The following is a 134,192-nucleotide window of genomic DNA, read 5'->3' on the forward strand; positions in this document are numbered from 1 at the left end:
TACCAACAGCTTTTCTGTCGTTGACAAGTTTGGGTAGAATCGAGCAAGTATTTTGGCTTTGTATTTTACCTGGTGTTGAATACCAATTATAATTTCCTGCTCAATCTATACCGAGTCTGCTGTTTGTTTTAGATTGGAATTAATCCTGGATTGATGGCTGCGTACAAAGGACATCATTATCCTGGCCCAGGGAATCATTTTTGTAAGTTCCAGCATATGCAGACACATGGAGGGGATGCTGTCAGCTATTGCCGATTGTTTACTATAACTGAGTAAAGGATCCGCTCTAACCACTTAGTTTTCAATAACAAATGTTGTTTTAACAAGTTAAAAATGTGTTTTTATTACTACAAGCAGAGTTAAGTGACGATTGAAGTGGTTGCTTGACAATTTCAATAGCCTCCACAGTTTATCCAACAGCTTGCATTCTTAAAGAATTCTGCTATAACCAAAATCCATTATGGAGATCTGTAAAAGCGAGGGATTACTGTATTTGAAGGTGGTACGCCGTTTGCAAAATGGAATATCTAGGTTTGTGTGTTATCTAAAACAATTTTAACGCTTGCTGTGCACTCAAACTGCTGTCTTCTATAGGGAAGTGCTTATTTCTGTCCGGTCTTATTGACGTGCCTTTAAATCACATGGACGATGGATCTTTACCTGAGAAATATGGAATTGGTTTCACAAACATGGTAGAGAGAACAACACCAGGAAGTAAAGACCTTAAAAGGTGACCAATAAGTGTGAAATAGGTTCATGTTTTAATTTTGCTTGGAATGAAAATGTAACTGCTATTTTTATTCCAGTAAAGAAATTCGGGAAGGAGGGAAAATACTTTTACAAAAGCTACAGAAATATAAGCCACGGATTGCTGTTTTTAATGGAAAATGTAAGTAACATTATGAAATGGTATAATCAAATTGAGTTTTGGCTCTGACGATAAATTGATGCCTGAAATTACCTAAGTGCATAAGTGGTGCAGAATGTGACGTAGTGGTGGCTTTAAAATTACCACATCATTTGCAAGACAATGAGAGAACATTTGGGCTGAATCTAAGAACAAACCTTAAAGAGTTGCTACTTTCGTGCTTAATTTTCCGAGGAATATGAATATCGTAATAATTAAATGTGTTATTTCATAAATGTCCCAGAAAGAAGAACCCTCAGCCCCTCATTTTGACAATTTTGTGCATTCTAATGGGTCCAACAAAAAGGTGTTGGTCAAAATGTTGACAAAAATGTGATTCCATTGAAAAGTATCAGTGCTTCAGAAATTGATAATTGAAATCCAGCTTGTTAATTTGTTGATACTGCAAAATTTGACACTGCTGACCATTTATTACAGGTATTTATGAAATATTTAGCAAGGAAGTGTTTGGCGTTAAGGTCAAGAAAATGGAATTTGGGCAACAGCCGCACCAGATTCCAGACGGAGAAACCGTAAGAACCTTAATTTTAACTGACTATGGCATATAGAATTTGTCTGAAATCCCACCTCCACCACTCTCCTTTGCCCCAGGGCCATATCCTCACATAATAAATATTATTAAGGGATAGTTTTATTTGTGTTGCTGTTTAACTTTGTTTTTGTCGCAAAAATCTCTGCCTTCTCCTTCTCTTCATTCAGTGTAACCATTCTGAAAGCACTTGCTTTAAAAATGTGATGGTGCAAAGCTGTGTGACAATGAGAGTTGTGAGGATGCAGAGAAGCTTGTGGACACACTGTGAATAGGTGAGGATATGGCAGATGGAATATATTCAGAAAAATGTGGAGTTATCCACTTTAGTAGCAAAACATAGAAAAGTAGAGTGTTCTCTCTGAACCCGCACACAGTCACAGGGAGAAAGTACAAACTTTGTACAGACAGCACCATTAGTCAGGATTGAACCCAAGACTCTGACGCTGCGCCACTGTTCCATCCCATACATTTGCGCGTTAATCTTTTTCGTCCTTTCAGCTCACTGTTGCCTGTACATACAAGACAGATCCTCATTGAGCTGCTATGCCACTTCCTTTTCCATCAGCAGGCTTTCTTTAAGGGTAAATTACAATAATTTATTTTAAAGGTGGTCTATGTCATGCCCTCTTCCAGTGCAAGGTGTGCACAGTTTCCTCGCGCCCAGGATAAGGTGCATTATTATATCAAGCTGAAGGAACTGCGAAATCATTTGAAAGGCATTAAGAGTGCTCCAGAGGTCTCAGAAGTTGAATATTCATTTGACTTGCACAAAGCTCAAGGTTAGTAACATGTTTTAATTCAAGTAGTTGCCTTTGGATTGAAAATCTTTGAGGGCTAGTTCGGTATTCCCAACTTTCATCCCTTCAATATTTAAACTTAAAGCTTCTATTTACTCATCATTCCATTGTATTTTGTTAGTCAGGACTTGGGCAAATTGTACTTTTACATTAGAAATAAAGTAATATTTATGTCTAGATAGTAATACAAGATGCAAAAATGATATGAATGCAATGTACAGTATAAACCAAAGGTCTGCAAAAGATCCAATGTCTATATTGAAATTGACAAGAAAATAAACGTAGTTTTCACGAGAATCTGGTTGCTGTCTAGGAAACCATTTGCCACTGCACAGCATTTAGTGCTGTGCTGTATTTGACAAATGGATTAATTTAAAGAAAGGCTTTGAATTTACCAATATAATTGCAGAGAACGATTTTGCTCCCTGTATCCAGACAAACTAGTTTTGCCAGATAGAGTGAGTAATTGGCAATAACCAATCAATCGGCTTCTGCAGATTACACAGAGCTGCTATTTCAGTGCTGCGCCCATCAACAGTTTAAACATGGGGTTAATCTGTCTGCTCTTCTAATTATATTCAAAGTCAGCAATTTCAAATTTAGCACGGGTAATATAGCCCTAACCGATAAATTAACGACAGCCAGATTCCACACTGAACACTATTTCTCATTTCAATACAAAAGGAGAACCAGTTCTGTCAAAACTAGATCTGATAATTTTCCGAGTTGACTAATTAAATAGGGTGGTTATTTCATTAATGTGTATTTATAGGAAAAACTGACTGTCAAAAGGTCACCAACTGCTGAAGTGACTCAGTGGGTCGGGCAGCATCTCTGGTGAGCATGGATAGGTGATGCTTTGCTCCAGGGCCCTTCATCAGGCTTGACCGCCCCCAAACACCACCTACCAATGTTTTTCAGAGATACTGCCTGACCCACTGAGCTACTCCAGCACTTTGAGCCCCTAAACATTGTGCACTGTGAAGTTAAATTGTTTGATTCCCATTTGTTGGCCATGAGTAAAAATTCTATTCTCTTTCCATTTTATTCGTCTACATTAATTACGTTCTTGGTCAGGCCACAAGCAGGATGGGCATTGCCTTCCTTGTTATCTTTGTTTAGAGGGAAACAAGTCATAATGTTTTCATTCTCCCTCCAGCTGACGCAAAGAAAATGGCAATCAAAGAAGAAAAACATGACCCTGGCTATGATGCTGCTTATGGAGGTCCAGTTGAAAATTCCGCTGATACCAATGGGCAGTGCAATTTTGCTACAGCTGAACCAGGTCAGTCTAGCATTGTATTGTGTATGCAAGAGTAAAAAAGTGGTATGGATGCAGAAAAAATGCAGAGAAACGTGTCTAACTGGGTTGCCCTTGCAGAGAGCAGGCATGGGCTTAATGGGTAGAGTGGCCATCCGGCCTGTAACAATTCTGTGAGTGATATTTTCTAGTAACTTGCAGGAACCATGGATTTATGATGTATGTATAAAGCTCGGATAATTAAGTTAATACAGTTATTCTAAAGTGAAACATGCTGTCTTTTTCACAGATTCACGGGTTTTGTATTTATAACAGAAGAATTTTATATGTTCTATCAAATTACAATAGTTGGGGACCCAATTTGCTTTGCATGAAATTCCTAAATCACATTATATTGTTAGCCTATGCCATCGTAAAATACTTGAACGACGATCACTTCAGCAATTTTCTGATATGTCAGTTACTTTGGTAGCAGAAAACAAAGAGCATTCATGAAGAGGCCACAGCAATTTGGAATGTGGCTATAACTAAAAACTGCTCTAATAAGAGAAATCTGTGAATATGGGGATAGGGAATAATATTGGAGGAGATCAGGTTGGCCATGATCTTATTGAGTACAGATCAACCAATGGCTGGTTAGGCAGAGTCGGCATGGCCGAGTGCATGGGAAATAGTGTCCCACAAATTTGATTGAATTTTTTTTTGAAGAAGTGGCGAAGAATGATGAGGACCATGCTGTAAAACATTATCTACATGGACTTCAAGACCGTTCACAAGATATTGTATAATGGGGCTGGACTGTCAGGTTGGGTCACATGGGATCCAAGGGAGTTAACCAAATGGACACAAAATTGGCATCAATTGGGCTAATGGACTGGAGAATGGAGTTTAATTAATAGAATAGAATGCCTTTTATTGCCATTCAAACAGCTTGGATTGAACAGAATTGCATTTTCTACAATCTTGACAATTACAAAAAAATTGAAAACCAATACTTAACATACTTTACACAGACATCCATCACGGTGAATCTCCAACATCTCACTGTGATGGAAGGCAAAAGTCTTATCTCTTCCCTTGTTCTTTTCCCGCGGTCCAGCAGTCCAACTGCAACGTCGAGGCGAACTAGGCTCCCGATGTTAAAGCCCCCCAGCGGGCGATGGTAAGTCCCGCGGCCATCAGGCCGCACCAGGCGATGTTAGGCCCCGGCTCCGAGTCCTTTAAAACCCACGATTCCAGCAGGAAAAGTTGCCGTTGCGGGAGCTCCGAAACGCGGTCTCCCACCCGGGACCTGCGAGCTCCCAATGTTACCGTTCACAGGGCCTGCGGTCGGAGCCTCCGAAGCTCCAAAGTCGGGTTGCAGCCGCGCGCCACCACAGCTCCTCCCGCTCCAAAGACGGCCAACTCCGTGATGGCAGATCCGCCGGCTCCGCGACTGGAGCCCCAATAAAACTAAAATCAAACATACATTTAACGAGACAAAAATAAAAAGACAAGACGGACTGCAGAGAGATGTGTTGTATTTTGTAGGACAAAGCAGGGCGTACGATGAATGGTAGGGCACTGGAGAATGCTGCAGTAAATCTATGGTCCCCGAAAGCTACACGCTGCCATTTTTTTGTCATTCCTGATGTAGATTCTTTTGATAAAAATTGGATTGCCAACAACTCTGTTCTGAAGGATGGTACAAAGACAACTTTTTGTTTTCTTAGCAGTTCCTGTGGTAATTTTAGTTTGAAAATGTACAAAACTCAATGATTTCCAGCCTAGCTTCCTGATCTTTGTCTTGACACAGGAAATGGGATGTTCAAACTTTTGGGCATCAAAGATGCTGATGTTTGGTGACATTAAAATGCTTTCACTTTGACTTTACAATTTCATCTTGTAATTTTTTTAATTTGTTTTCTATTTGTCATGCCTTCAGCTCACTGCTGCTTTTGTTATAGTTGATAAACTATTTGTCAGTTTCAATCTAGAAAGTACTGCGTTACATTAACCAGATTTGTTTTGCAGCAGCAACCAGCAACTCTGAATTCAATGCGGACTCAACATTTTGTCAAGTTCCTGATGGCCAGTGGATGACCCAGTCATTTACTGATCAGATTCCTTCAATAAACAATTAATGCAAACAGTCTCAGGAAGGTACATCATGAATTGAAGATATTTGCAGAATTTCCAGATTGCTGCAGTTTTAATGCAGTAATAACTCAGTTTTTGAACTGAGGAAATCTTGAATTTTTTTAATGTTTGAACTCTAGAATTATGTGTAAAACTAATAATGTAGTAATGTTCAGAAAGCTTAACTCTTAAACTTTTAGAATTGCCAGAAGTGTTGTATGGGGAAAGTAGTTTAAATGAAGATTTAAATTTATTTAATATGTTCTGATAGTCATTTTCTTCCTGGAAAAATATTCTCTTTTGCTCAGCTGTTTAAATTACAAGGTTGTTATCCATTAATCTTGCAACGGGTTCGGTACAGTATAGCCTGTACTGATTGGTCATAGTGGTGGATGTTCAAACAAAGGGTCCGAAATCAACTTTTCATAGGGAAATATAGTTTAGTTTATTTGGAGCTTTTGCAATTTATCTTTTTTCAGAATGTACACACATTGAAATTCTATTAATAGCAGATGCAATCTCAGAATTGGTCAGCTAATTGTAATTTTGGACCAAAAGCTGCTTTAAAAAAAAAAATGGATCCAGGTGCCCATTTGTTTATGCAAATTCACTACAAAATCAGCATTCTCAATTGTGAAATATTTGTTGATTGTTTGGAGTTGCCTAGTTTACTGTCGTGTACACAAAGGTGCAATGGAATCCCTTTTTTAAAGATGCACATCCTATACATGATAATGTCAGATTCAACAATGAATGCAAATCAGAAACACTGAAAACTAAAATTCCATTGAACAAAACTTCATCTTTGGATTCGGTCTTCACTAAATGTTAAAGATACTCATGTTTTGTAAAGTTAATAGCACAAAATATCATGTTTTACAACCACATTGATGTTAAAATATGTCTTTATTTTAATTGAAGTTGTTTAAGTGAAATTATCCAAATGATTCTAATTTTGAGAATACATTTTCTTCTTGTGCTATTACTTTGGCCTCCATTGCTCAACAGAAATAATTATTTCTCTTGCAACAGAATTTTGAAGTATCAATAGATATTAGCTTAAAAACTTGACAATGTATGGAAAAAAATCATAATTTCTTAGGCAAATTTTAATTTAAAAAAAAAAAAGATTTGGAGAGAGTACAACTGCCTCCAGTGATTTAGGCTTTAATTTTGTTGTATTATTGGTAAAAGATGATTTTTTATAAAGTTGTAAGATAATTAAATGGAGGGTTTATAATTATGAATTGCATGCATTTTGGAGGAATTCTAAATTAGTTTATTTAGAACATTAAATTAAACTTGTGCAACAATTTTTGCATTGGTCCCGAACAGATTTAAATCTGGAAAATAAAGTTTGAAGTGCTTAATTTTAGATGACTGGCTTTGAATTCCATCCCCACACACAGTGACAATGAAAGTGCACAGCATTACGTCATTGGAGCAACTTTAGCAGCCACTCCTCGCCCAACCCATTTTCCTAAATATGTTCTGGCCAGTTACCGAGCACTTCTCTCAATGTGAAAACCTTGGTAGCGTTCGGAAGTCAAGGTACCACACCATTCAAGCCCAAGACACTGTAGTTCTGGGCGGTAGCACTGTGTCCGAGGTCAACTGTTCCAGGGCCTTTAGGTGCAAAGATGAGGATTGCCAACTCGTTTCACAGCCTAAATGCCTGATTTAAAAACATTGCCACCAGTTGTAGCCCCTTCCTTATCATAGAAAATAGGTGCAGGAGTAGGCATTCGGCCCTTCGAGCCATCACCGCAATTTAATATGATCATGGCTGATCATTCAAAATCAGTACCCTGTTCCTGCTTTCTCCCCGTCTTAAGTATCAACATGCTCATTTTTAATATGTCATTAGTTGTGGATTCTAGCACACATGTTAGTGTGACCAAGTAGTTAAATTGGCTTGAGGCTTGGTTAATGGTGCTGTCAGGCCATACTCGCCCCCTGCCCCCCTGCATGTTACAATAAAGGCTACATTCTTGGGTTAAATTTGAGTCAACTGTGACATCACATGTTGTAAATGCCTTAACCGTTCATTAAGGGAACCGTTGTACCTTTCTGAGATTTCCATCATTACTATGACTTTTTTTTAAAGCTGTTGGAATGAAAAGTTCAGGTTACACCCATGTCAAATGATCGAATGTGAACTGTCCCTACAACTGTATACAATTAAATGTACTTGAAGTGAATGGGCAGCTACTGGAAACTTACTAATGTTGTGTTATTATTTACTAGTAAAATTGGTGCTCACCTCTCGCGAAGGTTCTGAAACCTTGCAAAAAAAAAAATTAAAATCTTTTTTTTTTTTTTAAAGTGTTTTTGTTTTATTTCATTCATCCATGCTGAGCAAGCTGCGTACCTGAGTTAGCCCATTTGCCTGGTAACGTTAGGCCCATATCTCTCTAAACCTTTTCTGTCAATGTATCTGTCCAAAGGTGATTGTACTTCCATCCGCCTCCTTAACTGACATCTCATTCCATACACCCACCACCCTCTGTGGAAAGAGTTGCTCCTTAGATCAACTTTAAACCTTTACTGTCTCATGATTTTATAAACCTCCATCTGGTTACCCATCGGCTTTCTAATTCCAGGGGGGAAAAAGACACAGCCTATTTAGTGTCTCCTTACAATACACCTTTTCCAGTTTAATGACATCCTTATAGCTAGGTAAACGGAGCTCCATGCTGTACTCCCAAGTGTGGTCTCACCAGCATCTTGCACATTTGAACAGGATGTCCTAGTTCTTGTACCCTGACCAATGAGGGCCAGCATGCCAAATGCCTTCTTCACAACCTTGTCTGTGTTGTCAAGTTTAAAGAAATAGTATTTGTACCAGTGCAGGAAGGAACTGCAGGTGCTGGTTTATACCAAAGATGGACACAAAGTGCTGGAGCAACTCAGCGGGTCAGGCAGCATCGTTTGAGAAAAGTCTGAAGGAAGGATTGAAACCTAAAACATCACCTGTTCCTTTACTCCAGAGATGTTGCCTGACTCACTGAGTTGCTCCAGCACTTTGTGTCTGTCTTTTGTACTTGTAGGTCTCTGGTATACAACACTGCCCATTGTGAGGTAGTTCATGTTTCTTCTAGCTGGCAATATCCAGAACCTGGGGTTGCAGTCTCAAAGTCAGGGGCCAGAAATAAAAATAAATTTCTTCACACAGGATTTGGAGGGCATTTGGGATTCTTTGCTGAGATCCAATTATTGAGTATGTTAATGAGAGATTGACAGATATTAAGGTGAATCAGGAGACAACAGATGAATGCAGGAAAGTTGCACGGAGGTAAAACATCTTGTCTAATCTGCAGACAAGATCAGGCACAATGAATCTAAAGACCAACTCCTTGTAATTCCAGTGTTCCTGCATAAATGCAATCTGACAGTGGTATACTCATGTTTTTATACAACTTAGTCACTGGTGTTGGATGATAGGTGATGCCTCTCTGGGAATGTCACGCAGAGTTGCCACACTGGCAGCATCTTGCTGCCTATTGTATTTAATATGTATGGTACTTCTGACCTGTTTGGATAGCATGCAAAACAAAGCTTTTTATTTTTTTTCATTAAACATTTTTTTAAATGCTATTTTACACAAAATGTTTAACCGTTAAAATAAGTTACCATGCACAAAATAAAATGATAGATCATAAACTGCAGTTAGACAGCCATTCCACAAGATTGGTGAATAATCTGCAAAGTACTGTAAAGCATACCAGGCCTTTCATTTGAATATAAATATACTGTAACTGTAATAAAGCAATATTACAAAGACTTTGCCACACATAAGATAATTTGCTACATGTTTATTTTGCTTCATACATTGTAAAGTAGAAGCTATATTGCACTGGGATAATGATTCTGAGATTCCTCATAATTTAGGTGGAGCTTGGAGGTTCAATGGAATACTGACTGAACATTAGTTACAAAGATTGCTATTGAACTAAATGGGTGCTTTATTTTTCTCGTGTAGTTGCCATCCTGCAACATTTGACCTTTGTTTAATTTAAAGATTCAGTTTGACATGATTCACAGATCCAAAGCATCAGTCAGATGACAACCAGGTCTTGAATTTGATGCTAAACTATAGACAATAGGTGCAGGAGTAAGCCATTTGGCCCTTCGAGCCAGCACCGCCATACACTGATCATCCACATTCAGTACCCCCTTTCTGCCTTCTCCCCATATCCCTTAACTCTGCCATCTTTAACAGCTCTATCTAGCTCTATTGAAAGCATCCAGAAAATTGGCCTTCTGAGACAAAGAATTACACAGATTCACAACTCTGGGTGTAAAAGTTTTTCCTCGTCTCCGTTCTAAATAGCCTACCCCTTATTCTTAAACTGTGGCCCCTGGTTCTGGACTCCCTCAGCACCAGGAACACCAGTAGTTGCATACTACTGACCGTGCTTTCTTTCCATGGATTGTGGCTGTAAGACACTTAATTTCTGCAAACAAGATTGCCCATTTTCTGCAGCAGAAGATTCATCTCCGTCAAGTATTAGGGATATTATTTTTAACTGCTCTCAAAGTAAAGGCTGCACATATTATCCTTCCCTGGTAGCCTTGCAAATGTACTGGACAATAGCAACCACATGACGCGAGACTGGAATCTCATGTCGACCAGACGAGGCAGGCTTGGTAGATTCCTTTCATAGAGTCATACAGCTGAGAAACAAGCCCTTCAGCCCAACTTGCCCATGCCAACCAAGATGCTCCATCTACATATCTCGCATGTCTGCATTTGGCCCATATCTCTCTAAACCTTATCCATGTACCTGTCCAAATGTATTTTAAATGTTGTCATGCCACAACTACCTCCTCTGGCAGCTCGTTCCCTATGCCCTCCAACTGGAAAAGCTGCTCCTCAAGTTCCTATTAAATATTTCACCTTAAACCTATGACCTCTGAAATGTTCATGATAGTTACTGTTCATGAGATTACCCTTCACTACTTCCCTGATGCACGCATCCAAATTCTGCATTTCTTAAATTTTGTCAAACAGATTGCTTTAAGATCTTTATCTCTGAATTTCACTTTATTTTGTGAGGTGTGCCTTGACATCCCCACGGACTGATTGTGAAAATCATGCCCATTTGTTCCATTTTTTTTTAAGCTATTGAAATTCAATTTAATTATGCTTTGATTGCATAAATTTGTTTTCTGAAAATGTACCTACCAAAAGCAGAAAAGATCAACTATAAAGATTATCTTTACTTTCAAATTTAAAAAAAAGGTTAACTACTGGGAATTACATTTGGTAAACTAGTTTGTTAGGTCGAATAAAAATAAGTGGTAGCGCAGGTCTTAAATGTTGGGTCGCACTAGTCTGAACTGCCCTGTGGGATCGGGAAGATACCATCTTTCCCAAAATTCCATGTGTGCAGTGGGATAATCCCAGGGTTTAAATCTTCCATTCCAATGCAGCAACTTTGCTTCAGTAAGGAAATGTTCTGAATATCTGGCATCAGGGCTCCAACCTAGAAGCAACACAATTGAAAATATCATGTTTAAGCATTTTGTTTCCGGACAGTAATGTGTCTAATAAACAGCACCCAAACAGGGAAGAAGCCAGAGCACCCGGAGAAAACCCATGTGGTCACAAACCCCACACAGACTGCACCCAAAGTCAGGGTCAAACCAGGGTCTCTGGTGCAGTGAGGCTTCTTAAATTCCTATTAAATCTTTCACCTTAAACCTATGACCTCTGAAATGTTCATGATAGGTACTGTTCATGAGATTATCCTTAGTTTTGGTTTAGTTTAATTTAGATATACAGCGTAGAAACAGGCCCTTTGTCTCACTGTGATCCCCGTACACTAGCACTATCCTACACACTAGTGTCCATTTATGATTTTTAACTAATTAACCTACAAACCTGTACGTCTTTGAAATGTGGTTGGAAACCGGAGCGCCCATGAAAACCCATGTGGGTCATGGGGAGAACGTGCAAACTTCACACAGACAGCACCTGTAGTCAGGATCAAACCCCTGTCTCCGGCGGCAACTCTACCGCTGCACCACTGTGTCGCCCCAAATTCTGCTGCTGCAGAACTGCTGTGAAGCCACACTCTACCGCTGCCAGATTCTTCACTACCTCCATCTACACTTCACATGCATCGGGTAAGCAGCCAACATAATCAAAGACCTTTCCCACCCATGGTCATTCCTTCTTCCCGCTTCCGTCGGGCAGAAGATACAGAAACTTGAATGCTTGCGCCACCAGACTCGGGAACAGCTTCTTTCCCTCAGTTATCAGGCTTTTGAACGGTCCTTCTATAAGCTAAGGTACTGTCCAATTCACCTCTATCTCATTGCGGACATTGGACCTTGTCTCTGGAACTGATGCTACAATGTTGAGAACTATATTCTTCACTCCATATCTTCCCTGTTGCTCTCCTTATTGTACAAGAGTCTGGCTAGATTGTATTTATATACAGTATAACTCTATATAATTTGATTGGATAAGTAGTCAAAACATAGCTTATCTCTGTACTTCGGTGTACATGACAATAACAAACGTAAATTTAAACCTGTCTTTCTTAAAACCATTAGAATTGGAGTTACACTAAATAATTTCCAAGGTGTGATCAATATGCCCAAACTGCTCTCCCAAATGTCCTTACAAAACTCATTTTATTAATGTTAGTCATTCCGGAAATAGGTTCTTACCCAGGTGGCGAATATGCCACAACGGATTCAATACTGTGTGCTTCTCGTGAAACACTATTAACATGGGAGGGGTCACCACTCCTTCACCCAATGCACTGCTGTATAGATTCTCCCTGTGAAAAAACATACAAGCATCAAAATAAAGTTCACATCAAGCAATCCAGCCTTGGTCCCATTCTACTTATTAAAAAACATAAACATGTTAATAGAGTCAAGAATCTCTTATTATCATATATATATATATATCTTCAAAAGTCTGATAACAGAGTAAAATAAACTGCCGGGAGCGGGGAGAAGAAGGAATGACCGGGTGGGATATATATATATATATATACATGATATAACCCTGCAGGTATTACACCTATATTTCTCAATGGCTTCCATCTATCTCAATGTTACCAAAAGGAGCAGGTTGAGGATATGGCCCAAATGGACGTTCTCAAAATGGGATATCACACTGTGACAGAGCAGAGTTCTAAAATTTAGTGCAAAAAACAAACTGCTTGAGGAACTCAGTAGGTCAGGAAGCATCTCTGGAGGCAAAGGGATGATAAACATTTCAATTTGTGACCCTACATCAAGTTCACATTGGAAATGCTACTGTAACTGTAGCAGTTCTTCCAGAAACTAAGATGTAGTTTTGATCTTCCGAACTACCTCATTGAACTTTTTCCTATGGAACTAATGCCACAATGCTGTAAAAATTATATTCCGCACTCCGATATTTTGCTCTTTTCACATGTACTTGGTGTACTTTTGTATGGCTTGATTGTACACATGTATAGTATGTTGGGCGGCACAGTGGCGCAGAGGTTGTTGCTGCCCTACAGTGCCAGAGACCTGGTTTGACCCAGACCACGGGTGCTATCTGTGTGGTGTTTGTAAGTTCTCCCTGTGACTGTATGCGTTTTCTCCAGGTTTTGTCCCTCACTCCAAAGAGTAACAGGTTTGTAGGTTAATTGGCTTTTGTAAAAATGTAAATTGTCCCTAGTGTGTTGGGTAGTGTTAGTGTACGGGGGTAATTACTGGTCGGCACAGATTTGGTGGGCCGATGGGGCTGTTTCCGCACTGTGTCTCCAAAGTCTGAAGTAAAGTCTAAAGTCTATTACTGTAACTGTAATGGTCCACCCATGGGCAAGGATGGGTAGTCTCGATCCTCCAACCTACCTCATTGCGGACATTGATCTTTTTTCTCTGGAACTTTAATACTACAATGCTGCAAAACAATGTTCTGTACATGTAGCTGTTGTACTTATGTATGGCGCGATTGTACTCATGTATAGCATAAGTTGATTTGATTAGATAGCACACCAACAAAGGCTTCTCACTGTTTCTCTGCACACATGACAATGTCTACAATACACAATACCTCCCAGGTACAATCCCTCTTCCTCAGGGAGATTGTTTTAGGAAAGGCACGTCTAGGGTTAGCTTGCAACTTACTCCACATTTGCCACCAGCCACTTTTCCAGCTGCTTTGTTATTCGTTGCCGCTTCCACTCTGTGACATTTGCAACGAAGACACCGACATTAAAAGAACAGGTGGTGGGATTTATCCCCAGAGCTCGGACTGTTGCCTTCCGGTAATCCAAGTGTCCCATGTACGTTGTCTGGAAAAGGAAGCACATTTCCAGAGACACAAGGAACTGCAGATGCTGCAATCGTGAGCGCAAAGTGTTGGAGGAACTCAGCGAGTCAGGCAGCAACTGTGGAGAGAATGGACAGATGACGTTTCAAGATGGGTCTGAAGAAGGGTCCCGACCCAAAACGTTGCCTTTCCATTCCTTCCACAGATGCTGCCTGACCCGCTGAGTTCCTCCAGCATTTTGTTTTTAAATCAGATTTCCAGTTGTGTGCTTCTCGATAGAGTTCGTTTGATGGAGAGGGAGAAGTTCTCTTTTGCCAAAGTCTTTCATTAAAGTACATGTAATCTAAAGGACGCAGTTGGTTTAAATAAAGTGTGAATGAGTGCTTAGCTGTTGCCCAACGCCACGACCGATCCGATTACCTGCATTCCCATGCTCCTGACCATCTCGTGAGTTGAGGTCAAATCACAATCCGTCGAGAAGGCAGCAGCGTGTCCGGGACTCAGGACAATGTTGTACAGCTCCTGGATATCGCCTGCGAGGGCAAAACCAACTCAAGTTCAAAAAACGAGGAGTAACTGCGACATGCAAGTAAAACCGTTCAACAAAAGGGGCGGCACAATGGCGCAGCGGCAGAGTTGCTGCCTTCAGTATCATTCATTCATTTATTTATTACGGTGCCAGAGACACAGGTTCAATCCTGACTATGGGTGCTATCTGTAAGGAGTGTTCACGTTCTCCCTGAGACCACGTGGGTTTTCTCCAGGAGCTTCAATTTCCACCCATACTCTAAAGACGAGCTTTTGGAGCTTGGCCATCAGGAGATCGATCTCAGGCAGCTCTTATTCACACAAAGAGTATTGGAAATCTGGGTAACTCTTTCCCAAATATCCATAATGTCAACATAAAGAGCTCTCCCGAGTTTAAAAAAAATCAAACTCGTGATAAGCACGGAGAATGAATGTAGCGGGTACGTCGGAGCTCGGGGACGTCTCTTAGCGCTAACGGCAGGTACTTGGGAAGACTCGCTAACGGCAGGTAAGCACGGGAAGAATCGTGAAGAATTTTCAACATGTTGAAAAATGTCCACGAGAGCCCTGAGTTCCGACGAGTGGCCATTACCATATATCTCCAAGTTCGAATCAGGGCAAACTCGGGAGAACTCTTGGAATGAACTCGTACTGTGGGACAGGGGTTTAAGTGGGAATAACGAGGGATGTCGAGTCGAGGTGGTTCAACATCTGCCGAGACCTAGAGCACGAACCATTCAGCCCTAGGTTTGCAATTTCCATTAGCTGGAGGGCTGAATGGCTCATGATCCAGGTTTCAGCAGATGTTTGAGTGCCCTGATTAAGGCAGTGCCAGTGAGGGAAGCTCCGGGCACATCTATCCACGCTACCGGGTGAGGTGTACCATCAGCACTGGTCCAACAATTCCTTCAGCACGAAAGGTACCTTGTATAATGATATCATCGTCCAAGTAGATCACCTTCTCGTGATCACGAATGAGATAAGGAATGAAGTATCTGACAAAGTTGAGCTGAAACGATAAAATCATTCCATGAGAAGGCACCACATGTGAAAAGTACCCCCTCTTTTCCCTCCTCCCATCAGGCAAGAGGTACAGAAGTGTGAAAACGCACACCTCCAGATTCAAGAACAGTTTCTTCCCAGGTGCTATTGAGCAACCAAACCATCCTCTCATCATCTAGAGTGTAGTCCTGACCTCTCATCTAACTCATTGAGGATCTTTGAACTATCTTCAATCAGACTTCAATGTTACATCCTTGCACTAAATGTTGTGTCCTTTATCCTTTATCTGTGTACTGTGGATGGCTTGATTGTATTTATGTACGGCCTTTTCTTTAACTGGATAGCACACAAACAAAAGATTTTTCACTGTCCCTCAGTACACGCGACAAAAATAAATTAAACTTAAAAAACCTTTATTTCTATGTTAAACAACAAATGGGAAACCTGGAAATATGCTTCAATGAGCACAGTACTTGATCAAACTGAACCATCCCATCAACAACTAGAGAGCGGTCCTGACCTACAATCTACCTTGTGGGAGACCCTCGGACGATCTTTAATTGGTCTGTACTGGACTTTATCTTGCATTGAAAATTATTCCCATTATTGCGCCATCTGTACACAGTGGATGGCTCGATTGTAACCATAGATTGTCTTTCCGCTGACTGGATAGAAGGCAACACAGTCTTTTCACTGTACTTCGGTGCATGTGGCAATAAACTAAACTAAACAAACTCTAGAAGGCCAAAAACAGCAGATGCACAGGGACACCTTCACTTCCAGGTTTCTCTCCAACATGTTATCCCAGTTTGAAACCTTCACTGTTCCTTCAACATCACTTGGTGAAAATCCTGCATCCTCCCACTAACGTCTGTGGGAGTATCTTCACCAACGGTATGGACTAGTACAGGTGGGCAGCTCACTAGCACTTCATCCAGGGCAGCTGGAGATCAACAATAACCCCTAGCTTGGCCAGTGGGGCCTCAGATGGAATCTTAAAACAGGAATTCTACACGTGGCAGGTAAGAAAAGGAGACAGGGAGAGATCAGCAGCAACGTTTGCACTCAGTAGGTTATTCAGTCAGGAAGGAGCTGGCAGAGGAAGTGTGCCTTTGGTTCCACTGGTACCCTTCATATCCATGAGGTCTGAAGAGCATGGAAAGACACAAAGATTACATGGTTTTTGATTACTTCTTACAAAGCCAAAGTGTATTTGATTACTGTGATCACATGATAATCACACATGAATTACTTGGATATGACAAGTTTAGAGCAATATGGACCAAATGCTGGCAGGAGGGAGGGACCAGTGTAGCTGGGACATGTTGGCCGGTGTGGGCAAGTTGAGCCAAAGGGCCTGTTTCCACACTCTATGACTAAGTGCTGGAGCCTCTCAGGCAGCATCCCCAAAGAACATGGATAGGTGACGTCCTGGACCCTCCTACATTGGCCAATGAAGGGTCCCGACTTGAAACCTCACCAATCCACGTTCTCCAGTGTTTGCTGCCTGACCCGCAGAGTTACTCCACCACTTTGTGTTTTTTTCTTTTGTAAATTAGCATCTGCACTTTCTAGCATTATGGCAACATGTGTTATAGCAGAAGTACCTGTGCAACTGTTTGAGACCTTTGACAAAGGGAAAGGTTACAAAGGAGATCCTACAGGGTTCTACCGTTCTCTGTGGGAACTGGAACCCTCAGCACCGCCCCGCAACCTTGTGGAGCACACGGCGTTCAGGCAACAGACATACTCACAGGCTGCAGTAACTCGGGCCTTGCAGAATCTGGTCTTACTTTCCCCTCCAGTATAGCAGGGTTGAATTCCATTATCTTGTACTGTATGCCTTTCAATTCTGTGCTCTCAATCCATTTGCTAACGGAGGAGAAGGGGGAGAGAGGAAAAAGAGCAACACTGCCATCAACCAAATGGAATGATGATTTGGAGAGAAAGGGCTTTGAGCTTATTGCACCAAACCATTGTGAGGATTCTTGTTCCGCTTTAACCCACATTCCTTCAGTCGTATTCAACTAGAAAGATTCCCCATTCCTCCCACTGAACAAATAAGCAGATACATTGTCAGAGTTACAATTAAACAACCATCATGTATTTTCTAGTGAAAGACACAGAATGCTGGAATAACTCTGTAGGTCAGGCAGCACCTCTTGAGAAAAAGGATGGGTGACTCAGTCTGAAGAAGAGTCCCGACCCGGACATCGCCCATCCTTTTTCTCCAGAGATGCTGCCTGACCCGCTGTGTTACTCCAGCACTTTGCGTCTATCTTCGGGATAAACCGGCATCTGTGGTTCCATCCTGTACATCAAGTTGTGACATCATTGCCAATTTCAATGACCTGTCATATATTGATTGAATTGAGTGAAATATAGAGCATAGAAACAGGCCCTTCGGCCCACCGAGTCCACACTGGCTATTGATCAGCTAGACACAAAATTTTGGAGTAACTAAGCAGGTCAGGCAGCATCTCTGGGGAAAAGAAACCCCTGAAGACCTGAAATGCTGACCATCGATCACCCGTTTTCACTCAATGTGGTTTTCACCATTTCCATTTGCAAGTCGGGAGATTTGTCAAAAATCTGACAATCAATCCCACCTCCCCTCGGTCTTGCCATCACTAGTTCTTGGCCCACCCCATCCCCCTCACCTCTTTCTGCCAACTATCTCCCCTGCACTCCATCCATCTGAAGAAAGGTCCTGACCCAAAACGTCCTCGGTCCTGACCCACAGAGTTGCTACAGTGGTCTGCTTTTTTTGTGAAACATTTGTAAATGCTACATTAACAAGGGTTTCTGATAATGTCTCTATACTTTTCAACAATTTTACATGAACACCATTTAATAAGAACATTAGGAGCAATAGGCCACACCGCTCCTCAAACCTACTCCAGCAGTTTCACAGTATGGTATGGCAACTGCTCTGTCTCCGACCGGAAAGCACTGCAGAGGGTGGTGAAAACTGCCCAACGCATCACCAGTTCCTCACTCCCCTCCATTGAGTCTGTCCAAATCAAGCAATGTCTGCATCGTCAAGGACTGCTCTCACCCCAGCCACAGACTGTTTACCCTCCTACCATCCGTGAGGCGCTACAGGTCTCTCCGTTGCCGAACCAGCAGGTCCAGGAACAGCTTCTTCCCTGCGGCTGTTACATTACTTAACTCTACACCTTGGTGATTGCCAATCACACAACCACCCCCCTCCCTGGACACTCCTTCCCCTCTACTACTACTACTGTATGTACATATAGATATTTATTGCTCATTATTCTATGTTCGCTCTTCTGGGGACATGCTAACTGCATTTCGTTGTCTCTGTACTGTACATTGCACAATGACAATAAAGATTGAATCAGAATCTGAATTTAGTTTAGTATAGAGGTACGGAGCGGAAAAAACAGCCCTTCGGCCCACTGAGTCTGCGCCGACTAGTGATCACTCGTACACTAGTTCTATTGTACACATTAAGGACAATTAGCAGAAGCCAAATAACCTACAAATCTGCATGTATCTGGAGTGTGGGAGGAACCTGGAGACAACCCACGCAGGTCACGGGGAAAGCGTACAAACTCCACACAGACAGCACCCATAGTCAGGATCAAACCTGGGCCTCTGGTGCTGTAGGGCAACAACTCAACCACTGCACCACCATGCCGCCCTATTTAAATTATAGATAGCTTTGGTCTTGACTTCACTTTCCTGGCCAATCCTCATAAGTTGTCTCCTATACGTCAACAAATCTTTCTCATTTGGATGATTCCCTCAAAATGGAATTCCAAAGACGTCTGGGACATGAAATTCCTCCTCATTTAGGTCTTAAATGGAAATGGTGAACAATAGGTCGAAGATGAATAACTAGTACACGTTACCTTAGATGGCTGAGAGAGTCTCTCAGAGTAATTATGTAGAAAAAGACTTTGGCTTTAGTGTTCTTATAGATGCTGTTGATTGTTGCTATCGTTCCTCCCATTCGGTCATCCGTCGCACATATTATGATCGGTATTAAACCTTCTGCTGCATCTGCCCTGCTCTCCTCCACTGTGTGGACTGAACTATGTGGAGTTTCAAAATCAGGTTCTTCAGCTGTACAGCAAAAACACAGTCAGTTTACATGCAGCGAGAGAGAGAGAGAGAGAGAGAGAGAGAGCGAGAGCGAGAGAGGGAGGGAGAGAGAGGGGGAGGGAGAGAGAGGTGGATGAGAGAGAGGAGAGAGAGAGAGAGAGAGAGGGGGAGAAGGAGAGAGAGAGAGAGAGAGAGAGAGAGAGAGAGAGAGAGAGAGAGAGAGAAATAGAAAATCACAGCTATCCCACAAAGGTACACAGTCCCACTCCCTGTAAACAGTCCATTCTGTCCAATATGTCTAAGCTAGTATTTGTGCCACATAGCTTACTTTATAAAATCAATTAACATATCTTTCTGTTCCTTTCTCCTTCATATGCTTACTGTATGAAGTACAGAGGTATCTAGGTGCTATTAGAACACAGTACAGAGCACAGTATGACACAGGAACAGGCCCTCGGCCCACTATATCTGTGCCAAACATAATACCAAGGCAATCTCCTCTGATCCATATCCCTCCATTCCATATATCCCCATATCTATCTAAAAGCCTCTTAATCCCCTCCATCGTATCGTATCATGTGCGTGATTATGAAATAATCATCACATAGGTGCAGCAAGTGATTAAGAAGCCAAATGGCATGAAAGTCCGAGTGTAGAAACAAGGGGGAATTGACATGGACTGCTCACCTGATACTTCCTCATAGAGCGGCGTGTTGTGAAATTTGTTATATAGCACCAGGCAAAATGTCAGAATTACTAAGAGCAGCAAGCCCTGATTAACTGGAAAATAAAACAAAAAAACAATGGAAAAAGAAACAAGTATTTAAACGTTTTGAGAAAGGGAGATTGAAACAGAAATTAGGTGCAGGAATAGGCCATTCGGCCCTTTGAGCCAGCACCGCCATTCAATATGATCATGGCTGATCATCCAGAATCAGTACCCCATTCCTGCTTTCTCTCCATATCCCTTGATTCCGCTAGCCCTAAGAGCTAAATCTAACTCTCTCTCGCTGATTTGTACAGCGTAAAAACAGGCCCTCGGGCCCACGATGCCCGTGCCGATCTTTCTGCCCAGTTACACTAATCTCATCGGCCACATTACAAACATATCCTTCTATGCCTTGCCCATTTAAGTGCCTGTCTACATGTCTCTTAAACATAGTGATTGCATCTGAAACCATTTCCTCCTCTGACAGCATGTTCCAGATATCAACCACCCCCTTATATCTAGAACCTGGTGGAGGGGAGGGGGGCGAAGGGAGTACAAAGAAGGGATGAGTGCTTTTTGTAACTTTGTTGATGCGTTTGTGGTGACTGTGTACTGTGTAGGCAAATGTGCAGTGTTTGCAGGAAAAATGTCAGGAATACCATGTTTACAGAAAAAAATCTTTCCCATGGGGAGTCCAGAACCAGGGGTCACAGTTTAAGAATAAGGGGTGGGCCATTTAGGACTGAGATGAGGAAAAACTTTTTCACCCCGAGAGTTGTGAATCTGTGGAATTCTCTGCCACGGAAGGCAGTGGAGGCTAATTCACTGGATGTTTTCAAGAGAGTTAGATATAGCTCTTGGGGTTAACAGAATCAAGGGATATGGGGAGAGAGCAGGAACGGGGTTCTGATTTAGGATGATCAGCCATGATCATATTGAATGGCGGTGCTGGCTCGAAGGACCCAATGGCCTATTCCTGCACTTATTTACTATGTTTCTAAAAACAAAATTTTTTACTGCTCCTAGCTAGACACAAGTGACAATAAAGTGTTATCCTCATCATCATCAGATGAAATAAAAGCGACTCATAAGCAGATCAACGTTAAGTGTTAAAGGTTAACATCATGTATTTCATTAAAAAAGCATATTTTTACATTTAAGTTCAGATGCAACAAGGGTCAAAATATCTCTTGTAAACCAGAAACTGGTCTCAGGGTGTTTGTTTCTTGGCCTGGTCTGGCCAAAGAACATTAAAGTAACGATTACAATTTAAGCTCAGAATCATTAAATCATTTTGTTTGATAGTGCTCTGTATTGTGAGATGACTGACATGACCTCCAAGGTGAAATGATCACAGATGGAAAAATTGACCACAGCCGGGCAGCTTGTCACTTTAGAGAAACAGCATGGACACAGGCCCTTCAGCCCACCAGTCATCACCCCATACACTAGCACGATCCCACACACTAGAGACAATTTACAATTTACAGAAGCCAATTAACCAACAATCCCGTATGTCTTCGTAGTGTTGGGGGAGACCGGAGCACCCGGAGAAAACCCACATGTTCACAGGGACAATGTACATACTCTGGACAGCACCCGTGGTCAGGTTTCACACTGGGTTTTTGGGGCTGTGAGGCAGCAACTCTACCACTGCGCCTGAATATCTGTTTGAAGTGAGAATAGATGAAAATCATACTTACTTTTTCTAATTAATGCCATTGTTTTTTTCTGTAGCTTCACGAATGCTATAATCTATGACGATGGGAAGGCAGAGAGAAACATTCATCAATCAATCAGCATGAGAAATGATTAATGGGAAATTTGATTAGATTCTAACGAGAATACGAGTCAGCAAATATCATTTCTGGGGAACAGAGAGGGTAAAAGTAATTTGAATTCTCACAGCAACACTGCCACAAAATTGGCATTGCAACCACACCGAGCCCAGACAGAACCACATGTGTAGGAAGGAACTGCAGATCCTAGTTTTCATCGAAGCTAGACACAAAATGGAGGAGTAACTCAGCGGGACAGGCACCATCTCTGGGGAGAAAGAATGGGTGATGTTTGGGGTCGACTCAAAACGTTACCCATTCCTTCTCTCCAGAGATGCTGCCTGTTGGCCCGCTGAGTTACTCCAGCATTTCGTGTCTATCCCCAGAAAGAACTACGTTTGGTTCCTTTCAAACACTGTGGGGGAAGCATTACTGCCAAATGTGCAGTCCAGTGCAACCTGGCTGTGCAGGAAGACTGGAAAGTGGCAAACTCACGTCAGAAGCAACCTGCAGCTCAGGTCTAAACTCAAGAGATTTCCTACTGGAAGATAAAATGGAAGCTTCCTTGCTGAACTGCTCTGCCAATTACCAATTCCTGTGGACACTCTAAGTCATAACGAGATAGGATTCAGAAGGTCGGCCCTTCAGTACACAGAGACAGCACTGACCAGATCCACTCTTCTGACATGAATCTCATATTTATTGTCCCTCATTCTCTTCGAAACCCCCCCCCCCCCCCCCCCCCCCCCCTCCCTCCCTCCCTCCCCCCCCACCCCCACCCCAACAACAGTTTCTCACATGTTATAACATAAAAGTATCTTTGCTACAAAAATAACTGGGCTTAGTTTAGAGATACAATGCTGAAATAGGCCCTTTGGCCCACCGAGTCCACGATGACCAGCGATCCCCATACACTAGCACTAGCCTACACACTAGGCACAATTTACAAATTTTCACTAAAGCTCACTAATCCTCAAACCTCTACAACTTTGGAATGTGGAAGGAAACTGGAGCACGTAGAGAAAGCCCATGTGGGCACAATGAGAATGTGCAAACTCCTTACAGACAGCACCCGTAGTCAGGATCAAACCCAGGTCTCTGGTGCTGTGAGGCAGCAACTCTACCACTGCACCCCCACGCCCCCAGTGTAGATGTATATATATCCTAAATAACACACTTTGAATAACAGGCCGTGTTAATTAAACTTTCAGAAGCATACACGGGCAGAAAGAAACTGCATTAATCATAGAACTGCACCGCATGGAAACAGACCCTTTGGCCCACTTTGTCTGTGTCAACCAAGTTGGCATATTGGGCTAGTCTCATTTGTCTGCATTTGCCCTATAAACTATCTATACATCTTATATCTTATGTCTAAATGTCATTTAAAATACATAATTGTAATCTGCTTCTATAATTTTCTCTGGCAGCTCATTCCAGATACAGACTAGTGTCTGAGTGTAAAACGTCCCTCTTAAAACAATCCCCCCTCATGCAAATCCTAGACTCTCTACTTTTAGAATCTTCTACCCCAGTTAAAATACTGTGAGCGTTCATCTTATCCATGACCCCTCATGATCTTACACTCCTCAATAAAATCACCCCCCAACCTCCTAATCTCCAAAGGAAAAAGTCCCAGCCTATCCAACCTCTGCCTATACCTCGAACACGGAGGCTCAGGTAAAGTCCCGGTGAATCGACCTTTGGATGAAAACTGCAGAGGAGGAGGCCTCAATGTTCAGGTTAGCAGCAGAACATCGCCACTGTCACCGTACAATAGGCAAAAGAGACTAACAAGAGAATATTAACTTTAAATCTCACCTTGCCACAAGGACAGGAGAATTTCCATTTCAAATGGTTGCAGAATTTCCATTTCAAATGCATGGGGGTAGTTTACAGCAGGGACAACTCATGGCAAGTCCACTGTTTGCGGCTCAATTACTTTGTTAGCTGTCATAACATTCTGCACAGTTTTAAGTTTTTAATCAAGAAAGAAGCATGCGTCCCTGTGTCATAAGTAATAGGGGCAGAATTAGGCCATTCGCCCCTTCAGGTCTACTCCACCATTCAATCATAGCTGATCTATCTTTCCCTCTTAACCCCATTCTCCCCATAACCCCTGACACCTTTACCGATCAAGAATCTATCTCTGCCTTAAATATATCAATTGACTCGGCCTCCACAGCTGTCTGTGGTAATGAATTCCACAGATTCACCATCCTCTGACTAAAGAAATTCCTCCTCATCTCCTTCCTAAAGTTGTCTGACAGGGGCCCTGAGTAAGTTACTTTAAGAAAGCAGCTATTTCTACCTGGGATGGGGGGCGGGGGGAAGGGGTTGTCCTTTCAGCGTGCCAGTTCAGGTTCTGATGTGTGCTGAGAATCCAAAGCCTGCTTCGAAAGAGGAAGCTACGTTTCAGAAGAGTGAAGGCTTCCACTGTATGCCGGGCTGGTATCCTACTTATCCCATTAGAACGGTACAAAATTCCTCCCGCAGATTTACAAACTGACCCACTTACCTCTTGTCAATGCCAGGCTCCAGCTGAATCAATCGGTAGCAAGATTTCCAAACGGTCTTTACGAAGTGGTTCTCTTGAGGGGAACGAGACGAGAGAAAAAAAAGGACAGACTTTTTGAGCAGATTTGTTGATTCCCCTTCGTCTCCGTTCCACACATACAGAGAGAGAGAGAGAGAGAGAGAGAGAGACTGTCTAAATTGAGACCAGATGTCTGAGAAATTCCTCAAACGGATCCTGTTCCAATTCATTTTTCTCCCTCCCTCCCTGCCTACACAAAATAAAAATTCCATCCGCGGGCTCAGTTTAATAGCCAAGAGTGAGTTAACGGGATCTTGGCAAAAAAAATCCCCAGCAATCTCAAAAAGTCGCCAACGTTCAGATTCCTCGCCACCAAAGAGTAAGCAAATATTTACAGGGATTTGTGGTTACAGACATTAGATCCCGCGTTCAAACATTTTCACTGGTTGTTAACTTAGGGAATGCATGCGTACAGGGCCATTTGTGCAGCTCTTTGAAGAGAGACATGAATTTAAATTAAGATCATCTTAAAGCCTGTCTCCATGTCACTTTTTCTAATTATGACAAAAGATTTGCCGACTTGAAAAGTTGACCCTTCCTCCACACATGATGCCTGACATTAATTGATTGAAAGATACAGCATGAAATACAGGCTCTTCGGCCCACCAAGTCCACACCTGTTCACACTTCTTCGACGCCAGAAATATGGTGACACCTACAGTATGTACTGCCTAGCAGAGGTCTGCTGTATGATGGACAACTTTCACGTGGAGACTGAAGGGAATATGGAAAAAGCTGCCGGTGGATGTGCTGTACGGTAGTTGAAGCAGGTAGAGCAACAACATTTAAAAGACAATTGGACGGCACATGAAAAAAAAAATGTTTAGAGGCATGTAGGCCAAACGCAGGTAAATGGGAATAATTTGTTTTGAGATACAGCATGGAAACAGGCCATTCGGCCCACCGAGTCCACACCGGCCATCAATCACCCATTCACATTAGTTCTATGTTATCCTTCTTCCACATCCACTCGCTACATACTAGGGGGCAAGTTATGGAGCCCAATTAACCTACAAACCCACATGTCTTTGAGATATGGGAGGAAAGCCACACGGCCCCACCGAGAAAGTGCAAACTCTGCACAGACAGCACTGAAGGTCAGAATTGAACCCGGGTGTCTGGCACTGTGAGGCCGTGCCTCTGCCAGCTACACCACTGTCAGCTAGGGCTCTGAGGATAACCCCCTGCATTTCTTTGGAGTAATGTCATGGGATCTTTAACATCCATAGTAAGAGCAGATAAGGCCGGAGTTGACGGGCTGGATGGAGGTGAAGACCGTTGTTAAATTTTCTACAGTAACAACCTGGAAAATTACAAATGGCTACTTTGTAAACGGCTTTTCAACAAACCATGTAACTAAGAATCTGGAAAAGTCCACCGTCCCATCTGTTTGTGGTTGAACATTGCAGTCAGGATTCATAACAGGCATACGAGTCGATCAGAATACTTAAACAGCCACCCACCCATCCATAGTTTGCAATGCTGGCTGCGTGTACATTCACAAGCCTGATAAACAAACGCCCTAGATGGACCTTGCATGTTATCAGTGGTGATGCAGAGTTTCCTCCAACTACTCTGTAGCTATCTGCCAATTATCAGGCTGACAGTTGCAAATAGACCCCAGTAAATAAATAGTAGTTTTGCAAGAATATAATCTGCAGTCCATGCAGATTATATTTTACTCTTATAATTTCTACCCTTTAAGGTCAAAATCCTATTCCTGCTAAGTACATATAAAATGAGGTCACAAGTAACTATCTCATGTCCAATTTATGAGTTACCCTTTTTTTTATAAATGTGGTTGGTGATGCCCTTTAGAAGCTGTAGAGATTTGGTACTGAATATCAATCTTTGTTACTTTTTGTAAAAGTATACTTAATTATGTTTCTACAATAGCTATGGGGCTCGATGAAAGATAGTAAAGATAGACACAAGATGTTGGAGCAACCCAGCGGGCCATGCAGCACCTCTGGGGAAAATGGACAGACAATGTCTTGGCTTGGGATGATTGAATAAATTGAATAATTAAATAAATTGTGTTAGCCAAGTATGTATACAAACAAGGATATAGCCATGGTGCTTTGCTCGCAAGTAACAATATGATATACAGTAGACAATTAGAAATCCTCAACTTCTCAGAGTACCTTTCTTTGGCAGCTCGGATTCCTCTTCTCAGCTTGTACTTGGCCTCCGTGTAGAGGTCTGCATCCCCGCTCCTCTAGGCCTCGTCTTTAGGCTGGCAGAGCTGTCTGAGTTCTGCTTGTCTGTTTTCACCAGAGGTGCTGCTGGGTTTCTCCAGCATCTTGTGTCTATCTTTGGTATAAACTAGCATCTGCAGTTCCTTTTGATTGCATTGATAAAGTACCATGTACATCTCATTTGGAACATTCTTAGTTACTGTACAGCAAATAAAGTACCTCTGAAGTGTGTAGGAAGGGACTGCAGATGCTGGTTTACATAGACACAATATGCTGGAGTCACTCAGCGTGACATCTCTGGAAAGAAGGAATGGGCGACGTTTTGGTTCGAGCCTTCTTCAGACCTGATTCTGAAGTGTGGCAGCTGTTGGTTGTTAAAGAAACGAGGCAGTCCATTTGCAGAATGCAAGGTCCCCTGAAATGCAACGTTTTAATGACCAAACAATCTGTTTTAGTTATGTTGATGTTAGGAAAAATGTTGGTCAGAGAACTGGGAATAATTGCACGTTTCACAAGGTAGCGTTAAGAGATTTACATTGAGGCCTCTGTTTAACATCCCAACTGAAAGATGACACTTTTAACAGCACAGCACTCCCCCAAGCCTCTGAATAACGTGCACAAATCACAAGATTGCAATCCCAATGCTTCTTGGATGGAGAAAAAAATACGCCAACTGCTTTTGAACAACAGTGCACAAGTATGCTGAGGTAAAAATAATGTTTCACATCCTCATTTTATACTGTCAGTCGTCTGGTGTGTTCTTTTCAGTGAGTTGGATGTTAGTTTGAGTTACTTCTTGTGAGGTATTGGCACATGCACTGTGTGCTGAATGGTCTTCGTTGTTGCAGTGCCAACCAGATTCTTATGAAGATGGATTGTTTTTTCCCTTTAGAGGAATCAGATCTAAATGAACGTCAACAAACACAACCACAGATCACAGAGGAAACATGGAGCTGAGATCATAAATCAGGACTATAAAGAATTAGTATTAAAATAAAGAATCATGAACCTGTTCAAGTTAGATTTAGCTCTTAGAGCTAAGGGAATCAAGGGATATGGGGAAAAAGCCAGAACGGGGTAATGATTTTGGGTATTCAGCCATGATCATAATGAATGGCAGTGCTGGCTCGAAGGGCCGAAAGGCCTACTCCTGCACCTATTTTCTATGTTTTTATGTTCAATAGCAGATCAAATTATCAATTCTTGCTCCCCTTTCTTATGTTTTCAACGACTCGAAAAGCACTGCCATTTATGTCAGTTCAAATTGGAAAAATAGTTTTTGTTTAAGAAAATTATTTTATCTGCGAGCTAGGGGCTGTGCTCTGTGAACGAGGGGCTGTGCTCTGGAGAATAAATCCCTGGAGGCGGTGCTGAGTAAACAAGCCTTGCTGATTGAGAGTCGGGTAAGCCGCTGTGTGGAGTTGGAAGGTGCTGTGTGGTCCCGCAGCCGGAGGCCGCTGAGTGGAGTCTCTCTGCCCCCAAACCCCCCCTTCTCCCTCCTCGGCCCTTTACCCCTCCCCATTCCTCCCCTTCCCTCCACATCACACCCCTTTCCCCCCCACACCACCCCTCCCTCCCACACCTCCCCCCTCCCTCACACACCATCCCCCACCATCCCCCCTCCCTCTCCCACATCCATGGTGGAATATTGCATTGGGGAATGGGTTGTATTGGGGAACAGTCCTCCCATTGGGTCCCACTTGGTCTAGTTATAACAAAATGAAGGAAGTTAAGATGCTTCGTTTTTAACAACTTTGAACAGTATAAAAAGTACAAGAAAGCCACAGAAACATGGTGACTCTTATATACTGCGTAGGTACAATCTACTATTCTTGCGCTCTTGTACATAACTTTGTTTGTGCCCATGGTATGAATTTTACTTAAATGTATGCAAAAAAGGAAATTTACTGTGCCTAGGTACATGTGGCAATAAAGTACCATTGAATTGAACCATTATACGGTTATCATTTTGAGTGATTTTTGTGCATTTTCCAAATTAAGGACAAAAGCAACTCATGATGTCTGTGAAAATTGAATCCCATTGTTACCCGAGGACAGCCTGTATGGAATGCTCCAAATTGATAAAATCACACTGGGGATCTCTGGAATACCTTAGGCTGCAGGCCTTCAACTTCCAGCATTATAGGAACGGAAAATAATGAATAGAATAGAATAGTTTCTTTATTGTCATTGTAACATGGGCCATGTACAACGAAATTTAAAATGTCAGCCAGTCAGTGCAGCATTCAAACATTTCTAAAGCTAACGAAACATCCACGGTAAAATAATAAAGATAAGCAAATAAATAAAAATCACAGACAAAGCACGCATACACACCCAACCCTCCATCCTTCTGTCGATTTCACCGTTACCACAGTCCCTTAGTCTGTATCGCCCCTGCGTTCCTTGGCGGCCACATTTAGTGCTTTTATAGCAGTGGGGTAAAAACTGTTTTTTAGTCTATTTGTCCTTGTCCTTGTGGATCTGTACCGTCTGCCTGACGGCAACAGTTCAAACAGGGAGTGTCCGGGGTGGGAGATGTCCTTTATTATATTCTGGGGTTTTTTGGTGCAGCGGGAACTGTGTAGGTCCTCCAAGGTAAGGAGAGGGCAGCCGACAATCCTCTGGGCGTTGTCAATGGCCCTCTGGAGCGCTTTCCTCTGAGCCGCTGTGCAGCTGGTGTACCACACGCATACACAGTATGTTAGTATGCTCTCAATGGAGCACCGATAGAAGGACAGCAGCAGCCTCTGAGTGATGTTGTTCTTCCTGAGCACCCTCAGGAAGTGCAGTCTCTGCTGGACCTTTTTCAGCAGCACAGTGGTGTTCACGCTCCACGTCAGGTCCTCCTCAATGTGGATTCCCAGGAAGCGGAAATCCGCCACCCTCTCTACACAGTCCCCTCTGATGGTCAGTGGTACCATGTCCGTTTTGTTTTTCCTGAAGTCTATTATTACCTCCTTCGTCTTTGAGGTGTTGAGGAGCAGGTTATTTCCTTCGCACCACACTGTCAGCTGCTCCACCTCATCCCGGTAGGCGTACTCGTCCCCCGCGGAGATGAGTCCCACCACTGTAGTGTCATCCGCAAATTTGACAATGGTGTTGCTGTGGTGGGCGGGGGTGCAGTCATGCGTGTAGATGGTGTAGAGCAGGGGGCTCAGTACGCAGCCCTGTGGAGAGCCGGTACTGAGGCTGAGGGCCGTGGATGTTTCCGTGTATCTGCCGGCTTTTTATGGTCATTAAGATAATCCTCATGAGTCACTTTGGAAAAGAACATCACCTCTGCTAGCATCCCTGTGCACAAATGAGGGATGACTCCATTTGCACGGTGCCATGATGTTTAATATTTATACCTCAACTAAAACACTAAAAGAGAATTGCAAAGCAAATAGCAGCCTGGTGAAAATAAAGATACTTTTAAGTATAAGGATAATTTTAGGTACATGCTACACAATGTTTCTACATTGCATAATCTTACTGCAATATGGAAACATTAAAAAGTGATTTTTTAAAAATCCTTAATTTTTATGTCTGCTTAAAGAATCCTTGGCTGATTGATTATAATTTTTAGTTTGATTCAGTTTCTGCTTGTTCATTGACTTTTGCAACGGCTCATATTCAGATTTTTTTAAATTTCAATTTATTCTACAGACCAATTGTCTAATAATTATCCAAACAAAATATGACACAGGAAATCCAATCTGAACTAACATTGACAGGACCCAGATGGTATAATTTCTGCTTGGATGGATATTCTGATAACTGATGAATTACAGACACTTGATAGTTGCTGAAATGCCCAAAATGTAAGACAAACACATGATGCATTTGAATTAACTGAAAGGTCGGAAAAAATATATGTGGCGAACGGCAAATGTATGTGGTGCAACAAATAGAATAATGCAGGGGTTGACAAATGTATCAGTTATTACTAACAGATCACCCGTGGCTTTGTTCAATCATACATTATTTTATTGATCGAGGAACATTTTACAACCAGTATTCAGCTGCTAAGGCATTCTTTTCAGACTACAGACTATTAAGAAAACAGCTACCTGTACATCATTTGGCAATTAGTTGCTCGGCAAGCTGAACTGCAGCAATTTTGTTTCCGTGTATCTGCCGGCTTTTTATGGTCATTAAGGTAATCCTCATGAGTCACTTTGGAAAAGAACATCACCTCTGCTAGCATCCCTGTGCACAAATGAGGGACGACTCCATTTGCACGGTGCCATGATGTTTAATATTTATACCTCAGCTAAAACACTAAAAGAGATGATCTGAAGATGATCACACTGCTGTTTGTGGGAGCTTGCTGCTACATTTCCTCAATCACAATGGTGACCACGCTTCAAATGCACGTCATTGACAACAAACTGCAAGACATATTGACATCGAGATAAATTTCCTAATGACTATTTTGGAAAAGATTTAATTTTCAGAACATTAGTCTCCCGCCGTAGTCATAATCTCTGTGCCACTACAGTGGAGAACAAAGGAAGCACTACATTGACAGACAAGCCTTTTTTTGTAGCTTGAGTCTTTAAATCAAGGCAATGTAAGGCTGTCACAAAATGCTGGAGTAACTCGGCGAGTCAGGCAGCAATGTAATGTTTTGTTGCGATTAAGCTGCTGAGTAAGCAACCAGACTTTTGAATCACTGATCCAGCGACATGAATTTCAATTCCTCCTTGGTAGCTGAAGAATTTAAAGTAAATCTTTACTTTAAACAAATCTTGAATTAAAACTAGGATAGGTAAATGTATCTGGGAAATAAAAATCCACCTGATTTGCTAAAGTCCTCAAGAGAAGAAATTCGGCCAACCTTACACAGACTGGTTTATGTATCACAAATGCAAAGTTTCAGCTAATTTGATTCAATCCACATGGACCAGCTGATAGTACTGGCTACACAAATAGGCACACTAATATTTGACTATTAACAGTCACCTCAGTTTCAATGCTATTCTGAGCTGGACTACATATACTGGCACTTTCAGTGATGAGCACGTCTCATGACCAAAACAAGTGGTAGAGGCAGCAATATTACTTTAAAAAGACATTTGGACAGCAACGATGTTCAACTTCGCTGAATTTATCTGAATTACCCATTTCCGCATTGTATAAGTCTATGACTCTATAATCTTTCTGGGGGTTTACTGCACACAAACTGGTTGTCACAATCCTCCATTCAGCAACAATCTCTACTCTCAAAAGTACTTAATAACAAAGGTCATAAGGAGCATGAGTAGAATTAGGCCATTCGGCCCATCAAGTTGTGAAAGTTAGTGCGGTTACGCCATCTTATTTAGCTTATGTAGTTATATTTGCTAATTCGGCCCATCTAGTCGCCTAAGCCATTCAACCATGGCTGATCTATCTCTTCCTTCTAACCCCATTCTCCTGCCTTCTCCACATAACCTCTGACACCCGTACTAATCAAGAATCTATCTATCACTGCCTTAAAAATATCCACTGATGGACTCCATTCAGCCTTCTATGGCAAAGAATTCCAGATTCACCACCCTCTGACTAAAGAAATGTCTCCCCATCTCCTTCCTAAAATTCTGAGGCTTTGACCTTTAATTCTGAGGCTATGACCTGTAGTCCTAGCCTTTCACACCAGTGGCAACATCCTCTCCAAATCCACCATATATCCAAGCCTTTCACTATTGTTTAGGTTTTAGGAATGTCTGCAGATTGCAAAGGTAACTGCAAAATGAACATCTTTCTTTATGAGCAAAATTAACATCTTTCTTTATAAAGCACATCAGACACCTTGTGGGCTACCTTATAATGGAGTATCCATGTCATAGGGATATACAGCATGGAAACAGGCCCTTCTGCCCAACTCATCCATGCTGATCTGGGTAAGGTCGGGGATAGAGCTGCACCACTGTTGAATATTTAATAATACTCATTGTAGACTATTTCACTTGGTCATGTTAAGGCATATCCTACATAATAATTTATGAAATAACCCCTTAGGAGACCATCTCTTTTGCGAAAATATATTGTTGCATAATAATGATGGCAAAGACTGGACCATTTGGCCCATGCAGTCTATGCTGACCCTTTGTATAACAATCCCATCAATTGAATTCCCCAGAGTGGGTGCTAAATTCAATTCCCCAACTCCTTCCCAGTGGCTCTGCAAGTCATGCCCTTCTCAATTATCCTTTTAGAATTGTTCTTCTGGGCACATTGCAGCCTTCTAGCCAATACTGAACTCAATGACTGGGAAACTTCATCTATCTGTCTGTATCAGCCATCCATTAGTGATATTAGGATGACTAGATTTTTTATTACCCTTTTTTTCCCTCTGGGAGTGGAGGACATGTCCAACCTGACTTGCCGGACATCTCTTGCCGCTCTGCATTTCACAATTCCTACTGTCTTTGGTTGTGATGCAGTGTTCACCCCAAAGCCTCAACCAACATTTTCTCTCCTCACAGATGCTGCATGAGTTGTGAAACCCTGATAGAATTTCTTGAGAGAAGTATAGTCAATTATGAGAGACATAGATAGGGCAGACAGCCAGAACTATTTTCCCAGGGAGGAAATGTCATAGATGACATAGGAGTAAGCTGAAAGGGGCAAAGTTTAAAGGAGGCGTATGGGGCTGAATTTTACAGAGTGGGTGCTACCAGGGGTGGTGTTGGAGGCAGATGGCATTGAAAAGGCATTTGTATGCACATAGATATGCAGGAAATAGGCGGGGTATGGATCATGAGCAGGCAGAGGAGATTAGTTTATCTTGCCATCCTGTTAGGCACAGACATTGTGGGTGGAAAGGCCATTTCCTGTGCTGCACTTGACCATATTCCTTCATCAGTCTGAAGAAGGGTTTTGGCCCGAAACGTTGCCTATTTCCTTCGCTCTATAGATGCTGCTGCACCCGCTGAGTTTCTCCAGCATTTTTGTGTACCTTCATCAATTGTTTTGTGTTCCAGATTCCAGCATCTGCAGTCTCTTAAGTCCCTCAGTCTTGTATATTGTCATTTCCTAACTGCACCCATTCATTCATTTATCATAAACCTTGTTTACTGCTCATCCGCATGATCATCCCCAATTTACCTTTTAGACAGATTCCCCCCTTCACCCGCCCTCCGTCCCTGCAGCTTAACAAGCCTCTTTAGTCTTTTTCCCTGCCTTGATGACAGGTCTTCAACCTGAAGCATTAAATCAGTTTTTAAGCTATTTTACAGAGCACATCAGCCACCTTGTGAGCTATTTTATAATTGTCATAGAGAGATGCAGGATAGAAATAAGCCCTTCGGTTTAAATGCTTCCTTAGTCTCCATCCCATACCAGGATGAAGAATCTTCGCAATTTCTCTTCGAACAACTAAGGCCTGACCTGTTGATTATTTGCGATCTGAATTTTTTCTTTTAAATCTAACTTTTAAAATCCTTGATTGTATTTGCACGCGAAGCACACACTACCAGACTTAGAAATAGCTTCTTCCCCTCTGTTATCAGGCTTCTCTATGATCCCTCCATAAACTAGGGCACGGTCTGACTTAACTCCAATTCAAATGCACGAGTGAGAATCTTTTTTCTCAGTCTTGATTGTATCGCAATGTTAAAGTTTTAGAAACTGTGAAATAATAATTTGGATCTGCATGCGAGAATGTTTTTTCCACACATTCCATTCGTATCCCAATGCTAAAGTTTTAGAAAAGACAGCAGTGTGAAATAATAATTTAGATCGGTTTGTGAGAATTTCTTCACATTCCCAATTGTTTCTCAATGCTAAAGTTTTAGAAAAGAGAGCCGTGTGAGACAATAAATCGAGAATGTTTATCCTCATTCTGCTTGTATCCCAATGCAAATGTTTTAGAAAAGGCAGCAAAGTGAAATAATAATTCAGATGTGCAGATTATCTTTTCCTTCACTTTCTCTTTGATCTCAATACTAAAATTTTAGAAGACAACAGTGAAATAATAATTCAGATTAGAGTGAAGATGTTTTTCCCTTATATTCTCAACTGTTATGTTTTTCCCTCACATTCTCAAATATATCTCAATGTTTTTCCACATTCTCAAATATATCTCAATGTTTTTCCACATTCTCAATTGTCCCAACGTTTTTCCTTTCTTTGTATCTCAATGCTAAAGTTTTAAAGACAGCTGTGAAATAATAATCTAGATCAGTGCGAGGATATTTTTCCTTAAATTCGCAAATGTATCAATGTTTTCCACACATTCTCAATTGTAGCTTAATTTTACTCATATTCTCAATACTAACATTTTAGAACAGACGTGAAATAATTCAGATGTGCGTATGAGAATGTTTTTCCTCATTCTCAATTGTACCTCAATCCTTTTGCTCATTCTCCATTGTATCTCGGTGCTAATGTTTTAGAAGAGCAGTGTGAAATAATTCAGATCTGCGAGCGAAAATGTTTTTCTTCACATTCTCCTGGTATCTCAATGCTAACGTTTTAGAAGACAGCAGTGTGAAATAATTTAGATTTGCATATGAAGATATTTATCCCCACATTCTCCTTGTATCGCAATGCATTAGAAAAGATTGCAGTGTGAAATAATTCAGATCTGCATGGGATGTATTTTCTTCTTTCTCAATTGTATCTCCACATTCCCAATTGTATCTCAATCTTTTCCTCATTTTCTCTTTGTATCCCAGTGGTAGTTTTAGAAAAGACAGCAGTGTGAAAGTCTGAAGGATCTTGACCCGAAACGTCACCCATTCCTTCTTTCCAGAGATGCTGCCTGTCCCGTATTTTGTGTCTACCTAGTGTGAATCAATAGTTCAGATCTGCGTGTGATCATGTTTTTTTCCCCCTCACGTTCTCGCTGTGTCAATGCTAAAGGTTTAGAAAAGGCAGTAATGGTGAGATAATGATTGAGACAGACCCTGTTGGACGCCCTGATCCGGCCCAGCCGACTGCCAGCGGCGCTCCTCCTCTCTCATCTTCTTGTGTTTACCCACCCGGCTGCCGGCCAGCCGTCTCCCTCTCTCTCCATCCTCCTGTGTTTACCCACCCGGCCATGGACACAAAAAGCTGGAGTAACTCAACGGGGCAGGCAGCATCTCTGGAGAGAAGGAATGGGTGACGTTTCGGGTCCAGACCCTTCTTCAGTCTTGACCCATTCCTTCTCTCCGGGGATGCTGCCTGCCCCGTTGAGTTACTCCAGCTTTTTGTCTTCGGTTTAAACCTGCATCTGCAGTTCCTTCATACACATTTAGTCATCCGGCCGGCTGCCCTCCTCCTCCTGTGTTTACCAACCCGGCTGCCGGCCTCTCTATCTCTCTCCCTGTTCTCCTGTGCACGCTCCTCCTCCTTTTAGTCATCCGGCCGGCCCCGCTCCCCCTGTTCCTCCCCATGTTCCCTCCCTCCCCATCCTCCTGTGTTTACCACCCGGCCCGGCTGCCGGCCTCTCCCCTGTCTCTGTCCCCCCCCCCTGTTCTCCTGTGCAACTCTCTCCTCACCCCCTCCTCCGTCCCCGCTCCCCTCCCCACCCCCGCCGTTTCCCCCCACCCGGCCCCGCGCCCCCTCCCCCCCCTCTCTCCCCGTGTCCTCCCCCCCCCCCCCGGTCCCCCCCCGCTTCCCTCCCCTCCCCCCTCTGTCCCCGTGTCCCCCCCCCCCTCCCCACCCCCGCTCCCCCCCCACCCGGCCCTCTCCCCCCTCCCCTTCCTCCCCGTGTCCCCCCACCCGGCCCCGCTTTCCTCCCCCCCGCTTCCCGTGTCCCCCCCCCACCCCCCCTTCCCCCCCCCTCCTCTCTCTCTCCCCGTGTTCCTCTACCCGCCCGCCGGCCGTGGGGGTGGGAGGGGCCGACCGCGGTGCACTGTGGGGAGGGTGTAGTAAGATGGCGGCTCCCTCTCCCAAATGGAGACGGGTAACCGGAGCCACCGGACCGGTCCCTCGCCCTCGACACGGTCACCGGGTGGTGGCCATCAAAGAGCTGATGATCATCTTCGGCGGCGGCAACGAGGGGATCGTGGACGAGCTGCACGTGTACAACACAGGTGGGCCCGCGAGGGCAAGGCGAGAGAAACACAACAAAAAAACAGCGGGAAGGCGCCATTGCTGCCAGTGTCCAAGATGGCGGCCGGCGGCCATTGGCGCCGAGCGGCGGCGTTTGAAAACAAAAACAGGCCCACTGCGGCTGGAATGGGCGGTGCATCGGGGAGCCTTGCGCTTGGTTTTGGGTGGCAGGGTGGGTGTTGGTTGGTGTCAGTGAGCAGGGGACTCGGTGTCCCGGCCTGCGGGGTGGGAGGGGGCGGGGACGGAGGAGGGGTCTAGGGAGGCCGAGCTGTATCCTGGCGACAACCCGGGCTGCTGTTCGCTGCCGCTGTCACCCCCACCGACCGAGTTGTCGAAGGCCATGGGGAGGAGGAGGTGGTTGGTCAACACCTCCCACCCCATCCGCACGGCTGGTGTGGGCCAGGTTCGACAATATTCCATCCATAAGGCTTGCTCCACCACTGGGAGGTTGAGGATTAATGGTCCTGGGTCACCCCAGGGTCTGCGCCGTCCCCGGGCCAGTATGGTTGTTGGGGGTGGGCGGGGCGAGCAGGCAGGCCGGTGTTGGGCCGGATGCGGGAAGGAGAAGCCGTGGATCCGCCGGGCGGCAGGGGGCGGCCGTGACGCCTCTCTTTATTTACACTGGCGAGGAGCTGCGATCCATGTGATCATCTTCATACCAATCAGCTGGCTCTCTGTACGATCACCTCACTGCTTCCATTCAAACTCCACTGATCCTTCTGCCAGTACTAATGGCAACGTCTCGACCTGAAACGTCAGCTGCCCATTACCCTCCGCAGATAAAGATAAAGATAAAGTGCTGGAGTAACTCAGCGGAACAGGCAGCATCTCTGTGGAACACGACCAGGTGCCGCTTTAAGGATCAGGACCTTTCTTCAGACTCTGGGCGCTATTGGTCAGCATTTAACTCTATCCAAACGGATTGGCTTGCTAGGCAATTTTGGAGAGTGTAAAAGCCACGAGCTGAGAGCTTTAGTTATTTTGCAGATTAAGCAAATGTGGCACATTGCCTTTTCTAAAGGACATAGCGAAGCAGATGTCAGTTACTTTAGAATGGGTGGGGATGTTGGAAGAGAGGAGGGGCAAGATAAAGCCAGGCGAGGATACAGCGCCCTCCATAATGTTTCGGACAAAGATCCATTGTTTATTTATTTATTTGCCTCTGCTCCACAATTTGAGATTTGTTATAGAAAAAAATCACATTTGGTTAAAGTGCACATTGTCAGATTTTGATAAAGGCCATTTTTATACATTTTGGTTTCACCATGTAGAAATTATAGCAATGTTTATAGGGAGGTTTCACGGCAGTCGGGTCACGACCTATGACCCGTACTATTACGCTACTCCAAATGGATTACACGCGATGAACTGCAGGTAGGCACTTACCATTGTTTCCAGCGTAGCGGGCCCGTTAAAACCCGCTGAAATTGCCCATTTTGCGCTGTAAATAATGATGGAAATCGGGATAAGCGTGTGAGACATTTAGCGTACTTCAGAATTCCAAAAGTGAGGCGAAATGACGGCAGATAGAAGCGAGAGCTGATGAGACAACAACAGCCAGAGTGCTTGGCGAATATTGGCCATTTGCTCACTGCATTTCATCAACACCAAGGCATTATTTGTGTTTTTCTTGATTCCTTTGGCATCTAAAAAGTTTCAGAAGTGATAAATCTGGCTGTAATTTTTTTTAATCGCCCATGGTTCCCAAGTGGGTTTTTACATACAAAATGAAAATGCACCTGAAAAAAAATTTACAGCCAGATTTATCACTTCTGAGACTTTTTAGATACCAAAGGAATCAAGGAAAAACACAAATAATGCCTTGCTGTTGATGAAATGCAGTGAGCAAACGTGATAATTCCCAATATTTTCAATTCCGATATCTGCATGGCCAATGTTTATCAAGCACTTTAGCTGCTGTAGTCCCTTCAGCTCTCGCTTCTATTTACCTACATTTCGCTTCACTTTTGGAATTCTAAAGTTGGGTACATGTCTCTCACACTTACCCCGACTCCCACAATTTTTTTCGTCCCCTTCAGTTTTATCTTCAGCATATAAAAGGCATGCTCAATTGGGTTCAGATCAGGCGATTGACTTGGCCACTCTAGAATTGACCATTTTTTAGCTTTGAAAAACTCCTTTGTTGCTTTAGCAGTATGTTTGGGATCATTGACTTGCTGTAGAATGAACTACCGGCCAATGAGATTTGAGGTACTTGTTGGAACTTGAGCAGATAGGATTTGTCTATTTCAGAATTCATTATGCTACTACCATCAGCAGTTGTATCATCAAAGAAGATAAGTGAGCCAGTACCTTCAGCAGCCATACATGCCCAGACCATAACATCCCCACCACTGTGTTTCACAGATGAAGTGGTATGCTTTGGATCTTGGGGAGTTCCTTCTCTCCTCTATACTTTGCTCTTGCCATCACTCTGATATAAGTCAATCTTCGTCTCATCTGTCCACGAAACCTTTTTCCAGAACTGTGGTTGCTCTTTTAAGTACTTCTTGGCAAACTGTAACCTGGCCATCTTATTTTTTGCGGCTAACCAGTGGTTTCCATCTTGCAGTGTAGCCTCTGTATTTCTGTTCATGAAATCTTCTGCGGACAGTGGCCATTGACAAATTCACACCTGACTCCTGAAAAGTGTTTCTGATCTGTCGGACAGGTGTTTGGGGATTTTTCTTTATTATAGAGAGAATTATTTTATCATCAGCTGTAGCGGTCTTCCTTGGCCTGCTAGTCCCTTTGCGATTAGTAAGCTCACCAGTGCTCTCTTCTTAATGATGTTCCAAAGTTGATTTTGGTAAGCCTAATGTTTGGCTGATGTCTTGAACAGTTTTATTTTTTCTCAGTCTCATAATGGCTTCTTTGACTTTTATTGGCACAACTTTGGGCCTCATGTTGATAAACAACAATAAAAGTTTCCAAGGGTAATGGAAAGACTGGAGGAACGACTAGGTGCTGAGAGCTCTCTTATACGTGCATTAAGGAGGCAATTAAACACACCTGAGCAATTACAAACGCCGTGAAACCGTGTGTCCCAAACATTATGGTGCCCTGAACTGGGAGGACTATATATAAACAGCTGTAATTTCAACATGGTGAAACCAAAATGGATAAAAATGGCCTTAAAATGTTTGGGACAAAGACCCATCATTTATTTATTTGCCTCTGTACTCCACAATTGAAATTTGTAATGTAAAAAATCACATGTGGTTAAAGTGCGCATTGTAAGATTTTATTAAAGTCAATTATTAAAGATGTTATAGCAGCGCACTTAGAAAGCAGTGACGGGATCGGTCAAAGTCAGCATGGCTTTATGAAGGGGTAATCATGCTTGACTAATCTTTTGGATTTTTTTGAGGATGTAACAAGTAGAATGGATAAGGGAGAGCCAGTGGATGTGGTGTATCTGGAGTTTCAAAAAGCCTTTGACAAGGTCCCACACAAGAGATTAGTGTGCAAAATTAGAGCACATGGTATTGGGAGTAGGGTAGGAAAGAGTGGGAATTAACAGGTCCTTTTCCGAATGGTAGGCAATGAATAGTGGGGTGTCGTAAGGCTTGGTGCTGGGACCCCTTTATTCACAATATATATTAACGATTTAGACGAGGGAATTAAATGTGACATCTCCAAGTTTGAGGATGACACAAAGCTGGGTGGCAGTGTTAGCTGCGAGGTGGATGCTATGAGGCTGCATGGTGACTTGAGTGGGTGGGGAGATGCATGGCAGATGCAGTATAATGTGGATAAATGTGAGGTTATCCACTTTGGTGGCAAGGACAGGAAGACAGATTAAGTACTGCAGATAAAAAAAAGATGCAAAGTGTTGGAGCAACTCAGCATGTCAGGCAGCATCCACAGAGAAAATGGATTGGTGTGGTTTCAAGTCTTGACCCATCTTCAGACTCGAGAAGGGTCCGGACTCAATGTCACAGATCCATGTTCTTTAAGGATGCTGACTGACCCGCTGAGATGCTCCAGCACTTTGTCTTTCCCTGCATATCTTTCTTATAAAATTCAAAAATATTATTTGCTATTTATTTTCTCCAGAAATCTTTATTATGACTATAACCTCCCCTGATTCTACTACTCTTACTTTGATCTTGTAAAGGTAAAGGCATTAACTTGTTTCTGCTAGTACTGCTGTCGCCACTGAACCTGCACAATGTCCGTTTTTAATATGTGAATATGCCAGAAGGCTACCAGGAGTGAGATTAATCCTCATGCTCATTTGTAGATAATTGGGTCAAATACAAGACAAATAGGCATGGGAAGTTTGGATCGCCTCCCAAGCCTGTCACATTGAGGCTAATTGTGATGCTGCAAATATATTCGATATTGACCAAGGATTAGGCTTTTGTAATTTATATGTCATGTTTGTACTGCATTTACCCACTGAATTTAGTAAGCGTTCTGGAATAAAATGACTTGAGCAGCTTTAATATTATTGTTGCCCCAATAACACTCAGTGGGGAGAGATTCGGCACAATTCTTTAACTGGAAATTATTGATAGAATTTTTGCATTACCCCTAAAGTAACTTCATATGGTCTGAGATAAAAATGCAACATTCAAACTGCCGTCTGAAGAAGAGTCTCGACTCGAAACATCACCCATTCCTTCTCTCCAGAGATGCTGCCTGTTGTACTGAGTTACTCCAGCATTTTGTGTCTGATTTGTAACCATGTTCTGGTTGATAATATGGTATTTTGGGGCATAATTGAATGATGTGGAAATACAGAATTTGCTAAATAGTTAGCTTCAATTTTTTTGAATGGTGTTTTGGTTCCTCTGCATCATGATTGACTAGGACTCATTATAGAGCATTGGAATAAATGTATCATCAATGTACAAGTGTTTTACAGTAAATCTCCCAAATAAAATGTTTCTAAAGATAAATTTTAATTTAGCAAAGTAATCAATTTTTCATTCTTCCACTTATTTTTCTTTGTACACATTTTATAAAATGGATTATATTATCGTCATTATATTATCACTAATAAATATAACAATTTTCAAACCAGTGTTAGACATGTCCCTGAGGAATTATTTGTCTCCAGTGAGTAGTGTACATGGTATACTTTCAGGAAAATAATGCTTGAAGATCAAGGGTTGTCAGGGGGAGAAGGCAGGAGAATGGGGTTAGGAGGGAGAGATAGATCAGCCATGATTGAATGGTTGAGTGGACCTGATGGGCCAAATGGCCTAATTCTCCTCCTATCTCTTATGACCTTATGATTCGAACAATGGAACCAATGTCATAGTCTTCAGGGCAGTAGTGATACCTGCTTTCCTTTAAACTTCAGAAGCGTAGATTCTCTACAACAGGCCTTAGAATAATAATAGAGCTTTGGAGAAACACAGTAAATACAATTATCTGCAATCTGACCATTTGAAAATCCTGATAGTTTGGCATCAGGTGAAGTCTCCCATGCTCCCTTTCCATTCACCTGGGCCTTGGTTCCAGAGCTCTGCTTAAACTTAATTGGTTGTACAGTATTTTATTCTAATATGTTGCCTGGAAAATTGGCAGGTCTGGCAACACTAAAGTCCTAAATGTGCCAGCGAACTTTACCACCAATGTTGTCTTTATAAAATCTTCCGGCGCGATGGATAAGCTTACCAGAGGGTTCTCTCCCAAGTCAACACGCCTTGTATTAAAGCTCTAAATCTACCCAGTCAGCTCCAGTGAGAGGCCCAAAACTTGAAGCAGGAGCTCGATACCAAATTCAATCACAGCAAAAGATGTTGGGCAGAGGAAAATTCAACTATGTTCTCAAAACAATGTTGAACACGTGTAACTGTCACTGTCTTGTGAGTTTTGGGGAAAGAGCATTTGGGATAGCATTCAGTCTGTCAGAACCATACAGAAGCCCAGTGTAAATAACAGAAAGGGTTGCCTCTTCACAAACTATCTAACCATCTGCCTGCCTTGTCGTGCACTTCCTGCTCCTGCTGAGACAATCTGCATGTTGCACATTAGGTACCTCGGAACCCATGGAGCCAGAATAAAAGCAAATCTTCTTCAACCCTGAGAAAATGCAAGAAGAAGTAGCCATCATTCATCTTAGGCCTACTTTGATGAAAAGCATTTCACAAATATAACAATACTTTAAAATGTCACATTTTGGTGGCCGCGTTCAATGTATGTTTCTTATTGCGAGCTTTTGAACAGCTTCATACTTTGTCCCAACTGTGGTAACATTTAAGCCTGTTGTAATGGAAGTTCACAAATTTTAACAATGGAAATATTAATGTCCTTAGAAATAGATTGTTGAATTGTACTCCATATGAAAGGGCAGCACATTTATTTGTTCCATGATCCAGATTCATGCAGTGCATTCACCCCCTGTCTTTGTTCTATTAATATTTCATTACAGCCACAAACCAGTGGTTCATCCCTGCTGTTAGAGGGGATATCCCACCCGGCTGCGCAGCGTATGGTTTCATCTGTGATGGCACCAGGATTCTGGTATTTGGAGGAATGGTGGAGTATGGAAAGTATAGCAATGATTTGTATGAGCTGCAGGTGAGCATTGGTTTAAGCTGCTTCATTTAAAAAACAAATGTATTTATATGTATGCCAATATGACTTCTCAGAAATTTAATCTTTTAGAAATCACTGGAATTTTAGAAATTGGATGAATTCTGTTTTTGCATGGAAGTTTTTTAATTGCCTCATTGTAAATGGTTTTACGTTTGTTTAAGGCAAGTCGATGGGAATGGAAGAAACTGAAACCGAAACCACCCAAAAACGGTCCACAGCCTTGTCCCCGCCTTGGTCACACCTTATGTCTGGTTGGGAATAAATGTTATTTATTTGGAGGTTTGGCAAATGATAGCGAAGACCCAAAGAATAATATTCCAAGGTACTCCCCAGTTTCTAATAAATTATGATATGTTTCAATACCTTTGTACTTGGGGCACAATAATGTCCTTTGGGTAAGGATAGCATTGGGTGTTGCATTGTAAATCTTAGCTTTATTTCATCTGAATCTGAATTATTTTGTGCTGGCAGTATCTTAATTTTATTTTTTAATAATTTGGGACAGAAATCTGTAAAATGTTATAAGACTTTTAAAACAACTTTTATCAATTGCAATTTTCAGATTTGTCCAAAAGAAGGTCATGGTAATAGAGACATCGCAATGGCAGTAAAACATAAATAACTTTAAAGATTCACCTGTCAAAATAAATTACAATATTAATCTAGCCAGCTTTAAACCATCTTGTTACAAGAGAGGTTACAAAAATATAAAAGCACAGATTTTTGGGCTGTCAGTTCCATTTTAAAAGTTTAGTCTGATGGATTTATTTATTAATTCATTCATTTTTTTGCATTGGAAATATTTTGTTGATCTGTAGTGTGAACTTGATATTTATTGATGATTACCAATTAAAAATAGCATTTGTGTCAAGTTTCTTTAAAGGTTTTTTTTTACCAGGCTGTTGGTTAAGTGTGAATTAGACATTTATGAAATTCAGCAGCCTGTAAATTTTAATTAAATGGTTTGCTTCATCTATTTAACTATCAATGGAGGAAAGAGCATTGGCATAACCTCTGCATATATTACAGAATGATGGATCATATTTTACATAAAATGTGTTGTTAACTGTTACGGTAAAGAATAACAGGAACCAGGTGACTGGATTTCTACTGGCCAAACGATACAACAAAGTGAAATATAGCAACTTGCAACACTCGCTGTATTAGCCCGAGTCCATGCCTGTCACACAACTTGCTAATTTAACATGGCGAATGTCCCAAGGTAGTCCATGAGGAGTGGGGAAATGTGATCAAGTGTGAGGAGAAACCGGGACAGGTGACCTTCTTCAGTCTGAAGAAGGGTCTCTACCCGAAATGTTGCCCATTCCTTCGCTCCCTAGATGCTGCCTTACCCGCTGAGTTTCTCCAGCATTTTTGTCTACATACAATTGTAAAGATAATTTTTGGAAAGGCTTTCTTTACCACTGGTTGACGGATAATGATGGGGCATTGTTGAAAAAGGGGGCACACAGTACAATTTAAAATTTGCTTAAGAACTGCAATTCATGGTTTCATTTTCACACTGAATAGATATTACTTTTAAACTTTCTTGTATTTGAAGGTACTTGAACGACTTGTACACAGTGGAACTTAAGACTGGATCTGGTGTCGTAGGTTGGGACATTCCTATCACATATGGTACTCCTCCTCCTCCAAGGGAATCTCATACAGCAGTTGTTTATAAAGATGCGAAAAAACCAAAGATGATCATTTATGGAGGGATGAGCGGGTGCAGACTTGGTGACCTTTGGATATTAGACGTGGGTAAGAACATTACAGATTTAAACAAATTACCTGCTTTTCCTCAGCAAATTTCACGATCTTGGATGAACCCAAATAGTTTTGGTATTGTCGATGCACGTTTAATGTGTTGTCATGGTCATAACCCGGGCAATGCAGTTGCCGATTCAGCCACAAGAAGTTGTTTTTTATTTTTAGCTGCTTGTTTTTTGTGCTTAAATTATTTGGCTAATTTATGGCATTGAAGGAATCATTTCTTGGCACTGCAAATGCTAAGAGCACGGAAGTAATATCCTCTCATATTCCCGGTGTTCAATCAAAGATCCATCTCTCTGAAATCTCTCTTTCCAAACCGCTGACCTAATCCCATTCTCAAACAAAAAATACTCTTCAAACTCCTTTTTGCGGTAATTGTTGCTCCACTTCCATTCACCCTTCTCCCCCACCCCCCCAAAAATCTTTGATTGTGTAGTTGCGGTTCATGCCTGTCTTACCACAACTGTGCTTGCATCTCTTGTCAAGGCATCTACTAATTTTGCAGCTCTTGAGAACCCTTAACCACGGTCAAGTTGATTGTCGTGCATTGTTTTTCTCCATACTTTTTGGACAATAAATGTTGGCCAGTGATGTCAAATTCCCATCTGCAATTGCACTAAATCCATTGTAGTCCTTCTGGTAAAGGTGCTCCCACAGTGCTGTTGCACAGGTTGCTCCAAGATGTAGAAGTCTGTATACTTCCATCTCTATGAAATCGCCCCAAAAAATGATTGTCCTGCAGGTGGTTGAGGTGTAGATACAGAAAAAGGCAGTCAAAGATTTGTCTGATGGCTTCAGGTGAGTTTAGTTTAGTTTATTGTCATGTGTACTGAGGTACAGTGAAAATGTATTTTGTTCATGATATCCAGTCAGTGGAAAGACTATTGATTACAATCAGTTGTCCAAAGTGTACATATAAAGATAAAGGGAATAATGTTTAATGCCAAGTGAAGTCCAATTAAAGATAGTTCAAGGGTCTCCAATGCAGTAGATGGTAGCCCAGGACAGCTCACTAGTTGGTGATGGGATGGTTCAGTTGCCTGATAACAGCTAGGAGAAAACTGTCCCTGAATCGAGAGGTATGTGTTTTCAAACTTGTATGGCTCTTGGCTGAGGGGCTCAAGTGGAGTAAAAGCCCTGTCCCACAGTACGAGTTCATTCCAAGACCTCTCCCGAGTTTAAAAAAAATCAAACTCGTGGTAAGCACGGAGAATGAATGTAGCGGGTACGTCGGAACTCGGGGATGTCTCTTAGCGGCTTGTAACACTAACGGCAGGTACTCGGGAAGACTCACTAACGGCAGGTAAGCACGGGACGACTCGTTAAGATTTTTCAACATGTTGAAAAATGTCCACCAGAGCCCCGAGTATTGACGAGTGGCAATTACCATAAATCTCCGAGTTCGAATCAGGGCAAACTCGGGAGAGCTCTTGGAATGAACTCGTACCGTGGGACAGGGCTTTAAACAGAATTCTTCATGAATTGGTTGAGCAGTGTGGCCTGTTTCTGCACCATGTATCTTAGAATCCTAGGTAATTTTCTTCTAACTATAGTAAAAGTGCACAGATAATGGCATCAGGAAATAACATTTAGCGATGTACTATCTACAGGGAGCAGCCTGTCTATACATCAAGTAGAGATTATTGTCATGTGAGATAGACACAAAATGCTGGAGTAACACAGCGGGCGGGTCTGGCAGAATCTCTGTAGAAAAAGAATAGGTGACATTTCGGGTCAAGACCCTTCTACAGACCCGCCTGAAGAAGGGTCTCGACCCAAAATGTCACCTATTGTTGAGGTGAATTACTCTAGCATGTTGTGTCTATCTTCAGTGTCTGCAGTTCCTTCCTGCACATTTAATGGCATGTGCATGCATGGTGAGGTATCTGTACAATGAGAATCTAGCTTGCAGCAATATTAGAGGAACAGAATCTAACATGCATTCATACATCGGACTTTTGAATATAATAAGTTACGGGAACTCAATAATTTGTAGGGATGTTCATAAGTTGAGTGTTCATAACTTGGAAATGACCTGTACTGAGAAATATATGGCGTTTGAGTTGTCTATTTTGGCCAATGGAGAAAACCTAATGCTGGCAAATGGGATTAATGTGGATGGGCAAAAAAGATCAGCATAAGTTTGTGGGCTGAAAGGCCTGTTTCAGTGCTCCACATCTCCAACTCTGCTACAAAGATATTTACAGTTAAATTTGAGTACTTTTTCCTATGTTTACAGAAAGCTTGGTTTGGACAAAGCCAGTAACCAAGGGTCAAACGCCACTCCCTCGGAGTTTGCATTCTGCGACTGTCATTGCGAATAAGTAAGTGCTCTGAAAAAAATCAAAGGATTATCCTAGGAATTACTATGTACAGGTTTGAAATGTATGCGGGCGACGGAGGACCATACTCTTACTTCTTACCATGATCGTGAATTTCTCCTGTACAGAATTAAGAGTAATTGTAATAGCATAATCTAAATAGCTAATTGTTCAGCAAGGGAGACAAATTGTTCTTAAAAGCATGCGTTAATCCATCTTTCATGGAAACTGCGCTATAGAGATGAGTATTGTGAAGGACAGCATCGGACAGCACAGTGGCGCTGCGGTAGAATTTCTGCCTTGCAGCGCCAGAGACCTGCATTCGATACTGACCATGGGTGCAGTCTGTATGGAGTTTGCACATTCTCCCTGTGACCACGTGGGATTTCTCTGGGTGCTCCATTTTCCAATGATGTGCAGGTTTGTAGGTTAATTGGCTTCCTTAAATTGTCCCAGTGTGTAGAACAGAACGAGTGTACAGGTGATCGCTGATCGGCTTGATTTCCACGTTGTATCTCTAAACTAAAGACATGTACCTTTGGGTGACTTAATAGTAGATTACTTTTAAAAACACTTCTACAAATAAATAATTACACAATCAATGACTAAGTACTGAAAGATTGCCACTAAGTCTGCAGACCATATTTTTGGGAGGAAAATTATCCGAAATGGAAAAGAGGCACTTAAAACAAAATTGTAATCTGAGACCACATTGGCAATGCTAGAGGAAAGTCATTGCCGTCCAAAACAATATTAATCTGCTTGTTTCTTATAAGATTGTAAATTTGCAGTACAGCTACACTCATTGGTGTTTTGTCCTTGTCAGTAGATTAGAAGTACTTAACTGCAGTGTAGTTCTTACATTTTTCATAATGAAACTGACGAGGTTGCAGCAATGGAAAAACAAGTACCTGCGGCTACTCTTTGGATTTGGGTGTAAGACTGGGCACTAGTAACTCAACTTGCCTTTGCATCATTTGGAGTATAGCTTTGAAATCTATATTAGGTTTTGGGCTCTTTCTGAGGCTAACTATTTGTAGTTTTTTCAAATCAACAGGATTTTACCTGTTTGATAGGCGACAGACAGCACACTGACCCCAGCGAGTAGTAGAGCTGCTGACTCACACCTCCAGTGACTCGGGTTCAATGCTGACCCCAGTACTGTCTGTGTGGCGATTGCACTTTATCCCTGGGGCAGTGTAGGTTTCCTCCAAGTATGCCAGATTCTGTCCACAATCCTGGTTGGTAGCTTGATTGACCTCTAGATGCGTGGTAGAATTTGGAAGGAATTGATAATATTGGGTGGAGAATAAAATGGATTTGGATTGCATTAGTATAAATGGATGTTTGATCAGTGAAGTCAGTGGGCCAAAGGGCTTTTCCTAAGAAAATCCTGATCATACATTTTAAATTAAAAAGCAAACTTTAGTAAAATGATCAATTAGGCTAAACGTAAAAGTAAGTGATTTAGGATGTTGTCTAATATTTTAACACTTAATTATGTTATGTTCATTTTTATTATGAAATTGTAATATTCACTGTTTAGCATCTCATTTGTTATGTAACCCATTTCCAAGTTAGGTGCTAAAATTTTGTTATCAGTGCTCCTTTCAGTTTCCTCAAACAATTATCTGTATTTGTCGCTTTGATAATTACATATTCTTTTAAATATTTTTATTAATTAGAAGGTCAATTTTCCAAATTGTTTGTTTCTTCCCATTTGCTTCCGAATGAGGTTTTGCTTTTTGGATGTACGTTTTTTGCAGTTGGCGCTGTAACTTTCCAAATACAGGTGCACAACCTTTTATCCGGTGTTCCAGAAACCGAAAAGCTCCGAAAACCGGCCATTTTTTCCAGATGTCGTCTGCGCACCAAAGCTCGCGTTTGGCGCCAAACCTGACCCAAAACGACCCACGGTCAACCCAGGTCTGTACTACTGTAGCGGCTGCCTCCTCCCTGGAGACCGGGAGACGCTTAAACATCTGTAAATCATTGCTTAAATGTTAGTCAGTTAGTTCGGAGGGCTTTTATGTGAAGGGGGGTGAAGGGGTAAACTTTAATTCTTAGTCCCCTACCTGGTCGGAGAGGCGGGGAGCGGTCAATGCCTTACCGGGTCGCCGTGCAGTAAGCTCCGCAGCGCTGTGGCCGGTGGGGCAGCGGGTGGCGCCGGTTGTAGCTCCGACCCCGGCAACTCTACCCCTGGCTGCGAGGCGCTCCAAATCCAGCGCGGCCCGCGGCCGGACGCCCCAGCTCCGCGAATGTCGGGAGTCGGCGACATCGCAGCGCTGGGATACCAGCGGGGAGCGAGCAATGCCTTACCGGGTCGCCGTGCGGCAAGCTCCGGAGCGCTGTGGCCGCCGACACACAACATCGCGGAGCGTCGCTGGATTTGGAGCCGCGCAGCCAGGGGTAGAGTTGCCGGGGTTGGAGCTCCAACCGGCGCCGCCCGCGGCCGGACGGAGCCCCCAGCTCCGCGGCTCCAAATCCAGCGACGCTCCGCGAATGTTGGAAGAAGGCGGCCACAGCGCTCCGGAGCTTGCCGCACGGCGACCCGGTAAGGCATTGCTCGCTCCCCGCTGGTATCCCAGCGCTGCGATGTCGCCGACTCCCGACATTCTCGGAGCTGGGACGTCCGGCCGCGGGCCGCGCTGGATTTGGAGCGCCTCGCAGCCAGGGGTAGAGTTGCCGGGGTCGGAGCTACAACCGGTGCCGCCCGCGGCCGGACGGAGGACCCAGCTCCGCGGGGTTGGGAGTCGCCGACCAGGTAGGTAGGGGACTAAGAATTAAAGTTTCCCCCTTCACCCCTACACCACCACCACCACATAAAATCCCTCCAAACTAACTGACTAACATTTATGCAATGATTCTCCCGGTCTCCGGGGAGGAGGCAGCTGCTCCAGACTTTTCAAGCCGCCCGCGCTACCTACCTAATCTACGCTAAAAATCTTCCATTCTGAAATCCGAAAATGTCCGAAATCCGACAAGTGTCTGGTCCCAAGGCTTTCGGATAAAAGGTTGTGCACCTGTATTCCAAATTCACGGTTTGGATAATTGACATTCTCCTATATTTAAGCAGCATGAGCCATTACTGATTGTGTTTCCCTTGTATCTGTTCAATATTGTCCAATTATATCTGTTTTAAATACAATGCACAGTTTTGTTGTAAATGGTTTCAGCACAACCTGTTTTTTTTTGTCTGTACTTATTTTTCTTTAGAATGTATGTCTTTGGTGGCTGGGTACCACTTGTGATGGATGATGTGAAAGTTGCCACTCATGAAAAGGAATGGAAGTGCACAAATACACTTGCTTACTTACATTTAGGTCAGTCTCTTGAGTTTCCTACTTAAGTGACTAATGGGTAATCACATTTTCCCCCTTTGTTAACGCCAAGGATTGTTTGCAGATTGTCTCGCAAAATTATATCCTTTTCCTTGTTTCCATTCTTTCGTGTAGTTTCAAATCATGTTAGGTGTTGCTTGTTGCATGGTCATCAGCACTCTTGGTTTGAGATGGAAGGTTCTGGGTTCAAGTTCCTTCCAGAGTCCAGATCAAAAATCTACACAAGCACTCCAATGCAATCTTGGTGCTGTTCTCTTTTGGATGTGAATTTAGACTGAAACCTCATGGAAATATGCACAGATAACTCTCATTATAACGGACCATGGGAGCCAGGGGGTGGGGAGGGAAGAGAATGATGTCCATTATTGCCGATTGTCCACTATAACTGACTAAGGAGGATAAATATGTATTGTATTGGAAAATACAGCCAATAAACATATACTAATCAAGAAGCACAATTAACAGAAAAGGACCCAAAATCCATAATACTTTAAATATTGGAAATAAATGTTTGTTGCTGATATGAACTGACACGTGGGTTACGTCACATTTCTGCCGCTTTAACCAAAATCGATTTCAAACAGGTCCGTAATAACGAGGGTAGACTGTTAATAAGCTACGGTGCATAATTCAAAGCAAAATATTTCAAAAGTTACCAAAGCTAAACCTGGAGACTAAGCAGAAATTTAGTAATTCTTAATTTACCAGGAAACCATTTTCGTCTTGTCCGACTTACTGACCAATATATTCCAGAAATAAATTTATAGTCAACGGGTTAAACTATGTTCTGATGATGGGTCAGTGACAATGTTGGCTTTTTTTTCCCTCTCACCATGGGTGCTGCATGACCCGTTGAATTCTTCCTGCGTTTTCAGCATTTGCAGTTTAAAAAAAAAATTTTTTTTTGCTTCAGTTCAAATTATTTGCTTGCTTGCTCGTAAGTTCAAATAATAAGGAATGCATTTTTGAGGAAAATATTATCCGTGATTAATTTACTTAATATTGATTGTCTTAATTATTTTTTTATTTAATTATTTTTATTGACCCTTGACTGGGGATATTTATTTTATTCAATTGAACTTCTGTTGACTTTATAGGTCTGGTGGACTTCACCAATTGCAGACCTGTGATATGAAATATTCAATCAGTAGAAATCAACTTTATTCTCGTGTTTACAGTGGCTTGCAAAAGTATTCATACCCCTTGAATTTTTCCACATTTTGTCACGTTACAACCACAAACGTAAATGTATTTTATTGGGATTTTATGTGATAGACCAACACAAAGTGGCGCATAATTGTGAAGTGGAAGGAAAATGATACATGGTTTTCAAATTTTTTTACACATAAAAAACTGAAAAGTGTGGCGTGGAAAAGTATTCAGCCCCCTTTACTCTGATACACCTAAATAAAATCCAGTGCAACCAATTGCCTTCAGAAGTCACCTAGTTAGTAAATAGAGTCCACTTGTGTGTAATCTAATCTCAGTATAAATACAGCTGTTCTGTGAAGGCCTCAGAGGTTTGTTAGAGAACATTAGTGAACAAACAGCATCATGAAGCCCAAGGAACACATCATACAGGTCAGGGATAAAGTTGTGGAGAAGTTTAAAGCAGGGTTAGGTTATAAAAAAATATCCCAAGCTTTGAACATCTCAAGGAGCACTGTTCAATCCATCATACGAAAATGGAAAGAGTATGGCACAACTGCAAACCTACCAAGACATGGCCGTCCACCTAAACTGACAGGCCGGGCAAGGAGAGGATTGATCAGAGAAGTAGCCAAGAGGCCCATGGTGACTCTGGAGGAGCTGCAGAGATCCACAGCTCAGGTGGGAGAATCTGTCCACAGGACAACTATTAGACATGCACTCCACAAATTGGGCCTTTATGGAAGAGTGGCAAGAAGAAAGCCATTGTTGAAAAAAATCCATAAGAAGTCCCATTTGCAGTTTGCCACAAGCCATGTGGGGGACACAGCAAACATATGGAGGAAGGTGCTCTGGTCAGATGAGACCAAAATTGAAGTTTTTGGCCTAAATGCAAAACGCTATGTGTGGCGGAAAACTAACACTGCACATCACCCTGAACACACCATCCCCACTGTGAAACCTGGTGGTGGCAGCATCATGCTGTGGGGGTGCTTTTCTTCAGCAGGGACAGGGAAGCTGGTCAGAGTTGATGGGAAGATGGATGGAGCCAAATACAGGGCAATCTTGGAAGAAAACCTGTTAGTCTGCAAAAGACTTGAGACTGGGGCGGAGGTTCACCTTCCAGCAGGACAACGACCCTAAACATACAGCCAGAGCTACAATGGAATGGTTTAGATCAAAGCATATTCATGTGTTAGAATGGCCCAGTCAAAGTCCAGACCTAAATCCAATTGAGAATCTCTGGCAAGACTACGCTCTCCATCCAATCTGACTGAGCTTGAGCTATTTTGCAAAAAAGAATGGGCAAAAATTTCAGTCTCTAGATGTGCAAAGCTGGTAGAGACATACCCCAAAAGACTTGCAGCTGTAATTGCAGCGAAAGGTGGTTCTACAAAGTATTGACTCGGGGGCTGAATACTTTTCCACGCCACACTTTTCAGTTTTTTATTTATAAAAAAATTTGAAAACCATGTATCTTTTTCCTTCCACTTCACAATTATGCGCCACTTTGTGTTGGTCTATCACATAAAATCCCAATAAAATACATTTACGTTTGTGGTTGTAACGTGACAAAATGTGGAAAAGTTCAAGGGGTATGAAAACTTTTGCAAGCCACTGTATATCAGTTTATAAATCGTTTAGTTTGTAACCTGGTCGATTATAGCATCATAACATATGCAAAATATTTTCATATTTTACGGGAAATTGGCCTAATATCAATTAAACCAATTAAATATCAAGTATGAAATGTGTTGTCATTTTATAGAGGGGCTATTTATTAAGTTTTGAATCTTTCACATTTTGTACATTTTTGGCTACTTCAAACATTCAATCTGGAAACCAATTATTTGTTGAATAAACAACATTTATTTTAGGCGCAATAATTTAAAATTCATAACTATTTCCCATGGTGTAACTTAATGGAATAAAGAGTTACCTGATTGACATTACTAATATGCTTTTTAATCAGAATTGCTAGGGCACAATGTGCATTCTATAATGCATGGTGTTCTCGTACACGCAGTTACTACATGGTTGAATTTAGTGGCCAGTTTATTTAGGAATGGAAAAAAATACACTCTTTAAAAAAAATAAAAAAAATGAAGTGTCTTGTGTTGAAAATACATATAATGGGAGAAACACTGAAAAGTAATTTAGAACTACATTATGATCTAGTTTAATTTGTTGTCTTATTTCAATAAATTGAATTATATCAGAATTTCACGATATTTGCTTTGTTGTTTATACTTTGTATCAAAAAAAATACTATGTTGGAATGGATGAAGTTTGTGCTTTATTTCTAACAGATGGTCATGCCTGGACACCTGTCATTTTGGACACATTGGAGGACAATGTTCCAAGGGCTAGAGCTGGCCACTGTGCTGTCGCTATTCACTCTCGTCTTTATATTTGGAGTGGTAGAGATGGCTACCGGAAGGCTTGGAACAATCAAGTCTGCTGCAAAGACCTTTGGTATTTGGAAACTGGTGGGTGGTGTATAGTCCTTTAGACCAAGTTTATGTTTAAGGAATAAGGATTGTTTTGTGGTTAATATATTTGAAATGACTGAGAGTGGGAGGAGATTAACTAATAATGGGGAAATAAATAACACGATTAATATCAGGAAATGAATGAATAAAATGTTGAGCACATGGACAGGACATGGTGAATTGACAGTGGAAGTAAACTCATCCTGGAAGCATTCAGAACCAATGGATGCTGCATTGAGTCATGCGACCACACTTCTTTTGAATGGATTTTCTTATGTACGGTTGTTGTGTTTCATCTAGTGCAGCCGTTTGAGCTCTCTTCATGTCAGTAAATGTAACAACAAGAAGCTGAAATTTAACGTGGTGGAAGTTGAACATTGTGCGAGAGTCCAAACCTCAACAAAAAACATTAAATTTCTAAACAATTTGGGATATAGTGAAAAACGGAAGTAGGCTGTGCAACCCTCATGCCCGCTCTGCTATTCAGAAAGATTATGTTCTTGGGTCCTTGCACTATTTTATAATGTCACAGACACTCATATTCTACCTTTTTTCTCTTTACTGATGCTTTTGTCCAACTTTGCTGAATACTGGTGTTTCCAATTTTGCTGTTTGCTGCATATTTTGTCAAAATTACATTTATTTCCTTTAATCCGATTCTATCTTTAACTTGATTGCCATGATTGGTCCACTTTACCTGTTGAGTTTATTTGCCTATCCATTCTTTAAGTGTTAGCCATTGCTATTTTTTTGCCATCCCTTTTAATGTTTCTCAATCTACCATGGTAAATCTAACTTTAGAGGAACAGCGTGAAACAGGCCCTTCAGCCCACTGAGTCCGCGCCAACCAGTGACCACCCCATACACTGGCACTATTCCTGTACACTAGCACTATCCTACACACTAGGGTCAATTTACAATTTTTACCGAAGCCAATTAACCTACATACCTGTACATCTTTTGGAGTGTGGGAAGAAACTGGAGCACCCGGAGAAAACCCATCAAGGCCATAGGGAGAACGTACAAAATTCAGCACAGATACATAAGGATCAAACTTGTGGCTAAGGGGATCAGGAGGTATGGAGAGAAGGCAGGTACGGAATACTGAGTTGGATGATCAGCCATGATCATATTGAATGGCGGTGCAGGCTCGAAGGGCCGAATGGCCTACTCCTGCACCTAATTTCTATGTTTCTATGAACCTGGGTCTCCAGCGCAATAAAGCAGCAACTCTACTGCTGCGCCGCTGTGCCGCCCTAAGAGTGCCACTCTTTCTCATGTCATGGTGAATTTGCTTTATTCAGATTTAATGCTCAGATTTCAGATTGAACCTAATCATTATATAATACTCCATATTGTGATCAGTGTTTCCTAAATGTTCTTTAACTACCAAACCTTTCTCCTTAAACAATACTGGATCTAAAATAGCTTGCTCACTTGTAACGGAGCACTTTAGTTTTACTTGTAAATTTTCTTTGCTAATGATGTATGGAAGTGGATGCTTTAAGAGAATCGTGTTCAAGCAGAAAAGGGATAAAAAGGAAATATTGTAATGTAATAAAAACCAAGTACAGATGCTGATATACCAAATTCTAATATCCAATATAGTTTTCCTACATTTAATTGAAATGGTTTTCTTTGTCTTTAGAAAAGCCTCCCGCTCCTTCCCGCGTGCAGTTGGTTCGAGCCAGTACAAATTCCCTCGAAGTGTGTTGGGGTGCTGTCCCAACAGCCGATGCCTACCTCCTTCAGCTGCAGAAGTATGACATGCCACCAGCGACTGCCACCACCGCCATGGCATCGCCGTCACTAAGCAACACCTCACTGCCACAGAAGATTCCCTGCAGCCCTATATCTCCTACGCCTGCTTCTCCAATCACACCGCAGCCAGTATCTAAAGTAGCACCTTCCACTGGTATGCTGATTCCTGGAATGACAAGTAAGACAGCAGTTTTTTGTAACAATCATTCTGTTTTGTTATTAAAATGCCTGGCTTCCTGTGACATGTGCTGTTTATATGGCAGAACATTTATTAAAAATTATGTTTACAAATAAAGAGGTTCCATTAATTATAAGAATATTTCTTCCTTTTAGACAAGGTATAATCGCTTGTTGCTTTACTTTAGACTTTAGAGCTACAGGGTGGAAACAGGCCCTTTGGTGCGACCAGCAATCCCCCGTACACTAGCACTTTCCACACTAGGGACAATTTACACTTTACAGAAGCCAATTAACCTAACAAGTCTTTAGGACATGGGAGGAAAACCGGAACACCAGGAGAAAACTTACGCAGTCACAGGGAGAACATACAAACTCCATCCAGCCAGCAGTTGGCGCTGGTCTTTGGCCAGTGAGGCATCAACACTACCACTGTGCCGCCCCTTTTCTTGAGAACCTTTCATTTAATGGCATTTAAACTATAATTTGGCCGTAATTTTACTCTTTTTGGATTGTATCCAGATTACAATTAATTGAGACAAGTATTTACGGACAGGCAGTTAATCCTTCACCAGCATAGCTCTGTAAATCACCATCATGAAGTGCACAATCGTGGCTTGATTTTACTACTTTTCCTATCCCTATTTAATGCAATTAGCCAAAACTCCCTTCTGCAATACAGAATAGCCAGACTGTAGTTGTAAACAAATTAATTATCCGGTCTTGTGCTTGTGAGCCTGTATCTGTAGCATTTGCGGCTCTAGCCACTGCATATGCTTAGTTAACCTTGATGGAAATCGGTAGTGTTGGAATCACTTGTGTATTCAATCTACATGATACTTTTATTTGAGTAAAAACCTGTATCTTGAACAGTGTCAGATTTTGATTTTATTATCTTGAGATATGGAAAAGATTTATTTTATAGCAATCCTTGTTTATTAAAGAGTGAAAAGGGAACCGTTTTGTTTTTGTCAGTCGATCCTTAATGGATAGCTGGAGAGATCTTTAGGATTATATGAAGTTTGCTAATAGGTTTAGGCTTCAGGTTTATTGTCACCGTGTACCGAGGTACAGTACAAAGCTTTGTTTTGCATGCAAAACAGATTAGATATAGAATACATTAATACAACCCGTACAATAGGTAGAGGGAAGATACATAGTGCATAATGTAGTTCTCACCATTGTCTATATTTACAGATAGATAAGAGATTTAAGAGTAGAGTGATTGTATTTGATGGTAGTAGATCATTCACTGGGAAGAGAACCCAAAGAATTGCCACACTCCCGTGCCATCTTCTATTGCGAAGATGGAAAATCAGAACTAGGAGAGGGAAGATGGTCACCAACAAATTCAAATAGGAATTCAGGAGAACTTGATTAACAATATGACAAAGCTTGCTGTATTTATGAGGAAACGAGATAGACACATGAGGACAAAAGGAAAATGCATGTTAATGGAGATGGATACAGTACATTGGGGAAGGCTATTGTGGATCATAAAAGCTAACATGGATCCAATTGTCGGAATGGCCTATTTCTGTATTGTGCATACTTTATAATAATTCCTCCGGAAAAGAGGAACCATAGATTATGGGAGTAAGTATGTATGTCCTTCTTTAAGCACATAATAACTTAACTGTTGATTGTCAGTCAAATATTTATCTTACAATGGGTACAAAATGTTGGAGTAACTCTGCAGATCAGGCAGCATCTTGGAGAACATGGATAGGTGACGTTTCGGGTTGGAACCCTTCTTCAGACTAATGCTGGCTGACCTGCTGAGTTACTCCAGCGCTTTGTCTCCTTTTGTGTATTACCCAGTATCTGCAGTTCTTTGCTTCTACATTTATCAATTAATTATTTGGTTATATTAACCTACTCTTAATTCAAATAAAATGTTGATTTAAATTATAATGGTATAAAAACATTTTCTGATTACATGAACAATTGGATAATTTCAACTTTGAAATTATTTCAACTTTGAAATTATTGGAATGCATTGCCACAGATAGAAACATTGAAATTAGGTGCAGGAGTAGGCCATTCGGCCCTTCGAGCCTGCACCGCCATTCAATATGATCATGGCTGATCATCCAACTCAGTATCCCGTACCTGCCTATAAAGATGGCTTTGGAGGCCAAGTCAATGCATATTTTTAAGGCGGAGATTTGTAAATTCTTGATTGGGGTATTGGTAGAAGGCAGGAAAATGGGGTTGAGAAAGAAATATCGATCAGTCATGATTGAATAGCAGAATAGACTTAATGGGCCAAATGGCGCTGCAGGGAATTATAAAAACTGCGCAGCGCATTACAAACGCTAACCTGCCCTCCTTGGATGACATATACAAGGCCCGATGCTTGCGCAGGGCCATAAATATCAAGAAGGACACATCCCACCCTGCCAACCACCTTTTCACTCTGCTAATAGTCCGGGAGGCGATTCCGGTCTCTGCTAGGCTTTCGCACTGTTAGACTAAAAAGCATTCCTCTACCATTTTGATAAAATAGCTCCAACTCCAGATAGTGATTCTGCTTTCTTTAGAAGTAACTTCGAGGAATACTGCTAAATTCTTTTAATCTCTTTTAAAAATGTATTTATATTCTACTATTAACTGTACATATGTGCATTGGTGTTGTGTTGTATTTCTTTTAACGGAGGAGAAGTAAATGGAATTTCGTTGCTCAGTTTTGTGCAATGACAATAAACATATTCTATTCTAATTTTGCTTCTAGAACTTATGAACTTTCTCTGAACAAAAATGGATGTTAATGTAACAATGATAATTATGTTTAAAAGTGGCCCATTTTCCCTTAATTTTCAGTTTATTAACTCAGATGTAATTTGGATATAAACGGAAGTAATTTTTAACTGAATTAAGATTGCGGGTACGTTTCTATTAGCCCGAGGCCAAGCAGTTTTCTATAGAAACATAGTTTATAGGCCATTCATTTGACCTGATGCTTGCTGGTGTTAATAGTCCATATGAACCACCTCCGATCCTCCAACTATACTTTCTCTTCCTTAATTTTACTGTTAGAGCATTCCTAATCAGCATATCATTTTGAGGAATACTCCAAATGTTCAGATTGTGATTCAGTGCTTTCTTTAGCCAGTACTGCATATTGAATATTTCTGTTTTGTGTGTTCTATTAAGGCAGAGTAACTGCAGTGCAAGTCCCTTCCGCCCAGCTGTCTGGAATGTCTTCAGCAACCACTCACCTGGTTACAGTTTCCCAACAAGCTGTGCAGACGGTCAAAGCTGCAGTATCTTCCTTGCCCACTGGAGTCCGTCTAGTTGTCCCTGCTCAGAGCACTACTAACGCTGTTCCCACTGTAGTAAATGTGAGTCTGTGTTTTGTATTCTATTTACTGGTTTCTTCAAAGGAAATGTCTGTGTTATTCAGCATTCAGTTGTTCTTCCTTCACCTTTGGATTGTGGGCATTGTTGGCAAGGACTCGCAGTGTGCATTGTTATACTAGAATGTGACTGAGAAGTACACGTCCCAGTCAGGATCATCCTCAGTCCACTTGTATCACGCTGCTGCTTGTGAATGAAGTCTGACCTGAGTTTTGCTGTTTTCTTCATCAGCAGGGAAATATTGTATTTTGGGATTGAACCTCTTTTTAAACCAAGTATAGCCTTCAGAAGTATTTATATCTGAATACATCTATAAAACACAGTCAATGAGTAAAAATAATTATTTTAAATTTAACAGTTAGCTACAAAACACAAATTAGCCATTGTGATATAGGTTTAAGATGAGGGGGGAAAGATTCAATAGAAACCTGAAGGGTAACTTTTTTACACTAAGGATGGTGGGTGAATGGAACAAGCTGCCGGAGGAGGTAGTTGAGGCTGGGACTATCGCAACGTTTAACAAACATTTAGACAGTACATGGATAGGATAAGTTAAGAGGGAAATGGGCCAAACGCAGGCAGGTGTAGATGGGACATGTTTGTCGGCGTGGGCAAGTTGGGCTGAAGTGTCTGTTTCCATGCTCTTTATCTTTCATTATTATGATATAGACAATGTACAGGAGTTATGGTTCTTGTTGAAATTAAGGAAAAAAAATGATTTTTCTATTGATATTCAAAAAACAAAGATGTGTTATCCACCTGTTGGTAGCTTTCTAAGAAGACAAATCACGTATTTACTAATGAATGTGAAACTTTTTTATACTTTGCAGGTAAATACACCGGCCACAACTATGCTGAAGACTGCAGCTGCACAAGTAGCGACATCATCTGGCCCACAAAGTTCTGCTTTGTCCCGTCCTATTATAACTGTACATAAATCTGGAGCCCTGACAGTAGCCCAACAGGCTCAAGTTGTCACCACTGTTGTGGGAGGTGTCACCAAAACCTTCACGCTTGTCAAAAGCCCGATTCAAGTTGGCAGTGGAGGTTCCCTGGTAATTAACAATTCCTAATTCCTAATAGCTTTGCGTTTCAGGCTTGTGCTAATGTTCTGCTAAACCTCAAGGTGTCTTCTTATCATAGCATGAGGGTTTTTGATTTATTGCATGTTGTTAAAATGGAATTGTAATTTGATGTAGGAAGAAAGAACAGTCTTGACTTGCACTATTCATAGCAACTTTAGAACATACCAGAGAAGTTTTAATGACAGCATAATAATTTTGAAATGCAGTTGTTTTATGTAGATTGCAATAGAAAGGGTTTCTTATAAGCTGCTGCCCCTGAATGTTGGTTTTGCACATAGATGTCCAAGTTGAATATCTAACTCTGTGGACCAGAAACTCTGTTCCTGAGTTGCGTGCTAGGGGACACACTCAAATTTCCTAGGAAAAAGGATGTTTTTTGATTCGTGTGCATCTGCCAAAACTGTAGTGCAGTGTTGGTGGCAAACTTGCAGAAGTGGTTCGGGGGGGGGCTCAATTTGTTTATTTCCAGACCTTGACCACACTTCAACAGGCGTTTCTGTTTTGCACTCCTGGAGTGGAACCAAACAGTGAATGAGAAGGTTTTTCTTTGCAGTGAAAACGTAAAAGTCTCTTTGAGAATGTCATTGATGACTTCAGCTGTGGATTGCACTGAGATGGGTGGCACTTTTCAGGTCCTCTAGAGAGGAAGTCTTTCTGACTGAAACTTGCTGACCCGAACCGTAATCTATCCATTTTCTCCAAAGCTGTTGCCTGACCCACTGAGTTACTCCAGCACTTTGTGTCTATCTTCAGTATAAATCCAACATCTGCAGTTCCTTCCTACACACCAGTACCAGAATGTTGGAGTCCTTATGGTCCATGGGTGCAGGAACTTTACTTTCGAACTCACATTTTTAAGGTGCCCAAAATACCAAAATCTCTTGGCTGTGCTATCAGGGTATGTTACTGGAACAGTTTTGTTCCTCCAATATTCTGGGCTCATAGAAGCCTTGTGGCAGTGGGTAATTTATAGCAACCAATTAACCAGCCGCAACATCACAGGGATGTGGGAAGAAACTAAAGTACCTGGAGGATACCCACATGGTCGCTGAGAGAACATGCAAACTCTACACAGACAATACCCGAGGTCGGGATTCTAAAAATCCTTCATTAAATTTAATCAGTCTTTCCACCAGTCTCTTGCTCAATATCTACCCTTCCAGCCTCCATGGCATTGTACATGCCTTTATTCTCCCCATCTTTTCTCTGCCCTCTGTGAAGCGGCACAAGTTATTTCCTGGTTCAAAGGCATCATTGTGCAACTTGCTGTTGGCAGCCTCAAACAAATGGGGGACAAAAGTTCATGCTATTTTACAGTTCGGAAATAGTTTTGTTAAATTGTTTGAAGGGTATTGAATTGATTTCCCTCCACCTCCCCCTCCCCCTCCCTTTGTAGATCTCCAATTTGGGGAAGATGATGACTCTCGTCCAGACAGCTCCTGTACAAAGTGGTGCAATCACTGGCCAGGCCACAGCTGGGTCCTTAGCCCAATTCATTCAGGTCAGTAATGTTATTTTTTTTGTTATCATGGTCTTGAAGTAATTGTTTTATTTTAGCAGACAAACACATAATACGTTCTTAATGGATAAATGGCTCATTTAAAATAACCCATCAAAACCAAGGCTTTACAATGTTTGGCATTGCGAGCAATAGCATTGAGGAAAAATTATGGATCTATTATTAAAATATTACAAGGATATCAATTCAGTATGATTTATGGTTGCACTTTTGTTTCAGCATGTACCATTGTAAATTGCTGTCATCATTTTCCATTATATTTATCATCTATCAAAAATTATAATATTGTTATAGACTATGATTGCTTTGTGGCTTTTAGGTGGTTTCTGACACCTATGTTCCTTTACAATCTCGGTCTAAAAGCAAGAACATTATTTATGTATTTTTCATAATTCAACATTTTAGTAGCTTGTTGCTTGGTACTATTTCACTTTCTTGTCAGCTTTTCTCTATTTAAGAAATAAAATTCGAAATATTTTTAGAAATATTAGAAAAAGCTGAATGCTTCTATGTGCAATGCAATTGGATTTTATCTAAAATGGATCAAATAGATGTAATACAGACTTACGTGTTTAGACAGGCTGCTTGGTACTGCAATGGCATCAAACTGCAATGCAACTTTGGCTGCTGCAGAAAAAGGTGCAGGTCAGCTGTGCCTGAACCAGCAAGTTGAGACATGGTTTGTTGTGGACTCTGATACTTTGATCAAGGGGAATGTTCTCTAATTATATTCCTTAGTCTTCTGTCTTCATTCCCACACTTGGTGCCAATGGCTTTGACTACCATTGTCTTTGTAATCATATGATCACTTGTCTAACCACTCTTTCAACATCCCAACCACTGATTTACTCTATTCTGTTTCTTCTTGTGCCAATTCATCTCCCGAAGCTGTATACACTGATACTCTTGAACTAACCTGTTAGTAAACCACGGCTTACGCAGTGCTTAATTGATGGGGAAAACCGCTGTTCTCTCTCCATGATTAATATTCATTTTAATTTTTAGTGACAGTAGCCAACCAATGTGTTGGGGGGTTCTTGGTGTGAAAATGATGTGATTCTGTGATGTGAATTTGAGACTTCTGCTTACATTTTGTTGTTTCTGGCAAATTTGAAGGCCAAGGGCCCTTTTCCTCCGGGGACAATAGTGAGACTGGTAACGGCAGCCGACGGTAAACCGACAACCATAATTACGACCTCACAAGCTGGTGCAATAGGTATGAAGCAAACTATCCTGGGTCTTGGCGGCGTCTCACCAACTGGCAGCAAAACTGGAGCAAGTACCATCATGAAAACCATCCCAGTTTCAGCATTGATGGCCCAGCCTAACGTTGCAGGTATTGGAGTGTTTGTGCAATTGTCAATCGTAATAAGCCTATGAGCCAGGAAGAGGCCATTTGGTCTATCATGTCTAGTTTTTTTTTTTTTTTTTTTAAAGTACCTCACCTATTCCTGGCTTTCAGTACTTATCTCTGCAGCCCAGCATGTCAAAGCTCTTCAAGTATATGTCCAGGTAATTAGGGTTGCTGTTCAAACAGTGAAGTTATACCTTGACCTCCTTGTTCTAATGTCCTATGCCCTGGCTAACGATTGCAAGTATTCAATATGCCTTCTTCACCTCATGGTGTGTTGTAGTGCTTCCAATTTCCACATCAATTGAGTTACAATAAAGAAAATAAGGAGAAAAAAAAAGAAACATAAGAGTGCATAATTGCTGTGGAAAAATACAGTGCTGGAGGAACTCTGTGCGTCAGGCAGCATATGTGGAGGGAATAGACAGACAGATGACTTTTTGGGTTGGGATCCTGCTTAAGATTCTTTACTATCAATTTCTCTCTGCTAAACAAGCTTTTCAAGTAAGGCAAAAGCGTGAGAAACCAGATATTTTACATATGTGACAATGTTGTAAAATGAATTGTCACTTGCTGACAGATTTCTAGTTAAATCATTCGAGATATTTGAACGATGAAGACTTTTTGTGCTCAATTTTTCTTTTGAAAAAGTTAGCACACGGTAGCTGGTGATCTGAAGGGAAAAATCATGCAATTGCAAACCAGTAAATAGTGCAGGTATTTTTTTTTAAATGTCTTGTAATTTACAATTCCTAAACAGTGATGTATGTATACATTTATTTCCAGGTGTGAGTGCATCTGCTGGTATGAAATCTCCAATAACGATAATTACAACAAAAGTTGTCACATCGGGAACAGGAACACCGGCAAAGATCATTACAGCCATGCCAAAATTTACCACAGGGCATCCTGCTATGACGCAGGTACTGCCTATCCTGAAGCTGTGTTTACGTGCTGTTCCATTTTTAGTCTGTTCAGTTTTCTCCGTTGATTAGTTTAGTTTGTTAATATCTCGGACTGTTCCCGACATTGTTGTCTGAAAGTGCTTCACTACAGCATCAGCGATTATTTTATAGGAGGATATCCTTCGACTAGGGTCCTAAATGCTGTCCACTTGTTTTGCCTGCTCAAATGATCATATTTTGATCATCGTTAATATAGGCTTAAATTGGCATAGCAGTGGCGCAGCTGGTAGAGCTGTTGCCTCACTGCACCAGATACCTGAGTTCGATCCTGACTACAGGTGCTGGCTGCGCAGAGTTTGCATGTTCTCCCTGTGACTGCGTGGGTTTCCTCCGGGTTCCGCCGTTTCCTCCCATATCCCAAATATGTGCAGGTTCTGTAAATTGCCACTAGTGTGTAGGATGTGAAACTGGGATAGTAGAACTAGTGTGAGCGGGTGATCGATGGTGGCGTGGACTTGGTGGGCCAAGGAGCATTTAATCATGCTGTATCTCTAAATTAAATGCTCTCACTTTTAGTTCCAATCTTGGAACTTAGTACCTGAGAACACTGGGAGAACTTTTACCGGATAGCAGAGATTCAAGGAAAAGGCTCATCACCATCTTGTTAAGATCGTTTTTGGGATGTGAAGTAGATATGGACTAGGCCGTTGACATTTGTCTCCTCTAAATGAAATACATTTTTTTAATAAAAATACAAATTTCCTAGGTTGTTCTGAAGACGCCTGGAACAGCTGGTACCATCCTACGAACTGTTGGTGGATCTCCAGTAACAGTTAGTGGAGTCAGACTAGTTACACCTGTCACTGTGTCTTCAACCAAGCCTGCGGTCACAACATTGCTAGTGAAAGGAACCACAGGTACCTTATTTAATATAATTTATTTGTTTTTACAATTAAGGATGCAGTTACATGGATGTCCTACTCTTCTAAGTGACTACATTTTCACTGATATCACACTAGTATGGGTGTCAGGGGTTACGGGGAGAAGGCAGGAGAATTGGGTTGAGAGGGAAAGATAGATCAGCCACGATTGAATGGAGGAGTAGACTTGATGGGCTGAATGGCCTAATTCTGCTCCTATCACAGATGCCCCGGGTATGATTAGTTGTACCGAATACTTTAAACAATAACCCTTGTCAACATATAAAGCTGTGCACCTACTTCTGCTGTATTTATAGTAGAAATGCATCGTAAAAATCTGTGGCCTCCTATATTTGATTACAAATAGAGGGAAAATAGATCAAATGCTTATGATCAAATGCTGGAGCTGACTCGATGAACCGAATAGCCCAATTCTGCTTCTATGTGTTATGAGCTTATGAAAGAAGTCTAACGGGTCCAGAGTTTGAGAGATTCTGTATTTTAAGATTTTGTTATTAATTGCTGTGGACAGCTTATTGATTGAATGTATTTAATGTATTTCTTTGCAGGTGTTACTTCGTTAGGCACAGTGACTGCCACAGTATCTACAGCCCAAGCTGCAGTATCTAGTCTTGCCTCATCAGTGCCTAGTCGTGCCTCCTCTGTTTTCACATCACCAGCCACTGCTCTGACGAGAGTAGCGACACTGGGTACCCAGGCCATTGGTACAGCAATTGACCCCTTGGCTGTGGCACCGGTAACATTAATGGCTACAACAGGAATTGTCTCGAGTCCTGCTGTAGTTAATACCGAGGTAATTGATCTGCTTTATCTGTTGTTTTCCTGTGTTTTTTGCTAATTATTTGTAATTTATGTTTTATTCAGAATCAGCCCACATCCCTACCTTCTATCTTCTGCTTCCTTCAATCTCCAAACTACCACCACACACACACAAACGTTTCATTGCCCTCGCTGGCCTTGAGAAATCTCTTCTTCCACGTCTCTTTGGGTGGCTGTGCCTTCTGCTTGGGTGCCTGATCTGGAATATCTGAGTGGCACCGTGGCGCAGCTGCTAGAGCTGCTACCTCAGTGCCAGAGACCCGGGTTTGATTCCTACCTCGGGTGCTGTCTGCATGGAATTTGTACATTCTCTGTTACCACATGGGTTTCTTCTGGGTGCTCCAGTTTCCTCCCACATCCCACAGAAGTGTGGGGTCTGCAGGTTAATAAATTGCCCTGAGTGTGGATGAGATAACAGAACTAGTGTGAACAGATGAAAAATGATCTGCATGGACTTGGTGGGCTGAAGGGCCTGTTTCCATACTGTACCTGTAAAATTAAATTAAACTAAACTAAAAATCCTCCATAAATCCTTTTGCTTCTTCACTTTAAGATTTTCCTTAAAACCCAGGTTGTGACCTATTGCAATGCTTATCTCCAGACTCTTCATTATATGTATTATTTTAATCTATTTTCCAATATAATTGCAAACTGGTGATACAACTTCATTGATTCCTAGCTGGCCAGCAGATTGATTCAGAATCATTTTTCTTAACATCAGTTCCTCCATTATTCCTACATCTTCAGGAACAAACAATGTGTTAACCCCCCCCCATAATTTGAGACCGTTAACTCTCCCCTCCCCCTCTTGTAACATTTAGGGTTTTATCTACCCTGTATATACACTCTGGAATTTCCTTCCTAATCTGCCTAGCTTCCTTTCTTCCTATATTTTCTGCATGTGGCCTGTTTATAACTTCTTGGGATGTTTTTGACATGACCTGCGTGGGTTTTCTCCAGGATCTCTGGTTTCTTCCCACACTCCAAAGATGTACAGGTTTGTAGGTTAATTGGCTCGGTATAATTGTAAATTGTCCCCACTGTGTATAGGATGGTGTAAGTGTGCGGGATTGCTGGTCGGCACGGACTCGGTGGGCCGAAGGGTCTGTTTCCCTGCTGTATCTCTAAATCAAAAGCACCGCTGAAAATAATTATAAATTATGAATTTAAAGTTCTTACATTTTAATGTTTAGATAATCTTATAGGTTATTTTAATTCTTGTGTTGTAGAATTATTCCTTGATATTTAAGCAAATCTCATTTATATCGAAGTAAAGATTTTATTGCTGCATGTATTTTGTGTTTGACAGCCCATGTTTGTGATATCAGAAGCCGTTTCCCCTTGTGTAACTGGCTTGGTTACACATGCCAGTGATAGTCAGGTGCCAGTCGTTGTGGAACAGCCCGCAGCTGCAGAGAATGTTTCAGAGAATAGCATGCAAACATCAGAGCAACAAATACATCAAGCGGCAGAAGAGCCAGCCCACGAAACCACCGAGACGAACACCACGAATACAGCTACCTCCAGCACAGCAAACATATCTCTGAATCAAAGTGAGTTAAGTTAGTAGCAGTCAAGTGCAATTAATTGTTCCGTTCGAAGGAGGGATATTTATTAATTAACATCAAGTGAAACTGCTAAAATACTTCTACGTGCTGAAGCAAAGGTAATTAATAGGCAGTAGCTTCTTGTTTCTTGTCCACTTGGAGCTAGACTACTTGTGCTGCTCATTGATATACCAGGCAGCTTTCCCTGCAACATAAAAGAAAGTCATCTTGTCTCATTGAGTGTACGCTGGCTCACAAAGCAATCCTATTTCTCCACTGGTTTTGTTTTTTACCCTCGGTAACTTATTTTCTGCATGTTCCCATCCATCCTTTCACAGATTCTCCCACTCTTCTACACACCAGGGTCAATAAACAGTAGCCAATTAACCTACCAACCCGCACGTCTTTGACACGTTTGGGTGAACGTGCAGATACAAGGAGAATATGTAGACTTCACGGACAGCACTGCAAATCAGTATTGAACCTGGGTCACTGGAACTGAAAGGCTGCAACTATTATTCCCGATTATTTTTGAAACTGTATTTGATTGTATTTTCCTGCAGGGAAGCATGTATAATTCGCAATATACCAAATAGAAATGGTGCATCAGTCATGTGAGATGTCAATGGTACAGTTTTTTTCCTCGGTTTTTTTACACTATATTTGGTGCTTAGTTTATTGTCAGGTGAAAGATATCGCAATCTATTTTGCCTTAGAATACAACATTTTCCCAGTTGCTCAGTACACAGTCGACGGCAAAATAACTTACATTTACAGAGCACCACCGATAGAGGTCCGCCACCGATATTCCGGTACCCTTGATTGCAGTGTCTTTCAGGATTATCCATTTAATGGACCAACAGAGGTCATGGCTTCCGAGAGGAGTCCGATGGTAGCAGAACGGTCTGCCTAGGCCACTGATGCACCAAGATACCAGCCTGCAATATCGGCCATAGACATCGCCTAAGGGAACAGTTCTGCTGGCTCTGACAAAGCCTGAGCCCCGGCCGCAGGGGGCAAATTCGACCCAGCGATCAGGCCACAGAAGTCCCGATGAGGTTGAGATCGGCCGCCTTGCCCAGCCTATGTGCATATTTTCTGAGGGACCCTTGGATAAAAGGAGGCACCGGACCATCAGTTGCCGGAAAATTGGTGGTGGGCCTGTATTGAAAGCTATGTCAAGGATTTTCATGGGAATGTAATTTTAGAAATATTAGAAGTAACCAAAAACCTGGCCAAGAGTTTAGCCGTAGGACATTTTTTAAAAAGGTAGACGGGGAGAGGGTGTGATTGGAGAGGAGTGGGGTTTTAAAGAACTTGTGTGCTAGTTGGGTGTTAATAGAAATGTAGTAAGCATTTGAAATGGAGATATGGGGCCTTCCTATAAGAAAGCAATTGGAATAAATCAGTGACATTTCTTCTGCATCTAAAATTTCCACTTAATTGGGTTCTCCTGACCATGGAAGATGTTTAAATAAAATTTACCTGGATTTCCCCCAGTTCTCTTGGCCTTAAAATAGGTTTAGGATGAGAGGGAAAAGATTTAATGGGAATCTGAGGAACAACTTTTTCACACAGAGGGTGGTAGGTATATGGAATGAGCTGCCAGATGAGATGGGTGAGGCAGGCATTATAACAACATTTAAAATACATTTAGACGGGTAAATGGACAGGAAAGATTTAGAGGGATATGGGTCAAACATGGCAAGTGGGACTAGCATAATGGGGCAACTTGATCCGTGTGGGCAAGATGGGTCGGAGGGCCTGTTTCCTGGCTGTAGGATTCTATGTGTAAACATAACTATAATGATGAATGCATGTCTAGGATATTTAACCTGATATCCTCCTTGTTATTCCCAAGTTATTTTTTTCACTGTTGGAATTTGTTTATCACAGTTCAGCCACCAGAGACAAATAACAACGGGTTACCGGAAAGTGTTCACGGAGAAACAGCGACTGCAGGAACAACAAACACAGCAACCACAGTATCAGCAGCGCACGCTGGAGCAGTAACCACTGTTACACAGTCCACACCGACTCCAGGCCCTTCACTGCAGGTAAGGAAAGTGATTTGGCTTTGGTGCAGTTCTTTTGTTCTTTTAACTGTGTTTCTTAAGTTCAACATATAAAAGGATATTTGGGGAACCTGCGATTCTGCTTGAAATTATAGGCTAATCTATGATTTGTAATTTCATTTACCAACGCTCTTTACAGGGATATTACTGCATAAAACTATTGTGTGCATAGCAAAACCCAAGAATATTCAGGCGTGTGCTGATAAGTAGGATGTAACATAAATATTATCTAAATGTTAAACAATGGCCATTTATAACAAGTAAGTTATAGGAATAGAATTAGGCTATTTGACCCATCAAGTCTACTCTGCCATTCAATCAAGGCTGGTCTATATTTCCCTCTCAGCCCCATTCTCCTGCCTTCTTTCCATAACTCCTCACACTTGCTAATCAAAGAGACATGGAACAGTAGATGATGGAATCGTGCATAGAACACAGTGCTGGATTAATTCAGCAGGAAAGGTAACATCTCTGGAGGAAGTGCATTGGATAGGCAACATTTTGGTTTGGGACCCTTCTTCAGGGTCTAAAGAAAGTTCCCGACCCGAAATGCCACTTATCCATGTTCTCCAGAGATCCTGCCTGACCCGCTGAGTTACTCCAGCACTTTGTGTTCTATGCCATTTATAACGAGTAAGTCATAAAGGTGTAATTATCTTCAATGACATTGCCACTACCATATTCCTCTGTCATCAATACCCTAGGTCTCACCAGCCACGTAGCTGCCGTGACTAATAGAGAAATTCATAAATAAAAATATAGATGTTGGAATCGTGCATAGAACACAAAGTGCTGGAGTAACTCAGCGGGATAGGTAGCATCTCTGGAGGACCTGGATTGGATAGGCAACATTTTGGTTTGAATGGCCTAATTCGGGCAGGAGAACATCTGAAAGAAATTGTCATTGACTGACAGTTACAATCACACTCCACATCACACACACACACACACACACACGTGTGTGTGTGATGCTTCCTGATTCAATCTCTCCTGGCTCCTCATTTTTTTTAAGCATTATATAATTCCTTGCAAAATAAAATGTATTCACATAAATTGGTTTGTCTGTGCATCTATAACTTGGAACTTAATAAAATGGAACTGCAGATGCTGGTTTATAACAAGGATAGATACAAAATGCTGGAGTAACACAGCAGGTCAGGCAGCATTCCTGCGGGGGGGGGGGGGGGGGGGGGGGGGGGTATGCATGTGATGTTTTGGGTCCATACCCGAAGGCTCTTAACCCAAAACGTCTCTATCCTCCATTTTCTCCAGAGACGCTGCCTGACCCACTGAGTTTAAACTTTACACTTATACCTTAGACTTTAGAGATACATCGTGAGAACAGGCCCTGTGGCCCATTGGGCCATCACCCTGTACATTAACACTATCCTAGACACTAGAGACAATTTTTACAACTTACCGAAGCAAATTAACCTACAAACGTGTACATCTTTGGTGTGTGGGAGGAAAGTGGAGCACCCGGAGGAAACCCACGCGGTCATAGGGAGAACACAAACTCCGTACAAACAGCACCCGTAGTCCGGATCGAACCCAGGTCTGTGGTGCTGTAAGGCTGCAACTCTACCGTTGCGCCACCGTGCTGCCCCAGCATTTACTCCAACATTTTGTGTATTTCTAAAAACTAGAAACTGATGACTATTAGGCACGTTTTTTATTCTTAACTTCTCGCTTTCCAACGATCAGGCCATTTCAACGGGATCGGAAGTTACTTCCAGCAGCAGTTCCACTTTGTCAGATTCAAGCACGTCACATTTGGAACATACTGCAGAAACTGCCCAGGATCCAGCAAGTGTAGAGAGCCATCCTTCACCTGAACAGACAATTAAGGACTTTGACAATGCAGCAATCCCGCAGGTGGCCGAGACCCAGTCTCCTGAGCAGTCGGAGGCCTCCCACGATCCTCCCGAGAAAGTGGAGAGTGATAAACCGCCAGAAGCATTGAGCCAAAACCTAGAACAGCAACCCCATGCCACAGCAACTGAGCCTTTTGTTGCAGAAACAAACCCAGAGGACAACATCCAACACAAAATGACTGCTGGAGAAGTTCCAGTGTCCGTATTACCCAAAGCTACAGGTGAGAATTTCCGCTTTTTAAAAATAAAAAACCATGTTTGGGAAATACTCAGTAATTCTACTCAAAAAAAATATGCCGGTATTTTTCTAATCATTGAAAGAATCCTCGCAGCAATATAAGCTAGCAGGTGTCATTCTCTGATAGAGAGGTGTGTTTTTTTTCAAGTGTCACCAAAGGTAAAGTCTAAGTTTAAATTGTATGCTTTTGGTTTGATAGATTTGGACGTAAAGGAACTCCATCTGTTATTCCCATATTTCAAACTTATTTATTTCCTTCTGTATCTACGACAATCTTCCTCACTATCCACGAGACCTCCAGTTGGAATACCATTCCTCCGTTAGCCTCGTGTCTTCTATGGTCAAACCAACTTTTAATCTACTCTACCAAATGTCTGTGTATTCCATGTCACATTAATAATCGGGATCAGCCAACCACGAGGGATTGTATTAAAATTCACATCAACTTCATCAACTGTTCAACCCTTGTCATTCATCTTTGTCACTTCCTCAAGAAAAATCTCGCTCAAATTTGCAATACAAGACCTGCACAAAGCTGATCATCTCTAATAAGCAAGACAAAAAGTGCTGAAGTAGCTCAGCGGGTCAGGCAGCATCCCTGTAGAATATAGATAGGTGACGTTTTGGGTTGGGACCCTTTTAGCTGATAATAACCTAAAGTAATTGTTTTGATGATCTAAAGTCATTAATTCTTTAATATATGATTTTTAAAATTACCTAATCTAATGTCGTATGCTTGCAATCATCCTCTCGTATGATTTAGACTTTAGAGAGAGAGAGAGAGCACGAAAACAGGCCCTTCGGCCCACCGAGTCTGCACCCACCCATGATCACCCTGTACACTTAACACTATCCTGCACACTAGAGACAATTTTACTGAAGCCAATTATCATACAAACCTGTATGTCTTTGGAGTATGGGAGAAAACTGGAACACCCGGAGAAAACCCACTTGGTCATATAGTAGATATTATTTTGGAAAACCACTACAGTCACAGGGAGAACATACAAACTCTGTACAGACAGCATCCGTAGTCAGGATCAAACCCGGGTGCCTTGCACTGTAAGGCATCAACTCCACTGCTGCACCACTGCCGCCCCTAATTGTGTCTTTTATCATCTCCAAAGTGCATCGTTCTTATTTTGTATATACTACTAATATGGTTCATTGTTTAATTTCACAGTAATATACTTGTCAGTCACACCATATCTCTTTTGACATAACTTTTTTAATATTCCAGAATGATTACTCTTTTCAGAAGTGCCTGTTTTATTATTTTAGAATGCAGTAATGTAAAGCCTCCAATGGACGCTGCTGCTTCAGAAGCGAGCGTGGACTCCACTCAGCATTTGCAACATTGCCAGCAGCTTGTGCCCCAGAACCCAGAGAAACCAGCACCAGACGAGGGTCCAGTGCAGCCTCCAGTGCAACCGAGTACAACTCAAGCAGTAATGTTGAATCCTACAGAGACGAGCTTACAAGGCAGTCTGCAACCGCAGGTTACTGGTACTGTGGCTGCTCATCAATCCACCACTTCAAGTACGTCCAACCATCTTAAGTATTATGTGTTATTTGCTTGTAATGCCAGCATGTACAGCTGCATAAAGTGTGGTTAAAGCAAGGAAGATGTGCATTGCAGCGAGTGCAATATAGATAGACTTTGATGAACATGTGCAGCCTGGTAGCCTTCTGTGTCTGGAAACAGTTGTTAGGCAGTTTTAAAAAATGACTGGAGTTATACCTGATGCAAAACCAAAGTGCTGTGTACTTTCAAGGTGCTCTTGCACATCTTACTTTCTATGTCGGTTGTCCTATTAAAATGTATATATTCCCCAAGTTAAACTTGTGTTGTTGGTGCAAGAGAAATGCCGATTATAATATTATTGCTTGTGTTTCCCAACCCAAACAGGAGACGCCTTTTAAATCTATTGGATTCCAATTATTAATTCATCCTGTACATCTCGGTGTGATTCAGTGTTGGTATTCGTATAAATTTAAACAAAGATTATAACATTCCAATACCTAACTACAACATTAATGCAGAAGGATATTTCAAATGTTTTCAGATGTGCTTTTTATCTGCAGTTTAGTTGTATTTATTACAAATACAATGAAATATCCAAGATGAGGAATTTATTTTAAAATCTTGAGATTTTTTTTTTTCAGGCAATATTTACAGAAATGTAATCGATGCTTTCCAGTTTGTATTAATTTTGCATTTAGTGTGGCATGAACACTGTTGTCAAATCTGTTGCCTTCGTAATGGATATATATTGAATGTCTCAGTGTGTTCCGTTGTATTGATGGATGCACCACTTTACATGTTTCTACACGTGTCGATAAAATCATTAATTCAACAGATGACTGATTAACATCTAGCATACAGGAAATAAATTTGTAGGTCTTTTATTTCTAGGTCCTGCCTGTTCACTTCCATCATCCTCCAGTACGGCAGCTGTGTCACCAAATGAAGTCTCTAATAGTAATCCAGTAGCAAATGGGGTAAATAGTTACTATTACTAACTTGGCTACAGTTTTACCGATTTATTAGGTCACCCGAGTCAATAGATCATATACCGCCACTATAAATCAAATGCACTTACTTGATATTTAAGTATATTTTTATAATGCAGTCACTTCAGCTGCGAGGATGCTATCATCTAATTCTTGCTTGAGAGGCACACTTAAAAATTGTAAGATCTTGCAGCTATCTTCTGGTTTTACATTCTAAGCTCTTAAAAGTAAATTAAGTGACGTGTCTGCATCTGTTTTTGTTTCATTTACACAGTTACTTTGTCTTTTGTGCTAAAGCAGGTATTCGTGTTTTTCAGAAACAAGAGAATTCTTGTGCACCTCAAAAGGTGACTCCAAAGAAAGAAGGCAATCCTTGGTACGATGTAGGAATCATCAAAGGAATCAGTTCGGTGGTAACTCATTATCACTTGCCACCAGAGGGCAGTCAAGGAGAGGTGAGCAGAGTGCAGTGTTCTGTTTAGTGTGGAAACCAGCCCTGTGATCACCCGTACAGTAATCCAATCCTACACACATAGGGTCATTTGTCAAAATGTGTAGGATGTAACTGCAGATGCTGGTTTAAACAGAAGTAGGTTTGCCAACTTTCTCACTCTCAAATAAGGGACAAAGGGACAAATTCCCGATGGCAATTTGTTGACCGACTCGGCCATGGCTGGGTGAACTATGAGTTGGCCCGGGTGCTGGACTGCACACAAAGCCCAGCCGGCGGGCCAGCTGAGGAGTTTTGGCCACGCGATGTCACGCGCAAAGTTCGGCATCCCACCCAACTCGTGAACCAATAATCGGTCCAGAGAAGGAGGGGTGGTGGTATCGGCGGTAAGCAAAGGTACAAAGGTCGGTCAGCTAGCCGGGCTGTCAACTGACGGGGCCAAGGGAGAGGTGCTGCTGCTGCACTCCATGGGCTGCATTACATCGGGACGGGTGAGGCGGGGCCGGACGCGGTGCTCGACCCGACGGTCCCATCGACTCGAGTAGTAGCAGTCAAATACGGGACAAGGGCGGTCCCATATGGGACAAACCAATTTAGCCCAATATATGGGATGTCCCGGCTAATACGGGACAGTTGACAACCCTAAACTGAAGATAGACACAAAAAGCGGAGTAACTCAGCGGGACAGGCAGCATGTCTGGAGACTGAAGAAGGGTCTCGACCCGAAACGTCACCCCTTCCTTCTCTCCAGAGATTGGGCATAGATTTCCAATTAAATGGACTCTTATCTATGACCGAAGATAGACGCAAAAAGCTGCAGTAACTCGGGGGGAGGGGTGAGAGACCCATACCTTCTCCCCAGAGATGTTACCTGTCCCACTGAGTTACTCCAGCTTTTTGTGTCTATCTTCAGTTTAAACCACCATCTGCAGTTCTTTCTTACACATATTGCCTATGACCTGTGGTTCCAGGCAACCAGCAGGGGAACCATCATCCTTGCATCTACCCAGTCAAGCCCTGTAAGAATTCTGCATGTTTTAGTCATCACACCTCGTAGGACAACTTTGGCAGAGTTGCTGCCTCACGACACCAGAAACCCGGGTTGGATCCTGACTTCAGGTGATGCCTGTGTGGAATTTGCATGTTCTCCCAGTGACCGTGTGGGTGTACACCGATTTCCTGCCACAATGCAAACACTTGCGGATTAATTGGCCCTTATAAATTGCCCCTAGTGTGTAGGGGGAGGATGAGAAAGTGGGATAGCATAGTTGAGATGGAAAAATAGATCAGCTGTGACTGACTGGCGGAGTACACTCGATGGGCCAAATGGCCTAATTCTGCTCTAATGTCATTGGTCTTATAACCAGTGTGACCGGGTGATTGATGGTTGGCATGGACTCAGTGGGACAAGGCGCCTGTTTCCATGCTGTATCTCTTTCAAAGCTCCCCAATGTTCCAAGATTCAATCTGGTGAATCTTTTGTACTACTGCTGCTATTGCCAGTTCATCCTTCACTGAAGATCAGCGTCTCCCTAATTACTGGCTTCAGCTGCATGCTAACTTTGTGATTCATGTACAAGTATGTACAACTGCATTTCTTTCCAACATTGTTTACTTTGCAATGGCTTCAGGCTTTTTTGTTTTGTAACTTTAATTTTAGTTTTAGAGAGACAGCATGGAAGTAGCCCTTCGGCCCACCGAGTCCATGCTGATCATCGATCACCCGCTCACACTAGTTCTATGATGTGATTCCACTTTCGCATCCAAACATTTTGCTATGCACTAGGGACAATTTACAGAGACCAACTAATCTACAAGCCCGCACGTCATCAAGCCCCAGCAATGCCTTAAACTCAAAGTAGATGTTTCAACCAAGTTTGTTATTGTGACTAATTGTTATTACAAAAACATTGCAAGATAAGTTAATGCTTCTATTTAACTTCTAATCTCTTTACAAAGGCAGGAACCACATATAGAGTTATAGTCATACAGTGTGGAAACAGGCCCTTCAGCCCAACTTGCCCACATCAACTAACATGTCCCATCTGCTCTACCCCCACATGCCTGCATTTGGGCCACATCCCTCTAAACTTGTCCTATCCATGTACCTGCCTAAATGTTTCGTAAACATTGCAATAGTACCTGGCTTAACTACCTCCTCCGTCAGCTCGTTTCATAAACCCACCACCCTTTGTGTAAAAAAACAAAAATACCCCGTAGGTTCCTATGAAATCTTTTCCCCCTCACCTTAAACCTATGTCCGCTGATTCTCGATTCACCTACTCTGGGCAAGAGTGTGCGTTTACCTAATCTAATCCTCTCACGATGTTGAACACCTCTTAGATCACCTCTCTTCTTCCTGTGCTCCAAGGAAGAGTGTTCTAGTCTGTTCAACCTCCTCCTGTAGCTCAGGCCCTCCAGTCCTAGCAACATCCTCCTAAATCGTAAATCTCCTCTACACCCTTTCCAGCTTGGCAACATTTTTCGCATGACATGGTGCCCAAACCTGAACACAATATTCTAAATGTGACCTCACCAACGTCTTGTATAACTGCAACATGACCTCCCAACTTCTATACTCAACTTGATTTTTAAATATGTAATACTTTGTTTGCTGTAGGATGCAAGTGCTAACATCCCAGACTACAGCATGCTGAAAAAGCAAGAGCTCTTGCCAGGGACCGCGTATAAATTCAGGGTTGCAGGAATCAACGCATGTGGAAGGGGTTCCTTCAGCGAGATATGTGCATTCAAAACTTGTCTCCCTGGATTTCCTGGAGCTCCATCAGCGATCAAGATAACCAAGGTACAAAGGGAGGTTGGGACATCAATTACAGAGAACATTTAGTTACGCATTTTTTAAATTTAATCATTTATTTAACTTTTTTATAATACATAACTTTTTACTACAGTGGTATTTTCACAGAAAATTCAATCATTAGTAATTGTTAGTGAAATCAATTGGAAAAACTTCACACACATGACAGTACATCTCTAAATTAATTTCCTAATCGATCTCCAAATAGTTTAGTTTAGATATAAGGCACGGAAACAGACCAGTGATCCCAGCACACTAATACTATCCAGCACATGCTAGGGACAATTTACAAATTTACCAAGCCAATTAGCTTACAAACCTGTACGTCTTTGGAGTTTGGGAAGAAACCGGAGCACTCAGAGAATACCCACACAGGTCACTGGGTTGGTCACGGGGTAATGTACAAACTCCATACTGGCGGCACCCATAGTCAGGATCGAACCCGGATCTCTGGTGCTGTAAGGCAGCAACTCTACCGCTGCACCACTGTGCCGCCCAAATAGTTTAATTTATTATTGTCACGTGTACTGAGATACAGTGAAAAAATTTTGCTTACATGCTATCAAAGAAAAGACTATACTATCAAGCTGTGCACAGTTAAAGATAAAGGATAAAGGGTACAACATTTAGTGCAAAGATATAACATTGAACTTTCTTGAATTGGACTTCAAAGGTCTCCAATGAGGTAGATTGGAGGTCAGGATCGCCCTCTAGCTGATGAGAGGACCATTCAGTTGCCTGATAACAGCTGGGAAGAAACCTTTTCATAATCTGGAGGTGTACAACTAAAATAAAGATGAACTTGTTCTAATATACACGAGGAAGCGGGTCGGATGGTGTAGAGTTGCGAGGTGGTGAATTGTTACTATAAATGTAACTTTATTTTGAAATCTTGTGTCGGGAGTTGAATTGAGTGCAGATTTTAACCTCTCACTGGCCCTGCCTCCACAGAGTGCTGATGGGGCTCACCTAACCTGGGAACCGCCTGCGACAACTGCTGGAAAAATACTGGAGTATTCCGTCTATCTGGCAGTGCGCAGCATTCAGGTGACAGAATCCAAGTCTGGAAGCCCGGCCCAGCTGGCCTTTATGCGGGTATACTGTGGCACCAAGCCCTCGTGTGTGGTCTCCTCATCACACCTTGCCAATGCACACATTGATTGCACAACAAAGCCTGCTATCATTTTTAGGATTGCAGCACGGAACGAGAAGGGATACGGACCAGCTACACAAGTTAGATGGCTTCAAGGTAAAACTTTTAATTTATTGTCCTGTTACATGAATTATTTGCAACTTTGGAGATACAGCGCAGAAACAGGCCCCTCAGCCCAGTGAGTCCACGGTGATCAGCGATCACCCCGTACACCAGCACCATCCTATACACTAGGGACAATTTACCATTTTACCAAAGCCAATTAGCCTACAAACATTGGATTGTGGAAGGAAACCAGAGCACCCAGAGAAAACCCATAGTCGCAGGGAGACCGTACAAACTCCGTACAGACAGCACCCATAGTCAGGTTGTGTGTACTCGAACTCCAGCACTTTATGTCTATACAAGTGTGTCCAACCTCTCCTTATAGCTAATACCTTCTAATCCAGGCCACATTCTGGTCAAACCTCTTCTGCACTCCACTAAACTAGCAAAACTATTGAAAATCAGAAAACTGCACCAGCTGAAAATCTGAAATATAACAGGAAATCCTGGGAACAAGTAGGCCAGGCAGCATGTTTGGAAGCAGAAACAGGTCTTTTTCCATAGATGCAGCCTGACGTAGGAGCGTTTTCAGCATTTTTTGTTTTTATTATGGAAAAATGATTTGGGTTGTATCCACACAGTCTACTTTTAATTTACAGAGGTGTACTATAAGTGAGACAGAACTTCAGAAATAAACACATACTAGAAATACTCGCGAGTTTGGACAGCATCTGCGGGAAGAGCCCACCCCTGACAAAACTAAGCTCCTGGCTAAAACCCGGTTCTGTCTGGTCTGGTTCGTTGAAGGCATTAGAAATGTACTCCCATTTTGTTGCTCCTGTGAGAATGTTAACAATCTGCTCTCATTATCCGTTAGATGCAGGTGCACAAGGAACAAAGAGCACAGTAAAGAGGTCTACAGTATCACCAGACAAGTGAGTGACCTATTAGTTCTTGAGGTTAAAGAGATTCATTTGTTTTTAATTCAATTACTCCAGTTTATAATTTATTTGCTTTTTTAAAACGTTTTTAAATGGGCTTATTAGTTTCTGATTTTTTTTAAATCTGACAGCATTGGGATTAACAGGTCTGGGCTAAGGCAGGAGAGCATGGGTTAGCCTACTATATGTCTATCTGAATGCCTCCTAAACGCTGTGTCTACCTCTACCTGCATCCCTGGAAATGCGTTGCAGGCACCCACTACTCTTTTTCAAAACAAAAGCTTGCCCTCCACATCTCCATTCAACTTTTATAATTTTTATATACTTGTATCAAGTCTCCCCTCAACCTCCAACAACCTTCAGGACAGGGAAACACAAGTACTTTTCATGACTAGCATTTGTCACTTTGTTTCTTTGCGAAATTTGCCATCGGGGCATAGTTTCAGAATAAGGGCACAGCCTCAGAATCAAAGGATGTACCTTCAGAATGGAGATGAGGAGGGATTTATTTTGCCAGAGGATGGTGAATCTCAGGAATTATTTGCACAGACGGCTGGGGAGAACAAGTCATTGGAAATTTTGAAAGCAGAGATTGGTAGATTATTTATTAGTAAGGGTGTTGAAGGTTAAGGGGAGAAGGCAGGAAAATGTAGTGGGGATGGGAACATCGATCAGCCATGATTGAATGGCGGAGCAGACTCGAAGGGCTGAAGGGCCTAATTCTGCTCCTATGTCTTATTGTCCTATCAGTAGCCAAAATATGTGGCTGCAAAAGGCAATAACTGTAAGGAAAGTAAAATGGAGGAGAAATATAATAAAAGATTAGGTTAGGTTGACCGCTGTTTTAAAGTATCTATTAACACAATGTCTTGAATGTGATTACAGCACTAAAAGTGGAGGTGCCAAGAAGTCCAAGTTTGAATGATGAAAAGACGACTTTTCTATTTGCTGGATGAAAGAAGTAAAGTACTGTCGGATAGTATTTGTATTTATTTTGTAAATGTTTTGTAATATGTTCCTGTTATACTCTTAATTCCTATAACTTGTGAGCTTCTTAGAGAAGGAATTTAATTTGTATTAATTGTATATAGTACATTTCTTGTTTTAGAACTGTGACAGATAGTCTTGAGGCAAGTTTTAAACGATAGCTTTTTAGAAACATTATAATGTAGATTTTAAATTTGTATTAACATTACTGTGCAGAGTTCATCTAGGTGGCTTGTTTCTAAAGTGGATTATTCTGAAATCACTACAGTAGTGATTGGGTGTTTGCTGTGCAAGCATTGGTTTAAAGAGTTTTCAAAGAAATGTTGGTGTTTCACCTTGTTGCAGGTGGATTAGATAGGTCTTTAAAGCATGTTTTTATGTGGATGAAGTTTGGGACCAAAAAAAATGGCACTAAGGAGAAGCAGCTTTGTTCTCAGAGTAGCACTTACACAGATTCTGAATCACCATTAGAAACAAAAGTTATTGGAAAAATCTTTCTTTGTGCGTGAGTGTGTGTGTGAGTGTGCGCAGGCCACTGAGTGGCATATTTTGTGCATGATTTGAGATGAAAAATTTGAAACTGCTTTTTTATTTTCAATTTTTATACAAATATAAAAATGAATGAAGATGCATTGGATATAAAAGTTGTATGACCCGACCCCACTTTTTTTTTTTTTTTTTTAATACAAGTGTTCCTCGTAAACGTCACTAACCACAATTGTCTTTTGTTGACGCATTATGAATTTTAGAATGCTTTCAGTGGCAGCAACAGTTTGGTTTCTTCAAATTTAAAGACTTGCCCCTCAGCTCCCACCAACACATACTGTACCTGTATTGAAATTGTTGGGGAACCCTCAGCTATGTGTATGGAAGAGGTATTGATAAGTCTTCCAACAAACTACTTATAACCAGCAATATCAAGCTGCTTTAAGCGTAGTAAATCCTTGCCTCAATTGCACGCATTGAATCCAACAAAGTTGCTTTTACAAGTGCTTCCTATTTTGGTAGGAACCATTAATTCCCAGTACGTTGTGGGGTCAAGCAATTTGACAGATTTATGACCCAACCCTTTTGACCAAACATTGCTTAACGCTGTAATGCTGGCTAATTTCATCATATGATTGTACAGTTCAGAATTACTATCGGCTAAATAACTACTAGGTTTCTATTTGTCACTGAACTCAATGGCTTATAATTTGCATCGTTTTTTTTCAGATTTGCCTTCTTGTTTACCAATTTAACAGTGCAAAAAATGCAGAATAGGCTTGAGTTTAATTTTAGGTGAACTACACATAAAAAAAATCTTTGCACAAAATGCTTTTGTTAACAGTGGTTCAGCTTTAGGAATATAGACACAAAAAGCTGGAGTAACTCAGCGGGACAGGCAGCATCTCTGGAGAGAAGGAATGGTTTCAGATTGAGACCCAGCTTTAGGAAGGTGCATTGGGAGTGTCAGTCTGGGGGAGGTTTATAATGTTTAGTAACACTGCTCTTTTATCTTTCTACGCATATTATGCATAATATTATTTGAGTAATCCATATTTTGGTGAGACATGTTAATCCCTTTAGCAGTAAATACTGCCTTAAACAAATCTGTGCATTTTCTTTTAAGTTAAAAGCTACATTTTCAGCAGTGCAACAATGGACAAATAATTGGCACATTTTCTCATGCCTTGTGATTGGATACTCATTTTGTACAGCTAACTCAATAAAAGCCGGAAATGATTTTTTTGATTTTTTTGTTTTAAAGACAGTGCAGATGTTATTTTTATAACCCTTATTTAAGGTTTGCAGCGGAATCCTTTGTTCTTTTAGCCAATTCCTGCTGTTCAGCGAAAATAAGCGATCTGAAGAAGGATTTGACCAGAACTGTCTCCGTTAGATTTTATGCTGTGATGAAAATAAAAAAGAAAAGTTGCCAAATCTAAATGCTTATCTCTTGACCATGCGTTCTAGTTCTACCTATCCACAACAGCATGCTCCGAAAATGGCTTAAACTGAAGAGATATTTAATTTTGTTCACTATAGTGTACATATTGTGAAACTACGCTCTTTGTATTCTTGCAATATTGATCTTATTTATGAGCCATCACTTAATAAAGTTTGGTGAAGTCTTCATTGGGCAATTCAACTTTTCTCTGTAACCAGGGCAGAGAGGTAGGAAGAAAATACCTGTTTTTGGTTTCCACCAAATATGTTTGTGATTTCTCCTTTTTTTAAATGCTTGTTTTACTTTTGTTTGAGAGAAAAGTGCTGTCCTTTGTTTCCATGAGGTAATAGGTGAATCACCAATATGCTGTCTCCTTTACCTACTTTAGAGAATGCATTTTTCTTTTCATTTTACTGCTAGCAGAATATTAACTGCAATTTTAACAATGCATCACTTGAGAATGGTTATCCTTTCTTGCTTCAAAGAAAAATTGTATATAAAGGAATTGTGTTTTAATTTGTGATTTTTTAAATATACTTTAATTTCAAAAAGTCATGCATTTCTTATAGAAGGGTTCCGACCCAAAACATCGCGTATTCATTTTCTCCAGAGATGCCGCCTAACTTGCCGAATTACTGCAGCATTTTGTGTCTCTTTGGTAGAAAACAGCATCTGCGGTTCCTTCCTACACATCCTATACATTTCTTGTCAATTCTACCGTCACTTTTCCAGTGCCAAATCCCTAACAATTTGCCAAAAGGGGCTTTTACCGCAAGGGTCGGTGCTCGGGCCGCTTCTCTTCACGTTGTATATTAATGATTTGGATAAGGGGATTGAAGGCTTTGTGGCCAAGTTTGCAGATGATGCTAAGATAGGTGGAGGGGCAGGCAATGTAGGGGAAGCAAGGACTCTGCAGAAGGGCTTGGACAGGTAAGGAGAGTGGACAGTGAAGTGGCAGATGAAATTCAGTGTAGCAAAGTGCGGAGTCATGCATTTTGGTAATAAGAATAAAGGCGTAGATTATTTTCTAAAAGGAGCGCAAATCCAGAAATCCAAAGGGATTTAGGAGTGCTGATGCAGGACTCCCACAAAGGTAATTTGCAAGTCAAATCAATACTAAGGTAAATTCAATGATAACATTTATATCAAGGACTGGAATACAAAAAATAGATGTAATGCTGAGGCTCTTTAAGGCGCTGGATAGGCCGCAATTGGAGCAGATTTGGGCCACATATCTGAGGAAGGATGTGCTGGCTCTGGTAAGCGCCCAGAGGAGGTTTACAATAATGATCCAGGAATGAGTAGGTTAGCATCTGATGAACAATTGATAGTACTGGGCCCCTACTCACTGGAATTTAGAGGGGGGGGGGGGACCTCATTGAAACTTAATGAAAGGCATAGAGTGGATGTGGAAAGGATGTTTTCACTGGTCATAGCCTCAGAATTAAATGCCGTTCTTTAGAAAGGAGGAACTTATTTAGTCAAAGGATGGAACTCATTGCCACCGAGGGCTGTGGAGGCCATGTCAGTAGATATTATGATTCTGAGGCAGCATAAAGTGTAGATGGTCAATGGAGAAAGGGCTGGCTATGATGGACTGGGCTATATCTCCAGTACTCTGACATTTCGGCAGTCTTGGGTAGCGTTGAACCCAAACCAACCTGTGATGCACCCTGACAGCATGCTTTCTATGCTGTAGTTTGTAAATTTTGGAGACATTCTGAATTTCCTCAGTATCCTGAGGAGTTGGGGCACTGATGGCTGTCGCATCAATGTGGATGGTCCATGACAGATTGTCAGTAATATTAATGCCAAGAAACTAAACGCAACCATTTTCACTTTGACACTGTTAATGTTGACTGGGGCATGTACTTCACCATGCTTCCTGAAGTCAATAGTGAGAGGTTGTTGACCTGAATCTATGTTACTAAGTTCTCCATCTCCTTTCTGTATTTGAGAAGATTTAAGCTGGAGTAGCAGTGGGGTGGGTTCCAGAGCAGCAGGTCAGTAAGTGGAAGAATTGTTGTAAGGTAGAGGTCATGACCATCATTGTAGACCTTAATCTCAACCACGTTGATGATTTTAGAAAGAACCCAAATTCCTGGAGTAACTTGTGTGTAGGAACTGCAGATGCTGGTTTACACTGAAGTACTTCAGCAGGTCCTGCAGCATCTCAGACCAGGGATGGGTGACATTTCAGTCTCAGGTACAGACCAAGAAGATTCAACCACACCACACTGTCTCAACAAGGCCACCAGCACAATCAAGAATGAGTCTCGCCTTGGTCACTCTCTTCTCCCGTCAGGCAAGAGCTATGGAATCAGTACACATGATAATAAACTAAGGGTGAAGGACAACAGTGCACCAATCTGGTCACAATTATACATGCTTGCCTTTATTCCAGGTGTTCAATCGCTAGCATTTAAATTCCACAGGTGCTTTGGTGAGAATAGTTTGATGGCACTGGCCTGTCTACTCACTAGAGTTTTGAAGGATGAGAGGAGACCTCATTGAAACTTACCAAATAGTGAAAGGCCTGGAGAGAGTAAATGTGGAGAGGGTGTTTTCACTGGTGGGAGAGTCAAGGATCAGAGGGGCACAGCTCAGAATAAAAGGACGTACCTTTAGAAAGGTGAGGAATTTCTTTTGTTAGAGGGTGGCAAATCTGTGGAATTCATTGCCATGGAAGCCAAGTCATTGGGTATTTTTAAGGTGGGGATTAACAGATTCTTGTTGGGGTTTCAAGGATCATGGGGAGAAGGCAAGAGAATGGGGTTGAGAGGGAAAGATAGATCAGCCATGAATGAATGGTGCAGTACACTTGATCGTTTGAGTATCATAGTACTGCTCCTATAACTTTTGAAGAATACTCTGCTCCTTTAGAGATAGTGTGGAAACAGGCCCTTCTGCCCACAAAGTTTGCACCAACCAGCGTGCACTAGCACTAGCACCATCTTACACACTAGGGACAATTCACAATTTTTACCGAAATCAACTTACAAACCTGTACGTAACGTCGTTGGAGTGTGGAAGGAAACCGGAGCACCCGGAGAAAACGCATGTGGTTACAGGGAGTACGTACAGAGTATCTGTTGTCAGCATCAAACCTGTATCTCTTGCGCTGTAAGGCAGCAACTCAACCGCTGCAACATCTTCCCACCCCTACTCTGCTTCTGGATATAGCCAGTAACTTAACCACCCTGCTACCCGGCCTATTTACCATGACAGAAGAGCAGAGGACAGACGACATGAACACGTTTTGTACTCTCAAAAACAATTTATTTTACACCTGTTTTATTAAAAGGGTACATCTAGTGAAATTACTTATTTGAATTACAAAAGGAGCAACATGATTCAATATGAAAATAAGACACTGCCCAGTAAGTTCTGACAGTAATAAATTGGACACACAGCAGCCAATGACAGCTTCCTGCATGTGTTCACACAAAACCCAACTCTTGTACAAAACAAAAGTACTTTGTAACTGTGATACATTATAAAGATTCAGTTTTTGTTTTAAAACTGGTAAATAAGAAATGATCTTTCAGGTGGGGGTTGGACACGGGATTTGCCACTCACACCCCAGGAACCTGTTAAAGCATCTACAACTATCCAGAAGAATATAATTCAAGAGCAGGTAAAGAACATTCTCCTCGGCCAGTTGACCATTTGACTGCTCTCTTCTTTCTGATTCCTTTTCTGTTACTGTAGGGCTTAACATGTTTCCAAGTCTAAGTAGCTTCCATCAGGAGAACTGAATGGGCTGTACACCCGAAATCTGCCAGGAAGAAGGGGGACAGGGTCAGTTTGTTGCTCCATATACACACACACGCACATAGTGGAAATCAGTGATGCAGTATGGAAACACAGATCCCTGACCCACCAAAAATTCTGGATCTCTACAGTTTCCTGACACATAGCGTGGAACCAGGCCCTTCAGCCCAACTTACTATGATGTTGCCAGGACTCAAGGGCCTGAGCTACAGGAGGAGGTTGAGCAGACTAGGATTATTCCTTGGAGTGCAGGAGGATGAAGAGTGATCTTATAGAGGTGTACAAAATCATGAGAGGAATAGATTGGGAGGACATACGGAGCCTCGTGCCCAGAGTACAGGAATTGAGAGCATAGGGCATACAGAGCATAGGTTTAAGGTGAAGGGAGAAAAACTGAATAGTTATCTGTGGGGTAACTTTTTCACACAAAGAGTGGTAGGTGTATGGAACGAGAGGTAGTTGAGGCAAGTTGGGCCTGGTTCCATGCTGTACGACTCCATGACTAACTTGTCCACACTGACCACCATGTCCCGTCTACACTGGTCCCACCTGCCTGTTTTTGTCCCATATCCCTCTAAGTTTATCCTATCTATGTACCTGCCTAGATATTTCTTAAATGTCACAATAGAACCTGCCTCAAACACCTTTAAAATGTGCTCCTCTCACCTTAATGATCTGCCATCTAATATTTGATTTTGTCACCCTGGAAAAAATGTTCTGACTGTCAACCCTAACTATGCCTCTCATATTCTATGATATGTTTCTGTATTACAGGGGTCAAAGGGATTTGGGGATAGGCAAGGGTGAGGCTGTTGTAAAGGATCAACATTCCTTTGGTTTCCTCCCATATCCCAAAGACATTTAGGTTTGTAGGTTACACAAAAAAGCTGGAGAAACTCAGCGGGTGCAGCAGCATCTATGGAGCGAAGGAAATAGGCAACGTTTCGGGCCGAAACCCTTCTTCAGACTTAGGTTTGTAGGTTAATTGGCTTCTGTAAATGGTTCCTAGTGCGAAGGAAAGAGCTAGTGTATAGGTGAACATTGATCATTGTGGACTCGAAGGGCCTGTTTCCATACATTGTTTAGTTTAGAGATGCAATGCGGAAACAGGCCCTTCAGCCCACTGAGTCGGTGCCGACCATTGATTCCCCCATACACTAACACTCTCTTACAAACTAAGACAATTTACAATTGTTACCAAAACCAAATTAATGTCTTTGGACAGTGGGAGGATACCGGAAACATCCATGCGGTCACGGGGAGAACGTACAAACTCCGTACAGACAGCTGTCATAGTCAGGATCAAACCCAGTTCTTACTAGAGTTCCTGTAAGGCAGCAACTCTAATGCTGCGCCACCGTACTACCCATATGATCCCATTTTGCATAACAGAGGCAAATTCACACTTAAATTTATGAAATCCCATCAGCGAGGAAATTGAAATATAAATTACTTGAAACTATCTCTAAACTAAAATGCACAATAGCCCCAACAGAAGCTCCTTGTGCTTTCACTCAGGCAGGAAGAGCGAGGCTTTCTTGTGTAAAACAGCAGATGGTCAAGGCAATGCTCACCTGTTGGTAAGATGTTGTATAAACCATGACGTTCTGTGGTTGGCCATCTGTAGTGATCAATCCTGTTGTCAACTGGTTAGCTGTCAATGGAAAGGAGAGTTACGGCTTCTATTGGCACGGAGGTATTTTTGCAACAGCTAAACCATAAAGAGCTTAATGCATTGGATCAAAGAGCACAGTTGGTCAATGTAGTCCTCACTGCACGGAATCATAAATTCCTGATATTTAGTTTTATTTTTAGAGACACAGCTTTCTGTGGCGATGAATTCCACAAATTCACTGACTAAAGAAATTCCTCCTCATCCCTTTTCTAAAGATACGTCTTTTTATTCTGAGCCTTTGGCCATTGGTCCTGGACTCTCCCACTAATGGAAACACCCTCTCCACATCCACTCTTTCCAGGACCTTTATACATAGCTCCAATAATTCACCCATTTCACCTCATCAGACTCCACCAACATAGGTTTTCTGCCAAGTCATTTTTTCTAAGGAATTTGACCGAATCGATTTGTCCCTTATCTGTGTTCTAATGGCCAAAATGACCTTGCTGGAAATTCCAGTCACGCAACAGCCTGAGATATTGAACCAGCTCCAGCTATTTGCAAACACACTAGAAATTACAGAACTCGGGAAGATTACTTGTTCAACATGGGCAAGTTGGGATGAAGGACCTTTTTCTGTGTTGTATAAGTAAGACTTTAGTTGCAGTTTTCCCACTGGCCAACATCTATTAGTTTAGATTATTATCATGTGTACTGAGGTACAGTGAAAAACTTGTTTTGGAGCGTGCTATCCATTTGGTGGAAAGACTATACACAATTACAATCAAACCATCCTCAGTGTGGAGTAGAGATTTAAAAGATTGGAGCGATTATAATGAGTGATTGCAGATCTACTTCTCGGACCAGCACACAAGAGATTTGCCTGGCTTGGGTGCATCATGTCAGTACCCCTTGGTACTCATGTCAGTACCCCTTGGTACTCATTTTTCACCAGCCCTCAACAATTTACTGCAACTGTAGGTTTAGTCTCTGTTACAATGTCTCCATGGGGGCAGCTTGGTGTTGCAGTTGTAGAGCCGCTGTCTCACAGCACTGGTCTCCAGTGCTGTAATCCTGACCTCGGGTGGAGTTTGCACGTTCTCCCTGTGATTGCAATTACTTCCTCCAGGTTTGGTTTCCCACCACATCCCAGAGGAGTACAGGTTGGTAAATTGCACCTGGGGTACGAGTGTGGCTTTGGACATTTTAAAGTCGCAGTGCGAAAACGAGTCCTTCGGCCCACAGAGTTCATACTGATCAGCGATCACCTCATACACAAATACTATCCTACATACTAGGAATAATTTACAATTTTACCAGAGCCAATTAACCTACCAACCTGCACGACATGAGTGTGGGAGGAAACCGGAGCACCCAGAGAAAACACACGTGGTTGCAGGGAGAATGTACAAACACACACAGCATCCGTAGTCAGGATCAAGCCCGGGTCTCTGGCGCTGCAAGGCAGCAACTCTACCGCGTATCACTGTGCTGCCCTTTGTATGTGATCCCACTTTCACATCCACACCCTGCACACACAGGGCAATTTACAGTGGGGCATGTGGGATGAAACCAGATCAGCCGGATGAAACCACAGAGAGAACGTGCAAATTCCACACAAATAGCACCCGAGGTCGGGATTGAACCCGAGTCTTGGGCGCCACTGTGTCAGGCAGTCTTACTCTCCCAGTTCTCCGTGCTCACCATGTCCAAGCCCCAGGCGGGCGATATGATCCCACGGCCTCAGGCCTGAAAGTCCAAGTTGGAACCCCCACGGGCTTCTCTGAAGTGATCCCTCCGGGTTGTTTTGAGTCGCGTTGCGGGACTGATTGATACAACATGGAGCCCCAGGAGTCGAGTCGCAGCAGCGAGTCACCGCCGCTTCGGAGGCCCGCCACCCCCGACGAGTCCACACTGAGCTCCGCATCAGCCCCGGGTCGTTCAGGCACCCGTTCAGCCGAGACCCGACCAGCTTTAAACAGTTTTTCCCCCCCCCCCCCGCCCCCCCCCCCCCTCACTGTCTACAAAGGCTGTAGGGGCCGCTGCAATTAACCAAACTTATAATCTCAATATAATCTCAAGTCATAGTGTCTTCTCTGCCTTTGCTGATGTGGGGCCCTTCGGGATACGCGACCAAACAGGTTCACACCAGCTTTATTTCCCCCCCCCCCCTCACTGTCTACAAATTAGAGGCCAATTAACCTACGAATCCATATGCCTTTGCTATGTGGGTGGATACGCGGAAACAGGAGCACCCGGAGGAAACCCACAGGGAGAACGGGCAAACTCCACACAGACAGCACCCAAGGTCAGGATGAAACCCGGGCCTCTGGCGCTGTGAGAGAGCAGCTCCGCCAGCTGCTTCACAGAGCCGCCCGGAAGAAATAATTTACACGTATTTCCTTCTCCCTCCTTGGCCAGTGTTTGATTAGTTGGTAAAAATAAGCAATGATTTTAAGCAGCACTTACAAAAGGTTTCATCTGTGAGCTCCTCTCCCAGGCCGTCTGTGCCTCCGCCTGTTGACGTGTTTAATCCTTTCTCTCCCTTCATTGCCTGCACAATTCAATATTTTATTGTTTTTAAATAAGAAGACAAGGTACGGACTTAAGTAAAAAGTTAAGTGAAGACAGTTTCACCTCTCTGAACTTCTGCAGGTAGAGTTTTAGTGGCTCCACATAGCTGTCGAAGCCTAATGTGGACATGGCGAAGAGGATATCTTCTCCATTGATGGTTTTGCGTTTTTCTTGGTGACATCGCTCGCTGGCCTCGGACGTGATGAAGCTGATAAACTCACTCACACACTCCTGGACACATTCCTTTGCATCTTTAGCGATCTGGGGGATAGAAAACAAAGTTGGCCGTCAGAAGGGAGCAGGGCAACAACAGTGGGCTGACCTGTCCTCGTGCCTACTCTGCCCAAGCGAGGCGGATCCTTCACCTCAGCTCCACCGCGGTCGAGTTGCTGCCTTACAGCGCCAGACACCCGGGTTCAATCCTGACCACTGGTGCTGTCTGTACAGAGTTTGTACGTACTCCCTGCGACCGCCTGGGTTTTCCCCGGGTGCTCCCGTTTCCTCCTACATTTCAAAGATGTACAGGGTTGTAGGTTAAATGTGTAGGAAGGAACTGCAGGTGCTGGGTTATACCAAAAAAGACATAAAATGCTGGAGTAACTCAGTGGGTCTGGCAGCATCTCTGGAGAAAATGAAGAAGTGATGTTTCGGGTGGAAACCCTTCTTCAGACTGGGGTTCGATCCAAAATGTTACCTATTCTCCAGAGATATTGCCTGACCCGCTGAGTTACTAGAGCATTTTGTGTCTATCTTCAGGGGTGTAGGTTAATTAGCTTCAATAAGCTGTAAAAAAAAATGTCCCTAGTGTGTAGGATAATGTTAATGTACAGAGTCAGTGCGGACTCGGTGGGCCGAAAGGCCTGTATCTCTCCAGAGTATAACTCAACAGGTCAGGCAGCATCTCTGGAGAACATGGTGACATTTAACGTTGGGACCCTTCTTCAAACTGGTCCAGTCCAAAGAAAGATTCCAACCTGAAACGTCACCCATCCTTGTTCTCCAGAGATGCTGCCTGACCCACTGTGTTACTCCAGCAATTTGTGTCCATACTGTTTGCCTTCTCGACTTCGTGAACCAGCACATTAACTGGTTCTCTGAATGCTAACACCTTCCAATTTCTCATTAGCTGAAAAATACTCGGTTTTTCAACATCATTCGCCAAAGTGATGGTTCACAATTCCTCCAGATTCAGGTCCAATTTCTTCCCAGCTGTTATTGGGCAACTGAACCATCACTATGGAAACCATTGGACTATCTTTAATCTTGGATCTTATCTTGCACTAAACACGACTCCCTTTATCCTGTGCCTGTACACTGTGGATGACTCGATGATAATCATGTATAGTCTTTCTGCCGATTGGATAACATGCAACAAAAAAGCTTTTCTCTGTAGCTTGGTACACATGACAATAAACGGACCCAATTCCTGCTCCTCTGTTCTAAATTACCAATGTACATTTGACCAATACAATCTTGTTGGCTGAAATGAGACAGGGAGCGTCCTAAAGAGGAGTTTAGTTAAGTTACTACAGATACAGCGATGGAAACAGGTCTTTTGGTCCACGCTGACCAACGATCACCTGTACACTAATTCTATCCTACACACTATGGACTATTTACAGAAGCCAATGAACCTACAAACCTGCACATCTTTGGATTGTGGGAGGAAACTGGAGCACCCGGAGAAAACCCACACAGTCACAGGGAGAATGTGCAAACTCCACACAGACAGCATCGAATGTCAGGATTGCTGTAAGGCAGCAACTCTACTGCTGCGCTGCTGTACTGCACTGTGAGTTGTTGTACATTTATTAAAAAAGGTACAGTTACACACTACCTTGCCCGTTTGAGGAACCGCTGATTTCATTATCCGGGCAACGTTGGCGATGGGAAGATAGATATCCTGCTCCCGGTACGACTCCTTGGAACCATTTGTGTCATCGTGATCACCGAGCCCCTCGTCCGTGTCCCCTGAAACAAAGACACTGCTCACATGCAATCCCCCAAATAAGCAAGAAAAAACTCAAAACATTCAGTAGAAAAAACAGCTTCTCATCAGCCCGAGTGCAGTCCTGACCTCCCTTCTATCTCATTGGAAACATTTCATCTTTAAGCGGACTTTATCTTGCACTAAACATTGTACCATTTATCTTGTATCTGTACACTGTGGACAACTGGATTGTAATCATGTATAGTCTTCACGCTGACTGGATAGCACAAAACGAAAAGCTTTCACCTCGGACTTCAAATGTTATATCTTGCACTAAATGCTCTATCATTTATCCTATATCTGGACTGCTTGGTGATATTCACAGTCCTAAAGTTATACAGCGTGGAAACAGGCCCTTCAGACCAAGTTGACCATATCGATCAACATTCCCCATCTAAACTAGTCCCACCTGCCTTCGTTTGGCTCATATCCCTTTAAACATATCCTATACCTGTAGCTGTCTGAATGCTTGTTAAATGTTGCAATGGTTCCTACCTAGATTACCTCCTCTGGCAGCTCGTTCCATACACCCAGCACCCTTGTGTAAAAAGGTTGCCCCTCAGGTTCCTATTAAATCTTTCCCCTCTCACCTTACACCTATATCCTCTGGTTCTCGGTGCCTCTACTCTGGGCAAGAGACTGTGTGTTCATCTCATGATTTTGTACACCTGTGTAAGATCACCCCTCATCCTCCAAGGAATAAAGTCCATGCCTGCTCAACCTCTCCCTATAGCTCAGCCCCTCCTGGCAAAATCCTCGTAAATCAGCTCTGCACCCTTTCCAGTAATACCACCAGAATCTGGGGGAAATTGATTGAAATGTGGAGAGAATAATGTGGGATTAATGTAGGGTTTGGACACATGGGTGCTTGATGGTCAGCACAGACTCAGTGGGCTGAAGGGCCTGTTTGCGTGCGGTGTGACCCTGTTCTTCTCATTACGTATAGGACAGCTTTAGAGAGTGTGGGAGACTAATGATCACCTCATACACTAACTATCTTACACAATTTGGGCGGCAAGTAGTAGATTTGCTGCTTTACAGTGCCAGAGACCCGGGTTGGATTCTGACTACAGGTGCTGTCTATACAGAGTTTGTGCGTTCTCCCCTTGACCGCGTGTGGTTTCCTCCCACAATCCAAAGACGTACAGGTTTGTAGGTTAATTGGCTACGGTAAAGATTATAAATTGTCCCTGGTGTGTAGGATAGTGCGAGTTCATGGGGATCGCTGGTCCACGCGGGCTTGGCGGGCTGATGGATCTGTTTCCACGTATTCAACTAAACTAGGGACAATTTACCATTTTTACCGAAGCCAATTACCCTACAAACCTGTACGTCTTTAGAGTGTGGGAGGAAACCAGAGCACCCGAAGAAAACCCACGCAGTCACAGGGAGATCGTGCAAACTCTGTAGAGACAGCACTGTAGTCAGGATTGAACCCAGGTTCCCAATGCAGTAAGGCAGTAACTCTACCGCTGCCCCACTGTGCCGCTAGTTTCCACTGTCAGGCATAGTTCATGATCAATGTCTCTATACGTGCAGGACACGGGAATCCTTGGAAAAGCACGTCAGATCTCAAAAATAATCTATTTTCCGCCCAACGACCTATTCGAGTCAAACTCCGGCTGTTCAAAAAGATAGCCGAATAATCATTGACAACTAAGTTCAGGCCAGCAGGGCTCATTTTATGTTGAACCCATGCAGTCACAAGACAGATAATTCCATCCCGTTGTTTGTGCTGAGGTCAAACACAGGTCACAGTGTTTAAACAGCCCATCATTCACACACTGTGCCCATTAACCTTCGCTGGACATTGGGCAAAGAACTGATTCACAAACATTTATATCAGTCACACCATAGGATCATAAATGATCGAAGCAGAATTAGTCCATTTAGACCATCAAGTCTACTCCGCCATTCAATCATGGCTGATCTATCTCATAAGACCATAAGGGGCGGCACAGTGGCGCAGCGATAGAGTTGCTGCCTTACTGCGCCAGAGACCTAGGTTCGATCCTGACTATGGGTGCTGTCTGTACAGAGTTTGCACGTTCTCCGAGTTTGGCTGCGTGGATTTTCTCCAGGTGCTCCAGTTTCTTCCCACACTCCAAAGAAATGCAGGTTTGTAGGTTAATTGGCTTCTGTCAATTGTTCCTAGTGCATAGGATAGAGGTAGTGATAGAAGAGATGTGTAGGCAGGGAAGCTCAGAAGCCGCCGAGCTCGGCCCCGAAAACAAGAGAGCCCAGGAGAAGGGAGCTGCTGGAGTCAGCTGCTGTTGGTTCCCACGGGACACAGAGGTGGTCTGGCGAGGAGAGGGACGTCAGCTCATGGGCCGAGCAACCTGGGGCTTACCCATATGGGAAGCCACTCCAGTACATCGAACACATGGACTGGACTGGGACTTTTGTAAATGGTGCCAAAATATGGCAACTTGTGCATGTGTGAGCTGTGCATAACAAACGTGACATGAATGATAGAATCATTGAGAACTAGTGTACGGGTGATCAGTGTGGACTCAGTGGGCTGAAGGTTTTCACGTTGCCTCTCTAAACTACACTAAATGTTCGGCATGGACTTGTAGGGCCGAGATGGCCTGTTTCCGTGCTGTAATTGTTATATGGTTATATGGTTAAATAAGACATAGTAGCAGAATTAGGCCATTTGGCCCATTGAGACACACACCTAAATACACAACATTCATTTGTTTGTAGATGTAGGTTTAGGTTTAATATTGTCATGTGCACCTTGCAAGGTATAGTGAAAAGTTTTGTTTTGCATGCTATCCAATCAGGTCAGATAATACCGTACATCAATACAATCACACAAAATAAAGATATCAAATGCAAGTAACAAAACTCTACTCCTGATTTAAGTACCTGGCTGCTTCCTTCTGAAACCGACCTCAAGGTTGACAGAGTGTAGAGATACAGCGTGGAAACAGGCCCTTTGGCCCACCGAGTCCACGCCGACCATCGATCACCCATTCACACTAGTTCTATGTTTTTCTTCCACTCCCTACACACGAGAGATAATTTACAGAAGCCAATTAACCTACAAACCCGCACGTCTTTGGGATGTGGGAGGAAAGCGGAGCACCCGGAGGAATCCCACGCATTCACAGGGAGAACGTACAAATGTCAGGATCTACCGCTGCACCATTGTGCGTCAGTTACACATAGGACACCACTGTAGTGAAGTTATTATGCCTTCATATCACTAATAACGCCAGGTCTGAAGAAGGATCCTGACACGAAATGTTGTCTACCAATTGTCTACAGATGTTGTCTACAGATACTGCCTGCCCCGCTGAGTTCCTCCAGCACTTTGTGATTGGTTCAGATAGAAGCAAGTCTCTTTCAAATGGCTCACAGTATCACAGGATTCTCCTTACACTACTCTGACTGTAGTAGCCGTTACAGACCTTCAACTGTTCAGTAAAAAAATCTTACTATACATAGGCACAATCATACTCAAGTATAAGTGCAAGAATAGTAGATCATACTTTGGACCTTTGAGTCTGAAGAAGGGTTTCGGCCTGAAACTTTGCCTATTTCCTTCACTCCATATATGCTGCCGCACCCGCTGAGTTTCTCCAGCACTTTTGTCTACCTTCGATTTTCCAGCATCTGCAGTTCCTTCTTAAATACTTTGGAATAGATGTGGTGAATGCACACGGCAGAGGAATCGAGAACCAGAGGACATAGGTTTAAGGTGAGGAGGGGGAGGGGGACAGATTTAATAGGACCCTAAGACGGGCGGTGGGTATATTGAACGAGCTGCCGGATGAGGTAGTTGAGGCAGGCACTATCATAATGTTTAAGAAACATTTAGGCAGGTACATGGATAGGATAGGTTTAGAGAGTTATGGGCCAAACACAGGCAGGTGGGGCTAGTGTAGGAGGGGCATATTGGTCGTCGTGGATAAGTTGGGCCGAAGGGTTTAGTATTTCTAAACTGAACTAAAGACCCTGTCAACCAAGTGGTAATTTTCATGCTGTATTGAGACAGTACACAAGAGTCGCCATGTTTATGACGCCGTTTTGTGTGATTAGAGTTCAGTTTCATTACCGATATATATATTGTCCTTCACTTTGTCATTAAAGGCCCGTTGTACTAGCCGGACTTAGGACACTTTGCTAATATCATATCGCTGTTAAATCAAATCGCTGTCTACCATCTTAGGTTCCTGCAAAAGATCCCATCTCTCTACACCAGAGCAATTATCTTGGTCAGCATTTAGGACTTGCACTATGTTTCAGAATTCAACAACTTATCAGGCAAACATAACCTACGCAATATTTACACTAAACTAAATTACCTGGTCGATATGGAAATGACAGGATTTACACTTCAAAATTAATTTGGCCAGCGACAAGCTGGCGTAATGAAAAGCAGCTGGCACACTCCCGGCATGCTGCTTGCAGGCACACTCCCGGCACAGCCTTGCAGGTCGGCCAGTCTGGTCCAAGGCTACAGAGGAAGGCTCTGTAGTGATCTGATGCTTACCTGGATCTAGTAGACCGACTTTGGAAATGGTGCCAAAACACGAAGTCGGTGCCCACATGTGTAAATATACAGAAAGAATTTCACTGTGCTGTTGCACATGTGACAAATACAGCACCGTTGAACCAATGATTCGCAGCCAGATCTGCTTTGGAGCGAAGCCCGTTGCCTCTTTAATAACAGCATATTCTTACCTTCGTGAGAATGTAACACGTAATGACTTCCACCAATGTAATCGCTTGCGATTCCTAACTGGGAAGCATCTGTGGTGGTATTGTCACCATCCATCTGCAATATTGGGAAACATGGTCATATTATGGAGACTTTCACCTACATACTCACCAGCTCATCTGCGATAGTGATCTAATCCCTGCTTTATGTCACAAAACTATACAAGAAGCTGATGCTGCATCTAAATGCATTTTAGCACCACAAACGAACTATTTGCCTCACAGCGCCAGAGACCCAGGTTTGATCCTGACCAGCGATCATCCCGTACACTAACACCACCCTACACTTTTACAGACAATTTACAGAAGTCAATCAACCTACAAATCTGTACGTCTTTGGAGTGTGGGTGGAAACCGGAGCGAACCCATGTGGTCACTGGGAGAATGTACAAACTCCATACAGACAGCACCCGTAGTGAGGATTGAACCCGGGTCCTGTTGCTGTCAGACAGCAGCTCTGCCGCTGTGCCACCCCTGTTCTACGTTTGAGGTAAACACAGCCGATCTGCCGAGTATTTTCAAAAAAAGATCTTATTTTAGATCTTCAGCACCTGCAATGGTTTTTGAACAGATGTGGTACTGAGTAAGAGAAGGATGGTCGAAAAATTAACGTGTCAAATATTGTTTACACACATTTGTAACAGAATAAATTGGTGTTTGTTCAAAATGTGTAGGAGGGAACTGCAAGTGCTGGTTTACACTGAAGATAGACATAAAATGCTGGGGTAACTCAGCGGAACAGACAGCACCTCTGGAGAAAAGGAATAGGTGACGTTTTGTGACTAAACCCTTCTTCAGACTGAAAGTACAGGAGAGGGAACAGGACTTTGTAAAAGACCATTACAAAGCAAGGCTGGGAACAGATGACCAAGGATGGGTGGAGCCCACAATGGCCCTTTGTTGGCTGGGGAAAGAGGTGATAATGAAGGGACTCAAGGATGCGAACAGTGGAACTAGTAAGCCAGCTATGGTGGGGAAGGGAGGGAATGCAAAGGTTACTTGAAATTCGAGAAATCAACGTTCATACCGCAGGGTGTAAGCTGCCCAAACGAAATATGAGTTGCTGTTCCTCCAATTTGCATGTGGCCTCACTTTGACTGTGGAGGAGGCTCAGGACAAATGTCAGTATGAGAATGGAAAGGAGGAGTTAAAATGTTTGGCAACCAAGAGATCGCCTAAGCCAAGGCAAAAGATTCATTTGTTAATATTTTACGTGAAATTTTATTTGTTGTGGTGAATTTGTGGGCATCATTCAGTATTTATTCCCCATCACTTCTCCGCCCTGGAGCGGGTCTAAGCGTGCCTGAGTGTTCTGATATTGGCCGCTGGAGGTACTCGGTGCACGGAGTCTAGGTCGGAGCGGTGGCCGTGGGAGGTGAGGGACTGTGCGTTCGAGGGTCGATGCAGAAAGGCGCTGGAGGCCCTGCGGCAGGCGGGGGCAATCGCCTGGATCGGGCGCTGCTGGAGGCCCTCTAGAGGCTGAGTGCACGGATCGAAACGTGGTCTGCACTGGCACGGAGCGGCTATGGAGCACATTACCTGCCACTGCAATACTGACCCAGTGCTTCCGCCATGACAACAGAGATGATGTTTCCACTAATGGAAGAGTCTAGGACCAGAGGGCACAGCCTCAGAATAAAAGGACTAATCTTCAGAAAGAGATGAGGCAATTCTTTATTCAGAGGGTGGTGAATCTGTGGAATTCATTGCCAATGTGGAGGCCAACTCAATGGATATTTTTAAGGCGGAGATTGACAGATTCTTGATTGGCGTGGGTGTTTGGGGTTATGGGGAGAAGGCAGGAGAATGGGGTTGAGAGGGAAAGATAGATCAGGCACGATGGAATGGCGGAGTAGACTTGATGGGACGAATGGCATAATTCTGGTCCTGGAACTTATGAACCGGCCTTTACTGCCAAGTTCAGACATTGCAGTTTTTAAAGAACTTTGAAACTTGAAAAATATAAAATGGCGTTGGAAATATGGCAGCTCTTGTGAACTGCCTCAGTGTAACCAACGATTATTGTACTCTTGTACTGATGGGGCTTATGTATGCAGATACACCAACGATTTTCCCGCACCCTTGGTTCCAGCGCCTTGCTAGATTATCCATTTTGCAAGACCAACAGAGATCACGTGACAACAATACACCTATGACCCATTCATTATAATCCTCCCGCGTCTCTAAAGCACCATGGGCTGCTAGAAACTTCAATCAATAATTAAAAATTAACAAAGAAGTAAACAATTAACTATGTAGGAAAGAACTGCAGATGCTGGTCTAAATCGTGGACACAAAATGCTGGAGTAACTCAGCGGGAAAGGCAGCATCTCTGGAGAGAAGGAACAGGCGATGGGTCTCGAGCCGAAATGTCACCCGTTCCTTCTCTCCAGAGATGCTGCCTGTCCCGCTGAGTTGCTCCAGCATATTGTGTCTATAAACAATTACATAGATACATAGCAAATAGATGTAGGCCATTCGGCCCTTCGAGCCAGCACCTCCATTCAATGTGATCACGGCTGATCATGCACAATCAGTACCCCGTTCCTGCCTTCTCCCCATATCCCTTGATTCCGCTAGCCCTAAGTGCCCTATCTCTTTCGAATGTATCCAGTGAATTGGCCTCCATTGCCTTCTGAGGCAGAGAATTCCACAAATCCACAACTCTCTGGGTGAAAAAGATCTTCCTCATCTCAGTTCTAAATGGCCTACCCCTTATTCTTAAACTGTGGCCCCTGGTTCTGGACTCCCCCAACATCGGGAACATGTGTCCTGCATCTAGCGTGTCCAATCCCTAAATAATTTTATACGTTTCTATAAGATCCCCTCTCACCCTTCTAAATTCCAGTGAATACAAGCCCAGTTGTTCCATTCTTTCATCATATGACAGTCCAGCCATCCCGGGAATTAACCTCGTGAACCTATGCTGCACTCCCTCAATAGCAAGAATGTCCTTCCTCAAATTAGGAGACCAAAACTGCACACAATACTCCAGGTGTGGTCTCATCAGGGACCTGTATAACTGCAGGACCTCTTTGCTCCTATACTCAAATCCTCTTGTTATGAAGGTCAACATGCCATTAGCTTTATTCACTACCTGCAGTACCTGCATGCTTACTTTCAGTGACTGATGTACAGGGACACCCAGGTCTCGTTGCACCTCCCCTTTTCCTAATCTGAAAACATTCAGATAATAATCTGCCTTCTTGTTCTTGCAACTAAAGTGGATAACCTCACATTTATCCACATATACTGCATCTGCCATGCATCCGCCCACTCACTCAACCTATCCAGGTCACCCTGCATCCTCATAGCATCCTCTTCAGTTCACACTGCCACCCAGCCTTGTGTTATCTGCAAATTTGCTAATGTTACTTCATCTAAATCACAAATATATATTGTTATATAAATATAAATAGCTGCGGTCCCAGCACCAAGCCTTGCGGCACCCCACTAGTCCCTACCTGCCATTCTGAAAGGGACCCGTTAATTCCTTCTCTTTGTTTCCTGTCTGCCAACCAATTTTCTATCCATGTTAATACCATACCCCCAATACCATGTGCTCTAATTTTTCTTACTTATCTCCTGTGTGGGACCTTATCAAAGGCTTTCTGAAAGTCCAGATACACTACATCCATTGGCTCCTCCTTATCCATTTTACTTGTTACATCCTCAAAAAATTCCAGAGGATTAGTCAAGTAAGATTTCCACTTTGTAAATCCATGCTGACTTGGACAGATCCTGTTACTGCTATCCAAATGCGCTGCTATTACATCTTTAATAATTGACTCCAGCATCTTTCCCACCACCGATGTCAGGTTAATGGTCTATAATTCCCTGTTTTCTCTCTCCCTCCTTTCTTAAAAAGTGGGATAACATTAGCTACCCTCCAATCCACAGGAACTGATCCAATATCTATAGAGTAGAAAATGATCACCAATGCTCCCATGATTTCTAGAGCCAACTCCTTGGGTACCCTGGGATGCAGACCATCAGCCCTGGGGATTTATCAGCCTTCAGTTCCATCAGTCTACCCAACACCATTTCTTGACTAATGTGAATTTCCTTCAGTTCCTCCATCACCTTAGATCCTCTGTCCCCTAGTATATCTGGGAGATTGTTTATGTTTTCTGACTATGGCTGTTGTCCATGTTGAGTTTGCACGTTCTCACTGTGCCCGTGTGGGTTTTCTTTGGTTTCCACCCACATTCCTAAGATGTGCAGGTTTGTAGGTAATTGGCTTTTTATAAATCGCCCCTAGTGTGTAGGATAGTGTTGGTGTACGGGGTGAAAGCTGGTTGGCGTGGTCCGAAGGGACTGTTTCCACACTGTGTCTCTAAAGTAAACTAAAGAGTGGTGGGTATTTGGAATGAGCTGCCAGAGGAAGTAGTTGAGGTAGGTGCAAGGCCAATGTGTGGAGGACATTTGGATAGGTACATGGATGGGGAGGGGAGGGTGCAGGGGGTGGTTAGTATTGGTGGATATAGCTGAGGGGGCAGGTGCGACTAGTTTAGATGCAGTATCTTAGTCGGCATGGACAAAGTGAGCAGGGGAGGGGTGGTCTGTTTCTGTGCTGTGTGACTCTATTTGCTTTTATTCCAACGTTGCACTGAACAGTTGAGAATTGTTTTGATAATCTGATGTGCGACAGCTGAATGATTTTAATTGAAAAAGCAGTTTAATACTTAAAATCCACAGCAAAATCTACCCGCCATTATGCATTTTAATTAAAGCAAACAGTGCTATCACAATGATGAACAAGATCTTTGACAAGCCACCTTGCAACTCTAATCTATAAAAAATAAACAACTCTGGGGAAAAACTCAGCAAGGGTGTAAGGAAAGAAAATTTGCATTTCTGGTCAGAACTGCATGTTTATTTGCAGTTTATATATTTGTATATTTATATTTTGCATTTCAGTACTGAGGAGTTATTTTCAAGCGAGCTACTGGTGGAGGAATGATGCTGATAAACCGCTCTGCTTTTCTAAAGTTTTCTGTTTAGCAATAACTTCTTAACAAACTCACTTAGTGACTGGGAAACGTTATTTGGAACTGCAGAAGCTGGTTTATATTAAAAAAGACATAAAGTGCTGGAGCATATCCATGGGTCAGGTAGCATCCCAGGAGGATTACGACCTGAAACGGCACCTATCCATATTCTCCAGAGATGCTGCCTGACCCGCTGCATTATTCCAGCACTTTGTCTCTCCCCCTGTTTGGTGCATTGGTGACTCTCCTTCACGAATGACTCAATCCAAAGATCATGTTTACAATCAATGTAGAACCTAACTCCATGGTGCATCAGTGAAGCAACACACATTCAGGTGAAGACACTGGACATTGCAGCTGCTGGAATCTTGAGCAAACTAGGAACTGCTGGAGGAACTCAGCCAGCCAGATAGCATCGGTGTAGGGACAGATGGCATTTTGGGTTGGGGCCCTTCATCAGTCTGAAGGATCCCCGAACTGAAACATCGTCTGTCCATTTCCCTCCACGAATGCTGCCTGAGCCGTTGAGTTTCTACAGCAGTGTTTTTTTGCTCAACACTCTACCACAGATGACCAAGGAGATGCTAAAGCCTTCATGGCTTTATTTAATAAGTTGGGAGAGATCTCCCAAAACATTTGCTAGTATTAATCTCCAGAATGACAGCGACAAAATTAAAATGAGAGCAAAGAATACTGCAAAGGAAATGGCCCTTTTCCACCCCATAAAGTCTCTGCCAGAAATGTTGCCAAATTAACCTAGTCACTCCTGCAAACTTACTAACCAACCCAACTACATTCATCATCAATTCCATATATATATATCACTAATTACAAAGGTCCCAGCAAAGATCCCTGCGGAATACTGACCTCCAACATCCTAATAATAGTGAAAGCCAAGATAGAGTGAATGTGGAGAGGATGGGGAGGGGAGGGTGCAGGGGGTGGTTAGTATTGGTGGATATAGCTGAGGGGGCAGGTGCGACTAGTTTAGATGCAGTATCTTAGTCGGCATGGACAAAGTGAGCAGGGGAGGGGTGGTCTGTTTCTGTGCTGTGTGACTCTATTTGCTTTTATTCCAACGTTGCACTGAACAGTTGAGAATTGTTTTGATAATCTGATGTGCGACAGCTGAATGATTTTAATTGAAAAAGCAGTTTAATACTTAAAATCCACAGCAAAATCTACCCGCCATTATGCATTTTAATTAAAGCAAACAGTGCTATCACAATGATGAACAAGATCTTTGACAAGCCACCTTGCAACTCTAATCTATAAAAAATAAACAACTCTGGGGAAAAACTCAGCAAGGGTGTAAGGAAAGAAAATTTGCATTTCTGGTCAGAACTGCATGTTTATTTGCAGTTTATATATTTGTATATTTATATTTTGCATTTCAGTACTGAGGAGTTATTTTCAAGCGAGCTACTGGTGGAGGAATGATGCTGATAAACCGCTCTGCTTTTCTAAAGTTTTCTGTTTAGCAATAACTTCTTAACAAACTCACTTAGTGACTGGGAAACGTTATTTGGAACTCTTTATATCTCAAATACAATGATTCAGAAATTAGATTCATATTATTTATACAAATTGCAGCCAAAATCAATCTCTTACAATAAAGCCAAATTAACCAATATTAAGATACCAACAAAATTATTTTATTTATCCCGTCCTCTTCAACTATCTTGAAAAACACATTTAGAGACTTCCGGCCAGCTGCTCTTATCATCAGTCGCCTGTACCAAGTAGTTAGTAACAAGTACTCAGCCTTCAATACATCTATGCTATTTGCCTTAACTAGCCAGTTGCACCAGGTTCCATATTCTCTTGCTAAAGTTTATCCTAAAATCCCTGTTAGGTTCAAAAAGTAGAAACAAAGAACTGCAGAAGCTGGTTTATATTAAAAAAGACATAAAGTGCTGGAGCATATCCATGGGTCAGGTAGCATCCCAGGAGGATTACGACCTGAAACGGCACCTATCCATATTCTCCAGAGATGCTGCCTGACCCGCTGCATTATTCCAGCACTTTGTCTCTCCCCCTGTTTGGTGCATTGGTGACTCTCCTTCACGAATGACTCAATCCAAAGATCATGTTTACAATCAATGTAGAACCTAACTCCATGGTGCATCAGTGAAGCAACACACATTCAGGTGAAGACACTGGACATTGCAGCTGCTGGAATCTTAAGCAAACTAGGAACTGCTGGAGGAACTCAGCCAGCCAGATAGCATCGGTGTAGGGACAGATGGCATTTTGGGTTGGGGCCCTTCATCAGTCTGAAGGATCCCCGAACTGAAACATCGTCTGTCCATTTCCCTCCACGAATGCTGCCTGAGCCGTTGAGTTTCTACAGCAGTGTTTTTTTGCTCAACACTCTACCACAGATGACCAAGGAGATGCTAAAGCCTTCATGGCTTTATTTAATAAGTTGGGAGAGATCTCCCAAAACATTTGCTAGTATTAATCTCCAGAATGACAGCGACAAAATTAAAATGAGAGCAAAGAATACTGCAAAGGAAATGGCCCTTTTCCACCCCATAAAGTCTCTGCCAGAAATGTTGCCAAATTAACCTAGTCACTCCTGCAAACTTACTAACCAACCCAACTACATTCATCATCAATTCCATATATATATATCACTAATTACAAAGGTCCCAGCAAAGATCCCTGCGGAATACTGACCTCCAACATCCTAATAATAGTGAAAGCCAAGATAGAGTGAATGTGGAGAGGATGTTTCCACTAGTGGGAGAGTGTAGGACCAGAGGCCAGTCGCAGAATAAAAGGGCGTACCTTTAGATAGACGATGAGGAATTTCTTTAGTCAGAGGGCGACTCAATTCATTGCCACAGACAGCTGTGGAGGTCAATGGATATTTTAAGGTGGATATTGATAGATTCTTGATTAGTAAGGGTGTCAGGAGTTATGGGGAGAAGGCAGGAGAATGGGGATAAGAGGGAAATATAGTTCAGCCATGATTGAATGGCAAAGTAGACTTGTTGGGCCGAGTGGCCTAATACTGCTCCTGTCACTTATCCTTCCACCACTATGCTGTCTTCTATGACTGTTCTGTTCTGCTGTTCTGAATCCAAACTACCAGTCACTGTGGATCACGTGTTTCAATCTTCTGAATCAGCCCACCATGAGGGACCTTGTCGAATGCTTTACTAATGTCCATGTAGTCCATTTGCTGTGTTACCCTCATCATTACCTTCCACAACCACTCATAAAACTCAATCAAGTTTGTAAGGCATTACCTGCCCTGCATAAAACCACTCACTTTCCTTAATTAACTCTTCTCTTCCAAATCCTTTCCCTACGAATCCTCTTGCCCGCCTACAATTTAATGATTCAATTTTAGTCACATGTACCTACGTTCAGTGAGATTCTTTTTCTTACATACAATCCGGTTAAATCAAAGACCACCTTGGCAGTACTTTGTTCTCGGCTGTCCCCCGCCACGTCCCTCTTTGTTCTCCGCAGCCCCCCACCGGTCCCTCGGTGCTCTCGGCAAACCCCACCAGTCCCTCGTTAATTCTCCCTTCCAGGTCGCTGGCTGCTCTGGGCAGTTCCCCACCGGGTACCTCTTTGTTCCCAGTGGCCCGTCCACCATTCGATAACACAGCGCTTCCCGGGCGGGAGGCTTCTCCCAGGTTATCCCTGTTTCCTGGTCCTATTGCCTTTGATCTCCACAGGCATGGTTACATTCAGCTTTATCAGCAGTAAGGCTTACTGAGCCATCTGGAGGATGTCAAATGTGCCACTAACTGCCACCATTCAGTTTTGTCCTAATTATACAGTCTTGGTAACAAAATGCAAATTACAAAATAATCCAGATTAGTTCCTCTTATACATTTGCCCGTTACCCCATTATCAGCAACTGACCTTTCAGCCACTCATATTATACACTATTGTTTCTTCCAGCTCCAACTATGTTTCAGTGGGGGCTTCCCCTGTTAAGTTATAAGAATGCATATAAAGTCCCACTGTAGATTGGAGCAAAGAGGTTAGGCTAAGGAAAATGTGTACAGCTGGGGGAGGACTTAATGGTTCAGAAGAGGTGACATCGAAGCAAGACCCTGTTGTCTTAACAGAAAGAATACCAAAGAGACACAATACTGGAGGGTCAGGCAATATCTCCAGAGAAAAAGAATAGGTGAATCTTTGGCCCAGAACCCTTCTTCAGACTGACTGGGGGGGGGGGGGGGGGGGGGGGATAAACTGGAGGCAAGAAAAGGCCAGAACAAATCAGGAACGGCAACAGATGACCACAGTAAGGGCGAAGCCCATAATGGCCCATTGTTGGCTGGAGAAGGTGTGATAGCAAGTCATACAGCCAATCCCTCTTGTTATCACCTACCCACCCCACAGCCAACAATGGACCACTGTGGGCTCCGCCTTTCCTTGAGCATCATTGCTTTTTGCATTTATTTAATTCATTTGTTCCATGTACCGTCCATATCTCTCCTTTCCCAACTCAGTCTGAAGAAGGGTCTAGACTTGAAAAGTCACCTATTCCTTTTCTCCAGAGATGCTGCCTGACCTGTTGAACGACTCCAGCTTTTTGTATCTATCTTCGGGATACAAGGATACAAACAGTGGAACTGGTAGGACAACTAGGGTGGGTAGGGGGGGTAGAGAATGCAGGAGTTACTTGAAATGAAAGATTAAAATAATACTGCTGGGTTGAACACTGCCCAAGAGCAGATCCCATGTTTTTCTAAGGTGAGCAGGAAAGATGTTTTAGGAGAGCTCACCATGAATGAATGAATGAATCTCTTTATTGTCTTTGCACATGGTACAACGAAATTTAAAAGTCAATCCCACGGTGCAGACCATGATATTCTACCATCTGTCTCTTAACCAGAACTAGGCACAGTTTATTCATGTCTGTGGGAGCAGACTATGGTCTAGTTAGCTGCCATAGAAAAGCAAATAGAACGAGAAAAATCATTCAAAGGTGCAAGACATCCCATGCGCAACAACCAAACTTGCCCAAGACACATTGAGCAACGATTAAACTGAAGCACAAGACAATCACAATAATCTCAGATGCAATGGAAGTTTTCTCCACTAGATCGACTATCCCAAAAATTTCACTTCATTCCCAGAACAATGCTTAGAAATAGACCTAATGAAACTCCAAGTTCTGAAAAAGTAGCCATTAGACTTCCCGAGTTGAAGCTTTATTCAGAAAATCTGGTTGCTCTACTGCTACACTACAGGACAAATAATGCCGACTCATTTCCTTCACTGCAGCAACGGCTCTGCCCAAGTCCACGAGAAATCCCAAAGTGGCGGAACAGCGCCAGAGACCCAGGCTCAATCCTGACTACGGGTGCTGTCTGTACGGTGTTTGTATATCCTCCCCAGGACCACATGGGTTTTCTCCGCTTTCCAATGTAGGTTAATTGGCTTTAGCAAAAAAAAATTGTAAATTGTTCCTAGTGTGTAGTATAGCGCTAGTGCACAGGGTGATTGCTGGTCGATGTGGACTGTATCGCTAAATTTTAATTGTAGCTACAGCTCAGTCCATCACACAGACCAGGATCCAGGAAACAGCCAACATAATCAGGAAGCATTTTCACCCCAATCATTTCCTCATCTGTTGGGCAGAAGATACAATAGCTTGAACGTATGTACCATCAGATTTAGGAATAACTTCTTCCCTGCAGTTATCAGACTACTGAATGGTATTCTCATAATCAAAGGGGGCTATCAGGATCTCCCAACCTACCTCGTTGCGACACTTGCACTTTTTTTTAAAACTGCACTTTCTCCGTCACTATAACATTATATTCTGCACCCTGTTTTTTTTTCTCTTTGACTTACTTGTATGGCTTGATTGCACTCACATATGCTATAATTTGACTGGATAGCACGTGAAGTATCTCATCAAGTGTTCATCTCACAATGATAAACCAATTACAAATGTCAAACAACATCCAATAACTAAGAACATTGGAATGTTCTGGTTTAAAAAAACAACAGTAATGCAAATTTATTTTTCACATCTTCGTAAAAGCAAGTGTTTAGGGACAAGATCTTGATCAGCCTTCCTTTAGTATTGGCCCCATTTACCCAATTCCACTTTCATGAGCATCCTATTTTAAATGCACTAACAAAGTTTAAATTTCAGAAAGCAAATGGTCCTACTTTAGATAAAATAATCTCATCATCGGTTATGCAGAATAATTTCAATGTATTTTTAAATCAGGGCACATACCGATTAAAGGCATTCAGCGCTGATGCTCTTCAGTGTCACTGGGTCTGCTTGTTATAACTGACACTTTCAGTATGATTAGTGGATGCCTAAACTTAAACTAGAAGCAGTTGCATCTGGTGTTAATTCGAGGTAGAATACTAAGACTGCGAAACAAGGCAAACGACATTCCACTACTCAGCGGGTCAAGCAGCATGTATGGAGAACGTGGACAGGTGATATTTCGGGTTGGGACCCTCCTTCAGACTACATTACATTCTACATTCACTCACTATTCATTGTTTGCGACATTCAGAAGGGTAATGTACAAAATTAAGATTTTACTTTTTAACATACTTTGGTATTTGCAAAACCGCTACGATTTGCACCTGTTCTTTTAAGTGAAGGGTGCCTTTTAAAAAAAGCATATCTAGCAAGAGCCTTCAATAGAGCTGTCAAATTGAAGCTGATATGAGTACACAGTGCTGGATACTTCAAAACAACAGCAGATTAAGAAGTCAGGGAGCAGAGGCCTCGATATGTGTAAAACCATGGCTAAAGGCACCCAGTTACCTCTATGCTGACCAAGTGAGGTTCACAGCCCCATGGCAAATGTCCCACTTTGGGCAATCATTGCATGGTTGACTACACCAGACTCAATCTCACTGGTTTGGAAAAGAGGGGGAACCCAACACAGGACAACTCAACAAAGAACCTCCTTGAACTTGTTACCTCCCCAAATACTGAGACTCTCAAGTAGTTCAGGTCTCTTTCCTCCCCCATCCATCCTCCAGCTCTCCCATTTCTCCACATCCTCTCCTTCCCCTGCCTTTAAATTCTTCTGCCTCACCCAAGTCCTATTTCCACTGCTCCTTGTCATTCCTTTGACCCATCTTCTTCCATGCATTATCTCCGTTCCACACAAACCACTTACTGCCTCCCCCTTTCCACTCCATCCTCCTCCTGAACCTCTCTGCAAGCTAAACACTCACTCTTCCCCCTCCTCCCATCTGCAGGCACTTCCTCCCTAGTCTGCTCCCACTCCTCTCCACACACCCTCCAGCTGCCAACGTGCTCCTCCACTCACCACCTACTCCCCCCACTCCACTCCTCCCTCACCTCCACTTCTCCCCTCACCGCACTCTCTCCTATCCCTCTCATTCTGCTCCCCCACTACCCTCCTCCTCGCCCTCTCTCCCACCACCCCGCGGCCTCTCCTTCCCGCCGCCACGCCCGGCCGGTCCCGCCCGCCCCACCGCACCCCGGCCCGGCGGAGGCCGCAACCTTCCCTCCAGGCCCCCACCGCTCCCCTCAGCGGTGGACGGGGAAGGCCGCGAAGCCTGGGCCTCGAGTGGGGGAGTGGCCGGCGTGCTGGGGCTGGGGCGGGAGGGTGAGGGTGGCGAGGCCCGGGGCTCTGGTGAGATGGGGAGGGGGGCGGGCGGCGGGGCCGGCACGGGGCACCGGGCTCCAGGGCGGGAAGCGGCCGCCAGCTTCAAGCGCCGAGCCCGAGTCACCGGTAGCGATCATTGGCCGAGCGGCGACAAACCTTATTGAAGCGCAGCCGGAGCCCTGGTTGGTCGGTCGCAGAGTCGCCTGTGGTTGGACAAAATGGCTGCGGAGGAGCCAGTCCCAGCGCGGAGCTGCACGTCCGGGACACGGGCCGGCCCGCCCTCCCCCCGCCCGCCCAGCCCGCCCAGCATCCACCCCTCCCCGCTGCCATTCCCGTCACCGGCCCACCCCGCCGCTCTCCCCACGTCCCCCGCGCGGAGTTGCCCGCTCTCCCCATGTCCCCAGCGCGGAGCTGCGCCCCTCTCCCCCCCCCGCCGCTCACCCCTCTCGGAGTGGGGGTGCACGGAATTGCACCCCCCCCTCCTCTCCCCCAGTACGGAGTTGCACCCCCCGCCGCTCTTCCGCTATGTCCCCAGCGCGGAGCTGCGCCCTGCCATTCGCCCGCTTTTTCTTTGATCCCCAGCGCGGAGCTGCATTTTCTTTGTCCCCAGCGGGTAATTGCATTCTCCAGGTCATTCTCTGTCCCCAGCGCGGAGCCGCACCTTGCCGTTTACCCGCTCTTTCTCGGTCCCTAGCGCGGAGCTGCATTCTGCAGGTCGTTCTCTTTGTCCCCATGCAGAGCTGCACTCTGCATTCTCTCCAGCTCATTCGCTTTGTCCCTAGTGCGGAGTTGGAGCCTGCTGTTCTCCAGCTCTTTGTCCTTGGAGCGGAGCTGCAACCTGCCGTTTCTTTCTTTGTTTTCTCTCTGTTGCTAGCATGAAGCCACAACCCGCCATTCCCATCATCTCTTGCTTTATCCCCAGTGCGGAGCTGCACCCCGCCATTCTCCAGCTTTGTTCCCAGCGTGGAGCTGCAGACCACCGTTCATCTCTCTCTCTTTGTCCCCAGCACAGAGCTACATTTCACTGTTCTCCAGCGTAACATACAAACCTTTTTTTTAACTTTCAATCTTTTGGTTTAATTGAGCAATAGGGAAGAACTGACTCCAATTAGTTATTACAGGCAGTTCTGCTACAATGTATGTTTCCATGATGCAAATTGGATACAGCGCGATAGATAAATTAGGAATGCGAGCCATATTGGTCATAACACGATTTTGAACTACTTAAACGCTACTTTGAAAATTTTAAAGCAGAAAAAAAGTTGCCCTGTGGGAAAAAAAATTAGTGTTAGAAGAAAAGCATATTTACATTTTTAATCCCCCCCTGCAGTAAACAGACACTTGTCTTTTAAGAACATAGTCTGCCAGTTTCACCCTGGCAGGCCATTGAAATTGTTAAGCAATTACCTCTATTGACAGTTGTGAAATGTGTAATGTACTGTCTGAAGAAGGGCCCCAAGCCGAAACATCATCTGTCCATTCCCTCCACATGTGCTGCCTGACCTGCTGAGTTCCTCTAGCACTTTGTGTATTGCTGAAGATTTCAGCATCTGCAAATCCTTATATCTCTATCATAAAGCCGTTAATATTTTTACCTTACAGTGACAAGCATAAAATTATAGCTATTAAAAACTTTATTTTTGAAAATCCCTCTGAAATAATGAACTACTGTTAATTTAAATGCTAGTTCCGAACCTCACCCCCCCCCCCCCACCACCTTTTTTCCCATTGACATATAGTAAACCGTCATTATAACAGACCATAAGGGGAGGAATTATATCCGTTATTGCAGATTGCAATATCCGAGTAAGGGATTATCATTGTATAAATAGTAAAAACACACAACTGCTGTTGCTAGTTAATACACAAAAGGGCACAAAGAGTAACTCAGAAATCGGGCAGGATTACTGGAGAACATCGATAGGTAAATTTTTGGGTTGAGACCCTTCTTCAGACACCGGGTGAGTTGACGGCCCCAGCTTGCTGGCGGGCGGGGGACAGGCGAGGAGCGGCGGAGTCAATGGTCGCGGCCCGTGGGAGGCCGGAGTGCAGGTTAGACTAGGGGAGAAAATGTGTTCGGCACGGACTAGAAGGGTCGAGATGGCCTGTTTCCGTGCTGTAATTGTTATATGGTGAGGGGTGGCGGTGGAGGTTGGCGCGGTTGGGGAAACTGTATGGGCCGGGGGGGCTGCATGGGCAGCTATCTGTAGGTCTGTCCTATGTAAGCGAAATCCATTGTTAAGAGGTCCGTTAAAACAAGGTTTTATTGTAACTGGTTTCAGAGCATGGTTTCATTTAACAAAAGGTTTCTCAGGGACACAACTATCATGTTATGGCAGAAATATCTGTATTTTAAGTTAGAGAATATGTAATCAGGTTCATTTGAGAAAGAACAGAGTGTCCTCCGCCTGTGCAGATGAGCATGTTCCCACCTCACCCAAATCAACAAAGTAAATATGTGGTGTTGGGTAAATATACCATTACGCTCACAGAATTATTACCATAGAGCATAGAAAGAGGCCAGGAGCTACCAATTTGTTCTCAATCCTAACTGTTCCCCATAACACTGGATATTATTGTAAACATTTCCCTTTAAGAATGAACATTGAATTTGCAGAGACTTGTGGACGCAGCCCAGACCATCACGCAAACCATCCTCCCTTCCATTAATGCCATCTCAAGATTCAAGATTCAAGATACATTTAATTGTCACATGCGCCAGATGGCACAGTGAAATGAAATTCCCATACAGCCATACAATAAAAATAAAGAACACAACACACTATAGAATTTGACATAAAACATCCCCACACAGCAGAATCAAAGTTTCCCACTGTGGGAAGGCACCAAAGTCAGTCTCTTCCTCCACTGTTCCTCATGGTCAGGGCCTCCCCAAGCCCTCCGCAGTTGCAGCTACGGGCGGCCCGATGTCCAGGACCGCTCACCGGGGTGATACAAGTCCGACGTCGGGGCTGCGGGACATCCTCAGCGGCGTGGACACCAGAGTCGGCCCACTCCTACCGGAGTCGGCGGCTTCCAAAGTCCGCAGGCCGCGCCGGGTGGAGACTGCTGCTGGCGACCCTCTGCAAGGCGCCCCAGGACTCCACGATGACGGTCAGCGCCGCCCACGTTGGAAGCTCTCCGCACCAAAGCTCCATAATGTTGGAGCAACGGCCCGGAGCTCCAAACAGCGACCTAGGTGGGCATCGCCCGCTCCGCGGTGACTCCAGCGCTGCACCACCGCTGTAGCAGCCCTGGTCCGGTCCCCGGTCCCCGGCAGGAAAGGCCGCTCCGATCCAGCTGGTAGGCCGCGAGGTGGGGGGCGAGGACGCGACTCGGAGAAATAGTCGCGTCCCCGCCAGGAAGAGACTGGGAAACGGTTTCCCCGTTACCCTGCCCCCTCCCCCATATAGAAAAGTAAAAGTTCTCCCCCAAAGCAGACTTTGGACTAACTGAAAATAAAAAAAAAGATAGAAATGACTGACGGGCTGTAGGCAGAGGCTGCTGCCAGTGCAGCGCATCTACACTTCACGCTGCCTCGGCAAGGTCACAAGCATAATCAAGAACCCGTCTCATCCCGGTCACCCCCTCTTCTCCCCACTCCCATCAGGCAAGACTACAGAATTTTGAAAACGCACACCTTCAGATTCAGGGATAGTTTCTTCCCAGCTGTTATCAGGCAACTGAACCTTCCTTTCACCAGCTAGAGAGAGGTCGACCTGCCATCAACCTCATTGGAGACCTTTGAACTATCTTTAATCGGATTTTATTGGACTTCATCTTGCACTAAACGTTGTACCCTTTATCCTGCATTGCACACTGGACGGCTTGATTGGAATCATGTGTGGTCTTTTCGTTGACTGGATAGCCCACAACAAAAAGCTTTTCACTGTACCTCTGTGCACATGAGAATAGTAATGGAATGTTACGGCGGCAGGCGCGGGCACACCGCGACGCCCTGTGTCTCCCTTTCAAGGGAGATGCTAAAAATGCATTTCGTTGTCTCTGTACTGTACACTGACAATGACAATAAATTGAATCATTTTTTTTTTTTTCATCATGATAATAATAAACTAAACTAAACTCACATGTGTCTACTTTGCCCATGTGTGCAGTCAATTTCATACTGTAACAGCTTACAGCTTATTTTTAAATTCTCCATAGTCTAATTTTTTCTTTCTAATTAACACATATTTATCCACCCGGATAAATAAATGCGGCAGATACCCGGGTTCTATCCTGGCCACGGGTGCTGTTTGTCTGGAGTTTGTACGTCCTCCCTGTGACTATGGGTTTTCTCCGAGTGCTCCGGTTTCCTCCATCATTCCTAAGAAGTACAGGTTTGTAGGTTGATTGGCTTCTGTAAATTGTCCCTAGTGTGTAGGTTAGTGTTAGTGCATGGGGTGATTGCTGGTCGCAGACTCAGTGGCCACACTGTGACTCTAAACTTTAAAGGCCATATTAAACATGCATTTGTGCACAAATCCCTAATCCAGTAACTATTGATTGGAGAACATTTATCTCTGCTGTCTACCAATGCATTGGAAGTTTAAGACACACTCTCTTATTCTGGATAACCCAACCCACAAATATTTGAATGTGTCTTGACAATGTTCTGTCAGAAGGTGGTGGATATGTAGCTGCTATATGTGATTACAGAACTAAAGGAACTGTCTACACCAGTACAAAAATACAAAGGGCAAGGCAGCATCCCTGGAGAACATGGATAGGTGACATTTCAGGTCGGGACATTTCTTCAGCCAGATGCCCGTCAGAGTGGCGAGGAGAACTTCTTCAAAGTAGGCATACCTTGATATTTTGCAGTGGAGCAGTTAAGCTGTAGAAAGAAGAAACTGCAGATGCTGGTTTACCAAGGAAAGACACAAAGTGCTGGAGTAATTCAGCAGATCAGGCAGAACTGGAGTACATGGAACAAGAAATATATACCTGGACGCACAGGCAGAGAATGTGTTGTTTGATATTATAGAGTCATGCAACACAGAAACAGGCCCTTCGGCCCAACTCGTCCATGCCGACCAAGATGCCCCCATCAACGCAGTCCCATTTGCCCATATTTGGCCCATTTCCTATCCATGTACTTGTTCAAGAGTTAAGTTTAGTTTATTGTCATGCATATCGGGGTACAGTGAAAAGTTTTTGTTGCACGCTAGCCAGTCAGCGGAAAGACTATACTTGATTTCAATCGAGCCATCCACAGTGTACAAGTGCATGATAAAGGGAATTATGTTTAGTGCAAGACAAAGTCCAGTACGGTCCGATTAAAGATAGTTTGAGTGTCTCTAGTGACCCTCCAGCGTTCCTTTAAATGCTGTATTAGTACTTGCCTCAACTACCTCCTCTGGTAGCTTGTTCCATAAACCCACCATCTACCCTGTGGAAAAGTTGCCCCTCGGGTTCATAATAAAATTCCATTGACGAAATGATAAAAGCTTTTAACAGTAACCTAGCTACGACATTTGATAAAGTTGCATCTCTCAAGATTAAAAGGAGACTAAGGGTTAAAACATCTCCATGGGTTAAATAATTCTGTTCATACATTTAAAAAATAACATATAGCTGAAAGAAAGTGGAGAAAAGCAGGACTTGAAGTACATCTTGGCATCTATAAAAAAACCATTTCTACATAATAATGCTGCAATATCTGCAAGGAGGACCCATTTTTCTCAAATTATCGCAGAAAGTGGTGGAAATAGTAAGATTTTATTCTACGCCATTGACAGATTACTAAACTCTGCTTCAACCCCTGTTTTTTTAAGCCAAGCTTCTGCTGAACAATGTGAGCTGTTTGCCAATTATTTTAAGGATAAGGTTCAGACTATCAGAGCTGGTATCCCTTTAGATTCTGGGCCTAGATTGAAGAAGGGTTTTGGCCCGAAACGTTGCCTATTTCCTTCGCACCATATATGCTGCTGCACCCGCTGAGTTTCTCCAGCTTTTTTGTGTACCTTCCCTTTAGATTCTGCCGACCTCTGCTGCCCACCTAGTGAGATGCAGGCAAAAATGACCGGTTTCATAAGTATTTCTGCCTCAGAACTTTGTAAAATTGTGGCTGAGAGCAAATCCACTACCTGTCATTTCGACACGGTTCCTATAAAGTTTTTAAAGAATGATTTAAACAATTTATCCAGTTCTGTCCTTACAATTATAACCATCTCCCTTGAGACTGAAATTTTCCCCGATACTTATAAAACCACTGTGGTAAAGCCTCTGTTAAAGAAACTAAATTTAGACAGCAGACTACTGAGTAATTACAGACCCCTTATCAAATCTACCCTTTATCAGCGAGGTACTGGACAAAGTGGTATTCAAACAAATACAATACTCTCTGAATCAAAATGACATTTTAGAGAAATTTAAATCTGGTTTCAGATCAAATTACAGCACTGAGACTGCCCTGATGAAAAATAGTCAGTGGCCTTAGAGTTAGCACTGACGAGGACAGTCTCAGTGCTGATCCTCTTAGACCTCACATAGAAACATAGAAATTAGGTGCAGGAGTAGGCCATTCGGCCCTTCGAGCCTGCACCGCCATTCAATATGATCATGGCTGATCATCCAACTCAGTATCCCGTACCTGCCTTCTCTCCATACCCTCTGATCCCCTTAGCCACAAGGGCCACACCTAACTCCCTCTTAAATATAGCCAATGAACTGGCCTCGACTACCCTCTGCGGCAGAGAGTTCCAGAGATTCACCACTCTCTGTGTGAAAAAAGTTCTTCTCATCTCGGTTTTAAAGGATTTCCCCCTTATCCTTAAGCTGTGACCCCTTGTCCTGGACTTTCCCAACATCGGGAGCAATCTTCCTGCATCTAGCCTGTCCAACCCCTCACAGCAGCTTTTGACACCGTAGATCACAGTATTCTTATAGATCGTCTAGAAAACTGGGTTGGCCTGTCAGATCAGGTACTAAGTTGGTTCCAATCTTATATAAGTGGAAGGAAGTACTTTGTTAGCCTTGAGGATTATGTGTCACAGCTGCATAATGTACCCTTTGGTGTAGCACAAGGTAGCTGCCTTGGCCCAATACTCTTGTCCTTGTATATGCTGCCACTGGGATGAGTTATCAGACAGCATAATGTAAATTTTATGTTATGCCAATGACACAGTTATGCAAATCCCTTCAGTTTTTTGACCTCCTGCCTATTTTTCATTAAAAAAAATGGATGAATGCTAACTTTCTTAAATTCAATGATGACAAGACAGAAATTTTGTTACTTGGATCAGAACCCAAGAGAGAGATGTTACTCAGTAAACTAGGAAATGTGACTGCCTTTGTCAATCAAGAAGTCCCAAGCCTGGGGGTAAAAATTGACAATGATCTTAATTTTAAATCTCACACATAAATAAGGTAACAAAGTGTGCTTTCTATCACCTCAGAAATATTGCTTAAGTACGGCCTTTCTTAACTCGACATGACTGTAAAAAACTCATACATGCTTTCATACCAAGCAGACTTGATTACTGTAAAGCCTTATTTCCCGGTCTGCCTTCAAAATCCACAAACAAGTTACAGCTGATTCAAAATACCGCAGCCCGGCTTTTAACACATACCAAGAAAATGGAACATATCACCCCAGTATTACACTCCCTTCATTGGCTCCCTGTGATGTTCAGGGTAGACTATAAAGTCCACCTTCTCGTCTATAAAGCCCTAAATGGCTTAGGAGCAGCATATTTTACAGAGTCCCCCCTTCCCTATGCCCCTACTCGAGCTCTCAGCTATGCCCCTACTCGAGCCTGTAGCCTCTCAATGCCGCAGCAATAAGAAAATTGGTGAAGCAGCCTTTTTCAATGACGGCCCCCAAGCTGTGGACTACCCTACCCAGGGCTATGAGAGACGCCCGCTCAGTTAACATTTTTAAACGGCAGTTAAAAATGTATCTTTTTAATCTAGCTTTTAATTGACTTTACTCTGTATTGGATCTCAAATGTTTTTGTTTTTGATCCTTTTACGTTCTCAATGTGATATTTTAAATCTATCTATACATAACTAAAACTCTGATTTTGTTATCTTCCGGTTTGCGCGGTTTTTCTATTTGGGCAGAAATGGTACGCAATAGCGCTACGATTTTTCATGAGCTTACTCACCGTTTTCCTGTGCTGCAAGTGCACCAAGTTTCGTTCCGATCGGTGGCTTATTGTAAAAGATATTGAGGTTTAAAAATCTTAAAAACCGCGAATGCGCAGATCGATCTCTGATCCTGCCAGTCAGCACCGCGTGGATTAGTCTCTTCTCCTGTCACTCCCCGGGACGGTCCGCCCCTTCCTGCGCCATGGAAGTCTTTACTGGAGCTGAGGGTGGCCGGCGGAGGTCTCCAACAGGACACAATTTTTGGAAGGCCGGAAGGGAGATGTTGTCAAACGGAAAGCGCAGTTAGGGGCTATGGGTGAGTGGTGGAATACTATATTGGGGGAACTGGTTGTGTTGGGGGAACGGGTGAGTGGTGGAATATTGCGTTGGAGGACCAGGCCTCCCTTGTGACTGGGACCCAACGGGTCCCACTTAGTCTAGTATTTATATAAATCTGTGCTATTAACTGGCTATGTCCTTACTGTTTTACATTTTATTTTTGTTTAGACGTGTTTTTGTGGAGAGCACTTTGGGTTGCATTCAATTGTATGAAAAGTGCTATACAAATAAAGTTATTATTATTATTAAAAAATCTTACCCCTCTCACCTTAAACATATGACCTTTTATTTTTGATTCCCTTACCCAGGGGAAAATACTCTGTGCATTCACCCTATCTATTCCCCTCATGATTTTATACACCTCTATAAGATCACCACTCATCCTCCTGCACTCCAAGGAATAAAGTCCTAGCCTGCTCAACCTCTCCCTAGAGCTCAGGTCCTCAAGTCCTGGAAACTAGAGAGCAGTCTTGCCCACTTATCTACCTCATGGGAGACTTTTGAACTATCTTTTATTGGACTTTATCTTGCACTGAACATTATACACTTTATCCTATATCTGTACACGGTGAACAGCTTGTTTGTAATCATGTATAGTTTTCTCACTGCCTGGATTGCATGTAACAAAAAGCTTTTCACTGCACCTTGGTGCAAGTGACAATAATAAACTGAACTGACTTAAACATCCTTGGAAATCTCTGCACTCTTTCCAGCTTAATGACACCTTTCCTGCAGCAGGGTTAACACAATACTCCAAATATGGTCTCACCAACATCTTGTACATCTGTAACATAATGTCCCAACTTTAGACTTTTCAGATAAAATGAGTGGAAACATGTCCTTCGGCCCACCGAGTCGGCACTAACTAGCAATCACCCCATACACTAGCACTATCCTGCAACTAGGGACAATTTTGTTTTACTGTTAACAGAAGCCAATTAACCTTCAAACCCGCATGTCTTTGGAATGGGGGAGGAAACCGGTGCACCCAGAGAAAACCCACGTCACAGGGAGAATGTCCAAACTCCGAACAAGACAGCACCCGTGGTCAGGATTGAACCTGGGTCTCTGACGCTGTAAGGCGGGAACTCTACCGTGGCACCACTGTGCTGCCCACATACTTCTAGGGCTGATGAAGGCCAATGTACCAAAGGCCTTCTTGACCACCCTGTCTACCTTTCACCCTGCTGCAGAAAGGAGGTCTTTATACATGTTAAGAATGGACGTGTGGATACACCTGCGTAGAACAACTTGTTCAATGTGTCCTTCCAAAAATAGTTAAATTGACAGGTCACCGCACTGCATTAGCGCTGCACTGAAGTTCCATTGAGCAGTTTGTACCCAAATCTCCAGTGAAGGAATCAAAACCACAACCTTCCAACTGAGAAGCCTGCATGCTACCACTGAGGGACAGTGTGTGCTACCCTTCGGTTCCAAAGCTGAGCCTTATGTAGTTAATCTTTATTTCTGTCCACCAGCCTTGTCAACGGTCTGTCAATCTCTACCTGCACCCTTTCCAATCTTAGTTTTGTATTATTGTCACTTACCTCAGTCCAGTGAATAGCTTTTGTTTGCATACTACCCAGTCAAAGGAAAGACTATACATGATTACAATCAAGATTGATAGATTCTTGATTAGTACAGGTATCAGGGGTTGTGGGGAGAAGGCAGGAGAGTGGAGTTGAGAGGGAAAGATAGATCAGCTATGATTGAAAGGTGGAGTAGTCTTGATGGGCCGAATGGCCTAATTCTGCTCCTATATATTAAGAAGCCGTCCACAATGCATAGGTTAAGTTAAATGTTTAAGAAGGAACTGCAGATGCTAGAACAATCGAAGGTAGACAAAAATGTTGGAGAAACCCAGCGGGTGCGGCAGCATCTATGGAGTGCAGGAAAGAGGTCACGTTTCGGGTCGAAAGCCTTCTTCAAACTGGTGTGGGGGGGGGGGAGAAGAAAGGAAGAGGAGGAGACTGTGGGCTGAGGGAGAGCTGGGAAGGGGAGGGAAAAGAGGGAGAAATCAAGGACAACCTGAAATTGGAGGAGTCAATGTTCATACCGCTGGGGTGTAAACTACCCAAGCGATATATGAGGCGCTGCTCCTCCAATTTACGGTGGGACTCACTCTGGTCATGGAGGAGGCCCAGGACAGAAAGGTCGGATTCGGGATGGGAGGGGGAGTTGAAGTGTTGAGCCACCGAGAGATCAGGTTGGTTATTGCGAACTGAGTGGAGGTGTTGGGCGAAGCGATCGCTAAGCCTACGCTTGCTCTCATCGATGTAGAGCAGCTGACTTCTAGAGCAGCGGATGCAATAGATGAGGTTGGAGGAGGTGCAGGTGAACCACTGCCGCACCTTTATAGGTTAAGTTAAAGGTTAGTTTAGTATTGTCACATGTACCGTGGCACGGGAATCGCTATCAAAATATGGAGGGGACAGGGGGGACATAATTTCTTGGCAGCCACGCGCTCATGCGCACACTCACACACGCGCGAGGCTTTGGAGGCTCAATCCAGCGCTAAATGCAGCTCAACTCTGCCTGTCTCGCCGGATTAACCTACAGCCCTGCCTGGACTGATGGGACTCCAGCGCTGCTTCTCCGAGCTGGCCATATTTCCCTCAAGCCCAGGCAGGTTAACCTGGTGGGACAGGCAGAGTTGAGCTGGGTTTAGCGCTGTTTCTCTGCGCTGGCTGGGCCTGGGGGTACAGCTCCCATCTGACTCCCGACGTCTCTGGGCACCCATGGGGGCACTCGGGTGGGGACGGGACAACGCCGGAGACCCGGCCAAGATCGATCCTGGCTGCGGATGAGGCACAGGTCTGTGCCGAGAGTGTTTTGGCACGACTCCCTCCTCCAATCACCGCGCTCTACCCTCAGTCTCACCTACCCCCCCCTGACCGACGTCTCTCTCGTCCAATCGGCGCCCTCGATCAGCAGTCCCACCTCCACTGTCTCGCGGAAAGCGGAGATTTCACTGGGTTTTAAAATCCGGATTACAAAACCTTGGGGGGGATCGTCCACCACCTCTCAAAACAGAGGGGGGGGGGGGGGGGGGCGTGTCCCCCCTGGCCCCCCCGGGTTTTCCGCCCCTGAGTGAAAAGCATTTGTTTGCCTGACATCCAGTGAAAGAAAAGCAATCAAGCCGTCCACAGTGTACAGATAATGGGTACAACATTTAATGCAATTGAAGATAGTACATAGGTCTCCAATGAGGTAGATGGAAGGTCATTACCACACCAGCTGATGAGAGGACCATTCAGTTGCCTGATAACAGCTGTGAAGACACTGTCCCTGAATCTGGAGGTATGCATTTTCAAACATGTACTTCTTGCTAGAAGGGAGAGGGGAGAAGAGGGAGTGACTAGGGCGAGATTCATCCTTGATTATGCTGGTGGCCTTGCGGAGGCAGCGTGGTGTAGATGGATCAATGGAAGGGAGGCTTAATAGTTCATTGTTTCTTTGTTATCACGTGTAGTAAGGTACGTCACATCGATCTTGTAGAGATGTATAAAATTATGAGGGGAATAGATCGGGTGGATCTGGATCAAGTCTCTTGCCCAGAGTGGGGGAATCGAGAACCACAGGTTTAAGGTGAAGGGGGTACGATTTTAGAGGAATCTGAGGGGTAATTTTTTCACTCAAGAGTAGTGGGTGAATGGAATGAGCTGCCAGAGAACGTAGTTGAGGCAGGGATTATCGCAACAATTAAAAAACAATTACACAGCTACATGGATAGGACAGATTTAGAGGGATATGGGCCAAACTCAGGCAGGTGGGACAGCATGGAGTGATACAGCATGGAAACAGGCCCTTCGGCCTAACATGCCCATACCGGCTAACTTGTCCCAGCTACACTAGTCCCACCTGCCTGCGGTTGGTCCATATCCCATCCAAACCTGTCCTATCCATGTTCCTGTCTAACTGTTGGGATAGTCCCAGCCTCAACGGGGAGCATATCGCCCTGTTCCCCATGTGGCTCTGGGCCTCTCTGATCATTGTTTAGTTCACCTTATTCCGACCTACAGGCAGAAACTAAAATCTGCTAAGCCTGTAGTCGGAACCAAAGATCTTATAGCGAAGCAAGATAGGCTACTCCTGCTAAATGCAATGGACTGACGTGTAGTACGCTATGGAGGGGATCATGGGCATTTTCCACGCCCATTTTAGCAACCTGAGCCTACCTAACCCGACCCGACTCGCACTGTAATCAATGTTGCGGGGCAACAGTTTGTGTGGGTCAGATTCATAAATCTGTCAGTTCAAACTTCTTGTCAAGAATAAAATTTGATTCTGGTAATTGTCTTTTCTAATGTTTTTTAAATCATTTCTTTTTAAATGGCTCACAAGCAGTGTTTGAGTTGATTTTGTAGTAACCGGAACCGACCCGACTCGCAGGGTGATTGACAGGGGGGGACTTTTTGTGCGTGATATAGGGTTAGATTCATAATTCTGTTAGTTCATAATTCTGTTGATTCTTGTTAAAGAATAAAATGTTTATAAACACACATACATGAAAATTATATAAATGTATATAACACACACAATTATATTTCTTCTAATCCAATAATGAACTTTATTTCAGACTAGACAAGGGACATTAAATAAGAAACATTGTAAATAAGAAACATTGTCTTGGGGCACTCTCTCTCCCCGCTGCCCCGCACTCTCTCTCCCCGCTGCCCCGCACTCTCTCTCTCCCCCGCTGCCCCGGGCCCCGCACTCCCGCTGCCCCGGGCCCCGCCCCGGGCCCCGCACTCTCTCTCCCCGCTGCCCCGGGCCCCGCACTCTCTCTCCCCACACTCTGCCCCGGGCCCCGGGCCCCGCACTCTCCCCGCTGCCCCGGGCCCAGCACTCCCTCTCCCCGCTCCCTCTCCCCGCTGCCCCGGGCCCCGCACTCTCTCCCCCGCTGCCCCACACTCCTTCTCCCCGCTGCCCCGGACCCTGCACTCCTTCTCCCCGCTGCGGATCCAATCTTTTGCCGGAAGCAAGAAGGCGGGAGCAAGATGGCGGAACAAGATGGCGGAGTCAGGTTGCTAAAATGTGTCCTATAATCACCCATGAATCCGCCCATGAGCGTACCTCACGTTTGCGTGAGAGTAACCCATCTTGCTTCGCTATAAGATCTTTGGTCAGAACAACGAAAAAGTGGACAAGCGAGGGCATTGAAAACCTACAGTACTGCTTTGATTGCACTGATTGGAATGTGTTCAGGGAAGCAACCACAAGCCTCGACGAATATACAGACACTGTGACATCATAGTCTGGTTTACAGCAGAACTCGGACAGTTCCGCCAGTCTAAAGATGAGGCCAACAGGAGCGGGGATGCCGACCTTTACAGGCAGGCCTAGTACAAGCTGAGAAGAGGAATCAGAGCTGCCCAGGAAAGGTACTCTGAGCAGTTGAGGAGAAAGTTCTCAGCTAATGACTCTTCTTCAGTGTGGAAGGGCTTGCAAGAAATCATCAGCTACAAGAGGAAAACCCCCCCGCTCCTTGGACAATTGTCAGCCGACCAATGACCTGAAGGAATTCTACTGCAGGTTCGATAGGCAGAAACATAACTCGCCCCCCCCACCCCCACCCACACCTCCCCAATCACCACTTCACACCCACTTACAGCCTGACTCCAGCCTGCAAAGACTGGGCCCTTGTCCACTACCCACCCCCTCCTTGCTGCCCAACATCAGTCTGGCCACTTCTCCATCACTAACAATAGCAATTGTGGAGGTGGAAATGCTATTCAGGAGACAGAAAAGCCGTAAATCTCCAGCACCGGACAATGTTTCCCTCTCTACCCTCAAGCTCTGTGCCAAACAACTGGCACCAGTCTACCCGGACATTTTCAGTCGGTCCCTGCAAACCTGCACTGTCCCTGCCTGCTTCAAAGTCTCCACTGTTGTTCCAGTACCCAAAAAGCCAAGGATTACTGGTCTTAATGACTACAGGCCTGTCACACTGACCTCTGTAATCAGTGGATGACGCTGTCAACCTCGGCCTGCACTTCATCCTCCAGCACCTAGACCACCGGGGACTATGCACGGATTTTGTTTGTGGATTTTAGTCCTGCATTCAACACCATTGTGCCAGAGCTACTACACTCCAAACTCTCCCAGCAGACTGTGCATGCAGGGGCGGAAAACCTGGGTGGGGGGGGACAGAGGGGACACGTCCCCTCCATGTTTTGAGAGGTGGGGGACATCCCCCCCAAGTTTTTGTAATCCAGATGAAAAAATCCGGTGAAATCTCCGCTTTTCGCGAGACAGTGGGGGTGGGACTGATGATCGAGGGTGCCGATTGGAGGAGAGAGATTTCGGTCAGCAGGCAATGGGGGCGGGACATGATTCATGATTGGTGGAGGGAGGAGGAGGGGGGGGGGGGGACGGAGGATAGAGCGTGGTGATTGGAGGAGGGAGACGTGGCACAGACCTGCGCTTCATCCGCAGCCAGGATGATCCCGGCCGGATCTCCGGCGCTGTCCTGTCCCCACCCGAGTGCCCCCCCCCCGCCCGCCGCGGGTGGCCAGAGAGGTCGGCAGCAAAGATCGTCCGCTATATCTTTGGGCGGCAGTCAGACGGGCCAGCGCAGATAAACAGTGCTAAACCCAGCTAACTCTGCCTGTCCCGCCAGGTGAGCTTACTTCCTGGACTTGCGGGAAATATGGCCAGCGTGGAGAAGCAGCGCTGGTATCCCGTCAGTCCAGACAGGGCTGTAGTTAACCCGGTGAGACAGGCAGTTGAGCTGCATTTAGCACTGGATTGAGCCTCCGAAGCCTCGCGCGCGTGTGTGAGTGTGCGCATGCGCGTGCGACCGCCAAGCAATTGTGTCCCCCCTGTCCCCTCCATGTTTTGACAGCGGTTTCCGTCTCTGTGTGCATGAACCCCTCTGTCAGTGGATCACCAACTTCCTGACGGACAGGAAGCAGCATGTGAAGCTGGGAAAGCTCAGGCCCGCTGACCCTCAGCATAGGAGCACCGCAAGGCTGCGTGCTCTCCCCTGTCCATTACTCTCTGTACACCAACAACTGCACCACAGACTCCTCTGTCAAGCTTCTCAAGTTTGCGGAGGACACAACCTTGATTGGACTGATCCAGGATGGGGAGGAATCTGCCTACAAACAGGAAGTGACACAGCTGGAGTCCTGGTGCCATCGCAACCTGGAGCTCAATGCTCTTAAAACGGTGGAATTGATTGCAAACTTTAGGAGAGCTCCCTCTCCCCTCCCCCCACTCACCATCAACAACACCACAGTCACATCTGTGGAGTCATTTAAGTTCCTTGGCGCCATCATCTCCAGGGACCTTAAATGGGAGACGACCGTCGACTACATAGTCAAAAAGGCCAACAGAGGATGTACTTCCTGCGGCAGCTGAGGAAACACAATCTTCCACAGGCAATGATGGTCCAATTCTACACGGCCATCATAGAGTCTGTCCTTACCTTCTCCATCATGGTCTCGTTTGGCTCAGCCACCAAGCACGACATCGGAGGCTGCAGCGAATCGTTCGGTCAGCCTAAATGATTGTTGGCTGCAACCTTCCCCCCATTGATAAACTGTACACTGCAAGGGCCAGGAAGTGAGTGTGTAAGATCATCTCTGACCCCTCTCACCCTGGCCACAAACTCTTTGAATCACTTCCCTCTGGAATGTGACTCCGGACTGTCAAAGCCGTCACAGCCAGACTTAAAACAACTTTTTTCCACAAGCAGCTAAAAGTCTGTAGCCTCCTTTGTATAAATTGAGCATCGAGCAGGGGTGTCGGTCCCGTTGAACTTATTAAAACTGTAGTCTCCGAATCTCTGGATCCTATGACGTTCTCAATTTTCTTTGAGTGCAACAGCTTCTCCGAAGGTTAATAAGCCCTTAATTTACAATCGCGCGTGATCTAACATGCAGCAAAAAGCAGGCGAAACTGATCAACTATACCACGTAAATTTATTGATGCAACAATTCAAAGTAATGATATGAAGAATCACGTGTTAGTCAACATTAGCAATGGAAGAAAGTCGTTTGCCGGTTTTTTTATTTCTGTTTGTAATGCAACACGGCCTGTTAAAATTGCACACTCCATAGATTATTACACGAGTGTTGGGGCAAAATCCGGGTCCACAATACCCTTTATTGTATGCACAGGATTTAGCTAGACAGAAAATGCAAAATTAATTAGAAGATTATATTCAACACGGGTACGGTGACAACTTGTAAACATTTTGAAAACTTAAATTGCTGGAATAGCTCAACACCTCGGGTCACATACATGGAATAGATATTCTGGCTGGAGCTAGGTGACCTGTACAGTTGTAAAATCGTAACTTTGTAAGCGCCATTTAGGTAGCAGCTATTTGCATACCTTGGCAAGCAAATAAATTTCACTGACCTGTCATATGTCACAATAAAGCATTAATTCATTCATAAATTTAAAGGCGGATCAATCATCCTGAAATATATACATATAATACACACACAAACACTAATATATCATCTACATCATACAAGCACACACGTCTCCACTGCGCAGTGACCGAGGATGTTCAAACTCTGTCCTCTATTATCTCTGTCCTTCATTGCTTGAACGAGAACCACCCGATTCATTCGCAGCTTCCCCACATCGCAGTGGGAAGATATAACAATGGCAAACTATGCTTCATGGAATATTCTGCTATTTCGGAGTTTGTCGTAAACTTGAGCAAAAGCAGTACGGTGCTAGGGAACCTCAACGGTCAAGGCAGCAGCTGGGGAGGCTCAGGACGGAGAAACTGTTGAAGGGTGGTGAATGGGAGATGGCGTGAGTAAGTGACAAACCCAACAGGGATCCCAAAAGGGGAGAGATGTTGCCAAACAAATTTTCCTATCAGCCCTTCCCCATCTGTACCCACTTACCATTACTTGCAAAGCTTCGTCACTCCCCAACTCTCCCTTCCAACTTTGTCCCCACTATTCCATCATGTGAAGAGTTGATGGGTCCGAAACGTTGGCTGTGCATTCCCTCCACACCTGCTGTCTGACCAACTAATGTCCGACACACTAAGTTGTTAAATATTGCACCACCCAGAGTTTCTTGTATTTTTGTACAATCTTTCTTCCATTGAGACAGTCCTTTGAAAATGTAATTACAGTGAAGAAAAATATACAATCACATTGCAAGTGTAGGTTTTTTCTCCTGTGCCTGACATTGCCTGACATACACATAAATGAACACCACAGAATTGTCAAGTCAAGTCAAGTCAAGTCAAGTTTATTTGTCACATATGCAAACGAGATGTGCAGTGAAAAGAAAGTGGCAATGCCGGTGGAATGCGCAAAAAACTACAAAACAGAATAGAACAGAATGAATAATTACATATTGGTGAGAGATAACCCCCCAGCAATTTTAAAAAGACACAACACAACAGTAGTTTGGTACAATAAGTTAGTCCCTGGTGAGATACAGTTTACAGTCCTAATGGCCTGTGGGAAGAAACTCCGTCTCATCCTCTCTGGTTTCACAGCATGACAGCGGAGGTGTTTGCCTGACCATAGCAGCTGGAACAGTCCGTTGCTGGGGGGTGGAAGGGGTCCCCCATAATGTTGCTGGCTCTGGATCTGCACCTTCTGATGTATAGTTCTGCAGGGGGGCATGTGTAGTTCCCATAGTGTGCTTGGCCAAACGCACTACCCTCTGCAGAGCCTTCTTGTCCTGGGTAGAGCAATAACTCTAATTCCTAATTCCAATAACTCTATTGTTGAAACAATCTGCTCAATTTCATCACTAGATTTCCCATAATGGATGTCGTTATAAAATCTGAATTGATTATATGTGACTTAGGGAGCATGAACATTGGAGAAAGACTGTGCAGGAGTCTTGAACGGGGCCTCATAAGCAACATTTGGAGCCGGCTCAGGAACAGAACCTGACCTGATGGTTCCTGTTGTCCATCTGCATTGAAGATTATTACAGAACCTGCGACTTGGGTGAATTGGCTGCACGTTTGGTGAGTTTGGTGGCCGGTCCCTAAACCTTGTAATCTCAAGACAACATCATAACTCAGCCATTGAAATTGAAGCGGCTGACTGAGGAGACCGTTTGGGAATTATATATACTTACGTGCTGGTTTAAATGTCACATCTTTCACTGCGAAAGTCAGCAATATTCCAAAAAGGAAGAGAACAGCTTTCATCGTTTGCTTCGGTGAGTCCATCGGGATCAGAGACATGGAGAAGGAGATTTGGAATCATGTCAGAGATGTCTCTGTATTTATATACACAGCGTGGTGATGTATACTTTTGGGATTGGTTTGATGATGGTACGTGTTAAGTGATGATGGGTGGAGTTATGTTACTGGAAGGAGGTCGGATTGGTAGGTGGTGAATGTTACTTTGCTTATTGATCAAAGAGCCAGAAACTCATTTTTATCCGAACGACTGCCTAACAGTTGTTAGTTTGCAGAATCAAGTGGAGATCAAATCCTTTGATAAGAAACTTTGCGTTTCTGCTCCATGTCAGAGCGAAACTCGTCCAGCAGTTGCGATACATTGCCGAATGCATTGTGCGTGCAGCGGTGTATCAAAATTTGCAGACATATCTTATTGATATTTTTGTGTTTTGAGCACTATGTTCAGAAATGATTGAAACAGGTCTTTAACATAAAAGACGGCCGGTGGACCCGTTGGGTCCCTGTTTGACGACGCCAGATATCCCGGTTGTGACGTGAGTCTAAATGGCGATCTCAAAATGGCGACGGGCCCGACAACCCTCCCCCAACTGCAAACGCGCGACTGATGGATTCCTGTTGTGACGCCACAGCAACCCTCCCACGATGCGCAGGTGCTGCTGGCAAGTGGGAGCGTGACTGCCAGGTTTTTTAAAGGTACAAAAAGTCAATAACATGTAATATATAACTTCAATTGTAACAAAACATGCTAGTTTACATCACGATGATGATAAGGTGGGCCAAAAATTATAGCACTGTGCGTGTGCAGTTTTTGGCGGAGTTTCAAAATTTGCACTATCTATCTATCTATCTATCTATCTATCTATCTATCTTTCTATCTATCTATCTAGCTACTATGTATCAGAAATTATTGAATCAGGTCTATCTATCTATATATATAAAAACTCGGCAGTCCACCTGCCGTCCGGCTGCCGTCCGGCTTGATTTCTTCCTTTGATCATCCACGGTTGTGACGTGATCTCCGAGAATTTTGGCGATCTCAGAAATTTCGCTTTTCTTTCCGACAACCCTCCCCCAACTGCAAATGCGCGACTGATGGATTCCCGTTGTGACACCACAGCAACCCTCCCACGATGCGCAGGTGCTGCTGGCAAGTACATGGGAGCGTGACTGCCAGGTTTTTTAAAGGTACAAAAAGTCAATAACATGTAATATATAACTTCAATTGTAACAAAACATGCTAGTTTACATCGCAGGACAATGATGAATAAGGTGGGCCAAAAATTATAGCACTATCGTGTGCCGTTTTGGCGGAGTTTCGGGAACACACACACACATATATATATACAAACAAACAAACAAGCATACAAGTTGAGAATTTTAGAGATAGATAGATGGATGTATGTATGTATGTATGTGTGTATGTATGTGGAGCAAGGTTTTAAAGTGGTGGGTGCCTGGAATGCACTGTCAAAGGTGGTGATAGAGGCAGATAGGACAGTGCCATTTAAAGAGCTTTCAGATAAATACATGGATATGGAGGGAAATGGATCATGTGCAGACAGAAGTGATTAAGTACAAGGCATTTGTTTAGGGTGGTGCAGGAATAGTCCTGTTGCCTTACAGCGGGTGCTGCATGTACGGAGGTTGTACCTCCCTGTGACCAAGTGGGTTTTCTCCGGGTGTTCCAGTTTCCTCTCGCATTCCAAAGGCGTCCAGGTTCATAGGATAATTTGCTTCGGTAAAATTGCCCCTAGTGTATAGGTTACAAAACCGGGATAACAGAACTGGTGTATGGCTTATCGATGGGCGGCATGGACTCGACGTGCCAAAGAGCCTGTTTCCACGATATTTCTCTAAAACTAAAAATAAAGTGTTTCAGAACATCTCATTTCGAATCAGCAAATCTCTGAGAAAAAAAATGTTTTCTCTATATAAGCGGAAAGACTTGATTCCAGTCGAGCTATGCACAGTGTACAAATACATGACAAAGGGGATTATGTTTAGTGCAAGATAAAGTCCAGTCGGGTTCGATTACAGATAGTTTGAATGTCTCCAGTGAGTCTCCACTCATAAATGCTGTTTTAGTACCTGCCTCAACTACCTCCTCTGGTAGCTTGTTCCATAAACCCACCATCTATGTGAAAAAGTTGCCCTTCAAGTTCATATTAAAAATCTTGTCTCTCTCACCTTAACCATATGACCTTTTATGTTTGATTCCCCTACCCAGGGGAAAAGTCCTAGCCTGCTCAACCTCTCCCTAGAGTTCAGTTCCTCAAGTCCTGGAAACTAGAGAGCAGTCTTGCCCTCTTATCTACCTCACGGGTGACCTTTGAACTATCTTTTATTGGACTTTATCTTGCACTGAACATTATACTCTTTATCCTATATCTGTACACGGTGGACGGCTTGTTTGTAATCATGTATAGTTTTCTCGATGACCTGGATCGCATGTAACAAAAAGCTTTTCACTGCACCTTGGTGCAAGTACCAATAATAAACTGAATTTACTTAAACATCCTTGGAAATCTCTGCACTCTTTCCAGCTTAATGACAACTTTCCTGCAGCAGGGTGAACACAATACTCCAAATATGATCTCACCAACATCTTGTACATCTGTAACATAATGTCCCAACTTTAGACTTTTGGGATAGGTTGAGTGGAAACAGGTCCTTCGGCCCACCGAGTCGGCACTAACTAGCAATCACCCCATACACTAGCACTATCCTGCAACTAGGGACAATTTTGTTTTACTGTTAACAGAAGCTAATTAACCTTCAAACCCACATGTCTTTGGAATGGGGGAGGAAACCGGTGCCGGAGAAAACCCACGTCACAGGGAGAACGTCCAAACTACGAACAAGACAACACCCATGGTCAGGATTGAACCTGGGTCTCTGGCGCTGTAAGGTGGGAACTCTACCGTTGCACCACTGTGCTGCCCACATACTTCTAGGGCTGATGAAGGCCAATGTACCAAAGGCCTTCTTGACCACCCTGTCTACCTTTCACCTTGCTGCAGAAAGGAGGTCTTTATACATGTTAAGAATGGACGTGTAGATACACCTGCGTAGAACAACTTGTTAATAATAATAATAATGTTTTGTTTATAGGGCATTAGCGCTGCACTGAAGTTCCATTGAGCAGTTTGTACCCAAATCTCCAGTGAAGGAATCAAAACCACAAACTTCCAACTGAGAAGCCTGCATGCTACCACTGAGGGACAGTGTGTGCTACCCTTCGGTTCCAAAGCTGAGCCTTATGTAGTTAATCTTTATTTCTGTCCACCAGCCTTGTCAACAGTCTGTCAATCTCTACCTGCACCCTTTCCAATCTTAGTTTATAGGGACAGTGCATATTAATTAACATTTGCATGTAAATATGCGAGATTGTAGCCAATCAGTAGCTAATTTCCGTCTCTAGTCCCAGGCAAAGGTAGGCGAAGTGTCTTGCCCAAGGACACAACAACAGTACACACTCCAAGCAGGATTCGAACCGGCCACCTTCAGGTTGCCAGCCGAACACTTAGCCCATTGCGCCACCTGTTCAATGTGTCCTTCCAAAAATGGTTACTTTGACAGTTCACCACACTGCATTAGCGCTGCACTGAAGTTCCATTGAGCAGTTTGTACCCAAATCTCCAGTGAAGGAATCAAAACCACAACCTTCCAACTGAGAAGCCTGCATGCTACCACTGAGGGACAGTGTGTGCTACCCTTCAGTTCCAAAGCTGAGCCTTATGTAGTTAATCTTTATTTCTGTCCACCAGCCTTGTCAACGGTCTGTCAATCTCTACCTGCACCCTTTCCAATCTTAGTTTTGTATTAATGTCACTTACCTTGGTCCAGTGAAAAGCTTTTGTTTGCATACTACCCAGTCAAAGGAAAGACTATACATGATTACAATCAAGATTGATAGATTCTTGATTAGTACAGGTATCAGGTGGGACTAGTCATAGAGTGATACAGTGTGGAAACAGGCCCAACTTGCCCACACCGGCCAACATGTTCCAGCTACACTAGTCTCACCTGCCTGTATTTGGTCCATACCCCTCCAAACCTGTCCTATCCATGTTAAACCTGTCCTATCTAAATGTTAAACTTAAATGTTGGGATAGTTCCAGCCTGAACTATCTCCTCGGGCAGCTTGTTCCATACACCCACCACCCTTTGTGTGAAAAAGTTCCCCCTCCGATTCCTATTAAATTGTTTCCCCTTCACATTGAACCTATGTGGTCAGGGCCTCTGGGCAAGTGACTCTGTGCATCTAGCCGATCTATGGGACATGTTGGCCGTTATGGGGAAGTTGGGCCATAGGACCTATTTCCACACTGCACAACTCTATGACTCTATAAATACTTTTTTTTTTGCATACAGCTCAACAAGCCAGTTATCATACATAGGCACAATCCCCCGGTTAGTTTGTGTGATGGTCTATGCTAAGTCCGCAATCTCTGACAAAACTGAGTCTACCAAGTGGGAATAAGACGCTTGAACTATTGTCATATCTAATTGGCAAAGGGCCAAAGCTGAACATAATAAACCTTTGTGTTCATCTCTGCTGAAGTGTTTGTGATTGGTTGCTCCGTGAATTTCTGCACTGTCATCGTGACTCTACCGGTTCGTCTGATTCTCTTGGGAGTTGCTGCTGGCTTCTTTGCCCTGACTAATTTATACCAACAGAATAACGCTGCTGAATAATTGGATCAATACTTCAAAGCAGAGCAAGCAATCTTACGGACTGAAGGTTAAATCCAACAGTTTCAACCCTGCTTCATTTTAGAAGTTTGCAAATGTGCTTTATGTTTAGGGAGGAACTACAGATGTTGGTTTACACCGAAGATAGACACAAAACGCCGGAGTAATTCAGCGGGTCAGGCAGCATCTCTGGAGAAAAGGAATAGGTGACGTTTCGGGTTAAGACCCTAGTTCAGTTTAGTTTAGAGATACAGCGTGGAAATAGGCTCTTTAGCCCACCGAGTCTGTGCCGACCAGCCATCACCTATTTATTAGTTCTATCCTACACACACTAGGGACAATTATACAGAAGTCAATTAACCTAAAAACCCGCCTGTCTTTGGGATGTGGGAGGGAACCCACCTGTTCACGAGGAGAACGTCCAAACTCCACACAGACAGCACCTTTAGTCAGAACCAGGGCCTCTGGGGCTGTGAGGCAGTACCTCTACGGCAGCATCTGTGGAGAGAATGGGCAGATGACATGTTGAGTCGGAACCCTTCTTCAGACTGATTGGAATAATCAAGCTGCCTGACCCACGGAGTTACTCCGGCACATTATGTTTTTTTTTGTAAACCAGCATCTGCAGTTCCTTGTTTCCACAGATGTGCACGATAGTGTTTAAAAAAATGAGGTCAGGACCAGACACATCACAAATCCTATTACTCCAGAGATGCTGCCTGACATG

At 43.3% G+C, this 134,192-nt stretch overlaps 4 protein-coding genes across 13 annotated transcripts in view; 2 read left to right on the forward strand and 2 right to left on the reverse strand.

Annotated features, from left to right (window-relative positions):
• The window catches only part of LOC129706369 (G/T mismatch-specific thymine DNA glycosylase-like), a 13,393-nt gene extending 5,432 nt beyond the window's left edge, over positions 1–7,961 (forward strand). For 5 of the 6 annotated variants that reach the window (XM_055650637.1, XM_055650634.1, XM_055650640.1 and 2 more), the window contains 7 exons: positions 133–202; positions 595–730; positions 807–889; positions 1,346–1,440; positions 2,068–2,239; positions 3,417–3,542; positions 5,532–7,961. In XM_055650637.1, the coding sequence (XP_055506612.1) occupies positions 133–202; positions 595–730; positions 807–889; positions 1,346–1,440; positions 2,068–2,239; positions 3,417–3,542; positions 5,532–5,641 (792 nt within the window). In that variant the 3' untranslated portion in view covers positions 5,642–7,961. The remainder of the gene's footprint in view (positions 1–132; positions 203–594; positions 731–806; positions 890–1,345; positions 1,441–2,067; positions 2,240–3,416; positions 3,543–5,531) is intronic. The other variant, XM_055650639.1, reaches the window with a different exon arrangement.
• Positions 7,962–10,664: 2,703 nt separating this feature from the next.
• glt8d2 (glycosyltransferase 8 domain containing 2) lies at positions 10,665–27,343 on the reverse strand. 2 transcript variants are annotated; one of them, XM_055650642.1, is made up of 11 exons: positions 26,734–27,343; positions 24,512–24,584; positions 21,919–21,970; positions 20,194–20,286; positions 19,314–19,527; positions 17,190–17,307; positions 15,358–15,442; positions 14,326–14,438; positions 13,761–13,927; positions 12,318–12,430; positions 10,665–11,125 (listed from the first exon to the last, which is right to left on the reverse strand). In XM_055650642.1, the coding sequence occupies exons 3-11, from the start codon at positions 21,935–21,937 to the stop codon at positions 10,953–10,955; spliced, it is 1,095 nt and encodes a 364-aa protein (XP_055506617.1). In that variant the 5' UTR covers positions 21,938–21,970; positions 24,512–24,584; positions 26,734–27,343; the 3' UTR covers positions 10,665–10,952. The 2 variants fall into 2 exon arrangements, with proteins under 2 accessions (XP_055506617.1, XP_055506616.1); XM_055650641.1 differs by lacking the exon at positions 26,734–27,343 and having other exon boundaries at positions 24,512–24,707.
• A 9,238-nt stretch (positions 27,344–36,581) lies between these two features.
• Positions 36,582–83,108, forward strand: LOC129706372 (host cell factor 2-like). The gene is made up of 25 exons (XM_055650645.1): positions 36,582–36,779; positions 43,187–43,335; positions 43,515–43,675; positions 44,915–45,117; positions 47,369–47,453; positions 50,667–50,773; positions 54,250–54,429; positions 56,081–56,371; positions 59,527–59,714; positions 60,561–60,785; positions 62,212–62,316; positions 63,451–63,670; positions 64,472–64,608; positions 65,357–65,507; positions 66,080–66,324; positions 67,660–67,903; positions 69,794–69,954; positions 71,677–72,067; positions 73,366–73,623; positions 74,501–74,586; positions 74,916–75,053; positions 77,670–77,855; positions 78,819–79,116; positions 79,943–80,000; positions 80,892–83,108. The coding sequence occupies exons 1-25, from the start codon at positions 36,620–36,622 to the stop codon at positions 80,929–80,931; spliced, it is 4,467 nt and encodes a 1,488-aa protein (XP_055506620.1). The 5' UTR covers positions 36,582–36,619; the 3' UTR covers positions 80,932–83,108.
• Positions 83,109–86,180: 3,072 nt separating this feature from the next.
• On the reverse strand, positions 86,181–110,873 carry LOC129706375 (nuclear transcription factor Y subunit beta-like). Of its 4 annotated transcripts, none has more exons than XM_055650651.1 (7): positions 110,852–110,873; positions 97,572–97,665; positions 92,721–92,857; positions 90,950–91,147; positions 90,782–90,866; positions 88,272–88,351; positions 86,181–86,701 (listed from the first exon to the last, which is right to left on the reverse strand). In XM_055650651.1, exons 2-7 carry the CDS (start codon positions 97,663–97,665, stop codon positions 86,669–86,671), a joined length of 627 nt encoding a protein of 208 aa, XP_055506626.1. In that variant the 5' UTR covers positions 110,852–110,873; the 3' UTR covers positions 86,181–86,668. The 4 variants fall into 4 exon arrangements, with proteins under 4 accessions (XP_055506626.1, XP_055506625.1, XP_055506627.1 ...); XM_055650650.1 differs by lacking the exon at positions 110,852–110,873 and adding an exon at positions 110,347–110,461; XM_055650652.1 differs by lacking the exon at positions 110,852–110,873 and adding an exon at positions 110,347–110,458 and having other exon boundaries at positions 92,724–92,857.
• Positions 110,874–134,192: the final 23,319 nt, after the last annotated feature.

Source organism: Leucoraja erinacea, chromosome 19, assembly GCF_028641065.1.
Source record: "Leucoraja erinacea ecotype New England chromosome 19, Leri_hhj_1, whole genome shotgun sequence".
NCBI classification, from domain to species: Eukaryota; Metazoa; Chordata; class Chondrichthyes; order Rajiformes; family Rajidae; genus Leucoraja; species Leucoraja erinaceus.

Bases quoted from the DNA above. Each gene is read 5' to 3' on its own strand.
- glt8d2 (XM_055650642.1), bottom strand. The intron at 15,443-17,189 runs GTGAGTATGTCT...TTATCGTTTCAG, and splicing joins GGCCCGAGTTACTGCAGCCT to CTCAACTTTGTCAGATACTT. The intron at 13,928-14,325 runs GTAATCGGATCG...TTCCTTTTCCAG, and splicing joins TCAGGAGCATGGGAATGCAG to ACAACGTACATGGGACACTT.
- LOC129706372 (XM_055650645.1), top strand. From the start codon at position 36,620: ATGGCGGCTCCCTCTCCCAAATGGAGACGGGTAACCGGAGCCACCGGA. The intron at 65,508-66,079 runs GTACCTTATTTA...ATTTCTTTGCAG, and splicing joins GCTAGTGAAAGGAACCACAG to GTGTTACTTCGTTAGGCACA. The intron at 75,054-77,669 runs GTGAGCAGAGTG...TGTTTGCTGTAG, and splicing joins CAGAGGGCAGTCAAGGAGAG to GATGCAAGTGCTAACATCCC.
- LOC129706375 (XM_055650651.1), bottom strand. From the start codon at position 97,665: ATGGATGGTGACAATACCACCACAGATGCTTCCCAGTTAGGAATCGCA. The intron at 91,148-92,720 runs GTGTGTAACTGT...TCTATCCCCCAG, and splicing joins TTCCTCAAACGGGCAAGGTA to ATCGCTAAAGATGCAAAGGA. The intron at 90,867-90,949 runs GTGAAACTGTCT...TGAATTGTGCAG, and splicing joins ACCTGCAGAAGTTCAGAGAG to GCAATGAAGGGAGAGAAAGG.